This window comes from Gallinula chloropus (assembly GCF_964237585.1).
Source record: "Gallinula chloropus genome assembly, chromosome: 8".
NCBI classification, from domain to species: domain Eukaryota; kingdom Metazoa; phylum Chordata; class Aves; order Gruiformes; family Rallidae; genus Gallinula; species Gallinula chloropus.
Genome location: NC_140093.1, coordinates 22,483,808 through 22,599,685, shown reverse-complemented (window position 1 = coordinate 22,599,685; position 115,878 = coordinate 22,483,808). Strand labels below are relative to the sequence as shown.

The following is a 115,878-nucleotide window of genomic DNA, read 5'->3' as shown; positions in this document are numbered from 1 at the left end:
GGGAAGACAGGCCTTTGTTCTGCAGCCTGGTACAGAAGTGAAGACAGATGTGCAGCCACTGAATTAATAGCTGTGTATATATGCATTGATCATTATGTGTATCTTAGCAAGAGAGTAAAAAGCAGGCAAGATAGCTCATAATTTCTCCTTACAAGTTAAGCCTGACATTATAGATAAATAATAACATTGTTTTCCTCCTGGTTTTAAATGTGGGCTGCCTGTCCTGCTAAATTTAGAAACAGAATAGGAGTTTTTACATGGTTTAGGTTGGGTTTAGGGTATTTAATCACTAACTTGAGTGTCACATCAAACCCAGGCCATGGCTCACCGAAGTGTGCTCTAGCGCAAGTTTGGTGAGATTTAAATATATTTAAGCTCTGGGTCTTAAATTGTTTTTACAGTCTTCCATAACAGTGCCTAAAGGTTGCAGCTTCAGGAAGAGCCCTGTTATTGAAGTCAGTGATGTGTTTATTTATAGCAGCTCTCAAGTTTATGTTTAAATCCTGTTGACATCAAGCATCCGAGTACTGCTGCCACAGACAAAGCCTGCGTGACCCTCCAGTCACTGATTTGAATGGGAAAACGATCACACCCTCCATTCAGTGCTGGATACAGACACAGATAAATTGTGTAGTTCCTCACAGTGACAAGCTGCCATGGGTGGTGAAATGGCCCAAGCCAGGCTTCCTACCAACCTGCAGTGTGGCCCTGGAAAAGCAGGCTGGCTCCGTGCTGATGGAGTTACATGATGTGGGTCTGCGGGTGTTGCTGGAGCTGGGGATGGACAGCTAACATCACCATCAGTTCTCCCCCTCTCTATTTTTCAAGCTGCACTCTTCCCTGTTTTCCACTCCAGTTCTGTGAACTCCCTTCACACAGGATGAGCAGCCCTGTTCCAGTAGGAAGGCATACCGTGGGGAAGACATGTCATGCTCTTTTAGCAAAGGTGCTTTAGCTAAAGGTGTTTGCACATGCATCTGTGAGATAAAGTGCAACAGTAACTCTGTAATAACTGTTGGTTTATGTATTATTATTTTCCTTTCTGCTTCCTTTCCCAGTTTATTTCTCCACTTGAAAAAGCGAAGGAGGAGGACTTGGCACAACTTTGTTCATATCAACCAACGATATCAGTGTTCCTTTGTTGAACTCCGCTTTTTAATTCCCGGTGTCTTGGGATTTTTGCTTGTAACAGTCCATAAGCATTTGGTGTGGTGTGTTTTGGAATTCTGTTGTTTCCACAAGAAACTGTACCAGCTAAATACTGCCAAGTAGTTCCATACACTGTCTTATCACTGTGTCTTAAAATGTGTACGCACTGACCTTCAGAAACTGTAGTATATATGAAAAGCATCCTAAACATCTCGAAATCAGAGAATGCAGCTGTGGGGAAGCTCCTGCTTAAAGGGACCCTGGCAGGTGGATTGGACCCAAACCTAAGGTTGCAGCACAGGGGGCCAAAATTCTCAAATTGAGCCCTAAAGTAGGATGGCAAAATCCACCATGAGATGCAGCTTTTTGATGTAGTATCTGCTACTCCCATTGAAGAAAGTGGTACCTACAAACATGCATGTAAGACATTTTATTTCAACTTAGCCAACCAAACACAGACTTGGGATTAGTTGTAGTATCCAAGTATACAACCACTGCCTGAAGGAAATAAATAGGACTGGATTATCATCTATGGAGTTAATCTTTTTCCTTACAGGCTGTTCTGTATAACCAGGATGGCCTCAGTATGAAAGCCAGAAAGAAAACTGTATGACAGCCAAAAAAGCATTGGCTAGGAGAGTCTGGAAAAAGCCCAATGAAATGCAACAATGGTAATATAGGCATCATTAATATCCAAGATATAGATGCTTGCTAAAAACTCAAGGCACTGTTTTTCAGTCTTCATGGGACTCTCTTGAATGTCAGTCCCCAATAAATATGGCCCTAATTTAAAGTACCCGAAGAACTTTGGTGATGTCTGTGGCTTCCCAGCACAATTGTAGGAAGTTACCTCTGCCCTGTTTTGCAGGAATGGTCTCCACAGTGAGGAATGTTCAAAAAGTCAGGAAGAAAAAGTTATGGGTAAATAGAGGGAACAGTGGAGAGAGACCAAGAAAGGAAAGGTGCCTAGCAAAGCCTTCCTGGAGAAGTGGAATGCAGAGAAACACTTTTTCAAAGCGATGGTGTTAAGAGGCTGTTTAAAAAATTAATTTAATTTCTCGGTGTGTATCTAGTTCACACATTATAGTGTTGTCTTTGTAAAGTGCTCAGCTGAGGTATTTTCAATACTCAATTAGTTTAAACTAACATTTGATGTAATTAAGAGAAATGATATATTGCAGCTTTAGAGAATGTTCTTGTAGGCTATTGCTGTAGGGTTTCTCCCAAATGTTGAATTCCTTGGGTTTAATTTTTTTTAAACACTGAATAGTTTAATCATCGTTAACCAAACTAAAAATGAAATATCAAATTTTGAGTCAGGAAATTCTGAATGGGTCTTTTTTAGAATGACTCCTTCAGAATTTCTAAAATGAATTAGTAGAATTTAAAAAAAGGTTTGGTGTAGGTGTCTTTTTTTGGTCTGCAATTTAAATAGGGCATAGAGATTGCGGTAACAGTTGTGTAAATATTCCCACTGTGGAGCATCTCTCTTGACATGCTCTTAGATTAAAAAAAAAGAGACCCAGACTAGTTTGTTGTAGTGGATGTATATATAAATTGTGTTTGAGTAGAATTCTGCAGAGAGAGAATAAGCAATGATCTTTTAAAAGGTTCCAGTTGCCGTTTTTCCCTATATATTTATTACTTTATATTCACACTTACTGTTTCATAGCATTAAGTGGCCATGGTCTTAATGAAACTTAATCTCCAAAGTTACTGATGTACTACTAGACTTCATGGTATGCCCCGTTCACTTTGGTCCTTCAGTGGAGTGAGGACATAAATAATTCTAAAATCCTAATGGGCCAGACAGAACACTGCTGTCATTGAGGTGCCATAAATGAATGCTAAGTATAACTAAACATTTGCCAGAAAAGGAATAAGCTGTCCAACTTCATGACTCTCTTTAAATCACTAAGATATCTGGCTAGCTGATATGAAAGAATTGCTTCCTAAGAGTAAGACCCTGACACCCACACCCATGTTGAGAATGGCTTGATCCTCACAGGGCTTCTCTGTGGGACTGCTGACAGGACTCAGGAGGTGAAGATAGCTTTCACTGGAGATGGTAAGATCAGTAAGGTTATAAGCTGACACAGATCCTTAATGTAGACAGTGCCTTCTCCTGTGAGTCTGAACTGACTGCTTAGCTGATATGACTGCAAGTACACATAAAAGAGATTGCATCCTTTTGCTACAAAGATGTAAAAGTTTCCAGATGAAACTGTAATGAAACTGCTATAAGGATGCAAACCTTACATCCTCCTATGTAACATATCTCAAATAAGGTAATAATCAAAGTGAGAGCTCTAGGGGAGAGTAGAGAAGTGAAACTGCTGGTGGTGGGACATGTACTCATTCTCCCCCAAAGCAGTAACTAATGGGGATGACTGATAAATGTTTGCAAGAATTTGCAAGGAAGAGTTTAGTCAAGAAACCTAGCTTTGAGTGGGTTGTAAAGTGTTTGTGAAGAGACAATTTTCTCCTGTGTGCTAATGAAATATGCTAAAGTAATGTGTTTAACTCTTAAGTTGTTTGCATACAGTGTATTTGTGAATGCTCAGTAGTTGCTAGTTGTGCTGTGCTGGTTGGTTGCAATTGGTAAGATAAGCCATGTAAGATTTCTAATTCAGTCCAGGAAGCATGACCTGAAGTATGTACAGACTCAGAGCTGGATTGCTCCTTGCTAAGGGTTAATTTTTCTGCAAGGAGAATATGGAATATAGGCCTGATCAGGGTCACAGATTGTGCAACACATCACCTATACGTAGACTGGTACAGAGGACAATCTATATCAACACAGTTGGAGACCTTATTTGTGTTGAAGCCAGGATTGATTGCTTTCCACTCACTACCTCTACATTTAAAATGTCCATGGACAGTTAAAACTGTCTATTTGCAAATCTCCCATGGAAAGGTTAACTCATGCTGACTAAAGAAGAACCGATTAGAACTGCAATTACTGGGTAGAATTTCAGCTACTATTCTTCATCACTAGCTACTGCCTAGGCTTGGGCTGGTAAAAAGGCACAAAAGGGCTTCCTTTTACCTCAGCAAACCCTCCAGGACTGCAAGGCTGATTGCTTTCTGACTGACATCTTGGGGACTGAAAAGACTTCCCTGGACAGAAGCAAGGATTTTGATAGCTTTAGCCAGAGTTAGACATGGGTTGAGACAGCGTGGCTGAAATGTAATGGTCTGTGCTTGTACCACCACTGCTGTTTGGCTTGACATTGAGTGCACATTAGCTCCTGAGGTTGAGAAGTGCTATTTGCATCCACTATCCACAGGCTAGTAAGGTCCTACTTCCACATTACACCTTCCTTCTAATTTAGCTCATCTTGCAATAACATAAATGTGGCTTTAAACCTAAAAAAAATGTACACAGAACTTGCAGGAGCAAGTAGCATGGAAACCCAGACAGAGACACTTGACCTTTTTTCACTTGACAACATTATGTAACAAGCACAGTCAGTCCAACATAATCCAATATTCCTAGGAGGAGGAGGAGGGGAGAATCTGATTCTGAATGCAACCTGTAGGACAAGAAATTATTTAGAAGTGTAGTCAGATTTCTAAAGCTGGAACTTTAATTCTATTTGGACTTGCATGAGGTTAACCCCAGGAACAGTTCAGACAAGTAAAGTACTTGTGGTTTGTTTTGGGGTTTTTTTAAACAGTGTTCTCCAATAAGTGGCATAAGCACCCACGATGACAGAAGAATAAGGTAGGGTTAACTGTTCAAGGAATTAATTAGAGCAGTCACAATTGGTTATGTATTTGTCTGGGTAGCAAGAGCTTTTGAAATTCTTACGTTTCTCTGTCTCATTTCTGTCACTGGTCCTCTGACAGGGCTTTACATAACTTTTTGAACAGTCAAGCTACGTCTTGTCTGATTACAGTAGATTTTTACCTCCTCAGAACAAGTTCATGACTTTACATCCATGTTAGAGTATACCTGAAAAATGGTGATGTCTGTTTCTCAGAAGTGCATCTACCATGGGAGACCCAAACTTCAGGAACTCTTAGTAGCTCAGATGTTACTAAACTCTTCTTCATTTTTTTACAGAGTGAGTTTTCCTCTATTCCATGGGAGGTTATCCATCCAGTAATCTATTACTTTTTTATGACAGTGCCATGATCACACATGTTGGTGCTAGACCTCAGAAACAAATTAAGAGAGCACTTGGCTGTGATCCAGGATTTAGATTGCAACCCTGCTTCTACTACCCTTTAAATGGGGAAAAGGGATAAACTAGTAGTCATATAAGGACTGGGCTTGCTCCCAATGTACACAGTGACTACTGGAGACGGGCCTCAGAGATCAAAGTCTCTTCGTCTGGCTTCATGTCTTGATCTGAACTTTGGACCTGTAACAGATCATCACCTTTGGGCTCCCTGTGTGGTCAGAAGAGTGAGATGCTCTTCCAGTCAGTCATGCCTCTCATCAGATTTAGGTCTCTTGTGCTATATGATACACATTTCAGCACGTTTCTTCATGCACAAGAAAGTACAAGTACCCTCAAATCACCTTATTTAAAAGCAAACCCCAAAAGGCCAAAGAATGTAATTTGAAAAAGAAAAAAACCCAACCGAAATGTAAAGAAAGGATTGGCTTAAGATTTCTCAGTTGGTGACATTATTTTCAGGAGGGGTACTAGATTGGGATGTTTGAAAAAATCAAACCAGAACCTCACATCAGTTGTTCTTTCTTCGTCTCGTTTCCTTCACAAACACTTCTCCATTCCATGTTAAGAAAGGTTTTTGTTTTCCTCTTCAGCTAATTTCCCTTCCTTATCTCATTACTGCATGTCTTCATTGATGTGCTCTGTAGCTTTTATTCTCCATTGAGAACCAGAAGACTGTCTCCCTTTAAACACGTGTAACGAGATCTGAGCCACCCAAGGAGTTTACCTTTCTTCCTGATGCACTGACATTTAAAAGCTACATCTTACAATAAAGCAGAAAAACTGTGGCAGTCCGGTTACATGCAGTTTTGGTAGAGTAAACACTTGATTATTCAACAATGAGTCATTTCTGCAGTAACCTCATTCTGTCATGACTGTATCACATCTGCGAACTCTCCAAAGCAAAAATCATAACCTGTACTGGTTTAAAACATGAATACAGCCTCGTGGTTCATACGTAACACTGTTCAAACAAAGAAGCCATGTGCTAGAAGTTTAAATGGGCAAAACACTTGTTCAGAAAGAGAAAACATCATAGAGGAGAACAACAAAGATAATTATGAAAAAAGCTTCTCCGTTCTTTAACTCTTCTCCCAGTGGCTGGCTTCTCCGTTATTCTTCAAGTCTCTTTGTTCTCTTGGAAAGCTTTTGTGTTGTTGGAGTGTAGTGTCTTTAGAACATAGCATATTTGGGCTAGGGTGGTTCTGCTGCCCCGAGTTGACTCTCTGACTTCTGCCATATTGTTATTGTTGCCCTCGATCAGAGCAGAGGTAGGTCTGAGTGGAGCAGAAACTCCTGCCCATCATGTCCTCCTGGTCCTCAAACCAGCCTCCACTGATGGGATGAGAACACTGGAGGCAGAATACGGCTCCTAGATCTCAATTTGGTTCAAAATGATGTGATACAGAAGAAAGCTTCTGACTGCTGGACTTTTTTTCTGCTAAACTACTTTAATTGTAACACTACAATTTAAATTAAATATATTTAACATTTCCCTTAACAGTAAGCTCATCGATTTTGATAGAAAAGAGAATAAGCAGCAAATTAGGATACCATGATCATGACAATATAGTAAACTGGGAAACTGTTTAAGTGAAATATAGACAACATTCTGTAAACTCCTTTATAAAAGTGACTATACCTAAGAGGACTTTATGTATGGTAAAACTAAGCAGTGCTAGTCTATTGAATTACATACAGGCTGCTGCTTAAAATCAGCTATGACAAATGCTAGTTGAATTTACTTCCTTTTGTTTTTTTCTTGAGGATGATCTAGTATTTTTTGTGGAGGGTACCATTTGAGGTATACCATCCAAAGGCATGAAGTTGTCAGCTGCAGAAGTCGTCAAGGACTTCAGCCAAATAAGGGCTCCAGAGTGGCTGGGGCAGTCAGGATACATACTAAATGCTCATTTTGTTGCGCAGTACTTTGGTCTGCCAATAATGAAATCTTTTTGATATAGCATGATCATTTTGCATACCCTTGTTCCACTCTAGTATCTGTGCCTGTCCACTGAGAAATGGTCTAAGTAGGATGGAAAATCACTTTGCTGAATCTCACATTCCTGTCACGTATATGTGAATACGTGCTGGTGGTCGGAGTTTTTGCAATGAAAAGAGTTTAAAAGAATTAAGAAGTCTCAAATTTTAATTTATCCTTTGAAATTAGTTTCTGCCTCTGATAAGTTGCAGGTTTGATTAAAGTAGGAGTAAATAATGGCAGCTGCTGTTGTTTTCTTTGTAAGATCTATGTTTGAGATAGTACATACAGTCAAGCCACAAATTCATAGATGCCCAATGCATGACTCTTTCCAAAGTTCAGTATTTATAGTGTAAACCTGAAAGGTTGCTGCAGTTTTTCCATTAGAGTAGTGTTAGTTGGACCTGAAAATTTGGTGGTCAGCGTGGCTGCTGTGCCTCTAGAAAACTAGTGTACTAAATAATGCAAGTCTCATCCTTTCATGAAACTTAAAGGGAAATAAGATTCTTAATAAAAGTAAAAATGCAAAGGCCAGATGTATACAATTTAACCTTTACTTATTTAAGTATTAATTATCTATTAAAAAGAATAGTAGCTATACAAATAGTAAAATAATTAGCTTCTAAAACCTATATAGTAATGAAAAAATATTTTCTTACTAGAAATGCTAAGTTCAATCTATGTTCTATTTGCTTTTTTCCTCAAATTGGAAATAAAATGCTAATGTAGCTAAGACACACTCCCAGGTCTGCATGATAAAATGTTACTGATAGCCCTTTACTTGTCACGAAAAATATTGTTACTTTGTCTTTTAATTGAAAAATCCTTCTTCCCCCATCCACATACCTGGTAAAATATTAGTCACATTATGTATATCAGCACTACGGAAAGAATAGAAATTAGTACCGCCTACTCAAGAGCAAGGCTTAAAAACATCCTTTGTTGCAGCAATACATTTTGAGGGGGCAAACACCAACTGTTGTAGAGGTTAAATTTTCATTTGATAAAGCCTATTCCTTTTTTCCTCTCCCTTTCCAAAAGAAGCACTTCTATACGTAGACAGGCATTTGTCATTTGGGTGATGTATCCCCCTTCCAAATATGTAAGAGATGAAACATAGCCAGTATCTCCTCTGAGGCAATCTTAAGTGTTTTTTGGGGTTTTTTTCCCAGCAGAAATAGTTCTCTTCGGAGCAATACAGGAACTCTTATTATAAACTTGTTTTAGGCATTGCAGGAAATCAGTTTGTAGCCAGCTAATTAGTATTTTCCTTAATGACTTATGTCTGAGTCTTAACACAGAGAAGCAGCCTCTGGAGGTGCTCTCTCATCAATTGAGCACTATAGACTTAAAATGGATAGGTGGTTGAGCATTTCACACTCTGGCCTTGAGTGAAGAGCAAAGCATGCCCTGTTCTGGAAGCAACTTCAATATGTATATAAAGCATACAGAGAATTTCCATTCTGTATTTAAGGCAACCACAAAAATCCCTTATTTGTCCTTAATAAATCCAGGTCTGGTATGGAATCTGTGCCATGTTCTAATTCAGGAGAGGAAAAGCCTTTCCTTTGAGTGCTAAAAAAAAATAGGTTGGAAAGGACCCCTGGGGTTTACCTAGTCCAGACTCCTGCTTGAAGCAGAGCCATTTTGAAGTTGGATCTGGTTGCACAGGGTTTGTCTTGATGCGTTTTCAGTCTCCAAGGATGCTGATTGCACAGCAAATTTTACCATTAGATATGTTCTCTGCTTTATCAAGGTTGATAAAAGTGCAGAGAGCACCTTCATAAGTGTATGTGGTTTATGTTTTTGCCTTTTATTTGGTGTACTGATCTGATCAAAGTCAAATTCAGATCTAGTGTGAGGAAGTGCAACCTCCATTTTCAAAGAGCCTCCACTGACATTAAGAACTTTTCATTCTCTTGTTTACATTGGATTAAGCCAGATCTGATCAAGCTGAGGTTATCACTGCATTCTCTCTTTTCTGTGTATGTGAAGCCTGCTCCTCTAACATTGAACCTGCTGTCTGAGGTCAGCGGCAAAACCTTGATTGGCTACTAAGTTACTACACTGGCACCAAAGAACAAAGAGGATTTACTAAGATTACTATTTCTCCTCCAAAGTCACTTTAGCAATGCCAACCTTCTTTTGAATGTTGCTGGAATGGCAATGCAAAACAGAAACCTTTCTTCTACCTCTTTCCTTTTAATTCTTCAAGCTTTACTTCCTCTCATAGGAAAAACCAGAAATGTTTTCAGTTGCCCTTTTAAAAATTAAAATCCAGACTAAACCTTTAATTGCACCCTTTGGAAGGCCACACAGTAGTGTTAAACTATGTCATAATGCACTCAGAAAGGATCTGGAAGTCTGTGCTGAGAACAGCAACTCTCACCTTGTGAACTCAGCTGTACTGAGCAAGAAATAGTGATTTGTGCCTCTACAGAAAATATTCCATTTGCATCTTATTAAAGCTACCTGAGGAGGAAAAATAATGTTGTAGAGACCAGGAAATTTCTTAAAGTGCTTTACCTGGAGGTCAGTGGAATTCCATTTATAAATGATGAATGCATGCATTTTGATGCTAAAATTTGTGTGACTTACAAAGTTTGATATTACTGTACTTTTCTGTGGACAGTGATTTTCTTTTTTGTAGTGGTGAACATATTTTCCAAGAATATTGTAGACATTTGTAACATGTATGTTTGTGCCAATAAATCTTGTTTTAAATAGTTGCTTTTTGAATCATCTCTGTTCCAAGCATACACAGTTTAAGAACAGTTAGGCAACTTCAGCTTTCATTCCCTTTCTGTGTTAAGTACTAAAGACTTCTGGAATTAAAATTTTCTAATTCACACTGACTTTTTATATATTCAGTCTAATACAAAAGAAAAAGCACTGCTGTTGTAAAAACAATAACGAACTCTGTACAAAAAGGGGGAGGGAAGACAGTGATAGAACCCTTAGAGAATCGTAAAGAGGGAGAGAACGCATTCAGTGCCTTTGACCTTATTCTTAACTATCCTAATTGCAAAATATGTTTTCCTTTTAATAGGGTGCAGTTAACCCAGAACTCATTGCCACAAGACGCTGTTAGTTCAGAAATTTGGTGTACTTTGGACAGTTTTTTGAATGAACTAAAAAGGATTGTCTGTGAGAGGGATATAGACTCTCTTGCAGGGTCATTTTCTCCCCTAACTTGAAACAGTTGATGCTGGCCACTAGCATGGTGGCTTAATGGGGCATGGTAACTGTTGCTGTCATTATTCCTAATGAGTAATTAAGCTTTTTGAAGGGACAAGAGTTGGAAGCAGCTTTTCCCCCATTCCTAGTGACTACACCTACATTTATATAAGCATGGCAGTAACTCTTGGGAAGCTCTGCACCTTCATGCATGTGAGGGGTTCTTCAACAGCTCTTCTAATTTTGTTGCAAACCAGCTCAGCACATAAAAGGGCACAGTACCATCTCTCCCCACCCAGACCAGAAAATGTCAAGATGCCTTCTCATATGACAGTGCTTTATTAGTAAAACCATAGATTTTTGCTGGGTAGCAGCATACTTGGCATTAATTTGAGGGCACTGTGAGTGTATAAGGAGGAGCTGGGAAAAAGCAAGCATTGATTTATTTCATATGGTGTCTACCCTAGTCTATGTGAAACAGCAAATAAGGACTAAGTGAGACGGTGAATGATGTTGATTGGTGCAGATGAACGTGATGGTGAAGAACACAGGGAACTGATCAAAGCCAAAATGAGGCTTATGCTAGTAATTAAGAGAGCACACTGACAGCCCGGTTGTGTAGTTAGCTGAATTTTGTTGAAACAAAATGACTCGATTTCTGACCTTCAAGCTCACAGAGAACTCTAGCAAATGATGAAATCAATTGAAAATGAAATTATGTGGAATGCAATGGGGAGATTAAGGAGGAGATGGATAAACTAGGATGATCAGTAAGATTATATGAAAGATCTCATGTACTTTTGCGTGTTGTTCATATAGCAGATTTGCAGAATTCACGGAAGTTCAGGGAGCAAAAGGAAGGACTGCTTCTTAAGGGCTACTAAGTTATGTGAAGAGCTCTGGGACTTGCATATGCTTTGGAAAGTCAATAGAAGATAGTTCAAAGACACAACCAATCTTGAAGTGACTGCCTATGTACTTTGCTTTGTAAGCTGAAGTACACAAAGGTAAGTGAATGAATAAGATGCTTTTAAGTGCTCCTGACAGATCTAAAATTTCATAACAATGTCTCACGTGACTAAAGATGGGTAGCACTGCACTCTGAAAAGAAAAGCAGGTAATCCTGAGACTGCTAGAGTTCTATATGAGAGTGAGCAAGGCACTGATGATTGCCACCATAAAACCAAACTTTTTTTTTTCTTCCTTGCTTTTCCAGGTGTTTCAAATCCAGGGGAACATAACCTTGTAACACCACCTGGGGTTTGGGCCCTTATCATCAAAAGCTCTTCCTACAATGTGGTAGACATATTAATACATTTTACTATGGGAATTTCCCTGTACTAACCGCACAAAAGTATCACACTTTTAAGGCAACTTTTAGAACAATTCTGCAGAAATAATACCCATGCCTTCTCCTTTAGCATTTGAACAGTTTAATTATAATTTAGCAGCTGTTGGATGAACTTCTTTACAAAGGCAAGTAAGTCTGGCTTTTCTACCTTCTGTTGGACATATTGCAGCTTTACACTGTTGAATTTAATCAGTGGATTTGATAATTACACTTCTAGAGCTTTTCTAATAACTATCAGGTTGTTCTTTTTACTGGAAGATGTACAATACAGCATCATGTTATTTACATATTCTCTGGGTTAGCCTAGAAAACGCCTGCTTCACAGTCCAGCTTCACCAGGATACGACACAATGTCTGCCTCTGTGATATAATCTGTAGAAAGGCATAACTACAGTGCACTGAAAGAACTGGATAGATTAAGGGTGTTACCAGCATCATATAGCCTTGCACCAACCCAGAGTTCGTTAAACCTCCTTTCTAATGATTCAAGGAAGCTACAGAGGAGAGAAATAAAAAAAACCCAACTCCCTATTCCATGTCAAATGATATGGGGGGAGGGGAAGGGGGGCAGGTGCGAGGGAGTTCTTTTTCTCAGCTCATAATCCAGTGAATTGCTTTAACAGAACAGGATACAGAAAACAAGTACCTGAAACTGTAATCCCATAAGGAACACTGGGGTTCATAGTGCTTGAGGAGCTGGTAAAGTAAACCAGTTTCATGTAACTTTGTAGACAAAGGAAGCCTTGAAATATGGGGTTATTACAGTGCACATATTGCACTGGCAAACAAGTCCATCTCCTTTCAAACTCTGGAGACACCTACAAGTTCCAATGACAAAGTCCAACTCTTTTATGACCAGGAACTGTCTGGGTTAGCTTTGCTATCCTTCCACCTGCTTATCAGACACCAGTCAATAACCGCATGAACTTTTGGCCCCCTTCAGTCCTCTAGAAAGCCTGATCCAAATGTCATTCCTGAGCTGTCTGGAAAATTCTTTCTATGGTCCTGGTTTCTATCTGGGAACAATGTACAGTTCTTACTCTTTTGTTTGATATTTTTCTTCAGTTTGACTAGCCCCTGTCTTCCTTAGTTATTCTGACAGTCCATTTCTGCACAGCTCCCAGTTCCAGCACTTGTCAGAGCAACAGTCAGCACTCTGGTCCAAGCAAAGGCTTGCCAAATGCTGTATATTGCCTGCATTTTCTTTGTCTGTATTAAATATTTCATTGCCTGTATTAAAGAAGCCTGAAACATCCTACTGCCACATTAGTATTTCTCACAGTTATATTTACCCTCCCACCCCCAGGGCAGTCATCCTAATCATCCTCTGTTACACCTCCTGCTGATTTTTTTTTTTTTTAGTATCTTTCTTTTACCTCTATAGTTTAAGACCAAGAGAATTATCATTGATGAAACAACAGTATGCAATATCCTCAAGGATTAATTTCATCCAAATTCTCCTGCCTCTACCACCAAAACTACTACTGATGCTGGCAATACCTGACCAGTTGGTAGCTAGGTGGCCTGTGATATTGCCTATGGTACGTAATCAAGTAATAATTTCATATCAAGGTCTTTTGTTTCCTTCAAAAGTCTCGAAGTTTGAGTGGTTTTCTTTCTCCTCAGAGATGTTAATATACAAAACTAAAATCTTGCTTACTGCACGCACCAGCTTAAGCATTTACTGACAATTCAGTCATTGCTGTTGCTCTTGAATACAAGTGCCAGTTGAAAATGCTACATATTATTTTTGAGGTGCCGAGGGCTGGCAGCTAGATGGAAAAAACAGGGTAGTAGTCTTTGTTGATAAGCAAAGGCATCTCTGGGGAGCTGTAGTTAAATGTAACATCGTGGAGGCCTGTCTTTAAACTAGATGAAGAGCCAGCCTACATGTTCTGCAGCTAAGCCTAGAACCTGAAGCCCTACAGAGTGAGACAGTCAAGCTGGTTGTGCAAGCAGAATTGCTCCAGTTTGGTGGCAGTTGATTGTTTTCTAATTTCCCGATTTTTCTGGTTTACTGATTGTTTTCTCTTTGCAGACCACAGCAGAATCAGTGGGACCTTCTGGTAGAGATTTGTGGAATCACTCTCTCCTTAAAATGTGTTGACAAAGGGGGTACATCACTAAGTATCTGCAATGCCAGAGAGCAGGTTGCTTGCTTTTAAAACCGCCTTGGGGGAAGGGGAAGGCAGGTTTAGAGGTTCGAGCTGGCCGGCAGTGCAGCCTCCCGCCTGCAGCAGCGCCCCGAGGCAGCTGTGCCGGCTCGGGAGGCGTCCGGCCCGCCGCGCTGTGATCACCCCCTGGTGCGCAGCCGGGGTAACCACGGCGGGCGGCACTGCCCGCGGACCTCGCGGCGGGCACCGGCAGCCGGCGCTTGTCGTCCCACTCAATTTATTGCACAAATGCCGCCGGACTCGATCTCAAATGCAAAACAAGTCTGGTCACAATGTGCCTATAGGGGATTAAACGGCACCGTCCCTCCCTCGGGTTAGCCATTCTGCTGTAACTGGCATTCTTTTGAGGTTTTTCAGCTCTTTGGTCTCCTGTACATCAGTTACTTCATCCCAGGCTTCACATTTGTCAAGTTTTCTCAAATTTATCAGCATTTTTCTTTGTGGTTTTGGTATTGTCTTTTCTCTGCTTCTTCCTCTGCTTCGTCCCACCTGCTCTCTGTTTCAGGGTGCTGAATGAAATACCGTTCCCCCTCTTGTCCACAAGAGACATTATTTCTAAAGAATTTTCATTTAACTCTTGCATTCCCCGCCTCTTCTATGGAAAAAAAAAATATCAGAAGACTTCTGTCTAGTTGAAATGGTTGCACACTTTGACTAAGCCTGATGCTTCTAGGGCTGCCTCCTACATACTGGCATTCTCTGGGTTGGCGTTGCACAGGGTGACTAAGTTGTCTCATTTGTCCTCAATAAACTCCTTCAACTCATTTAAAAAAAGAAGTATGTAATATAAATGCACCTTTGTTCTAGCAGGAAAGATTCTAATTTTCTGATGTGTTTTAGGTCCTTCTTGTACTTTTGCAAGCATCAGAAACCATCCCATCAAAGTGGAGGAGTACCTGTTGATCCTTTTGTGGAGCATCTTTTAAGTGTGGAGTCAATATGAGCTATGTTGCCTGCAGCTGTCTGTACAAAGGCTCCCTATGTCATGTGCTGCATAGGAATGACCTCACCAGTTGAATAGAGCTACTGAACCAGTTACGGATGTAGCCTGACAGTCACAGAACAAACATGACTCATTTAAGAACATTCCCTACCTTCCCTTTTAATAACTGGTTTCACTAAAGTCAGTAAACTAGAACTGAAGGGCGAACAAAGAGTTCTTCAGTCGGCTCTGCACGGCGTTCTCACACGCTGCTTGTTCTGCTGCAGGAGTACCTTTGAAAGCACTGGTCCTCTGCAAATAGATCGCTGATGATGTCCAAGCTCTCACAATGTAATCACCTCTAGCAACAGACACTGACATGCCAATACGAAAAATACTAATCCTAATATTAATGAATTAACAGTTCTATGACCTGGATTTAAAACCAAAGTGCTTTAAAAATACAAAATATTAGTGTGCTGAGGGGAAATCATCATACTTAATGATGATGATAATAATTGTGTTGAGAACAGGGGTCTGCTGCAAATAAGGAGATTTCTGTCTAGTTTGACCAAGCCATCAAGGCTTGGTTGTGTGACTTCACAACCAAAAGTGCTCAACTTCTGAGAACTTTCTTTTCTTAACAAGGGACTAAGAAATTAATTCCTGCTGCGCCTTTGCTTATCCACCTTGTGGTATGTCAGTAACCGCTTTGGTAAAGCTCTTGTTGAGCAAGTAGATAGAAGTTTTAGCATGTCAGGGTAAACTTTGAACTTTATTTTTGAAAATTTTTTCGGTATTATAAAATCTCAACTCCATTGACACCAATAGCAACAAAAAAAATCTAAATTTTATAAGTGGAACTGAGGCTTCATCTCAGATTAAGCTAATGCAGCATGCAAATAGCAGCATAATCTTCTGAATGTGCAAGACACTAGTTCTTATAACAGGTTTTCTCCTATTCTTTCAATGTGATTGTAGCAGACTGATCCTACATAATTAATTTGCAGTGACATCCTAAATTGGAAACAATGGGGTTCATTCATTTCACCCTTAATGTCTGTGTCTAGCTGGGCACAGTGCAATTTTCAAGCATATTTTGTTAATGCTCTCCCTATGCAATTCATTTTACAGTAATCCATTAGGTGGCTGGGGAAAGTTTCAATAGATTTGGTTTCTGTAACTGACATTTAACTCAGTGTGAATTACAAGATGCTCCATCCCAAGATTTGAGGCATAGTTACTTGTAACAGCCACCTGACATATCGTGGGGTGCCATTTCTCTGGTCTTTAGTGCTGATCTGTATTTCTGAGGGACCTGAGTCCAAGCTCTAATCATCAAATTTGCAATGAGGTTGCTTTTTGATTGTGACACAATATGCTTTGATTGCATTTTAAAGCTTAAGAAGGGGAGATGTTGTCTCAGTAGACTGAAAAGTTGATTTATTTGTTATTAGGTTCCAGTGAAGTATAAAATCCATCATTTAAAAAACTCTCCCTTTTTTGGCTTGCTTTCTGAAATGCCTTGAAGTCTTCCCTGACTAGGCCAAAGTACCTCAAATTCTGCTGGTGTTCAGACCTATCTTGTTCCTTTTAGAGGTAAAGGCAAAGAAAGGCTTAAATCTGCCTGATTTGTAAATTTTTTGACTTGCAGGTAAGAACAAACTGACATCTTAAGTTATTCAGGTTGTAGATTTTGTAAAGTTGGTTAAATGCCATGGTAGGTAACTATATACTGGGGGGGGGCAGCAAGGGGGAGAAATTCTCCTGAAACTCAACTTCGTTTTCCATGCTGTAAGAAGAGATATACACAATCCTTGGACTAACTCTGGTTAGAAAGGCAGAGATGATAACACTTAGCAATTCACTTTGGCTAACAGCTGAAGTAGATGAGCCCAGTGTTTCAATCCAAGCCCTTGAGTTTAGTCAAAACACATGCTGCTTTTAACACTTGATGTGAGCTAGGTAACTCTTGCTACTGAACCCCACATGCAAACTAACAAAAAAAAAAGGTATAAAGGTTTTCTGCACAGGGAAATCACCCTCTTTCTAGCAGTCACGTAAGTAGGAGAACACATAAGGAAACAGTTCAGCAAACTTCTTAGGCACCACCACTCAGGAGGATACCAACTGCAAGGACTGCAGCAGAGATCACCCTGCCCAACCTGCTTTGTGCTAACCAGCTGGAGGAATGCTCAGTACTGACTAAGCTCTTTGGGTGGGCTTTGCATCCACACTGAGCTCTGTACTTACCCAGGGAGCTTCCACTATTTTAAAGCTGCCTTGAATATGGCTTCATAGGCTGCCCTAAGTCAGCCTTCCCTGCACTGTATCTATTTAAAAAAGAACAAGAATGCATGAGAAGAATCAGCCTCCCTAACTAGGTGCTGCTTTCTTCTGTGTTAAATGAAGCCAGCCAAAGCTAGTAGCATTATTAACAACAATGGCTAGTCAGTCATGCACTGTGAAAGAGCAGGGCTGTGGACACAAAATAATCACTGTAAATTACCCAGATCAATGAAAGGCCTGAAAGGCAGCTGGATGCATTTTTCAGATCTACTAGAAAAAAAAAAAAAAAAAAAAAACAAATCCTGATTCTTACCTGGTTTTCTACCCAGACCCCAAGGAAGCCATGGGTCCTACAGCATTTTTATAGTTGCTTACAGGAGGCACGTCTCATGGCTCGGGTTTTATTTTGCAAGGTAAGATTTTTTTCCAGTCTTTATGCTTTCTTCTAAATACCCCTTTTTTCTCAAACATATTCCCTTAGTTTATCTGTAGCACATTGCTTTGAGAATGGTAGCCTTTTTCTAATGAGGAACAATTTGTTAATATTACTTGGGATTACTAATTCCTGCTTCCCTTTTATACCTTTTAAATGTTCCCATTTAAGGAATGTAAGCAGATTTTTGGTTTGTTTGTTTTTTCTTTTGACTGACTTAAACTGCTTGTTTGATTTCTTTCATTGTGTAGTCACACAACAGAAGCATTGAATTCCAAAGTTCTCCTACTGCTAATCAAGTATCACGTTCAAATGGATAGAGTGTGTTTCATTTTGACAATTATATTTTAGTATTTTTCTATGTAAATAAGGCTCATTTGATCGCTTTGATTCTGTCTGCTTGCTTGCCTCTCCCCATATTCACCTGATAATTTTAAATTTACTGGCCAGTGTCTACAAATGTGACAGGAAGAAATCACAAGGATATTTCAGTTACATAATTTCCAATAAATTATATATCTGGGAAGCCAGATGAAGAAAGTCTCCCTAGGCCTGCACTGAGGAAAGGGCTGTAGTTAAGTTCATACCAACTAAACACCAGATAATCCACGAAGATGGAAAGTTTTTTTTCCAGATACTGTCTTCTTTAGAGCAAGTTCCCAACACTATTTAAATCAAAGGGAGTTATCCTAATAGAATTTGTATTAATCCTTCACTCCTTGGTGCTGTGGGTCAACAACAGGGTGCAGAGAGCTGTCCTTTCACTTTTAATTTATTAAAAGAAAATAATTTCTCATTGTTTATTCAGAAATTTCTAATTTATTGATGGGTGCAATCTATGAAACCTTATATACTGAAGTATCTTGAATTGACTTTGCCTATAAGGGACTTCTGCAGTGCCTAAAGTCTTACTAAAATCCCTACTTTGTTTTCCAGTAGCGTGGCCAGGTATGTCAGACTTCTCTTCCTGAAGCAAAGTCAGCCAGTCAGCATACACCCTCTCTTGAAAACAAAACCAAGCTCCCACTGACTTCAGTAGCACTAACATTCAGTTCAAAACAGCTCATGTGTGAGCACTGGAAAACTAATTGAGGCAGAACAGTAATGGGAAACTCAATCTGAAAATTCTTTTTTAATTGAGACACCCTCAGAATCATACAGAAAGCGGCTCTTTCACATTTAAACATTGGCTCTTCCTTCCTCATCAACTATAAATCACTATCTATAATTAATATTCTTAGTAGAAGGAATGCCTGATTGGCCTAATTTATGCCTATGACTGAGATGAGGAGAGCTGTAGGTATCTTGGAACAGATCCTAACTAGTCCACTACTTAGCATCCAATTTCTTAGAAATGTTTGTTATCTGTTAATGATATAATCGGTTTCTTAAAAATGAGAACAAATTAAGGAAGATGTGTGCTTCTAGATTCCTAGTAGCTAAGAGCAGTAGCATGGCACAATAGCTGGGAGCTTACCAGGAAGCAAGAATGCGTCCAGCTCCAATCCCGTGCCAAGACCTAGTCCAACGTTTTATGTAATGACTATTTAATGAAAATTGTATAAATGCTCACTGCAGGAGAAGCCAGAACCCAGATCTTGTATGTCTCCTTATTCTTTTTTTTAAAGGATGGTATGTGTCTCACTCAATTTTTTTAAGAGATTTGTAACACCACAGTCTACTGAAGTGAGTCCAAAAGGAAATAATAAGTGTAATGGAGGTCAGGAAACTGGTTCTGGCCAGTAAATAAAGAGTGTAAACCAATACCAAGAGTGTGCATAGGAATCAGTGGTTGTGGGGTGTCAAGAGTTGGAACACACTGTGTTGCAGGCCTAGCAGCAGGTCACAGGCCAGGCTGCATAGGTGTGTGTTGAGGAATCCAGGTGTCTCAAGAACTTCTGCTACACGTAGCCACGTTTAATTGAGAAAGTAGCATGTCTCAGGTATCAAAAGCCATGGAAATGTTATGCTACTCTCTCTTTCCCTTTAAAAGAGCTCTCCCATGCCCTGTCCATGCCACACCATGTACCTTCTCACCAAAAGATCAGATTCAGTTGGTTAACAGACAGGAAACTAATTCAGAAAGCTTTCTGACAGGTTAACAAAGGGAACTGGCTCACTCGGGATGAGCAGGTAGCAAAGTGGGCAAAAAGGTGGAAGTGGTTGTAGGGATGGGGTGAAGAGCAGCGCTGCCCACCACTGCCCTGATGAAAGCAAAACGCTAGACCAGCTTAGGAACCTTGTGAAAGCTGTCTTTGGCTATTATGTCTGGATGCAGTCACTTTCTTCCAGGCCTAACAGAGTAGGCAGGAATGAGGATGCACTTTTCTGTTCGGTTTCTTTTACTAGGTCTCTTATGCTTGTCAAACAATATGGCTATTTCAAGTGTCTGACTCTGTAATTCCATGTACAATAGGTCTTGGACCTGCTGTTGTAGCCCAAAATGCATTCTTCCTTCCTGTTGTGTTTTGGCTTTTTTGCTCCTGCAGCTGTGATGTGATCCAACCAAAAACTTTCATGGCATGTTTTCAGTCAAATCCTAATCTGTTTGACAGAACGGTTGTATAATCTCTAATTTTTAACTCGGGGAGATGGTAGGACTGTTCCTTTTAGTGGATGTGTAAGGTCTTCGATCACCTTAGGTAGACTACAAAATCACAAACTAGCACGGAGTTATACAGAAAGCTTAAACCCCCTTTTCAGGACTGTGGATTCAATTTCAGGCTCTCTTCAGCTTCCTGTGAGGCTGACCACAGAAAATGAGTAGCCAATACACACTAAACAGCAGGATCCTAGACCCAGAGTGCTCAGAGCTGTATTTTGCTTCTGAAATCATGTTAATGGACTTGGGGATCAGTGCACATGTAGTCACACCCCCTCCATTTGTCTCCTCCTAGTAATTTTAAAACAGAACAATTCAGGGCTTCTTTCTGAGTCACTTTTCAAGGTATTTGGAACTTTAAATTATACTGAAATTGCCAACGGAAACTTAATTTAATAAAAATAACTAGAAAACTGTAAGAATGAGGACATAATGAAAAATTACATTCCCCAGAACTGTAGGAAAGGTTTTCTGGCTGGAGAAAGCCATACACCTTTGCAGAAGACTTCTGAGCTGCAGCACTTTTCAGGAACTTGCTGCTTGAGTTAGAGTTCTTCATCATTTTCAAGACTATGGATATTTCTATCATTCTGCTTGGGGGGGTGGTGTGTGTGTGTGTGTGGGTTTTTTCCCCTACGCTTTGTAATGCCTTTAGAAAGATCTGTCCACATGTTCACTGGTAATGAGGAAAGTGGGTTTTTTCCTTCCCTCATCCTTTGTCTGTAGAGAAAGTAACAGTGACGACTTTTGCTCATTAGCAATAAAGCCTTTCCGGATCTTTGCGAGAATCAATGAGTGTCAGCGTCACTGTAAATGATGAGTAATTAGACTTAGGAAATGAAGAATTAAACGTGGGCTCCAGAAGGATGTGTTTGTTTTTTGTTTTTTTTTTTAACAGTAGGCAGTTCCATCAGTGCTGTAGTATAATTTATAAAGGTAATTTCTGCAAGTGGGAAAGGGGATAGGGAAGCACAGTTACTGGAAAAAAAGTGAGCCCTGTTTCTTTAACAGCAGCAAACTCAAGCAAGGAATCCTCAAGGAGTTTTTCAGGAGGTCTCAAATTCTCTGGGTTTTGGTGTGCGGTTGTTTTTTACACTGTAAGACATGATACTTTTCTCCCCAAAATGCTGATACTGTCATTAAGTTGTTGCTTATCACAACTGATTGAAATACTTCAGTGAAGGAAAAATTCTATTTTTTAAAATAGGCAGGGAAAAGGTTCAGCATTGTGTGTGTAAAGTTCTGATAACATTGGAAAGTGTGAGAAGCAGGGGAAATTTCATTAAAAAAGTAAAAATGCAGCTTTTCTAAATTACTTTTTTCCACGTAAAGTCCTTGCAGGAAAAAAAAAAGAGAGAGGAAAAAAGAGGCCTAGTTCTACCAATTCATCTTTTGTGATTTCAGGAAGATACTATAATGGAAAAAAAAACTAGGCAGCAAGAGATTCAGTAGCACAAGGAAGCTCCAGATTAGCAATACGGTTGGAGCAATAGTTGTGCAATTAAAAGAAAACGGGAAGGTCCACCTGCCTGCTTATGGATGGACCCTACTGAAGGCGGCCTGCTATCTTCCATGGTGTTTCATGCAGACTGATACTTGCCTTATGAAACCAAATGAGGGACCCAGATAGAATTTAAAGTAGGACAGTGCCTCGCCTCACCAACCAAAAGCCACTTTGGGTAGGTGTTAGTGTGCTATATGGTGAAACAGATGTATTAAGGGACATGCCTTATATAGATGAATGACTTGCTCTTACCATGCTCCAAGAGTTACAACCAAATAAAAATTAACAAAGCTGGGACACCCCATACACCCCCATTTGACTGTTTTTGTTACAATCTTTGTGTTCTTTAAAACTTTTTGGGTATGCACAAGTATCTTTTTCTCATGCTGCTACTAAAATCCTTATGCTGCATCTAGTTATTAGGTAGAGTGACCTTCCAATGAAAACAAGCTATTTTGTCCTGTAGCATTTTGCAACCTTTTTTCTTTTCTTTTTTTGCTTTGTTTCTTAGCAGACAAGCCATCGAGTCAGTAGTAATACTCACTCCTGGAGAAGCCATGTCCCTACCTTTTTGTTATTTCATTCTGGTATTGCCTGGAACAACTTGTGTATATACACGATTGCAACTTTCAGAAAATTGGCACAATATAAAAGGTTGGACTGAGCTGGTTCAAAATGCACAATCATATTTTGAACAACAATGTTTTTCCCAATTTTTGATAAATTAAATAAAGCTATAAACACTGAAACATGGCAGGAATAAACTTGAAAATCACTCCAGTAAATCTGACCAAAATAACTGTTTGGTACCCCTTTCAAACAAGCAGAACTGAAGTAATGCCTGTGGTAGTTACTAGGATGGAAGAGGTACTGGCTATTTCTGGTGCTGGTGATTACTGTTTGCCTGCTAGAATTGGCATGCTCTACTACAGTAATGAATGTGTCTCCTATTCTGGTTTGTTCTGAAAACCCATTCAGCTCTAAGTGCAGTGCCACATTTGGCCTCCAGCTCCTCATGCTTGCACTCTGATGAGGTCGGGAGGGGACCTCAAAGTTTTGCCTTGGTTGAAATTTCTTATTTTGAATCTGTGCTAAGTGGTTTAGCCCTTAGCACACAGCCAGACACAAACACTTTTAGCACTCAGCGTGAAAAACACCATCCTGTGGAAACCAGGAATGTCATTCTACATCACTCCAACCCAAACAACCCTAAAGCGGAGAACTTAAATGGAAAAGACAACAAAATTCTGGATTTGAAGTCCTAACAGCAAGACTAAATTGACCAAACTATATAGAGAATATCTAATTAGGATTAGTCTTTAAATGAGGCTTCTCAGAGGAGTGCAAACTAAAAATGGGATCCTGATAAGCTGACTTGTGCATCGCAACAAATCCAGTTGCTGAATCTGGTCCTAATGCTTCCGCTGCCTACCCCCTCTCCTCTCCAGGAGTTAAATACTGCATGGTACTTCACTCACAAGCTGTTCCTGTAACAGCCATAGCTTAAATATCTGTGTACCTAATGGACTTATCCCTAACCCCACAGTGAGGGAGGGAGGGAAGCAGCATTAACCTCATTCTGCAGATAAACAGTGGAAGCCCTGATGGCTCTGTGCTGCATTACATCCGATGGAGCAATCGCACATATGTATTGAGTGTAAAAATGCTGTTACACCAGACTGCTGTATTCACACCAAGAGTGGCAGAGATTTGGCACGTCCTCTGTTCCTTCTTAGACATTCCACATATGAAGTTCAGAATATGGGTAAGTTATCGTTAATTTCTCAGATAGCGATTGCCCTACTCAGCCTTGGAGACCTAAACGGTGCTGCTCACCATGCTGAACTATTCACCAGTGGCTAATCTCACTGCTGAACTGTAGCAACTCAAACCCCAGGATGTCTCTCACCGCAATTCAGGATTGCGCAGGGGCCTGAGCAAAATTACCAAGAGAAGAAAGTTGTTGTTGGTGGGGTTTTCTGGTGTTTTTTTTTTAACTGTATGATGGGAAATGTCAATCTCTGAACGTTTTGCCTGAACAGATGGGTAGAAGGCTTAATTTTTTTGGAGCAAATATGAGAAAATGTTCCTTATACATTTGGAATGGAATGTAGCCACACGGTAATTAGTGTGTCAGGGACCAGTTGTCTACAAGAGCACCGTACGTACCTTTAATGCCTGGGAAACGCTCGGTTTAACCGCTCCCGTAGCTATTCGAACCGGCGCTAACTGGATAGCGCCAAGAACAGCGAAGCTGAGTCTATGCTTGGTTGTTCGGCACTTTGGCTTGTGACCCGCCGCCCCTGAGCACTGACGCGGGGTCAGTTTCGAAACGTAGGGGCGTGCACCCAGCACGGGCGGCAGCGCAAGGAAACGGGAGACGGGCCCTTCTCCCTTATGTAAGCGGGCCGGGCCCCCGGCAGGCCATTGGCTGGCCCCGGCAGGGCAGCCTCGGGAGGCTCCAGCTGCCGCCTCCGCACCCCGAGCGGCGCGTCAGCATCCTCTCACCGGGAGCGCGACACTCTCCCGGCCGGGCCGGGCTCTTTCTCTTCCCCCCTCAGCTCGGGGTTCCGCCGGGCCGCTCAGGGGCCTCTTCGTGAGCGGGCTTTTCCCGCCGGCAGCGCGGGAGAGCTTCCCGGCCCACCCTTCCGCCGCTAGGCAACGCGCCCCGCCCTTTCGCTTCTTCCCCTCAGAGGGGCCGAGCGCGCGCCCCACCCCGCCTCAGCTAGTGAGCGCGCGGCCGGCCGCCAACGGTCCCCCGCGCGCCGAGCCAGCGGGCGGGCGCGCGCTGACGTCACCGGCGGCTCCGAGGGGGGCGGGGCGTAGCCGCTTCCCTCGAGCGTGATGTAACCTCTGCCTTTCCCCCTCCTTCCCCCCGGCCCTTCGGCGGAGAGCGGCAGCGCGGGCGGAGGGGACCGGAGGGGGACGGGAGCGGCTGGCGGCAGCGCGGTGCCGACGGTGAGCGCTCCGGTGTTGGCGTGGGGGGACACGCATCCGCGGCGGGGGGGGTGAGGGGGGGAAGGAAGGGGGAGGGGCAGGCTGGCAGGGCCGGCTCGGAGGCAGTCGTGGCTGCCGGTGGAAACATGGTGCCACACGTGAGGCTTATGTAAAATGAGCGGCGTCCGGCGCCGCCAATAGAAGAGGGGCGCGCCCCGCCCCCTCCTCCGTCCCCCGCTGGCGTCACACGCCCGTGGCCAATGTCCGCGCGGTTTGGGCGGGCTCTCCGGGCTCAGTCACGTTTCTGCCTGTATGAAGTCGGTGCCGGGCTGCGCCGGGCTGGGCGGACGTAGCGCTTGTGGTGAGTTGGGCCCTGTCGGACGCTCTCCTCGCGGCCGGCTGGTGCTGGGAGGGTCCGCGGGCTCCCTGGCGGTGGCGGGAGAGGGGCGGCGGTGGCGGCCGCTGGGGGCAGGGGGGCTCTCCCGTTCTCCCCCGCCCGCTGGGCCGAGGTTACGTAACCCCCGCGCGCCGGGGCTCTCCCGTTGCCGGGGAGACGTGACGGGGCCGCCGGTGGGGTGGGCGGGCGGCACCGGGGGGTGTCCGGCCCGCTGCTACCCACGGGCCTGCCGAGGAGGGGGGGAGAGGGGCTCCGTTCGAACTGGGGAGCGGGCGGCTGTGACACGCCCCCCAACTCCGCGGTGCCAGACCGGAGCAGGGAAAGGGGGGGCGCCGGCTTTGGCTCCTTCCTCCGACCGGCCCGCGGCGCGGGGGGCTGCGGGGGTGAGTGTGGCGCGCCTCCCGCGCGCCTCGGTCTGGGAGGGGGCGTGGGCCCGCTTATTCAGGCCGGAGTGGGAGCTGGGAGCTCTGAGGGGCGGCTGTGAGATCACCCTACCCCCGTTCCTGCCCGTGTGGGGCCGGGCCGGGGCGCCGGGGGGCTGCGGTCCTCACCTCTGAGCGGCGAGGGGCGACGGTGTCTTCCGCCCTTCGGCCCCGGGTGGTGGCGCCGCGGGGCGGCGGTCAGCCCGGTGTGGAGGAGGAGCGCGGTGGGGCCGCTGTGGCTTCCCCGCCCCGCGGCCGGTGGCGGGGGGCGGGGGGGGGAGGCCGGTGGCGGCGGGGCCGGTCCCGCTCTGGCGTCCCCGGTGGCCGCGGTTGCGGGGCGCGGGCTGCGGCCGCGTCGATGCGAAAGGTCAGCGCCGGGGTTCGGCGGGAGCAGAGACGGGCGCGGGTTCCCTCTGGGGAACGCGCGGGTCTGGCGAGCATGGCCCGCGACCCCCGCTGTGCCGCCCCTCTCCTGAGGGGACAGGGCTGCGGGCGGCTGACCGCGGGCTCTTTGCCCGGGAGGAGCTGCGTGGCGATAAGTGGGAGAATCTCGGCGCTGCAGAGGTGCGTGAGCCACAGGTAGAGCAGGCAACAGGTGCCGAGGGTTTCTGTGTGTGTGTGTGTGTGTGTGCGCGTTGCCCATAGCTGCGAGAACACGTTGTTCCTTGAGACCGTGGGGCTGTGCTGCTGTTGACATTAGCTGCATGCTATTACATGCGTGATTACAAAACAGTTTATGTAAGTACAGTTTCATGCAAATAATGAGCGGTATGGTAACAGTCAGGATGGCGCTTTCCAACCGACTTTTTCTAAGAGGCTAGGGCAGGGGTTAGGGTTTCTCTCTGTACCGGAGGAGCTTAAAAACCTCCTCAGCAGGTCGGTATGAGGGCTGTGGCTCTTGGAAACTGAGGCACTCCGAGGCTGTGTTCCAGTGAAGCAGTAACTTGGCTGAGAGGGTGCACATGAAGGATATTGAAGAAGCATGTTGGTTTATGGTTTTTTGGCTGTGATATGTCTTCCTTTTACTTTTCCCAACTTAAGGCTCTGGTTTGCGGTCTTGTATGTCTGAGATTGAATAGCCACCGCTTAAATATTTGCAAATAAAGGAGAAAAAGTGGAAGTTATGTAATGATTCTAGTGGTATGACTGTCCGGTCAAGTCAAAAGTAAAGTAAAAAAACCTGATGTGGTGTAGTGAGAAACTTTTCAAGTTGCTAGTATCATTTTAACCACAGTTTGCTCATAGGTGACAGTGCTAGGTAGCATTTTTCAAAGCTGGCTTTTTGCTCGTTGTCAAGGTAATAGCTGAATTAATCACGATGATAGCAGTGATGTGTATCTCCTTGAATGCAAGTAGTAAGTTTTGATAATGGAGGGTTGTTAATAAAACTTCAGGATGTTTGAGCTGATAGATAAGGCCTTGATGGTGTGGCCCCATCCCATAAATGGATCCTGTTGTATATTAGTTTGAGGGTGTTGAACTCGATGAAACAATCTCAAATAAAACTTGTCATACCTTCTAGGGTGCCTTTCCCTGTATGTGTCCTTGAACTTCTCAGGTTTGGGTGCAGAAAATTTGGGAGCAGGCCCTGGAATTTGAGTTATGTTGGGGAGAGTGCTCACATTGTTGTGCTGTAACATCCAAGTTCCTTCCTGCTTATACCGTGTATGTTCTTGTGATCTTTCTTTTTGCCCTTTCTTACTGAAACTTGAGTTGTTATATCTGCAAAGTGAGGAAGTTTAACTGGAGAACTGGACCGTGTCCTGGCTTCATGCAAGACTGGCTGTTAGCTTTGTGATTAGGTGTACTGTCCTGAGGTAGGGAGTCCTTGTTCTGGGCTGTAGAGTTTGCTTACCTCACTAGTATGGCATAATGGTAAAGAGAGCACCTTTGGCCTGAAGTAGAATAAAAAAAGCCAGATACTTCAGTTTTGGTGGGGGTTTGGTCATTTCAGGTGCTTATTTCAAGGTAGAAGGGAAAATGCTGTAGTTTGGTAGTGGGCATAAATGTCCATAACTGCAATGAGAGAGTATGGCCTGTCTTGCACTGTGAAGAAGTGCAGCTTGGCTTGACATGGTTAAGAAGGTAAAGGCATGTCAAGCAGGATTTTGTCTTTTGTGTCCTTTCTTCAGATTCAGCAAGTTTTCTAGTTTCGTTTATGATTCAAAAACTACAGAGTTTTGCTGGGCTTTCTGTTTATTTGTCAGTTGGTGGGACTTATTTTAGGCTTCCTATATTTGTTTTAACACATGAATGCGATCTGTGAAAATCTAAGCAGTCTTCATTTTTACAGCTTACTCTTCCACAGAGAGGCATTAAAGAGAGAGCGTGTTGTGGCAGCTCTTGGCATGATACCTTATTTTTCCACTTTACTTTTTGCCTCAGTCATAAGACTAAAATATATAGCAACACAGTTTATCAAATAAACATACTTGAGCCTGTCCCTGGACAATGCATTTATATAGTAATAAATTTCCCCTGTGAAGAATCACATTTTTTGAGTAGAGTGAGGTTTTGACGGGGCTTAGCCGTGGTATGAGAACAGGCTGAAATGGGGAAGCTGGCTGGAAGTAGAGTTCTGGATTTTTCTCCTACCTTAGACTTTATTAGGACCAGGAAGTGTTTGGTTTAGATACAGACTGATAAGCTGATTTTCTTTTCCCTGGGTTCTTGCCACACCCATTATTTCTCTAACATCTTTACAATAGTAAAAAGTGCTTTACTACAGAAAAAAGATATTTTTAACCCCTTAAAGTATAAGCATAAGAGCAAGTTACTGTGGGACAAGGTAAATTTGGTGTGGTTTTAAAGCAAGCAGATTACTACTAGCCAGTAGAACGGGTAAATTATCGCTAGTCTAGATCAACTGTAATGTTTTATATATGGTTGCTATGGCTGGCCTGTGTTAAAAGGGAACGTCATGTTCTTAGCTAGGTGTTGTGTAATACTTGGCACGAATGTCCTGTAGACACTATATTATACTCATAATGTTACCACATCGTAATTACCAGATAATCAGGTGTTGCTGAAAAGGAATTTTTGTGTCCAGTTTTGGTTGCATGGCCTAGAATTCCTCTATGAGGATGGGGGATTACAGGGATTTTTTAACTGGGTTGTCTTGCTGCATCCATACTTTCCACATCCAGTTATCCCTATTGTGCAAGTCCTAAACTGCTTGAATATGTTAACCTGGCTTGTCAAACATTGAACAGCAAATGGGTCAATTAATATCTGCATTATTCTTTGTTTTATTACCCTGAAAGGCTTTGACTTGCACTTTTGGGTATGGATGAGGTTGGATGCAGAAAATGGTGGCCTTGAAAGTAGCACCGGTGATGTTTTGTGTCATGTGTAGAAGGTGTCTGCCCACTCTCATGCCTTAAACTTCAGTGCTGCTGTGGGGGCTAGGCAGTTACTATTGTGTGTGGGGTGGGTAGTAAGGCAAGCCTTTAGCCTGCTAGAGCAGCTCTACCTTCTGAACGTGAGAGGGCTTGGTTTTCTTTTTTTGGGGGGGAGTGGCGGTGGTGTTCATTTAGCTACAGGTGATATGCTTCCTTCTGTGAACTGTGTGTGAAGGAAGGGCAGTGGAAAAGAGATGGCAGCACGCACGCTTTATGGGCTAGTGGTTTCGCAGTTTGTTTGGGGATTTCTTGTGGCCCCAAAGCACTTCTGTGAAATACAGTGTGGCAGAGCAGACCAAAACGAAGCTGGGTCGGGTGGTTTGCAAATGTCTGTCTGCAGAAGCTGTGGAGAGGGTCTGAAGCTGCTCTTCAGAGCACGTTCTGTGTGTGCTGACAGGCAGCCAGCAGCCATATGTAGTAGGAAAGCGGCCGAACACATGGGAATCCACATGCCTGAGCATGCGCACTCCGGCCCCTACTCTCGTAAGTGGCTTAGTAGATCAGCAGGCATGCTTGTGCAGCCTGCTTGTGTTCTGCCTGCCAGCCGTGCGGGACATGGGCAGATCAGGCTTCTCTGCGTCTGTTTTGTATTTCTGAGGTTATCCTTTAAGTGTACATGGGTCTTCATGTCTGAATGCCTGTGCTGGACTTGCAGCAGCCCAGCACAGAGGTCCTGAGGGGCTGCAGTATGCTGAGTGTCATGCAAGCTGCACAGGCAGTGGTTCAGAAGAGCATGCTTTCCCCTGCTTAGCCACACATGCAAGTGAAGCTATGAGAACTCTGTGTGAAAGCTATTGTAAGGTCAAGGAAAGATTTTGAACAGATGTTTCCAGCTGCTGGTGAAGTAATGTGTGTTAGTCATAGAGGAGCCTTCTGACATTTTTGTATTCGCCTCATTTAGACAACTTTGCTTGTAGGACACAATAAGAAGTGAGGATAAATTTACTTTCCTTGAGATCTGTAATCATGGAGTATGATTTTCCTTTCACCTTCATTTTCTGTCAACAGAAAGTAAAACTTTATTGGGGATGCTGAAGGGGTAGAGGCTTAACATGCAGTTTACATGACAAGTGTACTGAAACACATGGAGAGCATGTTTCCTGGGGCAGAGTGTGTGCGGGCTGCAGAAGTTTGTTCAAGTGGTACCAATTTTAATCCTGGAAAGATTAGATAGTGGAAATGAGAACTCATTTGCATGCCAAAATGTCTGGGAAGGACTTTGGGATTTTGCTTCCAGCTGTGTTCAAGTGTACCACAGTAATTCTGAAGGGTTGATTTTTCTTATAGCTACAATAGAAATTTCCTTGTATATGTGGTGTTTAAAGGTAGAACCAAAGGTATACTGCCTTTCAACCATTCTGTCCTAAACCAGAGGCACTTTGCTGTTAAATAACACCTGTCATTTTTTATAATCTAAGCTTAGGGAGACAAGATGAAGTAGTGAGTATGTTCGGTACGTTTTTTGTTGGTTTTCTTTCTAGCACTCCTTATTCCTTGCCACTTCTGCATTTTAGTATGGGTTTTGTGCTTGACCTTACTCCATGTACTTTTCCGTTTCTGCTTAGTCTCTCTAATTGTACTAAGATCTTCAGTATATAAAGCACTTCTTTGATTTCAATTACATCTCTACCATGGGCTTCTGTGTGACTTGAGCTCTTATTTTTTGTACTAATATAGCCAACTCATTGGACAAGTACATCGTGTTTGTTAGAGTGTCCTACCCTGTGGAGTGTATTACTAGTGCAGTGGGTGTCATGTTAGTAATAGCCTGAGAATTATTTGGCATGGAGTCTCCCAGAATGGAACTTTCATTCTGACTGAAATCTTAACTGGGTATGAGCTGCAGCGATGTCTGAACACCGGTGTCAGCCTAGAACTTTTGTAAATATCATACCCCGTGTTGAAATTATGCCCTTTTTAAAGGGAAGGAAGCAGTAAGTGTACAAATAGACTGCTTAGTGGAGATGTCTACAGATATTAAAGTTGAAAGGTGGTGTTGTAGATACTTTAGATCTACTTTCACCTATAATAAAGATGATATGTATGACCGCATGGTGGATTATGATAATTTTTCCCTCCTTCCTGTGACAACATTTCCTCAAATGTGTATATTATTTTGTTCAAAAAGGACAAGAGTTAACATCTGAAAACACTAGAGTTCTGACCACAGCTCTCCTGTTTAACAGTATCTCCAGTACCACTCAAGAAGAGGATAGCATGTTTTGTTTAAAAAGCAAACCAGATGTCTTTTTAAATTCACACTTCATACAAAGAATTTTATTCCAACTTTAAGAAAGGACCTATTGTAAGACTTAAAGGAATATTGCCTAGAAATTAACGTGGGGCAGGTAAAGGAGACTGGGTTGAGCTTGTTCACCAAATGTCTTGGCATAGCCTGTGGTAATGTTTGTCAGGGACGTATGTCTGAGCTCACTTCTTTTTTCTTTATGGCAAATACCTAATGTGTTGGCAATTAAATTTAGCTCTGGGCTACGGCTTATTCTTCCAAGGAACAATAAACTTGAGAGAGACAGTTTCTGTTGGCTTGTCAGTCTAGATCCACTGTGGAGACTTGAGCACAAGTGGTGGGATTAACAAAACAGGGAATAATTACCTGAAGGGGTAAAAGCAGTTTTGCTTCTGATGTGGCAGGAAAGAGAACCTGTGAGGTGATGGAGGAGTAGCTCTGACTGCTTTTTGATGGGGGGGAGGAAGAGATTGCATTGGTACATGGCTGCTTACAGTTATGGGAAAGCAAAGGATAAATCAGGAGCTGGCCTGGGTTGGTCAGCACAGCATAGGTGAGACTGACCCTCCATGAGTTCAATTTCCTAAGTTCACCAGTATGCTAACACTGTGCTATTCATAGTAAAACTGGGTTGTTGACTTTTTCCTGTTACCTCAAGCTAACATTTTGCTATTAGTTACTCCATGGGGAGAATAAACAGCTTTAAGAACAACAAAAACAATCTAAAACTAGAAGGAAACTTAATAGTGGTGCTGTGGGTGCTTCAGGAATAGAAGTGACTGATGACATAAGCTTGGGTCAGTTTAGGAACTATCGCTTGAGGACTGAGGGTTTTGTTTTTTTCCTGTTTGACCCTCTGGGACATAGCTAAGGAAGCTTCTTTCTGTGTTATTTTTTTCCCCTTTCTTCTTTTTTTAACAGATATAAGTAAAGGAAGCATAGGTTTTGTTAAGCTAGTAACAGCTTTTGCTTTAAGAATATGTATTTGTATTTTGGACTAAGAAACTAGTCTTGGTCATTATGTCAATACTTTGCTCAGTTGAATTAGCTCTATGAGGAGTTTTTACAGTTAATTTGGAATTTGTATTTTGGTGGTGAAATATTTTAAGATTGAAATCTGTGGAAGAAGCAACATAACTTAAATTTAAAATATGTGATTCCAGATTTTATACTAGATGATACTCCTTCAGCTTGGATGCTCTCAAATGAACAAATAGTTGATATACACTGTGTGATGTCTGTATTATCTAAACAAAGTTCTAACAGTGAAGATCATAGACATGGGATTTTATGGGGTTTCTTCAGCAAATAGTTACTCTGTGTACTGCGCAAGGAACTAATTTATAATTTTGGTTACAATAACAGTAAATAATAAGTAAAATTGCTTACATTTCCTCTAATTATGTAATTGTAGTCTTTAGTCTTCATCTGTGGAAATTGTACTCTACATGGTTGGACCTATATTGGATTATTAAATGGACTTGATTTGTGTTTCATAAATAACTTTTTATTTTGCTTATAAAACTTGTGGTTTGTTTTGTTGTTTGTTTCTAATAGGAATATATTGATGACTCTTTCAGATTTGAGAAGATCATGGTTAGTATGTTCATTAAGGTGAGTGTCTTACACTGTCTACACTGTGATTTATAGTATTGGTTCCTTCTCAGCAGATCTAAACTGATTTTTGTTTTGTTGCTGCTTTGTATGCTTCCTTTGAGCTGTAATTTTCAGAATGTGGAAAAATAAAAAGATATCCAGAATATTAAATATTTTAAATGACCTGTTGTACGAATCATGAAGCACAGAGAAATCATGTGGCTTCTCTAAATCTTTAAGAAACTGAAATTTAATGTAGCGTTTGGTATCAAGTGCATCTGCATTGTTTGCTGTGCAGAGGTTTGTTAATAACTTCCAGGCTTTTGATTGCTCTTGCAGGTGTTTTAAGAGACTTTAATGATGAGGAAAAACTCTGCAAAAATGAAGTAGCTGATGTTACTCAGATAATCAGGGTGATAACTCAGCAGGAGAAAGGAAAATTATATGCTTCTAAGCTTTCATTTAGACAGCAGGTCATAGCTTTCAACAGTATTTTTTGGTCAGTTGTGCTCTGCTTTCTAACAGACTGATACTAGTCTAATCTCTGTTTGAGAAGTTGAACACGTGGCATCAGAGATACTGACTTATGCATGATGGTGACAAAAATGTATTGTAATGCCAGTGGGATGTGTGGTGGATTAAAAAAGCAGAATAGATAGAATTATGGAAGTATTTTGTAAATGAAGAAAAGTTGATGATCATTGGAGGAAAAAAAAAAGGACACAACTGGGAGTTTAAAGGAGAATGGTAGAGGCATGTTACCTGTGGTGCAAAGAAAATGTATCCAGATGGCTTTGTTCTGTGTGATCCGGTGATTGATGGGACATTAGCCCAACATGGGAAAGGGAAGGATAGTGCTTCTGGATGGTACTGTAGTACTCCATACAAATTAAATTGCAATTGAGAATTAATACTGTGTCTGATTAGTCTAAATGATTGAAAACCCCACACCCCTCTGTTTTTCTGTGGCTACAGGATGTGGTCTGACTCAATTCTTCAAGCTGACCAATGTTCTCTTTTCAATGCTGCAGGTGTGACTTCGGTTCTCTACATAAAGTGGACTTGGCTGGGATCCTGTAACACAGGTGTGTTCCCTAAAGCAGGTTGTTAGTTCTCTTCTAATATTTGAAATATTCTACGCCTAGAATAGATATATCCCAGTAACAAAGGAAACATTGTCACAAGTTCTGTATTTTTAGTATACAGATCATATTTGACTTCCTTCTGTGGAAAAGACCTTCTTGAGATGCCCTATGTGGATGAACTCTCTTAGTTCTTTGGGATTTGGGAATGCTCAGTCACTTGTACGTTTCCTCTGGTAAATAATAGAAAACCAGAAGATAAGATTTAACTGCCTTCAATTTACTCAAACTAATAAAGTGCCTGGTTTGAATGACTTGTATTTAGGTTCAGATAAAAATCCTTTTGGTGTATATATGTCTTAGCTTTCAGTTAAATTGTAGAAAGGCTTATCATGAGAATTTTAAGTAGCTTACAAGGACTGTTTTTTCTTAGTGTCTTCCTAAATGCATTAAGTAGATGAAGCCAATATGATACCCAATTAAAATGGTACATACTGCTACTATAAATACCCTCTTCAAATATAGACTTTGTTAAACCTTCTTTACTTTTTTAATCTATGAAAATGTCATGATGGAAGTCATCAGATTAGAGAAGTGCTGTCAGTTCATAAATAGGCAAGACTTTGTGGCTAATTGCTCATAGATACTGATTAGCAAAGGTAGAAACTCAAGACTGCTAAGGAAATGCAGATTACAGGGAGATGAGTTAGAGGGAATTGGAAGAAGTGTCTTTAAACCAGGATTTAACTAGTGCTGAAAGGTATTCCATATTTTCAGTGCCCAAGCTAAAAATTGTGAAAACTGCAAGTAGCTCCAGGTACGGCAGTTTCTAACATATCTCTTGGTCATAGAATTTATTATCCTGTTTTATCAATTTCTGATAAGACTGAGACAAAACATTTCAAGAACCAATGTACACAGATTTTTTTTCATAAGCTGAGATTTGTAGAACTCTTATCAGCTTTGCGACGTTAGGCAGAATGGAATGTTGTGAATAAATTCTTCCTTAAGTCTGGCCAACACAAATGTACTTTTAACAGTTGGTAGACATGCAGCATTTCAAATTAAGGCATGTTAACATGGGCTGTCTTCCAAACTGGTTAGCTTGTGACTAGAACACTGTTCCAAATTTTTGTTCCAAAAATTCCTTCTGTGTGTTCAAATAAAGCTCTTAGTGATGTAATTGCCACACAAATCTTGATCTTCTGAACTTATGATTCTACTGTTTCTGTGTGTTACATGGGAATGGCATATACCAACAGACTTAAAGCTTTCAGATTTTTTTTTTTTCCCCCTGCCAAAATTCTGTGGTGTTCTTGGAATTTTTTTGCTTTTTAAGGAAGAATTACAGTGTTCATGGACTTTTTTAGTACAGACTTGTGAATGTAAGGAAGCACTTGGTGTATTTTGTTTGAGGTGTGTTTGGGTGTTTTTTGGGTTTGTTGTTTTTACTGTGAGGGTGAGTGAGCACTGTGTAACAGGTTACCCAGAGAGGTTGTACTCAAAAGTCATCTGGAGGTGGTCTTGGGGAGCTTGCTCTAGATGACTTTGCCTGAACAGGGAGTTGGATAAGATGACCTCCAGAGGCTCCTTTTGATCTCAACCATTCTGTGATCTGAAGTTTTCTAACTGCCTAGTAAACTCTAATGCCCATACCAAGACTATAGTGATATAGGTAAGTTTAGATCAAAATGGTATTCTAACCAAACTTTTTAAGCACTTGGAGCTCCTTTTGACTGCATCAGGCATTTTGCTCTATCTACTGGAGAGGCTGGCCATCATTCGTAGTGGCTGTGTCAGCCCATGCAGGCTATGGGTGTGATACCATACTGATAGCGAATTGGAAGGGTTATTTTATCTAGTGTAGAAGATTCTGTGCTTTTAAAACTCTAAAGATCTTATTTTATATGAGAAGTGTTTAAAATGCAAATTTGTATCTGATTCCTCTGCTGGATGACAGTTTCATGTTTAACCAACGTTTATCTGCATAGGCATGGCATAACAGAGCATCTCTCTGGTATCTGTTTGAAGAGGACACTGTTGGGGGGCCCAGGTATTTCTTTTATATTTTATAGTTATAGAGGTGTCCGGACTCTGTAATGGTCAAAGATTTCCAGTAGAAGAGGATGAGACAAGAATTAAATGCATGAGAGAGACTCTGGACCTAGGCACTTCATGCTTTTGATGCTAGCTGGGAGGGAGCTTGATAAACACTTTTACCAACTTTTCATAGAAAAAACAGGTAAGAAACATGCGTAATTGTTATGATTCATGTTTGTAGAAAGATGCTTTCTCTTCCTGCTCCCCTAAAGCTTATGCAGAAACTATACTGTTCTGTTTGTTTTATCTTAGAACTATTATTTCAGTTATATATATATATACACACAAATATATATATATATATATATATAAAAAACACCCCCCCCCCCCCCCCCCACCCCAGTCATTCAGAACTATTTTTGGGGTATAAACTGGGAGATACCTTATTTGAAACTAAACATTTTTAGCCTGAAACTGTACATATTCTTAAATTCAGGTTTGAGTCTCTTCACTAAGGAAACAGTCTGGTTGGAAGGAAGCATCTTTACTATGAATGCAAGGGCCCTGGCCTTGTGCTTATGCTGACATTTTCCTGTGTAGGTGCTGCTATAAATTCAGGGTGGCACTTAGATGACTCTGGACCAAAGCTATGGCTTGGTCAGTTCCTCAGTTGTGAAGTGGCAGCTGTAAGTGGTGGGAAATTAGGGTCACCTTTAAAAAGATATTACTGACTTTTAGTTAAATAACAGTCCTGTGTTCAGGGCTTTTGAACTGAAAGGTGAATCCTTATCAACACATTATTAGATGAACACTGTGAAATTCAGATTTTATGGAAACCCCATACTCTAGATGGTAATCACTTTACTGACAGAAATAGAGAATCAACTTACACCTCATTCTTTGTTGAGAAAAAGAGCAAAACTTGCCCATCATGACTTGCAGTGAGATGAGGAATCAGTTAAAGAAACCTGCTTTTTTTTGTTAATTGAGAGTCTTGTAGGACTTTAAGCAGCTTCTGTTATATTTTTTACTATAGTGAAGTCTGATAACACTGCCATCTTTTTTCCCTCTTTTTCTCCCTCCTCCCAGAAAGTGTCCTAGTGAAGATATTCTGTTAATCGCTCTACTCTTGAAAAAAAAAAACCCTTTAGATCTCAATGTTATTGCTGGTGAAGTTGTGCAGTTACAAAAGGCACTTCTTGGATAATTGTTTGTTTTTCAACATTTTTTTTCTAATGTTTTGCTACTACTAAGCATATAATTATTGTCTAATTGCACAGGGAGAGTGCATTCATTGTAGATGTTAATTCTAAATTTTCTCTAAAATTGCATGATATGATTAAACTCCTGCTAGTTATTTGTCATACAAATGAGAAAATTTAACATTTTGCAAGGGAGTCATCCAGAAGACATGTGTAAGCTCTTATTCTTGCACAGATCTTCAGTAAGAGTGAATCCTGACCATTAGGAATGTCTTATATTGGTGCTAGTACAGTTAATAGTCCCAAATATTTACGTCTAATGTATACTCATAAGCTGGGTTTACCTCTTATTTAATTTGTGAGTATTGGTAAGTTCATATTAATTGAAAAAATAGTCTGAAATCTTCAGATATTCTAATTCAAGAAGTGAGTAAGTGGAGATAATTTTGACTCTGGACTTTTAGTTTTCCTTTCTTTAAATGGCAGTATTAGACATATTTTTTTAATGTGAAAAGACATCTGGAAAATATCTGTTATATGAATGTAGCTAAATCTCTACTGAAACAAGGCTTTTGAGTTTAAATGCTATAGTTTCAAAAGAATTGTAGCACCATAGAATGGTTTGGGTTGGGTTGGAAGGAATCTCAAAGCCCATCCAATCCCACCCCCTGCCATGGGCAGGGACACCCTCCACTAGCCCAGGGTACCCAAAGCCCCCTCAAGCCTGGCTCTGAACCCTGCCAGGAATCCAGGGGCAGCCACAGCTTCTGTGGGTAGCCTGTGCCAGTGCCTCACTACCTTCACAGTAACAAATTTCTTCCTAATAGCTAATCTGAATGTCCCTTCCTTGAGCTTTACGGCCATTCCCCCTTGTCCTGTAATTCCATACCCTTGTAAATCAGGTATTGGAAAGTGCTATAAGGTCTATCCTGAGCCTCTAGGCTGAAAAACTCCAACTTGCTGAGCCATCTGACTCCTTGGTGTTCTACAGCCCTTCTTAGGTTTTTTCTTTTTTCAAGAAAAGTTTTTTCAAGAAATTGTGAAAAAACAATGCCTTCAAGTGTTTTTTCCATATGTATTTTGGTGTGTTTTTCTTCTTAATCTTAAATTGGCACCAGTTAAGCTTGATTTTAAGGCCACAGGCTCACAAAACCCCCCAATGTACTCTTTTAGACAGAGCAAACCTCCCAAAGTCAAAGAAGTTTAAAACAGACAACCTCCCTCAAAAGTTTGGAAAGATGGAACAGAAAATAAGGAGAAAAAGAAGGCTTAATATATTTGTTTGCTTACTGAACTTGGTATGAGATGCAATTACCTTCCACCAACTGAGGTAACAGGAGAGAATCTCAGGCTGGGAAAGAAAGCATGCTGGCTTTTACCTTTCCGTTCTTGTTTGCTTAGCGATTGGAAATGTATTCAAGTCTGTAAGTGGGATGAGTATGTGCAATTTATTTTGTCATTTTGACTGAGAAGAGTTTTAATGTTAATTAATCTCTCCATGATGACTGACCCTCAGTGCTCCTGAAGTGTTTGCGTGGTGCTTGCATACGCATGCAGATGTTCCACTTAAGATTTTCCTCTGTCTGAGAGTAAAGTCTAGCCAGATGCAGTGATCTTATCTAAAATTACAGGCACAGAGCATGGTGTAGGGTAATTGCCAGTCTGTAATTCCAATCTCTTCTTAGAAAATACATCCAAATTTATTGCATATATTATCATTGGCTTTTTAAAATTTATTATACAAGCTCTTGTTGTAGAGCAGCTCCTCTTCCTTCTTTTCGCAGAAGCTCTCGGAAGTCTATCATAATGTTTTTCTTGTTCCTTCCTATTTACTCTTCCTGTATTCCTTACCCTGTCTGGTATGTGCCTCTGGCACTGAGGCTTTTGAGATTTTGAAACAGAAGAAATTTTGTGCAAGACTGACTTGCAGTGACATTATCTTCCAGTCCTGCCTAAGAACTCTGTTCCATCTCAAAGAGTTGAGCCAGTTCTTCTTGAAAAGTATCTTAAAGGTCACACTTGTATCGCCTCCATTACTGGGATATTCATTTTTGTTTCTGACACTCGAGCTCTAAATTACAGTCACTGTAATGTAGTTATATAGGAACTGCATAGATACTGTGGGCGAAGTCGCAGAACCTCTAGCATGTTGCTAGAGACAGAGGTAATGCAGCTTTTTGGTACAAGTTTGTCAGCTGTCAAGAGGAAGATAGTTCATGTGTTATCTCCTGTAGCTGTTTCTCTTCTGTTGGTGATTCTCTGAATTTGAACTCATTGGTTAAAACAAAAAATTTTACAAACCCTAAATCTTGACTGTTATTGAGTTACTTAACTCTTGTTCAGAGAGGCACAGGAAGTTCCTCAAAAGTTATTGGACAGCTTATATATATGGAATGATTCTCTGCCACCTAAAGAATCCCTGTTGAAGTTTCCTACAAATACCTGTGAGAAGCTTGCCAAGGTGCCAGGGAAAGAAGAGAGGAGATGAGACAATAGATGTTTGGAGGCGGAAAAAATTACTCATCAGTGGTTTAACAGCTCAGACTTTCAAATTGTAGGACTCTACGTGCTAGTTATGGTGTAATTTTATTGACTCTCAGACTTCCAAAGATTACAGAAAAGACTTTGTGGAAATAATTTTCCAAGCAAAGGTTGCTAAAAAAATATTTGTGGACAACTCTTCAGACTTCAATTATGATAGCATATGTAATACTCTTTGGCCTCAAAATTCAGGAGGTTTGTTACACTTAAAGGCTGAATGAAAAATGTTTGCGTTCACAGTAGGAAAGTTGAGGTACAACCATTGCTCTTCCCATAAACACCATGATTTTCCTAATACGTGTGTTACTGTAATAGTGTGCCAATTATCTTAAAAGAATTTATTTCTACACTTAGAGTCTCTTCTGGCAGCTCATGTTTATGAACCTATAAGTAGCAATTTCTGTGTTTTTCTTTAAGGTCTTTAAGTATAGCTGACGGAAGTTGGGGGGTTCTTTACAGGCTCCCCTACCTCTAAAGAAGTCATGTGACACAGTTTATGAGCAGATAATATTGTTTCAGTTATGGCAGTATGTTTTTTCTCTTGTATCTAAAGCTCTTTCTGTGTAGTATCTGGTCAGAAAATGAGGGGGAAACTGCTACCTTGGGGACAGAATATAGTATGAGGAACTTTTTAAAACGCCTTTTCAGGTGATGATGTGACAGTCTTTCTTCTAAAAGCTTCATTTTAGTAGCAATGGTGTTAATTTGTGTAATGCTTATGTTCAGATTTTTTTTTTTCTTTGGACAAAATGCTGCAGGTGATCTCCAAGGTTACTTTTAACTGCCTTGGAGGAAAACAAGGCTTCCCATTGCTAGTTGAGTATTTTGCTAGAGTACCTTTACTCACAGAGTCCTCCATAGAACTTTCCAACCTCCGTGGCCTCTGAGAAAAAATAGTATGGATGACATGAGAATTGACTTCTTGTGAGTGCGTTCAGTTATTTAACCAGACAGATGCTCTTATTGCTGCAATACTTGAAGCCCTGTGCTTATCTGTATGGGTGTTCTCAGTGCCACCTTCTACATTCACTCTCCTGAGTCTTTGGCATTTTTAGTCACAGATAAAATGAGTCATGGCCATGTACACTTAATCATGGACTGTGATACTACAGGTAGTAGCACAGGTACCACTAACCAGTCAGGGTCCTTCAGAGCACGCGTGGCGAGAGGGGACTATGTGCAGGGACAGAATTTCATTAAAATGTCTAGCTAAGTAGAGCAAGTGAAAGTGGGAGCTCTATTTGCCAGAGACATTAAATCAGGGGTAACTATCTTATCTAGTTAATCATTGGCCACTAGAGTATGTGCCATTGTGAAATAATACTATAGTTTCATCCAAGAGCAAATATTCTTTTATTGCATGTTCCAGTTATGTAATTTTTAAGACAGAAGCAATTTACTTGGTAGTTCTAGCAGTTTCTTCTGACTTAGTGTAATTTATTGCATGTCTGCTACTGTCCAATGCAACAGCATATCAGGATGTCTGTTTAGCCTGGAAAAGAGTACCTGAAGGCAATATATGCCAAAGTGAAATGCCAGTATATTCTACTATTTAGGGCTTTTTGTATTAAAGTATTAGAGAATAACCTTGTAAAGAAAAAAAAGATTCCATTTGTATACCATTAGTGATAGCTTAAATGAATGTCCTCAAACTACACTTCCTCTTTCAAATGAAAGCAAATCTTAGCTATTACTTGAGCCAAAAAAGATGAGTAGTATTTTCTTCTGAACAACTCAAAAATAAATGTAAAATGTTGGAAAAACAGCACTTAGGAGGGTAAGAAAATAGTTTCAATGTTGGGGTGGTTTTTTTGGGGATAGGGGAATTGAATCATAATGTGTTTTAAGTGAATATGAAGTTAATGTTTTCTGGTACAGGCTTTCTAAAAAAAAAAAAAGTGTTTAAAAGGAAGCTGCTGCAGGTAATATTAGCAAAAATTAGCTGCAGATTTTTTTATTGACTTTGTTATTCCAGTCAGAGGTTTATTAGTCAACAATTGTAATCTTGAATATTTTAGAGAAACAAAGAGGAAGGAACAAACATGGTTCTGTTGTTTTAGAAACAACTGATTTATGTTTTTCCCCCTGAGGATGAGTTACACTGTTCAGAGCCTCTTAGTTTATGGCTTTGCAGTGTTGTCATTCAGTGGGTTGCTGAAATAGACAAGGAAATGAGTCAGATTAAAGGTCTTTATTCATAAGGTTCAACTGCTCTCTTAATACTACTTTGGCTCTTCAATGTTAGTTTGTTCTTAATTCTGTATACACTCTGATTTTTGACCCTGGTGCATTAGGATTTGCTTTTAAAAACTGTGATTGTCTCATTTTAGGCTTACTTTTCTAGACAATTAAGGTTGTTTTTTTATTTTTTATTTTTTCATTGAATTACTGGTATCAGTAGTTAAAATTCTTCTTGGGCGTACTTGTTTCTTACAATTTTGTTGTTGATGGGGTGGGTTTTGTCCTTTGTTTCCCCTGTTCCTGCCATGCATTCAGTCTACCTGTATATGTGGGCCTTAACAAAAGGGAGGAAGAGTTGGTCAAAACAGCAGAACTGATCTTAGAAAAAAAAACTCAAGAAGACTGTGTATTTAAAAATCCCAACCAAACAGAACCTAAGCTCTAAGCCAAGTAAGGAATCCTCTGATGTCTGAATGGAATCTTTTTTGTTTATCATGGTAAACTGGAAGCCAGGGGAATAGTTTCACTGAAAATAACTACAGCTATTGTCCAAATCCAGGCAGTAAAATAGGAGAATAGAAATGAAAATAATTCTTAACTTTGAAGGAAATTTTTCAAGTTTTTATTGTACTTCCACTTTTTGTGTGGGATATTACAAAAAACAAACAGCCCCAAACACCACCCCACACCTCCCCCCAATATTGTTTTCTGTAATAAAGCATTGTTAGGTTTGCAATTATATTTAACTTAAAACCTTTTCACCATTGAAATGCTGAATATGTTAATAATGAATATTACTTTTTAATTTCATCAGTCAGTGAGAATTCCATTTTGTCAGCAAAGGCAAAAAAGAAAATAATTATTTTTTTCTTCCTTCCCTTCCTCCTCAGGTTTGTGCTTCTATGCTTCCAAACAGAATTTCTACAGAGAGACAATTCTGAATATGACTTGACTTGCTCTTGGTCTTCGCAGTGTTTCTAATGAGTGTCCCATGGACTCTAACAAGTTCAGGGGGTTCTACTCTAGCACTGAGGAGCAGGACCCTGAGCAGCAGCCAGGTATCAGTGACGAAGTTTCTTCATCGTTCTCTTCAAAAGAGCAAGAGAAAATGAGTGATTATTCTGGACTTGCAAATAACCATAGCCAGATGATTGCTGAAGATTCAGAAATTCAGGCAAAGCCTGAACACTCTCATGAAGTTCTTCAGGAAGATATTGAAATGAGCAGTGGATCCAGTGGAAATGACTTCAGTGGAAATGACACAAATGAAAACTACTCAAGTGGGCATGATTCTCATGGCCATGAATCTGATGAAAATGGGAAAGAGTCAGCAATGCTCATGGAATCTTCAGACTGTCATAAAAGGTAGTAGCTAATGTTAAATAAATTTCACTTATTCTTGTCATTAAAGGATTTTTCAATTTGAATCTAATTTCTGAATAATGATTGTGGTATAAAGTGTAGCTTCAGATTGAAGCTGAGTGTTCCTGTTAACTTGTACTCTCTTATTATGTAAATTGTGTTATATTATAATTCATAAAAAGAGGGTCTGTGGTGTTCCGTGGGCCCAGCTTAATTTGAATCTTTCTTCTCGTCATTGTGTGTTTAATTGGCCTTACTACATATTTTCTTGTAAACCAACTTCTGTAATTGTATATCAGAAAGCATCAACTTACATGTAAGGATGCAACTGTGTTATTTTCATCTTTTAAATGATAGCATAGTGCACAGAGCAAAGCTACAGCAAGAACCTTCGACAAATTTGTAACAGAACAAGCAGAAGCTTTTAAAGTTTTGAGGTTTTTATCTTTTTTCAAGATAGCCAGTCATTAATAGGAACATATAAAACTAAAATGAACTAAATGAAAATGGTTGGATGGTTGCATCCAGTGAGTAGTTGTCAGTGGTTTGATAACCACATGGTGATCTGTGACAAGTGGTGTCCCTCAGGGGTCTGTACTGGGACAGGTATTATTTAATATCTTCAACAGTGACATCGTCAATGAGGTTGAGTGCACCCTCAGTGAGTTTGCAAAGGATACCAAGCTGAGTGTTGCAGTTGACATGCTGGAAGGATGGGATGTCATCCAGCAGGACCTGGAGAAGTGGGCCCATGTGAACCTCATGAGGTTCAGTAAGAACAAGTGTGAGGTCCTGCACCTGTGTTGGGGCCATTCTCCTCATCCATGCAGGCTGGGAGATGATGTGCTAGAGAGCATCCCTGCAGCGAAGGATTTAGGGGTGCTGGTGGATGAGAAACTTGACACAAGCTGGCAGTGTGCGCTTGCAACCCAGAAGGCCATAAGGCCATGGAACTGCTGGAATGGGTACAGAGAAGGGCCACCAAGATGATTAGAGGTCTGGAACACCTCTCCTGTGAAGACAGGCTGAAAGAGTTGGGGTTGTCCAGCCTAGAGAAGGCTCTGGGGAGATGTTATAACAGCCTTCCAGACCTGGAGGGGCTACAGGAAAGCTGGGGAGGGACTTTTTAGAAGGACATGGAGTGATAGGATGAGGGGGAATCATTTTAAATTGGGAGGGGGTAGATTTACATTGGATATTAGGAAAAACTTCACTTTAAGAGTAGTGAGGCACTGGAATGGGTTGCCCAGGTAAGTGGTGGATGCCCCATTCCTGGAGATGTTCAAGGCCAGGTTGGATGGGGCCTTGAGCAGCCTGGTCTAGTGAGAGGTGTCCCTGCCCATGCCATGGAGCTTGGAATTTGATCATCTTTAAGGTCCCTTCCAGCCCTAACCATTGTATGAGTCTATAAAAGTTGTTTGTGAGGTTTACTAATGTTAACCTCTTCCTATTTTTTTTTATTCCAGTTCAAGCTCTAATGCATTTAGTCTCATGATTGCAAACTCTGAACACAATCAGTCAAGCAGTGGATGCAGGTAAATTAATGTGCATATATTTTGAGTAATTTGCATGTATGTAATGCTAACTGCTGGAAGCTAAATAGTGTTGTGTTTTGGGTTTTTGTTTTGTTTTGACTAAACTTGGAGGAGCACACGAGAAATCTTATATTTTATTCTTTTCCTGTCCATAATCAGTAGCATGTCCTATTAACCACTTGGTTAAATTAGAGCTTTGTATTGCTGCTCTGTGCAAGTTGTGCAATAATCTTTCAAGTCATGTTACTTTGTTTTGATTTGGTATCTTAACTCTGTAATTTTATTCTTGTGGCTCACTTTGAACCTTTTTGAAGCTTTTCTTTAAATCTTCTGCTCTTCAGAATTTAGTCTGAAGCCTTTGCCTGGGGGCAACCTAGTAGTTTTTTAACATCAGAATTCACCCATTGAGTTGGATATGTTCTGATATGTCCAGCAGCCATATCATCTGCCTCTTCTGTGTTCCATTCGCCAGGATTCAAGCCTCAAGTCTGTAAGGATAAACCAGCATCAGCTACAGGAATCCCTCTGTAGGAGCTCTACTTCTGACCCTGATAGCCTTGAGAAACCTGGTGACATTGAAGGTTCAGATCTGGACACTTCAGAGTGCCCTAGTGTACTTGTTGGGTCTCTTAAGTCAGCTTTTGATCAGGAGACCAAAGCTTGATCCTGAGCAGCTCATGGATATTTAGCTATAGCATACTGACGTTAAGACCCTTATCTACATGTACTTACCTGAAAGTGTTTCTACCTGATGCACTTCCTAGAGAAGTGGAAAATTAAAATTGCCCCTTTGCACCATTCGGTGCTTGAACTTATTTTCTGTGTCTGCTTTGCAGGCACTTGGAGATCTCGTTCCACACTCTATTTTCAATTGGAAATGTGTTGTGGAGTTCATGTTGCTTACTATAAAAGACAGAATGGAGCTAAGGCATTTCCTAATCTTTCTTTCTCATTGATTCACATTTCTTCACTGTGGGATTTTTTGGGGGGTTACTTACTACAATTTTCCTGATACTTATTTATTTGAAATTTCATTAATAGCTCTTTGCCCAGAAATAAATGGGAATCTTGATGGCACAGTGCTTTCCCCAGCTGTCAGGCATAGTAGTGTAGTGGGTTACAGAGCAGCATTTGATCATCTTTTAGGAATGGAACGTGGCTTACTCTGTCCTCTGCAAGTCATGCCTTTCCTGTGGTTGGCTGCTGTGCCTGATGCTACTGATTTTTTTGAAAAACATTGCTGAGTTGTATTACTCATTTTCCAAGGAGGCCTGTCTTCTATATTTGCTGCTGCTGTAGACTAATTTGGAAAGGTTTCTTTTCTTGCAAAAGAGTCTGACCGCTCTGTTGGAGCACACTCAGAGTACAAAGCCAGCAGTGGGCTCCAGATATTTCATAACCTTTTTCCTCTCTTCTTCCCTAGTGCTAGTGTGGAGGGCTCTTCTATTAATGAGGCCCTGTTTGATTGCATCAGTCCAAACTGTCAAGCCACATTGTAGATGTGATTTTAACACACAGCACAAACATAATGTTTCCCAAGGGAGTGCTATACTCTTTTGTCTTATCCCTTGCCATTATTTCTCAGTACAGAATGACTGCTGATTAAGCGAATGCTATGTTTCTCATAGTAGGTTGTGATGTAAACAAGAACAATGTGTATTCTCTAGTAGAAGCCAGCTTTGTCACTTTCAAAGTACTACTGGTGAAATACACACTACACCTGTCAAATGATTGTTCTACCTGAAGAACTTTTCAAACTTCCCAGAAAAAGGTTCAGAAGTATGCTTGAAAATTACCTGGAAGCTGCAGCCACTTTATTGAGCTCTTTGCACAGGGCAGTACAGTTGCCAAGACTATTGTTTCTGTAGTGGCTCTTGGGTACTTAGAGACTACCAGCCATGGCAATCGGGTGGTAAGAGAAGACCTTCCTTTTGATGGGAAAGAATTTTTTTCAGGAAGGTTTAAGAAAAGCTCTAGAATCCTCTTGATTGTTGTGACTGATTATTAGCTTTTAAAATCTACTCCAATGAGAAAGACAAGGTGATTTTTTTCATTTTAACCACTTCCTACCCATCTGCCACCCATCTTTGTCATTCTCTCCCTCCCTTCCCTTCCCTCCTTTTATCTTCCTTTTTGATTTTGTCAGCACCTCTTAATAATGGGGAGACATATCAGGAACTGCAAAGGCAGGCGATAACTTTCTGACGTTGCACTGATAGTCTGTGTAGTTTGACCTTCTACACTGAGACAGCACTTCTGAACATGCACCTAAGAAATGTGAATGCAATTTCTGTCTCCAGTCTCCTCTGATTCTTTACCCTACGTATTTGGTCAAGTTTCCTTATCTTACTTAATGTATTGCCATGCTTATCTGGGATACGTTGTTCCAGGGATTTCTCCATTTGTTTTGTTAACTTGATGCTCTCCCACTGCCATTCCCTTTTCAGGGACCTTTCTTATGAGAACCTGCTCGAACAGGAGGTGAAGACTTGAATGGACCTCCTGCTTCTCTCCTTTGAAGTCCATGAACATTTCTATGAGTTTGAATTTGAAAGGAACTAAGGAAAATACCACTAAAAAGGGAGGAGGGAGACTGTGGCAAAAAAATAAAATAAAAAAAATAATTACTGGGGTATATGTACAGCTGTACATAGAGAGTACACTTTACAGTATGGCTTCAGGTGGTGGTAAATCTTTCATTTTAAATGATTCTAGATTATTTAAGAATTACTGTAAGTTTTGAATGTTGATAATGCTGCAAAAGTTAATGTGTACAAATTTAGGTATGTGACAAGTGTCTGAGTATATTTGGGTTTTTCTGTGGATGGTGTGTCACTTCAAGCATTCAAGTGACATTTCATTTTTTTTGTCTTTAATTTTACAGTAGTGAGCAGTCCACTAAAGCCAAAACACAAAAGGAATTGCTGAAAACACTGCAAGAGCTGAAAGCTCACCTTCCCTCTGAAAAGAGAATTAAAGGCAAATCTAGTGTCCTAACGACTTTGAAATATGCCCTTAAAAGCATTAAACAAGTTAAAGGTAATCAAGCATTCTGCTACCTAGATAATGCTAACCTGGGTAAAACGAAGCATTTAAAATAGGAATCTAAATGTGATTGTGTGTGTAAAGCTGAATTTGTGATGTTTGACAACTTCTCTAAACAGATGTTTCATGGCGTTCCCATTTGTTGGCTCTGTTAACTTGTGTTCCTTTGGGAGTTAAAGCAGCTCTCCAGATGCTTGATATTTTATTTGAAAATTATTTTGAAAACAACATACAGCTTCATACTGTTTGAGCTGTCAAACAGATCAAAATATATGGTCACACACATACGGGTATATTGAGATGGGTAAATTTGAGTTACTGATGAGCAAGCTTTACTGAGGAAAAACTGGTTTGGAGCAGACTTCCCAACTGCCTGTTCTGTACTTATGCCAAAAGAAGATTTTGGCCCCTCGTTGCTTCCAGGCTGGATGTGTATTGATGAGATTTTTTTATTTCTGAACATAAGTTGTTTAATATTCTCATGTAGCCAATGAGGAGTATTACCAACTGTTGATGATTAATGAATCCCAACCTGCTGGACTCAATGTGTCATCTTACACGGTGGAAGAAGTTGAGACTATAACCTCAGAATACATAATGAAAAACGCGGTGAGTATGGTGACCCAAGTCTACAGTGGGCCTACAGAAGGTATTTTCTAGAACTAAGTCTCAGGCATGCCTTCTTTTAGCAAGGAGAATTGGTAGCTGGGCCAACAAGCTGATGAAGATCAGTTGGAGTTATTTGATGTTTCACCAGTTCTTTGTGTTAGTGTGATGGAAAAGTGATGACAGTGTTGGAATCGCTGTGTGTAGTATCCTCTTCTGTGGTATCTGCCTAGTCTTTGCAACTGGTATAGGCTTGCTGTGGGATCTAGTGATACTATATCTTCTCATACAGATAAGAACAGCTATGAGAATCAGTGTAGTTTTTAGCAATAAAGTGATAGTCTGACTTGTTTTAAGGAAATTCTGTGGTTTCTTAAAAAATAATTGCAGCTAAACTTATTAGACCCCCTTCCCCCTACTTTTTTTTCCCCTTGTGAAGCCTCTGCTTGAGTGTATGAAGTTCTGGCATGAATAAAATAATAGCATGATTGGGAACGTTTCCTAGCTTGAAGTAGGTGGTTTGGTCGTATCTATGAATAGTAAATGTTGCCTACAAGGTAAAATAAATAGGAAGTCTAGAGTAAACTGAGAATTTCAGCTAGATATCATAAACATTGTTCAACGGAACTGAAGCATCTGAGTTTGTGAAACTGATGTTCTGACGACAGCTCTTATGTTTGTGTATAGTGTTAGTGGATAGAGCACTAAAGGTTACGATGCAGGAAGCTCTTCTGCGTCAAGACGACCAGCAATGTGAAGTGATACACGTGGATTGTGTGTATGGTTGTGTGGGATTTTTTTCCACCTGTCTATTCGCTATTTTACCAAGTGGTTTAGAGCACTCTCTTCCATTTTGCAGTGCATGGACAAGCTAATGTACATAGCCATTCACAAGACAGTTGAACTCTGTAATCTAAAATATGCCTGTAACAAGCACAAGGAAAATGTGCTGGTTCATAGCTGGAAGCTCTTAAACTCTTCACTCATAAATTCTTCCTGCATTGTAAAATTTTTTGCTGTGATATTCAGGGCTTGTAACCCGTTCAGATGCTGGTGTATTATTCTTACTGCGTAGCTCAAAAGTGTCATCTTCATAAGCAGAGTAATTTTACTATATATCTCTCTAATATAACTAGTTCCTTAATTGTTTTTCTAAGATAAAAAAGCATTAATAAGTTCAAAATAAAAATTAAGTAGTACATACTGAATTGAGTAATGTTTTGAATTGTCTGAATAATCTGAGATTTTTGGTTTTAGGATATGTTTGCTGTAGCTGTTTCTTTGATTACTGGGAAGATTTTGTACATATCTGATCAAGCTGCTTCTATTCTCCGCTGTAAGAGGGGTTATTTCAAAAATGCCAAATTTGTGGAGTTCTTGGCACCTCAGGATGTCAGTGTGTTTTATACATCGACTACCCCGTACCGATTGCCATCGTGGAACATTTGCAATAGAGCTGGTGAGTGCACTCAACAGCAGATATTACTCCAACCTTTCAGTCATGCAAATGCAAATACTTCAACTGATTTTTAATAGCCTTCCCTCCTCCTTCATCACTTTTTGAGGGTACAATGCAAACCCATCATTAGAACACCTCTGAAGAGTTTTTGAGATCAGCAGGGCTTTTCTGATGGCAAGGTCTTGGGAGTATTGTTGTTTGTTGGTTCTCATGCCCTTTTCATCCAAATGATGAATGAAAACGAAGTAGATATTTGTGATGGAGGGGGGTTGCTTTCCACTTTTGGTAGCAATCAAATGACCACAGTTTTTCTTCAGATACAAGGGGGATAACATTCTGCCTCCTTCCTTTTAAAATGGTTATTATCTAAATTCTGGATACCTTGCTTACAGTGTAGGAAGATGTATTTCAGCTACCATCACTGTGTGTTCAGCAGGTGTAATTGTATATCAATTTAGCCTTTAAAAAATGATGTTAGGCATGCTGATGGGGAAGGATCAGATGTCTTGGAGAACTTGATATTTGTGGGAGGATTGTTTCACTAGTGTAGCTACAGCTGTGAAAAGTCAAGAAATAGCTGCCAGCTATTTTAACCAAACACTTGAAATTCAAGGTCTGCTCTAAATGTTTGAAATTACAACCCATTCTATACAAAGTCTATTAACTCAGAGTGTGAACTATATTTAATCTGAAAAAATATCAGTAATAAACACTTTGCGAGTAATGAATACATACAGCATGTTGGAAGGAACCTTGTGAGGTCTCTGGTCCAACCTCTGGCTCAATAGAGGGTCAGTGGTGAATTCTGATCATGTGATCCTAATTACAGATGATTCAGTCATTCACTTTTTTAATGTTTTCTGTCATTTTATTATGACTATGTATAGGTTCAGATTTCAGAAAGGCATTAAGTGGGTGGTGCCCGCTATCCCATGTATCAGCTGCCACAGAATATAATAAATGAAAGTATTGTGCACTGTGACCTTTGAAAGGCCAGAGCTTGCCTGGAAAATCAGTCTATGGCTACTGTCAAAAAGGAGGGAAATAGGTCAAAAAGATGAGGAAGCCTTCATGAAAAATACTCTTTTTGGGGGAAAGGGTGGGGGTGGTGGGAAGCAGATTTGATGATCTAGCTGTCCTAGTGCCTTCCTAGGGAAAAAAAAGTCAGATTTTGGGTCCCAGATAAAAAAAAAAAAATAAAAGTTTTGGTTGTCATAACAATCAGTAGAAAAACCGATAGGAGTAAACAGCTCAAACTGGAGAACTGTTTAGATATGGTTTTGGTGAAAGGCTTATTAGGCAAGCAGCTGTGATTCACATGCCAGCCTCAGAATCTGAGTGGCATCAGATGGAGTTGCATGTGCTAAGCAATGTACTTGAGCATACAGGACTTCAGGGAACATAAACTTTTTAGAAAATTCAGACTTTATCACTTAAGGAAAAATTCTTGTTTTAAAAAATTACAAGTTACTATGAGATAATACTTACGAACTATGTTTAATATTTCTAGAGTCTTCCACCCAGGATTGCATGGAAGAGAAATCTTTTTTCTGTCGCATCAGGTAAGGCAACAATATTGTAAGGCTTAGTGTTAAATTACAAACCTGTGCATTGCAGAAGTACTTAACTTTTATAAGAACCATTTGGTATGTAAGTTTCTTACTTCTCCATAATGTGAACATAAGGCAAAACATATGCATATCCTCTAGTTTATAAATCTGTGGAAGCTACAGAGAAAACTGCCAAGTGATTTCAGGAAGTTGCATCTTAAAAGTTAATTAGTGTGAATATTGACCTTTGCACCATAGAAGAAGCTGATAATGTATCTCTTACTGCTATGGAAAGTCTTCAGTTCGTGTTAATCGAACTGGTCTGTTCAGCACCTGCTACAGAGTCTCTTTTATTCTAGAAGACTAATGCCTAATCTTAAATTTATCTCAGGTGTAGTGTAGGGAAAGATACATGATGGCAACTTGACTTGTCTTTTTTGCATTTATCAGATTTTGAGTGACTTTTGGGTTTGCTTTTCTTCCTTATTTTCCTGCCCCCATTCACTTCAGTTGCTTTTATTTAGGAAATGCTGGACACTTTTCCATGTTTGTTCTTATTCTCATTTCCTAACACAAACTGTGGATCCTACTACTTATTTACTTCTGGAGTAAATAAATACTTACTGTTAAGGTACAAGGAAGTCTTAAACTAGCTGGAGACAATGCACTCCAACTCTGGAGTGTTGGGTTGGATGTACTGTAAGAGTTCTGCTGGTGGTGGTGTAGACTTGTTTTGTCCGAGTAAAGTTGGTTCCAAAAACTTTAGTTTTAAAAAGCTGTGCTGTTATAAGTTTAGTACAACAGATTTTAATTTTTTTTGGTCACTACGTAAATGGTTGTTTACTTTCATGACTATTCTTTAAGTAAACAGCTGTTATAGATAAGAATTTCTGAGTTTCGCATCAGGATAAATCCTGAGTAAAAGAAGGTCTCTGTTAACTGAGGGGATATAGCAGTCTTCGTAAAATGCAACTGTAAATTCATCCCTCTGGGTATAACGTCAGAGATCAAGGTTACTGGATCAACAAAGTAATTTAATCTGTCGTATTCTTTATTGTGATTTATTAGTATGCAAAGGATCCCATCAGAATTAGCTTCTATCAAAACCAAAAAAGCATTTGTAAAGTTCTTGGATGCTGCTTTAGGAGCTATCACACAGGCTTTGTCTCATGAGGAAAGTGCAATAGACAAAAATCTGTTTAGCATAACATGCATCTATTGAAATAATTAACTCTGTTTTAATTATTAGTGCAGGAAAGGAGCGTGAAAATGATATTTGCTATCACCCGTTTCGGATGACTCCTTACCTTATCAAAGTGCAAGATCCAGAACTAGCAGAGGACCAGCTTTGCTGTGTGCTGCTTGCAGAAAAAGTACATTCTGGTTATGAAGGTAATGCATGCACAAAGACGAGTTTGGTTTCCTGAAAGTAAGAACTGTCCTGTGTTCTGCTACAGAAATTTCCATATGGTGCCAGTTTCAGCCTAAGCAAGCAAACTGTATGAGTTACTGTCAGTGAACTCAAGCTTTGTTTAAGTGAAATATAATTGGTTTTGTTCTCTGCCCTTGCTGAGAGTCTGGGAGCTAGTAAGCTGCTTTCCTGTGTGCTCTTAGATGGGCTGTTAGACTTTACTCAGTCTTTAATAGAAACACGTAGCTTGAAGTATTTTGTGCATGGGAAACAACCCCAGTTGTTAATCTGCTTTTATTTTTTTTTCTCAGCACCCAGAATTCCTCCTGACAAAAGAATTTTTACAACTACGCACACACCGACCTGTTTGTTCCAGGATGTAGATGAAAGGTAACTTACAAAAAATACTGTTTCAAGTTACTGATAAGCCAGCTACCCAGTATATTTACAAGTATTTTTAGGATTTAAGATGTCTGTGTGGGGTTGAAAAATTGTGTGACTACTGAAAAGGATTTAACACAAGGAAAGTACATCCTCCAGTTTTCACTAAGCATTAAAACCTATTATGCTGTGGTATTTAAGTGGAAAACTATTTGCCTGCTAACAACTCCTTATTCTTCTATTTTCCTTCCATCTGAGGCAAATCTGGACATAAACTGAATTAATGACAATTCCTGTGCTATCATTACCTGCATGAGCTTCTCTGTTTTCCTTTTAATTTTGATCCAATTAATAGGAAGCAATATGTTGCTGTCACTTTCTGCTGTTCGACATAGACCTGGAATATTTTCTTTTTTAAATGTATCATTAGATCTGAAAAACCAAACCAAAAACCAAACAAAACACTCCCGACATTCTGAGTTCTCAGTTCAAACTGCAATTTTCATAGTTCTTGCTGCTGTTATCTGTAAACAAAACCTACTCAAATTCTACTGACTGAAGACTTCACATTGTTTTGGCAACCCTGGAAGCTGATTAGAGTAAGTATTCACATTTCAGAGTAGAATCAGATATGCTCCTGTGATCCCAAGGCATACTTAGAGGTTTAGGAAATAAGGTGCAAACAAAGCTTTCCTTTAGTCTCCTGGATTGCTTTTACTTGGGGCACTTCAAAGGATGTTGAGGTGATTGAAATGAGGCCCATGAAAAGAAGGAAAGATAGTCCAGTGTTAGAGGACATTTGTCTGAGGAGAGTATAATGTCACAAGCTTTTAAGGATAGGGAAGCACTTTGGAATATTGTAGTGTTTTAAAAGACTTTACAGAGTTAAACACAGGCTGTTTTCTTCACGATGGTTACTGAGGTGCTATGTGGGATTTTTACCTTGATTTTATTTTTTTTCCCCCTTAGTGGGAAGCTAAGTTGGCTGCAGTTGTAGCATCTGACTTCTTCAGAATGCTTAAAAACAAGAGGAGTAGAGAATCTCGGTGTATTAAAATTTTCTTTGCAGGTCTAGGGGTGGGGGTGGGGGGTGGCTGCAGACAGAGCAGCAGCATAATGGACAATTTTGGTGTCCAGTGGTATCTTTTGGGTGGGAATCTTCTTGTTTCTGAGGAAATAGTCCGTTCTTGGCAAAATCTTTGACTGTGGCAAAGGAGAGAGGGATTGTGAGAAACTGGACTTGATGGACACGGTTGGACTTGATGATCTTAAAGGTCTTTTCCAACCTTGTGATTCTGTGAAAGGAGGTTGTTGGGAAGCTTGGATAAACTGGAGTGAATAAGGTTTAAAAAAAAAAAAAAATTGCAGTTTGACTCTTGAGACAATTTGTCTGCAGAGAGGTCAGGCCATCACTCTTACTGCGGCGCACATATTTGTTGTTAAACAAGAATTGGAAAACGAAGCTGTTGGGAGACTCCTCTAGAAGATGAGAATGGCTAATCAGTGGGGATAAGTTTGGAGTTTAAGATGCAGCTATTTTTAGTTAACTTGTGCAGACATCATGGCTTAGTGTGAAGAGTTCCTGCAGGATAGGAGACAAAGTAATGCTGACAAACTGTTTTTCTATGGCATGATTTATACAATCTCTCTCAACAGCTTAAAATGACAAAAGAACTTATTCCAGCACAGTTCTGTCCTCTTCATGGATTTTTCTCTTGCATTCATTCCCACATATGCTCCAGGCCAGCTGCCACTTTGCAGGGTTGGTTCATCTTTTCAAATAGACTAATGGCACAATTTTAAGCTTCCCTTCCTCCACGCACCAGTTCATTTATTTCCAGTAATCACTTACCAGAAATGGCAGGATTACTGAATGGAGAGCTTTGCCGTTACTCTTGGGCTGGGCTGGAGCATGTACTGTAAATCGCTTCTCTGTGGCAACTATGGAAGCTTCTTTCCTGTTAGTCTGATGTTGCCACTTACTCTCAAACACCTCACAGTGATTACATTTTGGTCTGATAGTAGGACTTTGTTTCATTTATTTATGTTGTGGTCTGCATGGTTGGTTTTGCTTTTAATTATTTAACTCCTGAGAGCAGTGACAGCCAGATATATGCATATCCTGGTAAACATTTGTAGTTTATTACTCTTAAGCTCTCCAGGGTTAGGCAGACTATACAAAACGATAGATCCTTAGAGAAAGTGGAGTCTAATATTCAAAAATATACAACTGAACACCTGCTGTTGAGTGAGAATTGTTTTTAATATAATGCTGAAACTGTTGCCTGACTTGCATAAAATAAAGTTAATTCTGTAATCTGTGTTCATGAGTTGGAAAAATGTTTATTTACCTTAACTCTGCAATTGGATCTCTGCACAGAATATGTTAAGTAAGAATAATTATTTTCCTGAAACTAAATGGATTAATCCTGCATATATTTGTCTTTGAAATGTATTTGATACTTGATGTGAACGATGGATATAAGTTCTATATAGCTCACAGTGGCGTGATCTTAGTAAATGAGTTTAAAGCAGTTTCCTATTTAACTTGCAGTAAGAATGTGAAGAGGCTTCTTTATGTAGTTTTGACACTTTAAATGTCATTCTGTAAAACCACTAAACTTGTTGCCTCCCCTCATCAGCCATTTTTATGCCATATGTGCATTTGCATTCATAAAATGAGTTTATTAACTTAAACTCTGAATTATTTTGAGTTACTTATTATGAGGAAGCAGAGTGCTGCTGAGACACTGAATCTAGTAGCTAGTAAATTAGGTATTCTCAAATACAGCATTATGCAATCACGTAAACGCTGCTTGTAAGGGACTGCTGGAGGTCTCCACTCCATCCTTTTGCTTGAAATTAAACTGTTTCCCAGTTCTGGATTAGGTCACCTGTGGCCTTGGCTCAATAATGCCCCAAAATCTCCAAAGACAGAGACGAGACAATCTGAATGGGAAACAGTTCCTGAAAAACTTTCATGTTGTTGAAAAAGTTTCCCTTAAGCCCACTTCAGCCTCTCAGGCTGCAGTCTGGGGTCGTTGCCCATAGCTTTATTGTCTGGCACCACCAAGAAAATTCAACTCCGTCATGTAAATAGCTCTTTCCATAGTTGTGGGAAGCTCCTGTACCAGCCTTAACTACTCTGTGCAAACAGGCGAGTCAAGCTCAGTTGCTACCCGTTGGTCTTACAGTCTCGATGCCCAGCTCTTTTAGTGAACTACATGTGGCTATAAAAATGTGTAGGGGGTGTAGTTTAACCAGGCTTTTGTAAAGCAGGTGGTAAAGAACAGGAACTGTGCCTGTTGTTCTTCTCACAACATTACCCAAAGTCATTCGGAGCTGATTGGTATTTTAAACTCCTCTAGACTGTTCCTGAGTGCTTTGAACTTGGCAGTGTGTTTAAATGTCAGCGTGTCAAAGTGAAGTGATTTGGTGTGAGTTTCATGCCAGCTTCAGCTTTGTAAAATTGTTACTTTAGATCATCCACAAGTTTTTAAGACTTGTTATTTAACTAATTAATCAGCTCAATGAAGCATTAATTGCTATACTCATTTCCCACTGAATATCTCAAGCCCTTTGGGGGAAGGGTATGTTTGACATTTTCGGGAACTGATTTAATTCCAGTGGGTTATTGGAAGTGCAGCGTTGAAGGCATTTGTCCCATAGTGCTTTTGAGTTCCAGCACAGCACAGGTCCTGTCTGTGAAGCACTGCAGCCAGGGTGTTCATTAAAGCTCTTCAGATACCTGAGCATCTTTCTGCTCCTGGGCCTTTGGCAGTGAATGGGGCTGGAGGAAGGTACACAGCACTTCCAGTTTACAAGATGATTTGTTGGCAACTGACAACTTCTTTAAACATTACTGAGTACTATTGACTTAATGTATGCTTTGGGAGGGAAAAGAGGTAATGTTTTTGTCAGTCAGATTTCAGAGTAAGGTGCAGATGTCCTCGAACTTTCACTCTTCTTAAAGCATTCATATTAAGTGATCAATGAAAAGTGATGCAAATGACTAATTTGTGTGATTCAATATTGTGAGATTGTGAGTAGTCGTTGATAATGCACAGTAATTCAGTAACATTGCTTTTAATTATCTATTTTAATGAATAAACTTGCTTCCTTACAGCTCCTTTATGAATTGAACTCTTAACTTGCCTGTGAGGATTCTTTCTTGAGTCCTAGTTAACTACCATGTTGCTAGTTCAGCTGTAGTAATCCTGTGATCCTTAGCCTTGGCATGAAGCCCATAGATTGAGGCACTATTTACCTTTGTGAGAGTTTTACCAGATTAAGCTTTATTAATGCTCTTTTAAAATTAGGGTAAGTATTTAGAGCTAGGCAGAATAGAACAGACAGAACTGCTGCAGCAGACTTTCACAAAAAAACCCAAAAACTCTCTTGTTCAAAGACTGTTGCTGCTATTAAGTTGGCCCTGCTATTTCTCCAAACTTAAACTTGAAATTATACGTCGTCTTAATAGGAGAAAGAAAAAATTTACCCTTAAAACAGAAAAATTTTAAAGATTAAATATACATTTATTCCACTTGATTTTTTACTTTCTTTGTTTTTCTTTCCCCAGGGCAGTACCTCTGTTGGGTTACCTACCTCAGGACTTAATAGGAACACCAGTCTTGGTCCATCTTCACCCAAATGACAGACCTTTAATGCTAGCAATCCACAAAAAAAGTATGTAATCTCTTACTGTGGCAGAAATACAGTGGTTTTTTTTTTCCTGAAAGTTAATAATAGTGACTACAAAGACCTCAGCAAATTGAAGGTGAAAATTAGTTGTGACTGAATTTTTGTGTAAGCAAATACTGAATCCTTTATAACTTGATTCTTAATGCAAATAGATGAAAATGAGAAATCACTTAATTTTATGTTTTATATGAAACATATGTCTGCTGTAAACAAACTGACTGTAAATGAGTATTTGATGCATAAAATTTTCTCGTGAACGCAATGATAGAGGTTGTCATACTTGAAACTGTAGACTATATTTCATAGACAGGAGCACCCATTCTGGCAATGCTGATTTGTTAAACTTTGAAAGTGTGAAGCTGTTTCTTCAGTTGTCTGTAGCTTGTTGTGTTCTGAAGGTGATTTTCTTGACGCAGTCCAGTAAATTAATGAGGGCTGCTTATTCTGGTAGTGCAGCATTTCTAAATGTCCAGGTGTGTATCTGGTATTTGTTCTGTCAAACATTATCTTCTGCTATTGGAATTCACTGTAAAATCCTGAATCATTAAATAGAATTGTGCAAATACTGATCTGAAATTTCTTTTTGAACCATTCATTACAGTACTTCAGTATGGAGGACAGCCTTTTGACTATTCACCCATCAGGTTTTGCACCAGAAATGGAGATTATATAACCATGGACACTAGCTGGTCCAGTTTCATCAACCCTTGGAGTAGAAAAGTGTCATTTATTATTGGAAGACACAAAGTTAGGACGTAAGTCAATACACTGTTTGGACTTCTAAGATTTTTATTTTCCCTCCCCTCAGGTTTACAGAGTGATCCTTAAGGCAGGCATAAGGGATTTTGGGGGGGTAGGGCGGGGTGGGGTTAGGGATGTCACGCATACAGATTGCTTCCTTTTTAAATTTGGGGTCGTGATATAGTAACTGCTTTAAAAAGAGATTTGAAGTCCTTCAAATTCTGCCAATGGTTTCAAGAGTTTCTTCAAAAGAGGGAAGTCATGCTCAAGGCGAGCAAGGGTATGTATTTTATCATACTCAAAGGTGGCAGATGCAATAGAATAATCACCTGATTGCTAGATACAGATGTTAAATTGAAGTTGTTTCCTTTCTATGCTTGAAGTACTTGCATGTGTAATGGGCTTGGATATGTTTGGTTTATGCAGGGGTCCCTTAAATGAAGATGTCTTTGCTGCTCCCAACTATACAGAGGATAGAATCCTTCATCCCAGTGTTCAGGAAATCACCGAGCAAATATACCGGCTGTTACTGCAGGTACAGCGTGTGCCTTTGTTAGCCTTCCCACTGAAGAAAGGGCGTTTATCTTTGTGTGACACTTTGTTTAGCTGTCTACTACTGTACTGGAATTTCTGGCCACAGCCCTGGAAATTACTGAACTCCTGATTACCAGACAAGAGTTACTAAAGTATGTTAAAGCTGAAGTTGGCATTTTAAGGATTTCATGCACCTCATGGAAAAAAAAACCAAACCAACAAAAAACCCACCCCAAATCTGTCTAAAATAAATCCTTTTTTCCTCATACGGAATTACTGGTAACAGTTTCAGTGCTCGTGTACATGTGTGTATGTGTTTATATATAAAAAAAATATATTTTTTTTATTGTTGCTAACAGCCTGTGCACAACAGTGGATCCAGTGGCTATGGAAGTCTAGGTAGCAATGGGTCACATGAGCACTTAATGAGTGTGGCATCCTCCAGTGACAGCACGGGAAATAACAACGAAGACACTCATAAGGATAAGCCGGTAGGTTTGGGTTTTCCTATTAAAGTATGTGGCACACAGCATACTGGTAAAAGTGAGATTTCTTTTTTTACTTTTACCATAACCATTTCAAATTAGGCAAGAAGAAAGTATGAGGAAAAACATAATCTTTTTTTGTTTAACACTGAAAAAACCTTTCTGTCTAGGGGATTAAAGATTTCTGGTGCAGGCAGTGTGTTAACTTATCCTATTGTCTGTTATATGTTGGATGCTGTGTTTCTGGGGAAACCAGCTGGATATTTGAAAGCAATTTCTTTTGGGAGGGGAAAGCTTGTAATTACTGCTTTCACAAAAGAAACTAGAAAGATAAAGTGCAATAATATCTGCACAACCAAGTGGTAGCTTGACTTTGATCACTTCTTATGTTGTAAAAATACGCTATATAAGATGAAAATAAATTGAATGGAATAAAATCAAAGATTTCTTGAACTTAAAATGTAATTTTATTGTAGTTGGGCCACTGCTGCAGCAGAATTAAATTTGTGTGCTTAACAGAACTATTCCATAGGCAAAGTAAATCCACATACTGAACATGAATGCACTCAAAATAACTGAGCCTTTTAACATCTCTAGTCATTTTCGCTTTCCTGTTATTCTTCCCAAATCTGTTGTAGCTTGTTGAGTAGTGCTTAATTTTGAAAGCCAAAATTTTCCTTTATTTAGTCATACTGATTATAGGCTGATTCTCCCAAATCTGACTTCTGTTTCTCTGATGCTGCATGGCAGAGTGCTGCTCTTGCCAAGGCACTCATTCTCACAGAATCACTAGGTTGGAAAAGACCTTGGGATCATTTAGTCCAACAATACCTGTCGTCTGCTAAACCACAATCCTGAGCACCTCATGTACTTTCCTGGATTTCAAGTCCTTAAACACTACTGGCTTCAGCACTCTCAGGATGCTTTTGTTTGACACACATTTCAGAGCTATGAAGAAGAGTAATGTTTAAGGAGGTCTTGGTTCTGAGGGAAACAAATGCCTGTCTTTCCATCACTATATCCATATGGTGAAGACTGTTATAATATAGTTTTATAATATCCTATCAATGCTTGGTTAAACTTCAGGCCAAAAAAGTTCTCAGTCTTAGTAGCAATATTATGTTTACCAAGTGATGCTGGGTTTGTCAGCTATTTTGTTGGTTTTTTTGTCTGAAGTCTTCTGTGTAATGTATATTTATATAGGTAATGTATATATAGGTAATTTATATTTACCTATGCGAATCATTCAGCCATTTTAAAAAAATGCAGAGTAATTGTGTACAAACACCATACTTGAAGTTTATTCTTTTTTGCCAATTCCCAAAGTTACTCTGCTGCACAACAGAAGTCTAAACATCAGGATTTCTTCTTGATTAGACTAATTGTAAAATAGAAATTAGGGTTAGATTTAGTCTATTATATTGAGGCATCATTAGCCATGATTTTTGTCAGACTTTTTGAGTAACTCTTTAATGACCTGCTTTCAGGAGGTTCGTCAAGATGCCCGTAAGGTCAAAAATAAAGGACAACGTATTTTCACTGACAGTAAAGCAAAACCGGAGTATAAGAAAGAGCCTCTTGCAGGTAAAATATTAGCAAATTAAGCATAACTCTATTGTGCTGGTGCCTTGTATAATATGAAAGGAAGAGGTTTTTTTGTGGTTTAGTTCTAATCCATAAAGGAAGCATTTTTATCAATTAAAATACTGTATTCAGCTCCGTCTGAGTTGGTAATGGTATAAGGCACAGCTAAGGTGTGTCTTAAAGCTGTTGTTTTGAAGTACCTTATTTCTGGCTTGTGTTTTCGTACAAGCCTGATCTCTTAGGTGGAGGAAAATGTTATGGATATTGTCTTTCCTGCTTGTTTTGTAGCCTCGGGAATTTTTTAAGTTGATGATTGAAACCCTTATGTTCTGCATAAATTAATAGTTTATTCTTCTAATAATTTGTTGTAACTTACAAGTATTAGAGTTGTCCTCATACTGACTGTGTTTCAACTCAGATATCTATTCTCTTATAGCCATAATATCTATTCCCTCTGGATCCAGATGCATCAACCTAACTAAGCTTTACACCTTCAAGAATCCATAGGACAGGATAATACTTACGCAACATTTGTCTACTTGTGTGCAAACCTCTTACTTGCTTTGCAGTGGTTAACCTGTAACCTGTAAGAAATCCGTACAAATTAGAACTTTTGATTTTAGGGATATTTTCAAGGATTTAATGCCATAATTGCATAATAACCATATCTCTCTTCACAGAAAAACAAAGTGGCCCTAGTGGTCAGGTGAAAGATGTAGTGGGGAAGGATACTGCAGTAACACCTGCTCCTAAAAATGTGACTACTGAAGAGTTGGCTTGGAAAGAACAGCCTGTATATTCTTATCAACAGATTAGTTGTTTGGACAGTGTCATCAGGCAAGTAACCAGTGTGTAAATTAGTCTTAACCTCCAGGCCTAAGATTTGCAGATCTAATACTGTTAAATCATTGCCTTTTAGGTACTTGGAGAGTTGTAATGTGCCTGGTACATCAAAAAGAAAATGTGAACCTTCATCAAGTGTTGCATCACTGAGTTCTGGAGTTCATGAACCAAAGCCAGCTGATAATGCCATACAGCCCTTGGGAGGTATCTCTGTCACAGCTTTTGCTTGATTTGATTTTTGCTAGCGGATAGTGGAATGTTACTGTTTTGCAGAATAATAACAAGTGTAGCTTAGGCATGACCTCATAGCCGTTTTTTCAGTGTTAGATGTTGGTGAGCTTGCTTCTGTCATGAAAATATTCCCTACAATCAAAATACTGCTTAGTTGATTGAATATCAGAATTGTAGATGCAATAAGCACATTTATAGTGTACAAAATACAGCAGGAACCTGAGTTTCAGGACTCGAATCATTAGCAAATGTAAAGTTTGTTTCACAATTAGGATTTGTAAGAACCACCAGCTGAAGAAGCTGGCAGTTAATTGATTGCAACAAGAAATAGGCATATTACATGTGCATTTTTCCTTTGTTGAACTAAAGGAAAAGGAACAAGAGAGGGTAAAATGCGTGTTGTGTGAGGCGTAAGAATCCATTTGAAAGGGGTATACAGAGATGGAAATAAAAGATGGGGGGATTACTGGGGGATAGCTATCTAAACAGTTAGCTATAGGCAAAAATGTTAAAAAAATTTTTAGGACTTAGGTATGGCATTGATAATAGTCCCTGTCCTGATGGGAAGCTAAAAGGAAGAATGTGACTGGTTTGTACAAAAACTGAGATTCGTAAAGAACTGTGCGTGAGGTACTTCCCATTCAGACCCATATAATGGTAAGGTTGAATCAGCAAGTGTCTAGTGGAATCTCCCAGAAATTGGTCTCAGGAACAATCTTGTCTGTACTTCTTTTTTGATGAGCTTCATAAAGAAGTTTTTAATGCAGCTTTTAGAATCAAATTGGAAGGTATCAGTGCACTTAGGAACAGAGTGTCCTGTAGAAGGAATTGAAATGCATTGAGAAGTAGGGAGGAGGTGGTAGCATCATTCAGTTAAGAACACAATTTCTGCTGTCGTTTGGAGTATACGCACCACTAGTTGACCAGAGGAAATGTAAGTTCATTGGGGCAGTGATGACTGAGAATAGTGAAGCCACCAACATACTCTAGTCAGGGAAAGGGCAAATTTTAGCTCTTAAACATGTTACATCAAGTATTCCAGCTGGAGAAGGAATGTTTTAATGCTGGTTCATGAGGCACTGGTGTGACCTCTGCTGGATTTTCATGTACGGCTTTCAAGTGAAAGAATAGGCAGATGTTCAGAGCGAAGTGAGCCAGCTAATGACAGCAATTAATGTACAGTAACGTGGGAGCTAGGTGGGGCTTAATCTTAGGCTGGAAGAGGCTGGAAACTTGTTCCAAAATTGTGCCATGAAAAAAAGTGAACACCAGGAAAGAACAAAAAGTCCTTCATTGAGAAGATTTGGTTTGGCTGTATGTGACAGTAGAGGATTGGATTTGGTTGTTCAGAAGTTGTTCTGTTCGTGAAAGGTTCTTAGTGGAACGCATAAAGCAAAGTAAAATGTTCATTTTGTGGTTTGTCAAGCACAGCTTAGCCTCTCCTCTACTGTTTTGCAACCCTAGCAGAACATAACTTGCATTTGCTCTTGTTTGTGTTCAGTAAACTACAAATTAACTTATTTTAATAGATCCTGCTGTGTTGAAGGCATCTGGTAAATCAAACGGTCCCCCAGTGGTTGGTGCTCACTTAACATCCTTGGCTTTACCTGGCAAGCCTGAAAGTGTTGTGTCTCTCACAAGTCAGTGCAGCTACAGTAGCACCATTGTTCACGTTGGAGACAAAAAAACGCAACCTGAATTAGGTATGGTTTTTGTTAATAAACTTTCTCCAAAATGGTGATTGCTAGCAAGTTTAAACTTCAGATGGGGGAGCAGCTGGTATCTGCTTGTGATGTGCATTTTCTTACAACTAAAATGTACCTATGGAAAAGGAATAAATAGGGACAGAATTTGTATCTTAAACTTGCTGCAAAATTATTACAAAAAAGTAATAGCTAAAAAATGCATATACAAAGCTGCTTTTACTTCATCTTGATTTATTTTTTCCTCCTGTTTTTGTAGAAATGATAGAAGATGGTCCAAGTGGAGCAGAACTTGTAGATAGCCAACTTCTTGCCCCTCCATCCAGCTCTGCGCATGTAAATCAAGAAAAGGAGCCGTTTAAAAAACTGGGACTTACAAAGGAAGTCCTTGCAGTGCATACACAAAAAGAGGAGCAGAGCTTTTTGAATAAGTTTAAAGAAATCAAGAGATTTAATATTTTTCAGTCCCACTGCAATCACTACTTACAAGATAAACCGAAGGCACGGGCTGGTGAACGTGGTACGGCAATAGTTTTCACAATAAAACTTGTATTTACATAGGAAGCAAATCCTCCTGAGCAGGCACTTCCAATTTTAGCTGTATTGTGGGGTCACTGTGAATAGTGACAGTTGCATGCTATTTTTGAAGTCCTCAGAAAGTTTCTTTATGGTAAATACTGCTTAAAGAATGAGGGTGGAAGATAGCTCTTAATGTAATAACAAACATCCTGGTAAGGTTTTGATTTTTATCTGTTCACTGTAGTACTGCTGTGATGTATCTTATTTTCAAGGGATAAAAAACATGCTTTAGCATGTTTGGTTTACTTTATCTATGCTTGTATTGCCTTGCATTTCTTCCTTCTGTCCTTCCATCTGTCTCTCTTTTCAGATCTGTGGTTTGGTTTTGTTTTTAGCCCCTTTGCTTTACATCCAGTTCCACCCGTTCTGCTGTTGTGCAGTTGGTGAAACAAGCTGATAATTGTTTGGTTGCCTCTGACTTAATAATGTGATCAGTGGGAGGCAAATGGCACTGACTAGCTGTAATAGTGAGATTTTGTTTGTTTGTTTATTAGGACTAGGAACTTCTGATCAGTGTTTTCAGAAAGTGCTTGATACTGATCTGACTTCTGTTCCATGTCAAGTCAGGACTGAAATGGGAACAGAGTTAGACACTGCTAAGCAGATTCTTATCTTCCGTTTTTTATTTAAATCAAGGACCTGCATAACTATTTAAGAAACCTGTTCTGGAACCCTTCAGCCCCCTTGCATTCTGTATTCTCTGTAAACATTCAGCCCATCTACATAAGCTTTATACAAATTAAAAGTTTGAGCAGCTCTTAGTGCTGGAAGATATTTTATGAATTTCCTCATGTCTGTGATCAGATGAGCTGACAGCCTTCACCTAGGGAAGAGTTGCTTGGTGCAGACTTCTCCTAAAATAAAGTTGCAAAGGTAGCATGCTTTCCCCCTACACCTCCCCCTCAGGACATTCTTTTCTTTGTGTAGTTTCCTTCTGCTTTTTTTTTTTCCCTCACCTTTTCAATTACGGACCTGCATAACCTTAACTTTCTAGAAATGCTTTCAGCCATGTCCCATACTGCTTTTACAGAATTGTAGGGGGTTGGAAGGTACCCCAAGAGATCATTTGGTCCAACCTCCAACAATTCCATTCTAATTTCTGGGTTAATTAGAATTTTGCCCCTCTGGGAGCCACTATTTTGTGGCTATGTTTTTTTTGAGTGATAGACATTTGAGCCTGAATTGGTCCACTGCTGCTCTCTTCTATGATTTGTCAATGTTTTCATTGCCCAGTTAGCTCAGCTCTTGTGCTGAGGTAAAAGTGAACCTGATCCCTTCCCAAATGCTTCCATGTGCATAGACTAAGTCCAGAACTGCAGTTTTGAGCAACTTCTAGGGATGACAAGGTGGAAGGGATTGACTAGATTCCAAGTAGTAGGATCCTTCCTGATGTTGTGGGGGTTTTTTGTTTGTTTTGTTTGGTTTGTATTTTGCAGGTGGCCGTGGACAAAGAAATGGCACTTCTGGAGTGGATCAGCCTTGGAAGAAAAGTGGGAAGAACAGGAAATCGAAGCGGATTAAACCACAGGAGTCTTCAGACAGTACAACCTCTGGAACTAAATTTCCCCATCGGTTCCCCCTTCAAGGTTTAAATGCTACTGCTTGGTCACCATCAGACACTTCACAAGCAAGCTACTCAGCAGTGTCTTTTCCCACTGTTATGCCTGCATATCCGCTTCCTGTTTTTCCAGCAGGAGGGACTGTGCCACCAGCTCCTGAGACTTCACTCTCTGGTTTTAATCAGTTGCCAGACTCCGGGAATACTCTCCCTATGCAACCCCCCCAATTCTCTGCACCCCTCATGACACCCGTTGTAGCTCTAGTGCTCCCCAACTATGTCTACCCAGAGATGAACAGTAACTTGCCCCAAACGCTGTACCACAGCCAACCCGGCTTCCCTGCCCATTCCACTTTCTCCTCGCAGACAGTATTCCCAACGCAGCCGCCATTCGCTACCCCCAGCCCTTTCCCACAACAGGCGTTTTTCCCGACGCAGCCATTCCATTACAACCCACCAGCAGAGAGTGAAAAGGTTCCTGTCATGGAGCCACGAATTGAGCCGTCCCGTTCCTGCACTCCACAGTCAGTGGGTCCTCAAGACCAGGCTTCACCACCCCTGTTCCAGTCAAGGTGCAGTTCTCCTCTGAATCTTCTGCAGTTAGAAGAAACCACAAAAACCGCTGACAGTGGAGCTCCTGCGGGTTTACACGGAGCTTTAAGTGAGGAGGGGGCCATAGGCAAAATCATGACAACCGATAACTGTAGTGGAAAAGGATCCTTACCAGTAAGTATGCAGATGAGTTCTGGGTGGTTTGTCTCTCCTTTCTCTTTCTATATTTTTGTCTTCACATTCTTGAACATATTTGAAGTTGTTAACATGTAGAAATGCCTAAAATTTTGTGGGGTTGTTGTCGTGTGTCCCCCCCCCACCCCCCGCTGTTTCCCTGTCTCTGCTACATCACTTTCAGCCGTTTCACTTGAGGGATCTGTTTTTTAACGTTAGACAGTAATTGGTCAATAGAATTCCAGGAGATGGACTCAAAAGTGTAGTTAGTAAATTCCAAACTTCAGCAAATGGAATAAAATTTTAAATCCAATTATTAGAATAGTCATACTGCTTTGTTCTTTTGAAACTACACTAGGAAGCTTGGAAATACAGCCTGAAACAATTTTGTTCCACACATTTAAAAATATGAATATGGATAAGCCCTCTGAAAAGCACTGAAATAGATTTATTTTTTTTTAAAGTATGTGCACTTTATTTTTAGCAAAAAGTTTTGGACTAGTGAATTTATGTGGAGGGGGCAACAAGCTATAATTGGTCTGAAATAGGCTTAGTTATTTGATGTGCTAAAACAATGCTGAACTATTTGGTAACTTTGTGGTTTTGTATTTATTAGCTCATTCAGGTTTGATGAATCAGTTTAACAAATAACATTACAGAAACTTCAGGTGGAATAGTATGTCCATAAAGATGTCTGTGACAGGAATATGTAGGCTAATATTCACATTTTCTAAAGGCACCATGAAGTGTCTGTCTCTGTAAATGCGGTGGGGTGGAGTTGCAACCTAATTATTTTAGACTGGGTCCTTCTTCCCTTCTGCTTGTCTTGGTCTGTGGCTTGCAACTGGTCTTTGCATCAAATGGTACAGTTACAAAGTAGAACTTGGGTGCACTGCTGCTACAAGGAGAGCAGGCATTGGAAGGGGGGTGGATTTTAGGCATGTTGGAGATCTAAAGTACTGGAAGTAATTCATAAAAAGCATTACTAGTGCTGATACTAACAGATACTGATTAAATGACTTTGTTTATGAAAAAGAAAGCATGTATCATAAGTGTGTCTCTACAGTAGAAGCCATAAAGGAAGAGGAAGGAAAGTGAGAAAATGTTTGAACATTTAGTAAGCTGTTCTCCCTGGTTTATTTTACCTAATATTATTTATATTGATTCTTAAGGGGCACAAATAGAGGGAGAACAGAGAGAAAATGATTTTGTTTTATCTGTGTTTTTCTAGACAAACTTGCAGGCTTGATAGATTGCAAAAACGTGTCACATTCTGTGTTTACATGATGTTATCTCATGATCCTGAGAACAAATACATTTTGTTTTCTTTTTTAAATAAAAATATCTCTACCATACTAGTTGTGTAAATGTCGCATCTGGAGACAGTTTCAGGGATATATGCATCCAGGGCTGTGTTTGGACTCATGTATCTTGTGCAGTACACAACATCTCTGAAAGATCTTATCTCTGTAAGGACTTGTGCTGCTGTATAACAGTGCATCTGTGACAGTCTGGAACTCACAGCATGCTCTGAGATGCCTCTGCTGGATTAAAAGAATCTCAATAACAAAACTTAATAGGAATAATTTTGCTGGCAAATTCTTTTGAATTTCCTTGAACTCCTAGATCCTTTTCTTTAGAAACCTGCAAAAGGAAACTTTCTATAATTTCCTCATTGCTTACTGGGAAACAAAGGCAATGTGGGCATTAGTTCAGGATAAAGCTAGTTCTCTCCATTATCATTATCTAGTTCGCCAAGTTCTGTCAACCTTAATCTTGAATATTTAATCCTCAAACTGATTTGCAGTGAGGATTGGTTTAGGTTAGAAATCTGCCAAGTTAATGCTTTTTCCCTTAAAAACATACAAATAAATTATCTTGCCTCAAAAGCTTGTGTCTGGGAACACCTTCCTTCTCCTCACACACTGAGCATAGTAACAATAATGGGGACTGTTGATGCAATTCTCTTCGAGCTAGATTATGGTAGGAGGAGCTGCTAGTATGTCTTAGATGGCTTGTGTAAATTCTGACTTGTCCAGGACAGCAGCGGCTGTCAAAGCTGAATAGCAAATGTCTTCCTTACTTCTTCCGCACTAAACTATATATATATATTTTAACAAAAATTAAATTAAAATCCCAGTCTTACTGAAGGACTGCTTCTTGGTCTATCAGTTCAGTATTCTCCAGTTGGTCTTGGCACGTATTGTTGGTGTTTGCCTGTCTTTGAATAGCTGTGTAAACATTGGAATACAAAGCAAAATCTATTAATACTAAATGTAAGCTGTTAGTAATGAAATAGCCTTGGGTTTGGGGTTTTTATTTTATTGTTTTCCACTCCCCTTTTTATCACTAGGCTGAATCTCCAATGGATGCTCAAAATAGTGATGCACTCTCAATGTCAAGTGTCCTGCTTGACATTTTACTTCAAGAAGATGCGTGTTCAGGCACTGGTTCAGCTTCCTCTGGGAGTGGTGTATCTGCAGCTGCTGAGTCTCTGGGGTCTGGATCCAATGGCTGTGGCATGTCGGGCAGCAGAACAGGTATCACTGGCAGCGAGTATTTTCTTGACAGTTTAGAATTGGAGCACGAGGTATTGCAAATATCACCTGAACATCAAGTGCTTTATATAAAAATATTTATTGTCCTTAATTCTCATTATATAGTTTATTCTAGATTAATTTTTTTATCACACAACATGAAAGTTTTTTCCGTTGTTTGATTTACAGCGTAGAACCTTTTTTCAAGCGTGTGTAAAATAGCTATTAAAGTATTACATATGCATGACATACATTTCTCTTTCATGTTTCATTTCAGAGTTTTTAGTTTAAGTTTGCTAATTATTCTCTTGAAATTTGATGTAGACTTAGCCTGAGAACTTGAGTTTAAAAATATTAATGCAGTTACATAGGGGTGGAAGTTCCCTCTGTTTAAAAAAATGAAATAAAATATTGTTTGAGTTCATACTTTCAGTTCTTATTCCCTATTTTCAACAGCATTCTGATAATCTAGGTATTTGACAATTGATATTGAAACTTTATATTTCTTTTTAAAGGCAGTAGTGAAACTAGTCACACCAGCAAATACTTTGGGAGTATTGATTCCTCAGAAAATCATCATAAAACCAAAATGAAGGCAGAAATGGAAGAAAGTGAACACTTCATTAAATATGTCCTTCAGGACCCTATATGGCTTTTGATGGCAAACACAGATGACACTGTTATGATGACTTACCAGATACCCTCACGGTAATTCAAATATCCTAGTCCTTCATGAGCTGTATATGTGCTGGGGGGAGCAGGGTCTACAGAAGGAAAGCTATACATGAATCTCTCAATAGAAGTAAATTGGTTTTAAGGTTTAGCTCAGCATCAAGAATCCTTGCTTCCTTTATAGTTTTTGCACACTACACAAAAGTTTCTCAAAAATGAAAAATTATTTAATCAGGCATAGCTGGATTTTTAGATCAGTTACCTGAGCTGAAATTAACTGTGGTTTGTTTTGTTGGGGTTTTTTTGGGTTGTTTTTTTTTTTTTTTTGAAGCTGTTTTACAGTTAGTGATTTGTAACTAGTAGCCTAAGAAATCCTTGTAGTCTGATTTATAGATCTGGGCAAGTATGCTTAGATCTAATAATGTTCTGTAGCATGGAAAATCTGTACTCCCTGCCTGTTGTCCTTGAGATGCCACATTCAGTGGAATGCTCCTTTCTCTGCCTTGTGAGTTGTTTTGTTGGGTAATTTTTCCCCCTGGATATTACTTCTAAATATTCGTTCTTCTCCATAAATTCCCATTCAAATAGGACAAGGGATTAGAAGGTAAAAATCATAATCTTTCTAATAGAAAGAACTTTTTTTTAAAAAAAATGTGTATTTCCTACGTAGATAGCAAAGAGCAGGTACAGGGTGACAAGTCCTGAAGGTTTTAAAAATCTTTTTGTTGATATTTCTTGAGAGCAGTGAATGATATTTTGAAAGGAATAGGAAGTTTCAGTAGAGACAAGCGGAAGAGGGAAGGAAAACAAGCTCTCAAAATACGGAAGTGTAGGGATGATGGAGGGGCCAGGAATAGAGAACACATTGTAAAAGCCTTAGAATGTTTCCCTATATTTAAAAATACCCTGGTGTTTCTCAGGTTTTGTAGCCTGAAGGGCTGACAGCTATAGATGGGGATTCGAGTAGGCTAAGAGTAATAAAGCCTGCCAAAGAGAACGTGGTGCAAAACAGGATGTTGTCATAAGAATTGTTAATGTCGTTGTCAGAGTGTGGTGCCTGAGAAGTGTAAATCCAACCTGTTCATAGGTGTGCTGTCAGGAAGAAAAATAGTACTGGATTTCTTGGAACTTGCTTTCTGTTGTCACCTTTCATAGAGGTGTACAGCTTGTACATTTTTGGTGTGGTTGTGGGGTGTTCTTAGTTTCTGCATCCAGGTGCAGGGAGAGAGAGAGAACGTTGGCTGCTGAAACAGAGCAGTGGGTTCTAAATTCCTCCCTCAGTCCTGAAGTTTAATGCAGTCTTGATGACCTCCTTAAACATATCTTACTCTGCTTTAGTATCTCATACGTGCATCTACTGCCTGTCCTGGGTTGTGCTCCCAGTGAAGGGGAACTTGCAAATTACTGCCCCGTCAGCAAAGGGAAACTGGAGTTCTTGGTGGTTTTACAGCACTAAGAAAACTGGTTTTGCTGATGGGATTTGGAAAGACAGTGAGCCACCAAAGACGTGTTAAAGTTTGCAAATGCAGAAAGTTGTTGAAATAACCACACTTAATAGTCTTCCAGTGTGAGATTTATAACCTTAACGTTCCAGAGCAAAGAAAACGTTAGTATTTGACTGCATAACCTTATATAGGCATGAAACTGATGAAGCTCAATTTTGAAATGCATTTCATTTTAGAGATTTGGAAACAGTTTTAAAAGAAGATAAGCAGAAATTAAAGCAAATGCAGAAACTACAGCCAAAATTTACAGAAGAACAAAAGAGAGAGCTTATTGAAGTTCATCCATGGATCCAGCAAGGTGGACTGCCAAAAACTGTTGCTAATTCTGTAAGTTTAAATGTTAGTTACTTTAGCATGTTTAACAGTGCTTAAAGTATTAGCTGCCTATGTTAGGCTTTTCCTGTAGCAATGAAAACTGTGTCAGTTATGCAGAGAAAAAAACCCTGAAACTTCCATGCAGTGGTTTCTGGCTTGATTTAATTTGCCATAAATCATCTTTCCAGTGGGCAAGTTGAAGTGTAGTGGTGAATAGAGTATTAGAAACTTCATTCCTATTTCTGAATTTCTAAATTCCTATTTCTAAATTTTCTAATTTCTAAATTTTCTAAATTCCTTTAGCAACAGAGCCAGAAACTTCATTACATAAAACCCTCTATTTTGTGCACAGAAACTTACATCGTTGCTTTCTAGAAAGTACAAAATCTTTGGGAGTACACAGTTCTCTTTTTCCTGTCAGAATTCTCAGGCAGGATCATCTCTTGCCTTGACTCTGTAAGTGAATTAATGGCTTGAAAAGGGAACAACAAAGAGAGAACAGAACAAAGCATCCTTGCAGTTTTATTTGTTGTCTGTGTATTTTGCTTACTCACACCTGATTGTACTTTTTCTCCCTAATCTTCCCATCATTTGTAGCTTTTCAACACATTCTCATGTGCTCTTTACAGAGAGCCTCTGCATTTGATTGTTTCTAAGTGTCAGCTAACAGAACTGCAGTGGAACCCTTACCCTGATGTTAGTGTTCCTGCAGCGTTAATACTGCAGTGTAAGCGCAGAGTTGCTTCCATCTGACTCAGCGTAGTACTGACGGGCCAGCAGTGGGATGGAGGAAAAGGTTGAAAGCACGTGTAAAATGTCAGCATCCTAAATGTCCTGTGATGTAACTGCTTCCAGTAGAGTTCTCAACTGCTTGTATTGGTTTACTACACATTATAAAATGTGTGTGGGAAGGCTGGGGAGGGGAATGTAGCTGCTGGTAGTTGCAGCACAGATGGAACGGCTCCCTTGGAGCTGGGGCTTGCGTGCAATTAGGCTGTTGTTTGGAAAAGCTTGCTGCTGCTTCTTTGACTCAGGAGTGTTTCTCTCATTTTCTTTGTTTTAGGAATGTATTTTTTGCGAGGACAATTTGCAGAGCAATTTTTATACGTCCTATGATGAAGAAATCAATGAAATGGACCTTAATGAGATGATTGAAGACAGTGGGGAAAACAACTTGGTTTCCCTGAGTCAAGTCAGTGAAGAACAAACATAGCCTTTGAGCCTGTTGTTTTCAAAGCTGCTTCAAAACTACAGTGATGACCCTTAAAGGTTTTAATCTTGTTTCCAGCAAGATGAATCCAGCTCGTAAAAACAAATGTGTTTTTCTTGCTCTAGAAAAGTCATTTGTGAATGAATCTCTTTTTAAATGGTGGCAATCTCTTCCCAGTAAGGACATTGTTGAAGATGGTATAGCTTTTCTTTAAAAAAAAAAGACTTATATTTTGCACTTACATGCCTCAAGTATTTCTTTATAAACTATAGAAACTTTCGTTGATGCCTACTGGTTTTTGTAGGGTGGGTTAATGAGTACTGAGAATCCCCTTACGAACACACGGTTCTTCAAATCTCCTTTCAGTAATGATTCAGCATTATAAATTGTTCTAGCAATTTTGCATAGTGGCTCTTTAGCATTGTTCTTAATATTTGAAGTGGTCCAGCATAGTAGAAGAGATAACCTTCAAGCAAATTCACACTTGTCCTTCTCATGCCATCCTCTTTGTTTGTGGGGTGGTTTTCTTCTATAATTTTGAATGTAGGAACCATTTTTGTCTCAGAGAAATGTTGAACTCATTTTGTAAGATGGTCTTGGGTTAAAATACTTAAGTGAATGTGTAGGAAAGTACAGGTGAGTGCAGACAACTCTGTAGCCTTTTGTTTAAATGGACACTGCAGTACTACGAACTGTTTCTTACCTTGAAGCACCGTTTCTGAAATTTATACACAAGAAATCTTTCTGCTTAAAGATTTTAAAAACTAAGACCACAGGGGATGACTGTGTGTGCTCCAGTGACCAAAGCTGGGTTCAACTTTAAACCATTATTTCTGATTTGCTCTGTCAGAAGGTTGGCCATCAGTTTTTCCTGTGTGGCTAAACAAACATCAAACTTGTATATGGCAAGAGAGGATTAGGCATTTCTTGTCATTTGAAGATAGTTGTGTTTTGTTTTTGTTTTGTTTTTTTTAAAGTGATTTTGAGAATAGTGTCGACTTTCACTATATTTAAATTGCATAATCTAAAACTTAGTGTGGCTGGAATCCTTTGCTGTCAAGGATTTAAATTTAATGCCTCTGAGATTGTATTGACTTGAATATGTGTACTTTATGTTGTGCTGTTTATACATGTTGGATGTGGGAGGAGAACAGAGAAGAGCAACTTTAATATCGGTTACTTAAAGGGCATTTAGTTGCAGTATCGCTAGATGTCAGCTGTAGCACTTGGGGTGGAAAACACAGAGAAATTCCATTAAGTTTGATATGTCTGTCTTAAAATGTTGTTCATGGAAAGCATTTCCTTTTTTACTAGGATAATATTTCTATTCACTGAATCTTATGGTTATTTTCATTCGATATGAATGTTTCTCTTCGCATACAGAGGGGATGTGAAGTTAGATCTGACGCCACCAAAACCATGCAGAAGTGACTCTGCTATTTGCTTAGTGGAAGAAAATAATTTGTGTGAAGCAATTAGTTATTAATTGGACAGTGTCATGCAGAAACTTGCACTGGGGACAGGCTCTGCAGATAGCAGAGTGTGTGAACTCGTGAAACAAGTAGGATCATAGCTGAAAGAAACAAGTATCCTAAGGGTAGTGTGAAGCACTACCCAGCAAGATCTGATTCCTGTCTTTAATAGTAGCAAGGTCAAACAAATACATGTAAATATAAACTGAATGAAAAATTTAAAATGTTGGTGTTCAAGTCTGATGTATTAAATGTTTTAATCATAAATGGAACAGTGCAGCTATACCAACATATTAAATATATTCCATTTTTACATGTAAACACAGATAGTTCTAATTGGACCAGGGTTTGGGAAAAATAAAAGCTTTATATAAAAGGAGTGCATCACAGTTATACGGATTATTTTCAGGGACTTCTCAACCACTTTCAACTGTTTTGCTTTAGCATGCTTTTTTTGGCTTTTTCTTTTTCTTTTTTTAAAATTTGTTCTTTTTTTTTTAATGACCATCTTGTAACCATAACTTAGTGAAAGGAAGAGAAAAGTATATTTAGAGCATTTTGTGGATGTGCTTACTTATGGACTTAATCTTGCATCCTTAAAGTGTTTGCATTTACAGGGTGGTATTAAAATATTTTCCTGTAACTTTAAATCTACATGCCTCCATTTATAGATAAGATTCTGAAGCTGTAATTTTTCCAAACTTGTTGTAAGATGATTTATTTGTGATGACACTTTGTCAACATGTCAACAATGTTTTCTGTACACTGTGCAATATATTTTGGTTTTGCCACTTGTGACTAATTTTTATGACTTTGCTTTTTAGAAAACTGGTAAATAAAACAGATATATTTTTAATTGCCTTTTTGTTCCTTGAGCCCTCTGCTCCATGTAAGAAGCAAAAAGATATGTGTCACTGGTAGCATGTGAACTGGTATGTCAAACTGAGGAGCTTGGTGGCTCAGTTGTGGCTTGCTGTCCTGAAGTAAGGTGGTTGCCAGCTTGTCTGTATATTTAATGGTCAAATGGAACATTGTACATCTCTTCACAACCATGTACAGATTCAAATTTCCTACCTGAAGGAGCACATGCAGCTGGGCTGCCTGAGTTTGTTGTTCAGACCCACCAGAAGATGTTGTTGTTTTTGTTGTTTAGTGCCAGCTGTGGATGCTAGTAGCTCAGAGGTAGAGAAGCCCAGTTAGGCCCCTTGATTTCGCTTTGTACACTGATGATTAGTCTTCTGTCATGGTGTGAAGTGTCATGTTTTGTCAGCTAGTGTCCTGCCCTGGGGATGCTCTTGTTTTATACTGTGAGTGCAGAAAGTGGTTATGTTGAAGGCTTCTGTTTTCTCACTTTGAGCAGTGATGTATTTTAATGGGCTAGGGGTGCTGCTTTGGACCGCCCCTCCAGTTTAGGAGGTACTCATGTTGAGACCCTCATTAGGTTGTCTTTCCCTGTGACTGTATTTTTGAGTGGTCTGCAGGTTTTTTTTAATACAGATCAAGCTAGTGCAAGCCCTAGTTTGGTCATGAGGGACCCAGATATTTGTGAGCTGCAAGATCGAGGTGTGCTGTACCACAAAGTGGTTCACCATGCAGGTGAATTGCCTTCACAGCAAGGGTAGAATTGTCATGTTGTGCACTCTGTTGCCAAGACATGCGTTTTAAAGCATCCTTGTTCAACAAAGTCCCTTTGAAGTCTTCTGAATTGACCCTAAATCCATGGGCAGCTCTGGGTATGTGAAGTCTGAGCACACTTGTATCCTGATAGCACCTTGGTTCCTTGCTGCCCTAAACGCGCAGAGGAGAGATGTACTGACAGAGCAGTTTACAGAGCTACAGATCTGAGTGACTCAAAGAATGTATCGTGCTACATCACATCTGGATGTAAGCTTTGATAATTGGCCTGTAATGTTGGGAGAACCAAAGTGCTGCCAATGCAGTAAATTACCAGGTAACAGTCCACAGTTGTTCTTCTGGTAATTTCTTGTGATTGTAAATGTTAAATGTGGCTTTGGGCATTCTTGGTGATGTGTCTTCTGTCAGCACTCAAGGGGTTGCTCTGCACTGTTGGGAACAGGCTTTGTCAGAGGGTTTCTCCCAGCTCAGCAGCCCCTAGGCGTCACTGCTGTCCTGTCACTGTCTGGCAGGGTTGCCACCCCTGGTTTTCCTCTACTTAAGATGCTTGTATTTTGGGGCTACCGGTTTTGCTGTGATGTTATTTGACTTAAAGGGAGAAGATTTGTGGTTTGCATTTTAAATAGGGCGATGAGAAAACCAGTAATGAAGAGCTGTTGGCCCAGTGTTAGTGAATGTAAATAGAAACTTTGAGTGGATTTTAGTCCCCTTACCAGCTGTTGCACATTTAGAGGAAAAAGAAACCCCTCTCTTTTCTGGGAATTAAGATACTGGATTGTTCTTTGGTCTCTCTAGCAAGGGTGGAAAGAACGTAACGCATTGATAAGCCTCTGACTCAAAGAACAGGGTGAAAGGAGTTGGAAAAGCGACAAACAATGTTTGTAGGTGTCATTTCCAGAAATTCCAGTGTTCAAGTGTTGTTAGGAACTTGAGAAATAATTTGGTATATTGAATGAAGTAATAATGAACAGCTCACTGGCTCCTTTTCCTTGGGGGCTGTGGAAGTGGGATTTTTAGGGATGGTACACAAAGTGTTTAATAACTTTCTCAGCACGCTTCACTGGTACCACTTTAAAAACAAACCCTAAACAACCAAACACTGGAGCCAAACAAATCCAGCCAGGCTTCCTAAGTGAAAAGAGTAAGACAAGGTAGAAACAGAGAGAAGCGAACTGTTAATCATGGGTGTTTCTCCTGGCATCTGCTGAAGAAACCTGAGGTAGGTCAGGCTCCCATGTGCAATAGCAGTGTGTGTGTGATGGGGTTTCCTATGGGATTTCTGTCCTGAGGCACAGTGGAAGGAGCAGTTGAGGTGGCAGGACCTTTGCCTCTGGTGTTACTCGCAGGATGTGAGTTTACACCTGTAAAAAACCCCCAAACTCAAAGCAAACAAATCCAACCCAACAAAACGCCCACTGTTGACACCGCTGGATTAACCAAGACAAGCACATGGATTGGTATAACCAATGGTGCATTTCCAGGGGTGAGCACGGTGATTTCTGTGCCATACAGAATGGGGAGGTCAGTAGCAAGAGGGGTCTGAACACCTGCCGGAGCTGGGGTAGGTGGGGAGCCATGCACCATCAGCCTTGGAGGAGCAAGCTGCTTTGCCCTTCATTTGCTTTAACTAGATGAAAGGAGACAAATCTAAGCGTGGATTAAATCCTGGAGTATCAGGAATTTTTTTCAAGGTGTGCTTCTCTCTGTGTTCTGTGTATTGGTACAGTAAGACCAAACACAGTGAATTTGAACTGTTGTAATAGTCTAAGCATAAAACTGCTTGTGTTGCTGTTGCAGTGGGAATTTAAAAAATTGTACTTCTGTCCAAGAAAGCATTGGCTGTAGTATATTTTTGGGGTCTTTTTGGGTTTGTTTTGGGGTTGGTTTTTTTTTAATGTTTTGGCCATCGCTTGCCTAATATAAGGTCTACTGCTTTCTCTTCTGTTTTCAACAGCTGATTCCCTCTGAAATCTCTTGTGGCCCTTCTTGCACAGGGGAAACTAAAGAAAACCAAACCTGGAAACCAGGAAAAAACCCCAAACAAATCAGCAACCCAGTCATGAAAGTGCTGGGTACATCTAGCAAATGTGTGTCTCTAGCTTGCTTTAATATTTATTTGTCTTAGCTGCAGGAAGCAGAAGGTTTGGGTGCCCTGTGCTTGCCTCTGCTCCGATTTGGAGGAGTGCTGGGACTGGAGTGGCTTGAGGCAGCAGAGTTGGGTTCTGTGGAGCCCTGGCAAGACAGGCTTGGTTCTTCCAAATTCCCAGGTAAGAGTCACATCCTCCATGCAGGTCGTACACAGGCGTTTAAACCTCTGATTTAACCTGAGCCATCTCTCTGTTCCACGTGCTGTGGCCTGTGCTCTGCTGACTGCATCTCTTCAGTGTTTGCAGTTTTGTTGGCAGCATATGCAAAATTACTGGGGCCTGTACGCAGACTGTGCTCAGGGCTTTTCTTGTGCTTGTGTGAATGACCTTCCCCCACCTCCCATAACTGTGTTTTGGAATCTGACAAATCAGTTTTCCAAATGATTGGAAAGCAGGTTTTCCCCATGGTTCAGTTGCATTTCTAAATTTGATAAAACCAGGAGTTTGATGGAAACAATTAATGGTATTGCAGACTAAGTACTTTGTGCTAAGCAATTAGGAGCTGCAATACTATTCCTTATTGCAGTACTGTTGCTTCTAGAGTCCTAAAATACAAAGGTTGTCTCTGCAGCAAGACAGAACTCTAAGAAATAAAATAACATCTTGTTATTGTTCTCCTGTAGTAACAGAACATGTGTAACTTACTGTACCAACCAGTATGTTATAGTAACAGACAATACTTCACTGAACTTTGTTGTATTCTTCCAGTGTGCAGTGTAATAGCTGTCTGCTAGAATGTATCTTTCTTCCTGTTGGGGCTAAATGAAATTTTCATTTACTTAATTTTTTTTTATATATATACACATATATTTATATATACACATATATTTAAATATATATATATATATGAAATAATGGAGTTGAAGGAAAATATGTGTCTGCATCAGAGCCCAGAATACCCACGAATGACTTGACAGCCCCCTTGCTGCAGGATGATCTGCAGGGTGGTGTGAAGGCTCAGTAACAACCCCAGCCCCTGCCCCAAGCTGCACAAGCTCCCGGGCTCCGTTACCAGCCTGGGGGCAAACGCAGCATCTGAAGTATTGCGACTCCCGCATTTAAAAAGGCGTACGGTGCGACACAATGCAGAAAGCAATGGCAGCGTGAAGAACGCGGCAATGGGGAGTTATTGCCGATGTCTGTAGGCAGTTGTCTTGGCATGCCCCTCCTTTCCCGTCTGCTGCAGCGCTGCTGCCGCCTGTGCAGAGGGAAGACTTTGTCCCAGCTGCTCTGTGCAGAGCCGGGAGGGAAGGGGAGGTGGAGGGAGTGCCTTCTGGTCAGGAAGATGTGTACCTCTCCCTAACCTCTGCCTCCCTGCCCACTGCTGAAGCTTGGAAGACTTTTGTTTGCTGTTGGTTGCCTTGAAGTTCTCTTGTGCGTTCCCTCCTTTCAGAGACAAATCCAAATGTATATAGATAGACGTATAAAATTAGAGAGTTGTGACTGCTGAGGTGGCATGGCAGCAGTGAGTTCCTGTGTAACATACAGAACTCAGAAATTCTTCCTCCCTTGTCTGCAGTTATGCACATACAAAAAGATGGCTCTTGAACTACTCTGACTGGAGGCTCCTGAAGCTTTAGATGTAGTCAGCCAGAGTGGTTAATATGCTTTTAATAATAATTACATTGTGTTACTTGAGCGGGGAATTTGAATGAGATCAACTACAAAGAGCTGAATCTGAAAGCAGCTGTACACAGCGTGGTTTTGTTAGTCCTGCCAGTCCCTCTGAGTTCCCTTCGCTGCGTGTACTCTGCTGCTGTGAGGTGATGATGTGAGAATAGCATTTTCAGGGATTTCTGGTTTGGACTTTTAAGGAGAATCTGATTGTTTGTTGGGGGGTTTCTGTGGGGTGTTTTGGGGTTTTTTTTAATAAATTTGCCTGCTAATCTGTAGATTAGCAAAATAAAGGTCTCTGTATCCTAATCTGCATAAATTGTTTATAGTCTTGAACTGGCTTTGCAGCAGAATGCTAGAACCAGGCTGCACACTGTAAATAGCTTTACAGATTGTTACTGACAGAAATAGCTTGATGGAGTGATACACGGCTGCCTTTGTTGCCTGATTTAGCGTTCATAGGCCTGTGAAGTTTATGGTGTTAACTTTTACTCCTTATACTGACAACAACAGCTTTACAGGTAGAGCCTTTGTGGGTGTTTCTGTCAGGATCAAAGGGCCCACATGCTCAGGAAGTCATTGAGCGGTGTGGCTGCCCGTACGCCCTGCCGAGGGGACAAACTGGGGTAGTGCAGAGGAAGGCTGGGGCACCTTGGCCACCATCATGTAAATCCTCCCTGTGTCTGAACGAGCCAGCAGTAAATTAGGTCCAGGAATAGCAGCAGTGCAATCTAATGTGTTTTAAGAAGTGTCTATAAATGGAGATGGTATTTATCGCCTAGGTGATTTACAGTCCAACTTGTTTATTCAAGCATTTCCAAATAAGACTTTTAAAGCTTTTCAGGTATAAAATTTGGTTTTAAATTGAGAGGGGTGTGAGGGAGCACGAGAAATCTGTAGTATTTCTTCTGCAGGAGTGTTGCCAGGAGTGTGGATGCTACCAGCCTGCCCCAAACTTCACAGACTTTATCAGCACACGTAGAAGTGGCCTGAAGCCAACTGCCAAAACTTACTGTGAGTAAATTGCTGTAGTTAAATGTGTCCACGGCCTTCCAAGCATTGTGTGTTGCCATACTTTTGAGCCCCCTAGATAAGATGAGGTTGAACTGTGACACCTGGGCTATATATAGAAGGTGACAGTTTGCTGCTCTGGAAACATTTGGGTGGTTGCGCTCTGGTTTGTGACTTTCCTGAAAGAATTGGAGGAAGAGGATAATAATGCTGTTCCAAAGGGCACTGCCTCTTCTTTGAAATTGCCTAACACTACCCTTTTAAAAATAGTTTTATCAACAGCAAACCACAATTCTATCTGGTTTTCTGGGTGAGGTGTAGCAATTCCTTGTCAGGGAGAATTTGAGAAAGAGATGAAGATGAATGTCTCCTGAATCATGTGCCTATTTGGACCTTTAACAGCTAAGTTGAATGGAGAAGGGGAGTTGTTGAAATACAGGCAGGAAAGGAGGGCACAGGGTTAAATCTGTGTGCCTCCATGAGCTGTCACCGTAACAGATGAGAAGGTTCTGGAATCAGGGAAGGTTGGAATCGTCCTGTGTCTAGACAAAAAGAAGGGAAAAAAATATCTGAGGGTGGGGGACAAAAGTGATGTTTGTAGGTTTTGGTAAAAGAAGCTACAGCTGCAGAACCCAACCCTACAAAGGGCTGTGTTCACCTGGGTTCTCTGCTAGCTGCGTTCCCAAACTGTCAGTGTCTCGGCACAGATCTGAACTCTGAAAGTGACTTTAGAAACTGAGTCAAGTCGAAGTTACGTGTCCAGAAAGTTCAGATTTTGATATCTTTGAAATCTAAGCAAGTAATTGTGCCATTTGAATCAATCTATGGTTTTATTCACAGAAATGTGTGAAATAACCGTTTTGCAATATTCAATGTTCTCTAAAACCAAAACTAGCAAGTAAAAACAAGTAAAAATTATGTTCTTTTGTTTCAGGGGAAGGACAGGGGAAGTGGAAGCCCTTCCGCTTTTGGAGGTGTGTGTTTTATTTCTTGCTGCTCAGATGCCATGGTTACAAGTGCTATGGAAAACAAACCAGTGGCACCAGGTAGGCTTCCCTGCTATTTTCCAGCAGTCTGATTTCTCTGCCCACTATCGGGATTCTGACAGGAAACAGAGCAAGGCTGAACACTGATGCCTTTGGGCAGCAGAAAGGACCAGATGTCAGAATTATCTTGTTTGGGCCAGGAAGCCAAAACTCTCTGTTACTCTGTAGGATTCTGCCACGTTTTATGAGCACCAGCTCTGGTTTCTCATCAGCCAGAAATGCAGGAATGGTGAAAGCAACACACTTAGCTGGGGACTTGCTCACAAACTGTGATAGACTTTCCCAAAAGTGATGAAACAACCTGGGATCCACAGCCGAATCCCTTCCTTACTTGCTTGGCCAGCCGTCATGGTTTCCTTCTGGCGAGGACCTGTCTGCTCCAGGTGATTCAGGGTGTCGAATGACTGTGGTGACAGTCTGTAGACGCTGTATTGTAAAAGCAACTAACAGACAGATTGCAAGACCAAAGAGTCCGCCCGTTTGTGTAAACAAGATGTAGAAGTGTTTGGCCTGGCGTCTGGTGTGTTGGAGGAGGGAGGCAGCGCTTGGGAATTGTGCTGGTGCTGCCAGCGCTGCAGGGACGCCCAACGCAGATGGGTGGTGTGCTTGGCCACGTGCTATTTGGGAGCAAAAGGGGAAGAACTAAACCCTGACAGTGCTTGAATGCAGCTTGTCCCTCCTCGCCGTGACGGGGAACATGACCGTGGTTGTTTGCGTGTTGCACTTCCTGTCCGGCCTGTGTGGCTTACATCTGTTCACTGTACATGCATGTCTGGCTGAGTCAGAGGGGACATTGTGAGGCTGGCGAAGGAGGCCTTGTCTCTAAAGTGTTCAGGGTTGCATGGGACTTTGAAACATGTTTGGGTGATGAAATAAAGCAAGAAGGCAGAGCATATGCACCTGACATCCCCCTGAGATGCTTGCTGTTTATGCAAACACTTAGTGTTGTACCCAGTACCCGAGTCTCACAGTTTATTCACAGGAGACTTTAGAATCTAAACTGTGAGGGGTTTCTTTGGCTGAATTGGCTTGTTAAGCAATAAAGACCTTACCTCAAGAGACATGTGACCAGTTCTTCATTAATGTAATTCTGGAGTTAATTCCAAACCCCATGAATAGAGAATGGAGGGGCGAGCATCCAGCAGTGGACTCCGTCCTAGGAAACGGAGAAGCCTTTGCTTGCTTTGAGTGGACTGACTTGAATTTAACATCTCATGCAAACTAAAGCACAAGAAACCATTGGCTACATTCAGCAGCGGTCACTCCTGCCACTGGCAGCAAGAGCCTTGATTTTGGGGAAGACTTAACAGTTTTGATAGGTGAGGAAATGCTCTGGCCTTACAGTTTCATGCTCCCTCTTAGTGTAAACAGGAGCTCCTCACCACAATCCCCTTCCCCTCTTCCTCTGGCAAATAAAAACGCTTTTTCATCAGCTCCTTCACAGCATTTCTCCCCTTTTACCTGTGCTGTAAAATCATTGATTATACAGCTGTGAATTGGTGGGTGTAAATGTATAAATCCACAAAAGACAGGCAAGTTGTTGGATAATTTTCTTTTTATTTCCTCTTCCCCCTTCAGAAACCGCTGAGATAATAATTCTCCCTTCTTTGTGAAGTCTTACCACTTTACAAGATCAGAATGTTACTGGCTGGCATTACAACAACCAGTGCATCAGAACAATAATATTTTTGTTACATCTTTACCAAAAACAATAAAATAATCCCAAGGTGTTAAAGCAAGCAGAGAGGTGTCACTACTTGTCCTCCCTGGAAATGCAGCCAACTGACCTTCTAGAAAAAAGCTGAGAGGTAAGAGGCATCTGGTGGTTGGTTGGTTGTTGGGGTTTTTTTGTCATGGGTGTTTTTTTTGTTTCTTTATTTTTGTTGTTGCAGGTTTTTTTTAAAAGGCTTCTGGGAGTAGATTATAATTTCACAAATAGAGGAGGGGTGCTCCTGGGAAGGAACGGGGGAGGAAGCAGACTCCAAAGTAAGCACCAGGATCTGGGGGTTTTGCATTGTGATTTGAAGGTTCCCTTTGTCACCAGAGCTTTTGAGCCTTGGAACGACACGTTGGCCGAAAGGACGTGAATCATCTTTCCTGCTTCCTGCAGCAGTTGGAAGTGCAGTCGGTCCTGCTGTTCCTGAGCCACCCTGATGGGCTGTGCTCTGCCCTGGCCAGCTTGGCCACTGCTGAGCAGCTGCCAGTAACACCCCACAGCAGAAAAGCAGCTGTGTAGAGCTGTTGTTGGCTTGGTTGTCCCACGATGGTGCTGCTCTGGGCAGCTGCCTCTGTGCTCCTGAGCAGGGCATATAAGGTATGATGTAAAAGGTAATTGTGCCCTTTGGGTCTTTTAACCTTTTTTTGTCACGACCAGGCGCATTGAGGAGTGTTCTAAGTTATGTGTCATTCCATATAAAGCTTTCCAGAAACTAGAGGAACATCCTGGGCATCCCAAAGCTCCCAGGAGCACATCACTGCATGCTTGTAGCTTGCTGTCATGGATTTCTCTGGGAACTTGTGTTGTCTTATTAAGTAACTGCAGGCTCTGTGGAGAGGTTAGTGAGTGGGAGGCTTGCAGCTGCTGTTGAGAGTAGCAGCTACTTGGAGAGATTTGCTCCAGAATCCCATGTTTTGCTAACAGACTGTACGCTCCTGTGCCTGGGTGAGGGGATTTGGTTACACTTGTCTTCTGACTGGTTCGTCCCTTCATGTGAAGGATAGAAAGAACCCGGACCAGGCTCAGATGCGTGTCTTAGACTCCTGGTACTGTGCAGGCATCTGCTGAGTGGCAAAGAAATCATGCATGATGTTTAGGAAGGGGCAAATGTGTAGGTAGATACCTCCTGTGCTGGAGGTCAGCTATGAGAAACAAAGCCCCCCTATCTTTTGTGAAGGGTGGTTGTACACGCCAGCCAGCGTCTGCAGGCCCAAATGAGGCAAATTTGATAGAAACTTGTGTGATTTGGGCCTTGGTGAGTCATACAGGTGCTGTAAGTGGTCTCTGAGTTGGTGGAGAGGTTTGATGGGGCTGATAGTGGAGTTGATGTCTCTTCTGTTCTCTTTCCCCTGTCCTCCCCCCAAGAAAATACTCTGTAGGGCACCAAATGCAAAGGCAGTTGGATGGTTAGAGAGAGTCTGGAATGACTTTGCTTAGCACAGGCTGGTTCTGGTGAACTCAGCTCAGGGAGAATGAAATTCCAGTTTTGCTACTGCCCCTGTCGGCCACGAACCCCGAAACACCACGAGGCTTCCGCAGGCGGCCGCCCGCAGCTGACCCGCTTTGTGTGTACCCAGCGGGAGGTGCCAGTCCCGTGCGGGGCCCAGTTCCCGCTCCCTCGCTGAGCACACCATTGCAAGGGTGCCTTCAACACGTGCCCTTTCATGGTGGCTTCAAATTAGGCTGCTTTGCTTTGTACTTAAATAGTCTGGGATCTTTGCAGAGTTCAGCCTGGGGGAGACCAACGTGGGGCAGTTCTGGGAGCTATCTGACAGTGTCTGCGTGAAGGTGCTTTCAACCTGTATTTTAGCTTGAGGCCAGCGTGAAAACTAGTAAGACCCTAAACCCCTCACAACTTGAGGTATTTCAGCACTTGAGAAATGTGAGGCCAGAAGAGATCAGCTAATATAATTGCTTGCACGTTGTTTTACTGCACTGGTTTTGTTTGTAACCGAAGCAACTCGCATTTGCTTCTGGAAAGAGTCTGTCTCGCTTGGCCCAAGAGCATTAAGAGAGAGGAAATTTGTGGCTTCTTCCAGTGCCTAATGTCAATTGTTTCCCTGCTCACTTCAAACAGCTTGGACCCACTATCTGGCTCTTGGCATTTAAGGCTCTACTTTATTGCACTGAAGGCCCTTTTGAACATATGGCTTACCAGCTTAGGAAGTGAGCTGTGTAACATATGTAGCAGAACTAATCAAATCGCCCTCGGTCATCATCTTGTTTAACTAAATTAAGCTCAGTCTCCTGCTGTAAGGTGCATTTTCATGTTTGAATGCTTTCCGTGCCAGCTTTGAGTTTTGTTTTCTTAACCTTCTGAAGATGCAGTGCAATGAAATGCTTGTGCTGCACAGGGAGCTAAAAACCCTGTGGAAGGAGAGGGACTGTTGTTTTGCATTTTCTTTCCCTTTAGCTCAGCTCACACAGGAGCCCGAGGGGGTTAAAATGCACAACTTTGGGACGTTATCCATGTGGGTAACTGTGGGTTTGGGAAATCTCGGTCAGAAAAAAGTATAACCCAGGGTCTCATGCAAAAAAATAAAGTATGCCTTAGGAAGCAGAGGAAGGACAGGCTTCTGGGTAAGCCAGACAGATTGGTGAGTTGGTTTGATCACAGAATCACAGAATTGTAGGGGTTGGAAGGGACCTCCAGAGATCATCAGGTCCAACCCCCTGCCAAAGCAGCTCCCTAGGACAGGTCACACAGGTTGGTGTCCAGATGGGTCTTGAATCTCTCCAGAGAAGGAGACTCCACACCCCGTGGGCAGCCTGTCCCAGGGGTCCCTCACCCTCACTGGGAAGTTCTTCCACATATTGGTGTGGAACTTCCTGTGCTCCAACTTGAGGCGATTGCCACTTGTCCTGTCCCCACAGCCCATGGAGAAGAGGCTGGCCATTTTCCTCTGTGTCTCACTTCAGATATTTATAAACATTCATCAGATCCCCTCTCAGTCTTCTTTTCTCAAGGCTGAACAGCCCCAGGTCATTCAGCCTTTCCTCGTCGGGGAGATGCTCCAGGCCTTTAATCCCCTTTGTAGCCTCCTCTGGACTCTCTCCAGGAGATCCCTGGCTTTTTTTTATACCAAGGAGCCCAGAACTGGACACAATACTCCAGGTGGGGCCTGACTAGGGCAGAGCAGAGGGATCCTTCCTTGAGTTTACCATGTGCTTCCTGCATGACCTTGTTTTCCAACCATTGTGCCCATCTGTGGATTGAGAAGATCTCCTCCTGGATCCCATCCATACTGGCTTGTGCCTTTCTGTGGTCCAAGCCCTGACTGGTGGGCCAAGCTCTGCAGGAGACATGGCATTTGGCCGAGGTGTTTTCATCAGCAGAGGGAAGGTAGAGGTGCTTGGGCAAAAGTCTGGTTCAGTGTTTCAAAAGCTGAACCCCAGATTTGCAAACCCCATGTGTCTGCACTCACGTCCCTGTAGGGCAGAGGAGTGGGGAGGGCTGGAGATCCCCTTTGGTGCGTGCGCAGCCGATGCCTGGAGATTGGGCCACAAACTGGGAAATGCTGAAAACGGGCTCCAACAGCTGGAGGTGTCAGGAGGAGAAAGCTTGGATTTTATCTGTGGAGAGTTTACCATAGCGTGGGGAGGCTCTGGATGCCAGGATTAACCAACAGTCATCACAGCATGCTTCTCACAGAAATCAATCCTCCTTTTTTGTGATCGATTTCAATAACTTCTGCTAATAACCTGATCTTGGTCAGTAAAAGTGTAAGCTTTTTGTGTTACAGGCAGGAACGAGCGATCTACTCGGCAGCAAGTTCCCTCTCATGATGTCTGCATGCCTCCCCTCCCCTGCTGCTGAGGGCTGGACTGAGGTTTTATTCTTGTTTTAATTCTTAATTGGAATACAGACCGAATGGTAGATTGATTTGGAGGGGAAGACTCTGTAGAGAGCTCTGTGATACTTGCTCTTGGGAAACAAAGGAAGATGCAAGCTGATTTGGAGGATCTGAAATTTTGATTTTGTGTCCTGGCCAGAGAGCTCAGACATCAGACTGGGGATGTGTTGCCAAGAGGTTAAGCGAAGGTTTGGGCTGGAAGGCCTCTCAGCTGACCTGGTCCAACAAGGAGCAGTTTTCCCCTGCAACAGGTGAGTGACTGACGTGCAAAGAGAGGGGAAACCGAGCCCTTCTTCCCATTATTCTTCAGCTGCATATCAAACGAGGGGCCTGTTAGCGTGCTGCTCCTCTCTCCTTTGGGAAGGTGGTGTGCTGTCAGATCAGATAGTCTGTTTGTATTACTTTGGAATGGAAAAGAATAAAGGCAGCTTCTATAAAGGGGAACTTGAAAAGGCTTCGCTGGTTTTTCATCAGAGCTGCTGGAAACCTTTCTTCCCCCTGCTGCCCCTTCGCTGGTGTCCCCCCAAACCCTCACCTCTTCCTGCCTTTGTCAGGGAAGTGTCAGATCTGGCACCTTTGCAGCAAGGTACAGAAATGCAAATGGGGAGATCTCGCAGCACCTCATCAGAGGATGTAAACTTTCTGTGAACCTAATTTGTGGATTTAGAAAAAAAGAGAAAAAGCAGCCCCATTGCTAACACATTGCTAGAATGCTTTTGACACTCTTAAAAAAACCTCCTGACAGGATTGATCTGACCTGGCTTTTTGTTTTCAGCTAATGGGGGGCTGAGGAGCACTGGGGGGATAAGGCCTGTTATCCTCAGCTGTGGCCTTACGGCGACCACCCTGGCAAGCTCACAGCCCCATGGCGCGATCCTGTCCTTAGCAGCAAGGATGGGATGTGCCCAGCTCTCCAGATGTGAAGGCAGATGTGGGGGGAGCTATGTGGGCCCACCAGCCTGTGAGGGTTACCCCAGGAGTGGGAAGCATCTGCAGCGTCATATGCAGGAACGGGAAGGGGAGCAGGTTACTGGGCAAGGCCACCTTCGGCCCCGATTCTCCAGGCACGGCCAGTGCAGGGAAAGTCAAGCAGCGTGCCTGTAGTGCTGCTTAGAAGGGAGGACTTGGTTATTAGACCCCCCCAAATCCACTGCTGAACCAAAGGTGGCACTTCCATGCTGACTCCTGGCTGTGTTTCTGTCACCGAAGCGTCAGGATTTGCACTTGCTTTCACAGGAGCGTTACTGCAGAGCCCTAACCCGGCGTCTTTCATCCCATGGAACTGAAGCCGAGCCGAGCCACCTCCATTGTGCCCGCAGAGGGGCTGAGGGAGCCCAGGAACAGCCCTGGACGCCACACCTGAAGACAGCCACACCTGAAGACAGCCACCTCAGGCAAGTGTCTGCGGCTGAACACTGCTGTGTGCGCGCGGTTGTGAGCCAGGGCTGGGCTGTGGCTGCTGCTGGCATGTTAGGGATGTGTGCTGTGGCTCTGCTGCCCTCAGGCCTTACAGACACGGGGCCTTTCCTAGGCTCTGTCCTAGCGGGGTGATGCGCTGCGGTGTGAAGGTGCTGGTATCTAGGCTAAGCGCAAGCGGAGTGTGGAGTATCCAACACGGGGAAGTGGTTTATTAGAGAGTAAATCCAGCCTTGTGCTGGTGCTAGAGGGGTGCGGGCTCAGTCCCAGAGGTCATCTTGCGCTGAGGGTGTTACTTTTAGGGCAAGTGTTCCCCAGGCCCCTCCTTCATTTACACTTCAAACCATGACCTGCCCTGCCTGCAGCAGAAAGGTCACTACAGCAGCTCTCACCTCCTTCTGCTGAGCTGGGTTTTGCCCTTCTCCCCCGAGTTCAAAGGGGATTTAGCACAAAAGGGGGTAAGAACCACCACACAAACCTGGCTGCCTTTGAATGCGAACATCCACCTCGGGTAACTCAAAATTAGAAAGGAGAGGTCTTACCAGTATCTTAGTTTCCACTTTTATTATTCCAGAGGGTCGTTAACAAAAGAGAAGTTACATGACCAGTCCCTTGGTAGTTAGGTTGCTTCCTTTCTTGCTTGTTCTATGTTTGGGAACTTCCCTGTATTAAGCAACTCTACAATCCTTTTTGTTTCTCTTCACAATGGCAGCTCTGAGAGGTGTTATCGCAGTATAAACAACCTGGCATCTCTCAAAGTAGGAACAGGGGAGATGTCAAACCCTGTGTAGGAGAATGCTGAGGGTCCTTCCCAGCCCCCTAGAAACATTACTTCTAAATATTATTTTCCAACCCCATTGCATGCACGTACTTCAACTTTGCATTCATAGCAGGGGGGGAACCCAAAGCCAAACCACTCCAAACAACTAAAACAGACCCCTGTGATGTGATGCTCCAGAACAGGATTTGCCCAGCACTTCTACATGGGCCCTGGGGGTTGATGAGTGACACCTTCAGAGGGGACAGAGTAGGTTTGAGACCAGAATCCAACTAAACTAGCCCAGAAATCTGCAGGCTAAGATCAACTGTATGACCTTGATCACTGCAGTAACTTGTGTGTCTAGTATTAAAGACACCTTTGAATGCCAATACTTGAGCTAAACAATGCTTACTACTTGTACTAAGTGCTAAATTACCAGCATTGTTTCCATAACATATACATTCTTTTGTTAATAGTTAACAGGGAACTGTACTTTTAATTTTTAATCCAGTTAGAAGTGCATCACACTCCACACTACATGCATTCTGTTGTGAATTCAGCATTTTTTTTATTAAAGATTAAAAAAACCAACATTTGACACCCTAATATACATAGAGTCACAATAAACTCAAATGTGCTAAAAGCAAAATGTGCATAAAGACACTCATTTCTAAAAGGCACCCTGCCACCAATATCTTTTAAATGTCTGCCTAATTCAAACAGGTTTCTAGTTTTCTCTTCCTTCACTGAAGGGGAGACTAGACCGCTACGGCGTACAGATGCTAACCACACCAACCCCTTTCAGGGATCTCTGCTATCACTACAACACTTAAGAACTGTGCATGCAGACTTACCGAGCTTCTCATGGTTAACAGTCACAACTTAAAATGCATGAGGGCCGCTTCTTAATGAGCGAGTAGAAGGTAACGATAGTGGGCTGCTTATAAGGGCTAAGGGACAGGGATATAAAGTAACTGCTGTGTACCCAGCGAAGAGCTTTGTTGCTATGAGCCCTCTCCCTCCTCCCCCCCATCCCCTCCCCAACCTCTCATAGAAACAACCCCTCAAGTTACAAAATGCCACACACACACACATACACAGGGATGAAATGTTAACACGTTTAGCTATTAGCCTGTCAGGGCATGACAGCTTGAGAGTGCCACAGATGCAGTCCCGGGGCGCAGCGCTGCCAGCCGCACGCGTGCTGGCAGGGCCCTGTGCTGCTCGGAGGGCCACAGGGGAGCCTGGGGCCGGCTGCTCCCGCTGCTAGGTAGGTCCGCGTCGACGCCCGCACGCTCCTGCTGTTACCACGGTCTCCACATGGATTTGGGTAAGCTAGGCGAGGGCAGGCCCTGCGTCTGGGACGCGTCCAGTCCATCGGTGGAGGTCTGGCCCAGCTCGGCCTCCGCCTCGTCTGAGTCGGAGCAGGTCTCTTCGCTGGGGGAAGGCGAGGGGGCCGGGCCGAGGGAGGCCTCGGCCGCCGGGGCCAGCGCCTCGCCGCCGTGCCAGGGGCCGAGGGCGGGATCGGCCAAAACGTCCGCGATCAAGTCCGGGAAGCCGCCCTCGTTGAGGGGCATGGACTCCAGCAGGTGGTTGAGCAGCTCCGCGGCCGTGGTGGCGTCGATGCCGGGGCAGCTGGAGACGAAGGTGTGCACCTCGTGCATGCACTGGATGTAGCCGGCGGCGAAGCGCTCGCTGGCCTCGCGGTGCAGCCGCCCGCCCTCTGCGCCGCGGGAGACAGAGAGGGGAGCGGCGTGAGGCGCGGGCCGGGCCGGGCCCCCGCCGCCGCCCCGCCGGCACTCACCGAGGGAGCGGCGCTCCAACACGGCCTGCACTCGCCGCACCGTCAGCTCCAGCACCTCCGCGTTCTCCAGCTTCGCCTGAAACTGAGCCGGAGCGCCGCGGCCGTCAGCACGGCCCCGGTCCTCGCCGCCCGCCTCGGCCCCGCTCCCCCCGCCCCGCCGCCTCACCTCACTGTCGGCCAGCAGCAGCCGCAGCTCTTGCAGACTCTCGTTGATCCGCGCCCGGCGCTTCTTCTCCACCAGCGGCTTCCTCATCTGTGGGGACAACAGCGCCGTCAGCCCGCCGTCCGCCCTGCCCGGCCCCGCCCGCCGCCGCCGCGGCGCCCCCGTGGCTCACCTTCCTGTCGGCCCTGGCCTCGGCGCAGTCCTCGTCCCCCCGCGGCGGGCGGCCCTTGCCGGGCCGGAAGGAGGGCGCCATGGCGCACCGGACCCGCTCTGCTCAGCTCCGCTCCCCGCCCCGCGCCGTCATACTTATACCCTGTGATTTGCATGTCAATGAGCCCATTGGCCGCGCCGCGCGAGCAGCCGCCGGAGCGTTGGCCGAACGGGCCAATGGGAGGCGGGCGCTTTGTCTGCGCTGGGGCGGGGGCTGGGTGCCGCCGGGCCCCTGGCCGCTGCCGGCCGCCGCGCTGTCCGCGGGCAGCTGCCCCCGGTATTGTCGGCCCGGCGCGGGGCGGGCGCGGCTCCGCTCCTTGGGGCCTGTCCCGGCTGGGGCAACGGCGCGGGGGGGGGGGGGGGCAGGAAGCTGTGCCCGCTGCCCGCAGCGCGGCGGGTCCCCCTGCAACCCCCAAGTGCTGGGGCACGTCGGTCACCCGCAGAGCCCCTCGCCAGCGCTCGCCGCCTCCCGGCTCAGGGCCTCGGCAGTTGCGTGCGGGCGGTTCTTTGTCAGCCTGGGAGCTCGCCCCGGGCCGTCGCTGCCCCTCGCTGCCGGTAGCGCCCCGGCTTTCGGCTGCGGGCAGGGACGGCCGGGCGAGAGCCGCCTCTTTGGCTCGAAGGAGCCCAGTTCAGCGCCGAGCCGCGCAGCCTTACGGACCCGCCCGGACAGGCTTGTAAAGCTGGGCTCCGGCGCTGGGTGCCTGCGGGGGGGAGACGCGCGCGGTTCGGGCCACGCCGCCGGCCCGTCCCCGGTGCTTGGTGGCCCTTTCCCGGGGCGGGGGGGCTGCGCCCCGAACGCTTAGTGCCGTCCCTGGGCTGCCCTCCGCCTCCCTTGGCTGTAAGAGCCGAGCAAGGCGGCTTTGTGCGGTAACTTGACGCTGATGACAGTTGGCAGCTGCGGTTCCCCCAGCAGGCTGAGGCAAATAAAAGCATTAGGGCCCGTCCCCGAGGAGAGCGACAGGTGTTCGCTCCCGCTCCTTTGTTTCCCTCCTTTTATTCTCCTCGTTAATGCGTGTCATATTTTTACCACCCCAGGAAACAGGAGACGCATCCCCCGCTTGGATCGTCGCCGGCACACAGCCGCCCGTACTGCCTCCCTGTGTGCGTCCGGCATGAGCTCCCCCCCCCGCTCCAGCGTGCCCCTGTTTGTCTCGCCATTGAAACCCCCCGGAACGTCCCTCCGGTTTTGGTGGTGCTGAGGTTTTCCTTTCCGAGAGGCAGTGTGAGCTGACGGGCTTGTAGCCACGCAGGGCTCCCTGGGACCCCCAGCTTGATTACTGTGATCGATCCGCGCCTGTAGGTTGGCATCCGCCTCGTCCCGCGTGGTCCAGCGGGTAACGGCACGTTCGCTGGGACAGGCCGGGGCAGCCCGTCGCCACGCTGTTACCTAACGCTGCTTTTCTCCCTCACAGCGCTGTATAGGGATCTGTGCCTGTGATGAACTAATCCGTGTCTGATGAAAGAACAAGCCAGGATAGAAATGCTCAGCACCATCTTCTCGTGGCCATCACAGGGGAGCACGTCAGAGAGAAAGAGGTCCCGTATGCAGTGAGATGCCTTGGCTGGATGCCTAAGCTCAGACCACTCTGCTTTTTTGCAACACAATAGACAGATTTTATTTTCAGGAAGGCATTCATGTTACATTTCTTTCTTATATTTTAAATCACCCATCCTTGGATTTTGGCCAAGTTTGCTCTCAAGTTGACATGCTTCATTGCATCAGGCAGGACAGAGCAGGATGTACCCAGGCCTGGGTGACTAATCTGTCCTTCCACTTCTGATGCACCCACGTAACACAATGTGGAAGCTGGCTTACCCTTTTCATCAGTATCATTAATGCAGACTAAGCAGAAATGCGCCAGGCAGGTCCGTAACGGTTTTGTCTTCAGGCAAGTAGAGCCGGCTGTGATTGTATTTTGTGTGCAGTTTATTCATAGTTAACCTACGTGGAGAAGAGACAATTGTATGAGTGTAAACTACAGCAAAGTAATAGATGTCATGACTTTGGAGGAGCCATCTCTGTTCTGAACCAACACTAGGCTCATAAGGTCAGCACACGTGTGTAAGAACACACCCACATGTTTATAAAACGTGTGGTAACACACTGAGTGTATATAATTGCATGGTAAAAAAGACAAAATTCCAAGAGTTTGTGAGCTTGTTTTCTCCTCAGAGGAAGCTTAGCTTTCCCTGCTGTGCGTAATCAGAGATGCTCAAACACCAGGTTCTATGCTGGCGTAAACCCTGCTGATTTACTCCGGAAGCATCGCACCACTGTGGCTGCAGATGTGGTCCCCGAGGCTGGCCAGGGAGAGTTGGCCATGGCTCTACCGTCCGACTTCTCTTCTGACTTGGTGGGTGCTGATGGCGAGGTATCCTGCACACTCTGCAGCATGTCTTCCTGTATTTTATTTGTCAAATGAGATGACAAATGCTGGAGCCGTTTGTGCCGGACATTAAAAATGTATGTGCCATAAATATCAGGGCATTACTAGAGCTGCCATTCTGGAGGAAGAAGTCACTGCAGGCTCTCTGCCTCAGCCCACGGGGATAATGTGACATTTTGGTGCCACTTTAAACAATCTCCGTCACATCAGGTGAAGCGATTCATGATAACCTCATGCATTTTAATGGAAATGTCAACTGCCATCGAGTAAAAGAAAACGTTCCTTAGATACCGTGTCTCATACCTCACTGCTTGCTCAGGCATGGTGGTTCCTGGAGGAGGTTCTGGTAAACCCATCAACTTAGCCGTGTTGCTCTTTCCAGGTTAAACCATCCTGCTCTCTACTGATGGGGAGCCGTACAGGCACTGCTGTCTCCCTATGGGTTTAACCCTGCCAGAGGCTGGTGCTCCCACATGTGATATAAACTGTGGTTTAGCGGAGGAGCAGTGTGGTTCTGGCAGGGATAATGGGATCAGCGTCATGCTGCGTGTTTTCCTGCAAGTCCATGCGTGGAGCCGTATAATGCAGAATATAGTAACAGGTCTTAATTCTTCTCAGATCACGTGTTATCACTAATGCAGCTGTGGTGGCTGTGGCAAAGGCGACTGTGGGAGAAAATCCTGCAGCCTCAGCTACTTGCCCTGCATTTTGGAGGCCCAGGTAAGTGGCAGATCCTCATGAGATGGGGGAGTCTGCCATGTAATGCCTCACATGCTTCTGTTTGAGCTACCAGGTCCATTTGAAAGGTCTCCAGCTCCCAGAAGGACGTTCCCACAGAGACATATTGCAGCTCTGAAAAGTTGTTCTAAGGACGCTGCAGGCAAGTGTGCTGCCATCCGTGTTCGGGGGCTTGAGCCAGTAGGTCACCCAGGCTCTCTGTGGATAATGTAATCAGAGCAGGGGATAAAGACATGATGAGCAGGGACAAGGTCCATTGGAAATGCTTGAGTAGTTTCTTTCATAAGTGGTGTAACATCTGTTGTCGTTGGAGGCACAAGTTCCTGTCAAAGAGATGCGTCATCCTTATAAATATTAATGGTGCATATAAATGGTGGTGGGTGTGAGCTGTGGTGGATGCTAGGCTAATGGGGGAATCGCTCCTTAGGCAGCGGTTTGCTGGCATCATACGTATTTCTGCACTAACAAATACAAACTGTTTAGGAGGCAGAGCAAGCACAGAGTTATCTTCCCCTCCTCCTCTCCCTGGAGTCCTTTCACAAATGAAATGTGTACTGTAATTAGTCTCCTGACTCGCCCCTGATGAAAATTAGTCCCACTCGCAGAACTGTGGCGGAGGGGAGTGTGCCTAGAGCTGGGAGAGCTGGAGGGCTGCAGGTGATAAACAAAGGGCATGAGGAAGGCTGCTTGGGAAAGTCCACAGTGTTCCCCATCAGCTGGATCCTTAGTTGCCTGTAGTGCTATTGATTCTTCTGCTGTTACAAGCAAATGTTTAAGAGGACAACTGGGCTGAATCTCACCACTGAGCTGCTCCTGGACTCAAATCTGATTGTTACTGCACATTATGTTTGTTGCCTTGAGTGCCCAGTTTCTGTTACCCCTTCCAAAACCCGTGAGGCTTTCCCACCTGTTCTTATTTCCCAGCAGACTGGGCTTTGTCTTCCTCAGCTGGGGAATATTCACACCAGCCACATGCTGCAGGTGAGCAGCGTTCAAAAGGGCCCTACGTCTGTTCATGGACAAGCCCCGAGACTGTGTGTGTCGCTTGTGAAAGCTGGGGTTCTCCTTCAACTGAGCATGGGCAGTGGAGCCTCTCCCTGAGGCTCAGCCACGGGTGGGTGTTAGGAGTTGTAGGGCTCCCTCCAGCAAACCCCTGTGTGTCACCTTGTCATCCCTTTCCCTACCCCGTCAGACACCAGCAGAGATGTGTCTGCACCCCTACATCACCACAGACTGCTTCAGCGAGCACCATCCAAGCCGTGATCTGTCGCCAGGGTCCTGTGTCTTGCGAGGTTGGAGTGACTGTCACTTGGTCACGTCGTGTCGGTCAGAATTATTTCAGGGAGGTGAGAATAACTGTTTGAAGCAAGTATGGAGGCTTTTTCAGTTGGATTAAAAACAAGAATTAGCCTGGCTGTGGTGCTTCAGGGAGCAGCTCCATGATGTTCCCAGGGAAGCCTCTTGTATTCGGTTTCTCTGATATTTTTTGTATTTGACAGTTATCCTGGGGGCTGACTTCATCATGGGCTTACTCCTCTCTTTGTGACAGCGATGCGGCTGTAACGAGTCCTCCCCCTTGAAGATATTTTTACTAGTTCCTAAATTACTTCCTCAGTAAAGTAAATTTTTTTCTGAGAGGGTGCTGAGTCCCTCAGCACAATCCTGGCTGAGGCCAGAAGCTGTTTTACATGTGTGCCCTTCTGAGCACGTTTCTCCTGACACGCAGTGCGTGGCTGGGGTGGCTCCCAGCCTGCACCCCTGGCAGTGACACTCCGGGTCTGTTGGCAGGACACAGGTTTTATTTTTGTCAGCTCCACACGTACGTCCTCAAGCCCCGAGCCTTGCTCCCCTGCGCTTTGTGAAGCGCTCGAGAAAGCATCTGCTGTCCTAGTCTGGCACACTGGAAATTCCAGGTGGGTAGGTGGGGGAAAAGACCCTGTGCTCTCATGGGGATGTTGGAGAGATCCTTTTAGCTATGACAGAACATGCTTTATGGTTGGTTTTGATAAATACTGGTCTCTTCTAAATCAAAATGCGGAATATTTTACAGGCAGAGACCGAGCCCCTTTACTCGAGAGCCCCAGCGCCCGTTTCGGTAGCTCACGTTTTATGTAGATGCTGGGTTTGACCCCATTGCAAGAGAGACCTCAGGTTGCACTGATGCTTTTCCTGGAGGTACCTATGGACAACCTGGGATGTGATCAGATATTGATGGATCTTGTCTTAACCATGCCGTGCTCCTGCTCTGGGCTGGTTGTTCCTCGAAAGAGGTGACGCTTTCTAGCCCAGAGTCCTTTTAACAAGCGGTATGGGAAAGGATCTTTTGGAGAACTTGGTCCATAGTGTGCTGTGGAACAGGGTGTCTTTTAGCTATTCTAAGTTTAGAGTGGATTTTAGCCTTGCCATCCTGCACAGCTCATTTACTTGGTGTATCGCTCAGCTCGCTTCTGTTGGTGGTTGAGTCCCTTAACCCACTGCAGAAGCTTCGTATGTCCATTTGGGTGAGAAGCCGTCATTTTGAGCGGTGCTGGGAGATGCTGGTACGAGGGAGTGAGAAGGAAGCTTAGCAGGCAGGTTCAAAAAGGTGATGAGTACTGTCATTCCTTCCTCTCCACACATGTGTGCTCCTGGAGAAGACCCGCATACTTTAAGAGGAGCATAATGGTTTTTTAATACTTGGGCTGAGAAATAGCTCTGGAACTTTAGCTCAGAGAACCATAACCTCTGCGAGACGCTTCTTCCTGACACAGGCAACAAGTAGCTCAACTACAGAGCAAGGGGCTGCTGCTGGCTGGAAACCCATAGGCTCCAGTTCAACTGGGAGACCAATGTGGAGCTGGCAAGTCAGTCCCAGTGAATATCGTTTGGGCTACTTGTGGGTGTCAGAAATGGGGTGGACACTGGAAGTGCTTGCAGGCGTTGCAGACTGTGGGTAGGCATGCTTCCTCCTGATGGAGCCAGGGAATGTTACCTGCCTGGATCTGCTGTTCCCAGAGCCTCTCATGGGTAACAAATGTGACACAGAGTGCAACAGGCAGAGCAGGACCTGCTTCCTCTGCTAGGACAGTAATTCTTCTTCGGGTTTTTTTCTGATGGGACGTAACTATTTGCAGGAGAACACAAAATGTCGTCTTGCTTTTTTCTGTGCTGACTTGTGATCATCTGAGACTGCTCAGCACTTCTACTCGCCCCTTGGCAGCTGTAAGGTGGCGATGGAAGGGACCCTCGGAGGGTTGAAGGTGTGCTGTGTTGCTGTCCATCCAAAATCAGTGGAAAAGGATCACAGTTCCCATGGTTATGTGCCAACAGAACATCGTAGCTCCTGTGACCAGAAACAAACCACATATGGAAAACAGCAGTGGAGTCGCAGGAAGTCAGGCACATGCAGGGTCAGATTTATGCTACATAGGGTGAGTTAAAAGAGGAAGAAAATGCCAGTTCCTATGCTGTGATATCTTTCCTAGAGAATCAAAACCACTTGATTCTCTTTGGGGGGGGGGGGGTTATTTGGGTTTTTTAAGCTCTGGAGGAAGGGCAGTGCTGTCATCTGCAGCATGCTTTGTTTTTATGGAGCATGTTAGGAAGGGCTTCATTCACTTGATGAAGTCAGGTTAATCTGACTCTGAAATTGGTAGTTTGGGGGGGAGGCATTCATTGGCTGCTGGGGATTGCCTGACATTCTCTAAACTCCTGTAAGAACAGAGCCATAGCTTCTGGGTCCTTGCAATGGACAGACAAGGCAGACACCACGTTTGCACATCTGCACGAATGGGCAACTCCTGAACAAAGTGGTAGGACCAGATCCACTGCAGGCGAGTGGATTTTGCTGTGTCAAACACAAATCCCAGTGACCTACAGCCTGGAACTGTAATTAGAGGGCAGCTCTGAAGATCCACATACAGACAGAAAATCTGATGCGGCTTTGGTTCGCTGCCTGAGTCACTCTTCTTGGTTTCCTTCCCTCCTGCCCCCTTCCCGGGGTGTGGTGTGTGGTCTGCCAGGGCTGCAAGAGAGCAGGGGTGGCTGGTTCCCAGAACTGCTGAGGTGTCTGGATCCCAGCCAGCTCACTTGACAGCTGTATGGATAAAAGTAGGGGAAAGAAAGGCAGGAGAACAGACGCTCGAGGAGCTGCTTGTCCCCAATTAAGTGTTTGGTGAGTAACAAGGAATTCAAAGAACAAGATGTTGGGGAGCAAGAGGTTGCAGCTGGTGACTTCTCTGTGTGTTTGTGTCACAAGAGGCATGTGTTGAAGAAAGTGCTGGAGGTGGCCCTCACTCCAGGTCATCTATAACATGCCCCTGGCTTACAGGGGTATGTAGCCCAAAATTTGTGAGGGATGTGGCTTCAGGCCATAGCAGAGAGATCACTAAAGCCTGACTCTAGTGACACCTCCAGCTCCTGCTCTGCTAGCTGTCTACTCTGATGCCTCCCTTAGCTTTGCTCTTGGAAGCTTTCTGGCACAGCTTTGCTTGACTTCAGGATCTGAGAAGAAATCAGCTTGTCAGTCCCACACATCTGTGCTGTGTGCCTGGGATCAACCCGTTCCCTGACAAGATGCAAGCTCAAGGAATTGGCCAATACCAAACCCACAGTTGTCTAGTCTTGTGCAGAGCCTACTTCTGTCTCTAGCACCCGTAATTAGAGACAAGCCCAGGAGGAGAAGACTGATTCCTTGAAGGGCTCATCTGGAGGATCAGGAAGGACAGCGCAGATGGCTTCAGTGTAAGCTCTGAGATAGGCTTCAGCTGGGTGGAGTCAACCCTCAGGCTTGACCCTAGATGTCAGTGTAAACAGATCCTCTGGGGACTTTCATTATGGAAAGCACCAGCAAACTGCAAGTCCCTACGTGTCAGTGCCTGAAATGCAGACAGCCCAGACTGGGCAGGTAGAGCTGAGCTGCTTCCTGCAGCTGCATGAGGTGAGCTTTGGGCTCACCTCAACATGGATGGAGAACTCACTCAGCCCTGGGCACAGCTGGGACCTGTAGTGTGGCTGTTGGGAGTGTGGGACTCCTGCAGAGTGAGGGCACCAGTGACTTTGGGAGGCAGACCAGCGAGGCAGTGTGGGATCCAGCATGTAGCTGCTGGGCAGAGGATCCACAGGTCACAGCGTCCTTGGAAGAGAGTCCTCGGAGATGCTGATGCTATTCCATATGGAACACGAAGGCAGGTCCTTTGGGCTTGGCACGGGCCTCCACAAGATAAGGGCCCTCCATTTCAATGGGATGCGCCCTTGCCCATGGCTTGCCAGCTCTTCCTGCTTGTGAAGAGCAATAAACCCAGCAGTATTCCTTAGTGCTCTCTTTACTGCCAAAAGCGTGTGGTGTTTTTTGAGGAAACTCTTCCTGTGATGAACGTAATCCAGAGGACAGCCAGAAGAAGCTGTTACAAGTTCCAGTTGGCTGCTGTGTGCGTTGCATTTCACAGGTACTGCACGTGTGTGTGGTTTTCTTCAGTGGTCCTGAGCTCTGCTGACACACTCATGTCTCCAAAACCCCTTCCTGTTTTCTAGGATTTTCTAATTTAGGAAAAGTTCCCTTACTAAGATGGCTGTTTCAGTTCTACATATCAGTTTATTTCTCATGGCTTCATATGGAAGGAAAGAAATGCAAAGAAAAGAGTGGAGCTCTAAAAAGAGACTTAAACATCTACCATAGCATCTGAGAGTTAAGACTCATGAAAGAGATGTCTGAGAAATTCCTGTGCTTAGCAAGGTGCTGTCTGAAAGCTGTCAGTAGGAGAATCTGTATGGGTGTATCAGAGTCCACACACACCCCCTCCCCGATCCCCGGAGCCAATTTAAGGCTTCTGAGAGGCCCTCCATCCACTCTGGATCCAGACCCATCTTGTAAAGGCAGGCAGGCATGGTGCTTGTGAGCAGCACAGCTTCCCTCGGGGGAGGTACTGTCTTTGCTGCCCCAGTCTCTCCGCGCCCAGCGCTGCATCGATTAGGAGGCCTGCCTTCCATTCCCCCCTTTGGACCGGGCAAACCCACCTCCTGGGACTGCGAAAGCAAGGAGGGGCAGGGATGTGGGTAGAGGTTAGGAGAGGGGACCTGTGCCTATGAGTGCCGGCTCCAAGGCCTACTTCTGTTCTTTTTGTGGTGGTTTCCCGGGAAGAGGCTTTATGACGTGTGTGTTCAGGCCCATGGGGGGAGGGCGGTGGACTGATTCACTCTGGTGACGCCTGTCTCTTTGTCGTATCCATAAAGTTATTTGCACAGAATTCATTTGAAGGAGGAAGTGATCTTGAAAGCTTCTGGTCTAGATTACAGCTTCGTACTGCTGAGCTTGTACCTGAGGCCCTTTGAGGCGAGGGGGACCCCATCGTGGTGTGTGTAAGTCCCTGGGGAGGGCAGGAGGAGTATCAGTCTGAGCACTGGGACACTTTGCCCAGAGAGGTCAGAGAGTCTCCCTCCTGGGTGGCTTTTGAAGCTCGGTGAGACAAAGCTGCAGCCAACCTGATCTACTCCTGGCAATGGCCCTGCTTCAAGGATTTTTGGACTGGAGACCTCCACAGGTCCCTTCTGACCAGTGTTTCAGTCACTGCCCGTTCCGATAAGACAGCCAGCATGTTGGCAGAGCTTTCAAGGAGGATTTCTGGATCTAAATATCTAGTGTTTGTTGTTTGACACACAAACCCAGATCTAGATGGAAGCTGTCTGTGCTGGCTTATCAGGGTATTGTGATGTCGGTGTGAAGAATATTGGTCCAGGGAGTAAGGTAGATACGGGAAGGACTCATTTTGCAACCTGACTGTGAGGTCGGTGCAAGGGGACAGAGCTGTTCTAGCAGCCCAAGGTGGCTGGAATTCTGTTTTAACTGAATACTGCTGTAGAAGTGAGGCAAAGTTTGCTGTAGCAGCAGAAGGCCTCTTCTTGTTCAGAGCTGTGCAGAGGAAGCCCGGGAGCACTAACAAGCTGCTTCGTTAGCACTAGTGCAGTACAAGTAGCCAGTGAAAGAGAGGAAGGGAGGCATGGAGCTTTAATATCTTTTGTGATGTACTGCATGCCTCCAGGAGAAAGCCTCCTTCCACACTTGCCATCTAGCAAGCTTTTCTGGGAGCAGTGAAGCTCCATTTCACATGGCTTTGTGCCATCTGGTTGGATCCTCTCTCCTTTGTGTCAGTACTTTGCTCCTCTGTGGAAGGTGACCTCCAGTTGTAGGACCTCTCCCCCAGATGCCCACGTTTGCAGAAGTTACAGGAACTTCATTTCCTTGTAATATTTGTTTTCTTCCTTGTCCTTTGTTAAATTTAACTGGAGAAGCCAGATGTTACTGGGGGAGGACTGGCAGGCTGAGGAAGAGACTGAGACTTGCAGCGGGATTGTTTCAAGAGGAGAGGGGAGAGGTGAGTCCAGGGAACCCAGCAGTTTACCCATGTCCTCTTATCTGCAGATCTTGAACTTAATAATCACAAATATGTCATCATTGCTGAAGTCATAATTAAGTTCAACATTTTACTGTCAGTGTAATTGCATTAACCATTTCCCTTGCTTGATATGTCTTGAAATACAGCCTGGTTTATAGTCCCTCTACCAAGTTATTCAGTTTTAATGCAGCTGGAATTGTGTTTTTAAGATGTACCTCGAATGCAGTGAATGCCCCGAGCTCCTGGGGCCTGCCTTGTTCTTGTACATGAATGAGATCAGCCAAACAAGCCAAGCGTGAAGATGCCACGCGGCTGAGCCCTGCGGAGCTTGCTGCATACTCGGTGGCACCGAGCCGGCTCCGTGTCCCCCAGCTGTGCTGCAAACGGCTGGTGACGCTCCAGCCTTCCCAGGATCATTTCTTTCTGAAAGCCCGGGCTGCCCGAAGGGGTGAGGGTGACAGAGCCCTGGGACAGGCTGCCCAGGGGGTTGTGGAGTCTCCTTCTCTGGAGATACTCAAGACCCGTCTGGACAGTGACCTGTGCAACCTGTCCTAGGGACCCTGCTTTGGCAGGGGGGTTGGACTTGATGATCTCTGGAGGTCCCTTCCAACCCCTACGATTCTGTGAAGAGGCTTATCCTCTCCTGAATTGCATTCTTTCAGCCTACATATGTTTTCACGGCATGTCTGGGTCTTGGAAGAGTTGAAAGGAAACAGTGCCCAGCCCTGTGGGGTGCTGCTGGGGCATCCTGGAGTGGGGCCATGGGGGGCACCCCATGAGAGCCCTCTTTCCTCTCTTGAGCTGTTCTGGGATGTGATTTGTCTGGACAGACGGACAAATCCCTCTGCCAGGATAAGCTGTAGCTCAGCAGGGGGCTTTTCTGGCAAATGCTGTACAGCTCTAATTAGCCCTTGGTTGGCCTCCAGCGTCTGTTTGTTTGTTTGTTTGTTTGTCTTGCACTGAGTCATCTTGCTCCTAAGACAGGAGCAACACGTCCAGCCAGCATCCTGGGCTGCCCCGTGCAGCTGTTACCTGTGTTGTTGCCAATAAAGCCAGTCTGTAAAGCAGAGGGATAATTCTCACCCACCCCAGCAATGCCTGTCCCCATTCAAAACTCCTTCAGGAGGAAAGCTGGGTTTGTCACGCTAGTCCCTCTGCTCTCCGCTTCATCTCAGAGAGCCACATCGGTGTATGAAGCACACAGAGGAGCTGGGGTGCAGAGAGAGAATCACCAGGTCTGTGTTCCCTCCCTGCGTGCTGGGGTTGTGAAGGGCCGGGATGTGCTGCTCTGCTGTCTGCTGGATCTCAGGCAGCTGAGGAATGGCAGTGCCCAGAGAGCCTGGAGAAGACAGCCTGTCTAGAAGGGAGTCAGGCACACTGCCGGGCCCTGGAGTGTGGGCAAGAGTCACCCCTTCCAGGTCATGTGCTCTGTGGACTCTGGGGCTGCAGTGCGGGCTGTTCACGAAGGACTGATGGTCTAAGCCCGTGCTTGCTGCAGCCTGTGATGCTCAGAGTGGAGTGCAGCGCTGCCTGCTGCTGGCCTGGCCTTGTTCACTCCAGTTGGTGCTCTAGCACGCTGGCTCGTGTTGTGCGGCACAGGACGAGGAGGAGTTGCATTGTCTGCCCACCAGCACTCAGAAATCATGTGTTGTGTTGCAGGGGATGGCAAGAGGAAAAGTGAAGCAGAGGTAGTTGGCCCCTCCCAGTGATACACAGCAGATCATAAGGTTGGACTACATTCCCAGATTGTGCATTTCTATCAGCTGCATCCTGCATCTTGTGGGGACTCCCTGGAGATCACACCAAGTAGGTAGAGTTTAGAAGTGTGACATTAATTCCTTGCTAATGCTTATGATCTGACACAGGGACCCTTTGCTCACAAGTGTACCAACGACACTTGTGAAACCATATCCTCCATGAGGGCTTCCTGACTGCTGGGTTGTTTTGTTAGAGCACTAAAACAAGATGTCTCGTCTTCTGTCTAGCAGCGGCCGCCTCTTTTGTCGGATGATTTGTCAGCTGCTGTCTGACGTCCATCCTGCCATTCCTTCCCCTCTTCCGAGAGCCGCCGCATTGCAGGGACGGTCACACCTCTGTGCATACGATGCCATTGATAAATTCCAGTCTGGCTCAGGCAGGAGGCATGGTCGTGAGACAGCCCTTTTGAAGGTCTGCCGGGATCCCTCCCTGTTGTCTGGCTCGAGGGTATGCCCTGTATTAATGCTCCTTGATCCGTCTGCTGATTTTGACACCGTGGTTCAACCTGGATGTCCTTGTGGAATGCTCTGAGCAGATGGTGCATCTGGCTGGGGCTGCTTCAGGTTGATTCAGATCCTGTCTTGGAGAGAGCTGCTCATTCGCACATTCCATTCCTTCCAGAGGGTTTGTCTGCTGCCTGGCACTCTGAGGGGACCCTCCCATTTTAGTGCCTATTGATCTGTTTTGGCTAAGCTGATGAAGCAGGCAGTGGCTTCTGGCTGTCTGCAGGCACTCCCCATGCTTTCTGCTCCCTTCCCCAGCCTGTCACTCCTGCGAAGCAGGGGCATGTTTCCAGCTCTTTCTGGGGTATTTCAGTGTGTGTAGTGTTGGTCTTGGCGGGTCGGTGCCCTAAGAGATCCAAGCGATGTCTAGCCTGTCTTAGGGAGGGGAGGGTCTCAGTGTCTTCCCTGGGTACATTCCTCCAGGTGGAAACACCTGGCTGATGCTATCTCTGCTACTACCTCTGCCACGGTGCCAAATCTGAGTGCTACTTTCAGCTGGTGACTGATCGGTGGGCCAGGCCCTGTCTCTGCTGTTGAAAATCCTCAGAGGATGCTAACCCCTAGAGTCACTGCCTGATGGGGATGTGCCAGCAGCGCCAAATTCTCAGGCTGTACGGTTGCTTACTTATCACCTGGTTGTTGCTATAGTGTGGGGGAGCTTCTGGTGTTTGGGTGCTGTTCCCTGCTTTGCTGTACACCTTAGTGGTGTAACATTGCAAGGACGGACAGAGCTGTGTACACCTGTGGGCTTTAGATGTATGTGAGAATGGTGGCCAAAGCAAACAGCAAACAGAAGGTGCTTGGGCTTGAGTAGCCCTGTTTTATATACAGTGCTTTTGTTCTCAATTTGCAAATACTGTCATCTAAATACTTCCATGGGCAGGGAAAACAAGGTGGGGAAATGACGTGACCTCCCCAGAGTAGCACGCAGCAGACAGCTGGTGGAGATAGTAATGACTGAGTCCTCCCATTGCCCTGGCCACCGCTCTGCTTCTCCTTGAGACACAGTGCATGATATTCCTTCAGTTACATCCCTTCCCTCGTTCTTCCTTCCTTCCGGATGGTGGGACGAGGTAGAAGAGGGGGGTGGATTTGGAAAGACCGGGTGGCTCAGCTCCATCTGGAAGACAAAGCTTGGCAACTCACCCTGTTTGCAAACACCCCACTCAAAGGTTTGAAGAGATGAGCCGGCCTGTAACAGAAATAAGCATGGTTGGCAATGCTCTTACCACCTCCAGTAGTGCGCTGAGAGCACAGCTCCTTCTTCCCAGAGGTGACAAATGCAGCTGATCGTCATGCCTTGCTCCTGTGCTATGCAAACCCTCGACACTCAGAGCACTGACTTCAGAAGGGTGGAACTTCAGAGGTTTCTTCTTTATGAGCTACACATTGTACCTGAACTTTATGATGAGTGAGGCGACCCTATCCCGTCTGTCGCTACACTCCCTGCCTGGAACTCACCACGCCAGCAACAGCGGCACGATAAAAGCCAACAGACAAGCTGGTTGCTTGCCTTGGCTTTGGAACGGGAGCGCTTGGCGCCTTGCCATGCTCCCATCCGGGCTCAGCCGGGCGCCTGCCTGGCCCGTGGGGCGAGCCGGTGGGTTTGGGTGTGTGCAGCCCCAGCTCTCCAGGGCTAGCTGGGTGAAAATCTTCATCATCAGCTGTGCCTTTAGATTAGCTGTCGTCCCTTGGAAGTCTATGCAGTGTTTGTCACGCCTCCCAGGGGGGTGTATTTTGGCAGCTTTACTTCTGAATCTTCTTTTACCTGGCGTTTCACTGAGTCTAGTTCACTAAATTTAGCAAGTTCTTGTTCAGACCGTGTGCTGGGAGCTGTAATTTGGCTGAATCTGGTCTGCTCAGAGCAAACCATTACTCTCTGTTTTCCTTCATTTGCCTTAACTGAAACTCTGCTGCATAAAAGCAGATCTCATGATGGTCTGACACCTGCACAGGGTCTGGAGCTCAGCACTACTGCCTTTCGTACTGGATGCGGAGTGCAAAGGAGAGTGGGGGAGAAACAGATCCCTCAAACAGCAGTGCAAAATATCCCAGGGAAAGTTTTTGAGCTCTTGTTTGGGGTTGTAGGAGATAACTTCTCACTTGCACTTCTGAGGGGAACAGGGCAAAGTACTCAGCACCTCATGTGTACAGGAGCAGGGGCGAGGGGCAGTGCCGGGGAGGTAGGGAGCAGGAGACAGGCAAAGGGAAAAGGAGCTACTCCAGCAGCATCCAGAGGAGACCAGTGGTGGAGCTGAGGGCAGGGCCCAGCTCTCTGGTATATGTGGGTGACTGGGAGCTCTCTTTAGGGACACCAAAGGGTTGCTCTCTTCTTTGGTGCCTCTGTTTCTCCTTTCTCAAGACCATAAACCAGAGTGGTACCTTCACACCATCCCTTTGGCCAGCCCGCAGCAGCTCCTGCTCTGCATGGAGACACCAGCCAGGGTCACGTATGCCTGCGCTGCCTCGGAGCAGCTCACCTGGGCTGGAATTTCGCTTTGCTCAGCTTTCAGGGGCATTGGTTGCTCTTGCAATCAGTGCTTGCAGCAAGCTGTCAGCTGGGGGCTTGTTTCCTAGAGCTTATGCCAGCATGACTTCAGGGTTTCACTTGCAAATAGCGCACTGACTTGAAGGGAAGGGGGAAGAGATGCAGCTTTCGGAGAAGAAAATACCCGTGGGCATCACCGTTTCGGTAGCTGCCTCCCAGAGAACATGGTCTGCCCTGGTAAAAATCCCCACACGTTTGCCTTTCCTTTCCAGAGCCCAGCAGTGGCATCGAGCGACTGCTCCAGCTGCCAAGCAACTTCAGGTTACCCTGCACTCGGAATATTTACCTTCCAGGCGGCCTGGGAGGCAGGGGCCATGCAGCAGCTGTTGTACCGGGGTGTTGTACAAACACAAGGCAGGTGTTAGCCGGCATCCTGTCGCTCGGATGCCGACTGCAATTGCAGGAGCTGCCATGTCTCTGCCAGCTGGGCACGTCCCCGGTGTATTCTGGTGGATATTGTATTTCTGTAAATACAGATTGTCATGCCACACCGAAACACTGTCCCTGTCAGGATGTTCCCCACTGGTTACCGCTGTGGCTGAGCCCCTCACCAGACTGGGATTTCAGATATGGGCAGGGAGGTGTGGCAGACCCTGCCCGCGCCAAGGCTCTCTGGCATGCCGTGCATGTGGGCATGGGGAGCTGGACTTTAGGGTTGAACCCCCCCATCCCGATCCCAGTTGGAAAGGGCTCCCCTTCCCGCTGTCAGGCTCTGGCTGCATGTGGCAAATCTGACCTCTGTGCCCAGGGATGGGGATGTGGGGTTGCTCAGAGCAGGCTGTTCCTAAGTGGAGCACAGTCTGTATGGGCAAGTGTCTGTTGAAGGCAGCCATTCCCGTGCTTGTTCTTCTCACAGGTGTATTGCATATGTGTTATTTTTGGCATCCCAAAGCAGGTTTGGTGGTCAGACGTGCCGAATTTGTGTGCAAAAGGAGGTCTTTCAAAGAGACCCGCTGGGAGTTTCTCCTCCCCTAGCCTGCCTGCACTGTGCCTCCTCCAGAAGATGCTTCACCTCCTTTTTCTGCAGATCTGTATCCATGTAACACAAATGGAGAAGCCACCTGGAAAGCAAGTGAGGGCTCTCGATGGGATGAGTTGTTGTAGGTAGCTGGGGAGTCACGGATCTTGTAAAGGGGTTTGTTGTGCAGGGCGGGGACCAGACCAGAATCCCAAATTCCCCTCAGCTGGGGAAGGGGTGGGGTAGATGAAGTGCCAAAATTCAGCTCTGAAAAGAACTTTTCCTCCCTGCAATTAGCTACTTCTGATGTGGGCTGAGAAGAGCTTGCGGTCCCTGGGCAGACGAGGTGAGATACGTGCCTGTCCGTGGGCAGATCTGCAAAGGAGGATAACATGGTGGGAGCATGAGGTGTGGCAAAATTCCTGGAGAAAATGGTTCCCTGGAGCCAAAACGGGAGTTCCCGAGTGCTGCAGGCATCAAAGCACCCCCCTCCCCAGTACAGGTGGGAGCCTGAGCCGGCCTCTGCACCGCAGCCAGACACCACATGCCTCTGGTTTTCTTACTCATACCTTAATCTTTTTATTCCCTTGGGGAAGCTCATAAAAGTAATTGTAAAACCTTTGGTGAGGCAGTGGCAGGAGAGGGGATGCACGGGGAGATCTCTGCCCCAGCTGCTCTGTCACTGGCAGCAGCCACCAGGACTGAGCTCTCCTCTCCCTGGGGGCACCCATGGAGGGGCTGTATCTGTACTCAGCTATCTCCTCACCCTTAGCCATGCTTGGCTGGTCAGGGAACCTCCACTGGAGAGAGTGGAGACCATGGAAACCAAACACAGTCCCTCACCACATCCAGGGTCCTCAGCGATGGGCTGTTAGAGGTGGAGGGTCACTGCTGGGAGACCAAGGCTGTGTCTCATCACCCTGAGGTGGCAATGCACCCCAGGGTGGGCTCCTCCAGAGGACCTCTCCTTCACTAGGAAGCCACACCGTCACTCGGGGAATGAGACCAGGGCAAATATGTTTTCTCATCCCTCAGACAAGAGCACTGTGCTGCTGGGTATCTGATATGGTGGAGCAATTGCTCTCGCAGCTCATCACCCAGCATGGCAGTGGGCAGCTAAGCCTGGGTGCTCAGCATCAGGAAATGCACAGCAGTCTTTGAAGGCAAATGTGACCCTTTGATTGACAGCCCTAAATCTGACTGGACTTAAAATAGGAACCTTGGCACCAGCTCTCTGAAATTCAAGTCTCCAGAATCTTCATTTTTTTTGGCCCTGCTTAATCCCCATTTCAATATATAGGGGTTGTAATTAGGCAATCTGCAAATGGAAACCATAAAAACCCCAGGAAAGGTCAGAGGGAGAGGTGTGCTGGGGAGTAACTGCTCCATGCTCACTCCCCTTGCTCTTTCCCTGTCCCTCCAGAGACAGGGTGCAGTGCTAGGTGGGCTCCTGTGCTTATCTGAAACGGTTGAGGTGTTTCCAGTAATGGTGCAAACAGGGAGAATTCCTGCCTCTCCCCTGGCTGTTAGACACCGAACACCCCACCACACGGAGGGTCTCCACGCCGCAGACCCAGTGCATCGTTGTAACAGCAGCCAAAGCCTCATGCTGAGACCTCTCCTTGTCTCCGCCTGCCTCCTTTTCTGGCTGCCTGCAGCGTTTTCCCCTGTTTACCTCAGCCCAAACACCCTCAGCGTTGTGCTGCGTCTGTATTGCACCCTGGAGACGGGAGCTTCCCACTGGCAGGTGAAACAGCCTCTTGTCCATGCTCTGGAGAGGACCCCTGGATCAAGCAGCCTCGTGCTTTGGAGTCCGGTCAGCGCCGGCGTGGGCAGCACAGGTTGGTTGGTTGGTTGATTTGGTTTTAACTCCGCTGCTGCTTCCCTGCAGAATCCCTACAGGTTACACCAGCGTAAAAGCGTAAACGGAGCCGATTTTGTTTGCCAGTGTGTTGACTGCACTGGTGGATCGTGCAGCGGTGAGGCGTCTGGCCGGTACAGCTGCACCAGCAGGACTGGAAAGTGCAGGTGAGGGGAGCTGGGTGCATATCAATTGATTGGCAGCCAATACACTGTATCTTCCCGTTCAGTCGCTGCTGGCTCAGCGATAGGAAAAGTGAGGGTGTCTGCTTCCTGAGCCAGCATTTGGGGAGCGGTGGGTAAGGCATGGCCAAACCCTGCTCGTGCCTGGAGGCAGGGGTGTGTGGTGGGCTTCCCGTTGTAGTCAGCAGAGCATTCCTCAGGGCACTCACTGTATCCACAAGTGGACTCACAGTCGCATGCCCAAACCCCGTTGTATCTTGAGGGTCAGGGTTTTTCCTTGATTCACAGAATTGTAGGGGTTGGAAGGGACCTCCAGAGATCATTGAGTCTAACCCCCTGTCAAAGCAGATTCCCTAGGACACGTCACACAGATCAGCATCCAGACAGGTCTTGAATATCTCCAGAGAAGGAGACTCCACACCCCCTGGGCAGCCTGTCCCAGGGCTCTGTCACCGTCACCATGAAAAAATTCTCCAGCATATTGGTGCAGAACTTCCTGTGCTCCAACTTGAGCCCATCACCCCTTGTCCTGTCCCCACAGCCCACTGAGAAGAGGCTGGCCATGTCCCCCTCTGTCTCACACTTCAGGTATTTATAAACATTGATCAGATCCCCTCTCAGTCTTCTTTTCTGAAGGCTAAAGAGCCCCAGGTCATTCAGCCTTTCCTCATAGGAGAGATGTTCCAGGCCCTTAATCATTTTGTGGCCCTCTTTCCAGGCAACTCCTGTTTTTTTTGTACCAGGGAGCCCAGAACTGGATACAGTACTTGAGCATGACCCAGAGCCAAAGCTGTAAAACCCAGACCCCCAAGCACCTGGGGAGCCCCCAGACAGTGCTGTGCCGTGGCCTCTTACTGTGCAGGTTGCACAGGTTGTCTGCACTTTTGGCCAATATTTTTTTGCCACTTTGATTTTAAGAAGACTAAGGGGGGACCTAATTAATGTTTATAAATATCTTAAGTATGGGATGCAGGGGGAATTGGCCAGCTCCTTTTCAGTGCTCTGTGGGGACAGGACAAGGGGCAATGGCTGCAAGTTGGAGCACAGGAAGTTCCGCACCAACATGCAGAAGGACTTTTTCACAGTGAGGGTGACAGAGCCCTGGGACAGGCTGCCCAGGGGATGTGGAGTCTCCTTCTCTGGAGAGATTCAAGACCCGTCTGGATGCCAACCTGTGCAATATGAGCTGGGGAGCTGCTTTGGCAGGGGGGTTGGACCCGATGAGCTCTGGAGGTCCCTTCCAACCCCTACAGCTCTGTGAGTCTGTGATTTGGGTTGAAGCACTTTGAGAGGCACCCTCTGGGGAGCTGCCAGTTGCATGCTGCTGCTGTTTGCGCCAGGGTCATGCATGGACACGCAGGTGAAACCATTCCTCCCCTCTGCCTCCTTTCCTCCCCCAGAGGAATACAGCATCTCCCTTTAACGTACGCACACTGTGCTCTGTCACCAGGAATGGCTGGGGAAGAACAAGCCTTTGAAATGACTTCTTTTGCACTGGGGAGAGGGGGATGCTAAAGAGGAGCTGATGGCTTTGAGGGTGCTGGAGAAGGAGGGGAGCATGAAAATAATTAGCATTTTTATCCTTCTTTTTCCTGAAAATGGGGGTCCTCCTGCTCTTACACCTGTGGAGTCTGCCTTCAGAAAAGGGCAGGCCCCTTTTCCCTGGCAATCAAGCTGCACAATCTCAAAGCCATTTCCTCCTGCATGCAAGTGCAATGAACTTTTGGCAACCCAAAATAGAATCTGCCCTGTCGTCCCACGGGTGCTGGGCCAGCTGTCCATGTGCTGCACGCGGGGCACACCACGAGCTTGGCCCTGACTCCTCCAGAACACCTGGGAAGCCAGAACACACCAACCAGCACCATGGTAGGACTCTGATGACAGCGGGTACAGGGTGTTTCGCTGCTCACCTTCTGCTCTGTTTATTTCTCTGTCCGAGGATGTTTCTCCCTTCTCTGCTGCCGTGGGTTTCACCGCTGCTTTGGGCTGATGCCTCTGCCCTCAGCATTGTTGGCTTTGTTGGAAGGCTCTTGGAGAGGAGCTGGTTTGTGTAGTGGCTTTAGTCTCCTCATATCCTCCTGCGCCCTGGTCTTTGTTTCCCAAGCAGTCTGACAGATAGTCCCTGTGTATGTGTGTAGGTATGTACAGACACACGTGTGCATACACCTGCAGGTATGGACGTCAGCATGCAGCACGATGTGCACATACAGGTATAGCCAAAGAAACCAAGCTGTGGAATGACAGCAGTGTCCCTTAAAACCAGTATTTATCGAGAGGGGCTTTCCATGTCTGCTTGAAGGAGATGTATTGGTGGCAGCAGCGTAGCAGAGGCAAGCGCAGGACCTGGCATGGCCAACCTCCACCAGGACAGCCCCACACCACCCAGCAGTGCAGACACCTGCGGACTCACCTCTGCGAAGAGGTGATGAGGCTGACAAGAGTCTTGTCAAAGCTATGGAAGCATGGCTGCCACTCAGACATCTTGCCCTTGAGGAGGTAGATATTGTCCACCTCCTTGTGGCTTACGTCCCAGCTGTGGAAGGGCTTGGGTCTTCTGTTTGGAGATGGCAGAGATACACATGGGTGCTGGAGTGAGCCTGCTCTTCTTCTAAAGCACACAGCTTGTGCACACGCTCTCCTGGTTTGCTCTTCCCTTTGAAGAAAGCCACTAAAAGCAGTGTGCCTACGTTCAGGCAGGGCCCGTGTAAATGGAGAGTTCTGAGTCTGAGGGGGACCTCACACCCTGCGTATGCTCCTAAGCCACGGGTGCTTTCCTGATGCCTACTCCAAGCTTTCCACCTTCTCTCAGGATCCAACCCGACCATGTGAGCGGTTGCAGAGGAGAGCCCCTCTTTCCTCTGTGGCACCCATGGCTCACGATGGGACCCCAACTGTCTGAGGACAGGTGGGTGCTGCCCAAAGGCATCTCAAGACTGTTGGCTCAGTGGCCCCTCGGGTAGAGGGCTGTGTCCTGGGCAGACAGGTCCCTTCCTGCTCAGACTTGCTTCCCAGTTCCCAGGAGTACCACAGGCTGGCTCCCTGCCCCATGTTTAGGGAAGGAGAGCTGTCTGGGAGCTGGGCGAGGTCTCTCTGATCTGCATGCCAGGAGCTGGATATAGGTACAGCTGGATGAAAGGTGAAAGGTGTGTAAAATCCCCCCTGAGGGGCTAGGATTAAAGCTGTGAAACCAAAAGTTTATGGAAACACTTGAAGCTTCATTTGGAGTAGCCATATTTCACCCCCCAAACCAGTGGGAGTCGAGAGATCAGAGGCTCCAGCTCCACTGGTGTTTCGTTTTGGAGCAGTCGTGTGGTTTTGAAGCAAATTTCCTAATTGTCCTCACCCCCTGCACACTGCCTGGGCTGGCGGCACAGTTCTGTGCACGCAAACTGGGTTAAAAGACTCAGACTGGTGGGAACTAGATCAGAAGTTCTGCTCTGAACCTGCAGTAGATGTACCCAAGCTGCGGGGAGGACGTGGTGGTTGGAAGCAGCAGCTGGTTCTCTGAGCAGGTCTGAGCCACATGTGTGTCCAGGGCCTTGGGCCAGGTGGCTACATCTATCTGGAATTAACAACCTTGAGTAGTGTGTATGATAGATGTGAGAGCCCCAAACTAACTGCTTCAGCTGACTTGTCTCCCCTACCACACACAGCTGTTTGCTGATGGAGATGTTGCCCTTGAGCTTATGTGACCCTGACCCCTTGGTGTGTAGTGGCCTCAAGTTGAGCTCGCCAGGGACCACAGGTCATGCTGCTTGTGTCCCACACCTACTGCAACTGCAGTATGGGCTGTGCTGAAGTGTTTGCAGGCCCCGCGCTGCCAGGGCAAGGGCTGGGTATTCATTCCCTCTTTGAGGTAGGGTCTAGGCTTCTGTTTTATAGGGTGGGTGTTTCAGGGAGTGGCCAAAATGGTTTTCTTTCTCCAACTCTGTCTGCTGAGACCTCCATCAAGACAGATCCTGGGGTTTCCCTGGGATGGCTGTGATCTGTAAAGTCCTAACAGCCATCCCGGGATGCTTGTTATAGGCATTTTGTTGGGACATGAGGGCTGGTGAGCTCAGCTGCCAGGCTCTGTGCTCCAGCTGTGCTGAGTCTGGGCTGAGCAATCTGGTCAGGAGCTGTGCTGTGCCGGGGAACACCCCTGGGAGCACCCCTGGACTCACTGCCTTTGGGCTCTGTCCTTCAGCCACAGCCAGCCTGGGTATGGCAGCGTAACCGGCCAATGCGGTGCTCAGGGCAGGGACACTGTCCCTGCAGAGGGTGCTCAGGGCAGGGACACTGTCCCTGCAGCTGTCTGCCGGAACAGACAATAGCTGAATGAACGATGGGTGTGCAGAGTGACCAGGCACCACCTCCAATAGGAAGGAGCAGAGATGCTGAGCAGAGCTTCTCTGATACAGGCATCGCCTCCAGGCCTGGGGATAAGAGAAAGGGCTGGAAAAAATTCCACAGGAAGAAAAGAGAGGGTTCCTCTGCAGAAACAAGGCATCTCCCAGCCACAAGTTAATGTTCCCAAGTGCAGTGTCATGCTTTCAGGTTGCCTTTGTGTGAGCTGCGGGAGGACAGGCATTATCTGATGAGTTCGGGTAGGACTGATGCTGTGTGTCGTGTGAGCTGGGCGGTTTTGATCAGGTAACAGGACCTGGGCTGACTGTACCACTGTGTCAACACGAGGTAGAATGGCTGGAGGGCAGGTAGGTGCTGCCAGTCTGGTGGGGAACATGGACTGAACAAGGCTGAGGGTGGTGGGAAGGCTGGCCCAGATGCTGCCCACTCTGCAGGGAAGGCTCCAGTGGTAGCAAGGGTATGTTTGTATGGAGGAGCTTTGAAGAGATGAGTGCTGGAGCTGGGAAGATGAGAAGTGACTCCTATGATGGTTGGAGAGGTGCTTTTCAAGTCCTGCCTTATCTCTTTAATCTGTGCAGTCCAGACACCTTTTAGTGCCTTTCATCTGGAGGTCTCTGAGATGAACCCAAACATCACCCCATGTAGGAGACCGGAAAAATTCAGGTGCATAGTAAGAGGAGGTGAGAGTTGGGCTTAGAACAAGATCAGCTGTTTGGTGGGGCCATGCTTAGCTGCTGCCCTGCACTAGGCTGCTGTAACTGTGTCTGCTCTGACAAACCTTGGAGCAACTGGCACCGAGTCCAAAGCTGTGGGTGAGATGAGCTGTATCAGTAGACTTAGGGCTTTCCTCCAGTATCTTGGGCCTGTGTTGGAAAGCGCTCCAATGGATGAGGGAGGACAAAGCCTTGGACTGCTACAGAGATCTAACAGGCCTGTGCTGGTGTGTACAGCATCCAACTATGGGAAACCCTGGGAGGCACTGGTCTGCTTTTCCCCAGAGGATTTTGACAGCAGCATGTCTGGTTTGGAGAACCTGTCTGTCCAGGTATTACTTTCATTGCTTTCAGTGGTCTGGATGGTTCCTCTATCACACCTATCAAAACAATGTCTCAGCACTTTTCAGGAGTGCATGAGGCGAGGCGATTGCTATCCCGTGTGGGAAGAAGCCTCTCTGGTGGGAAGAGCACATATCTTAAAGCACTCAGCTCTGTACTTCAGTACTCGTGTAGGCTAGCTAGGGTAGGGCAGGGGAAGGGCAGGGGATGGAGAGGTTTGAGGTTATGTGGTT

General features: G+C 43.9%; 2 protein-coding genes across 4 annotated transcripts; one reads left to right on the top strand and one right to left on the bottom strand.

Moving 5' to 3' along the window:
• Positions 1 to 42,909: 42,909 nt before the first annotated feature.
• Positions 42,910 to 73,092, top strand: PER2 (period circadian regulator 2; the record flags this gene model as incomplete). Its single annotated transcript, XM_084267276.1, has 22 exons — positions 42,910 to 43,181; positions 44,645 to 44,713; positions 47,598 to 47,752; positions 48,246 to 48,367; positions 49,622 to 49,823; positions 51,334 to 51,385; positions 52,623 to 52,765; positions 53,096 to 53,174; positions 57,745 to 57,851; positions 58,468 to 58,621; positions 59,034 to 59,142; positions 59,501 to 59,632; positions 61,117 to 61,210; positions 61,891 to 62,047; positions 62,130 to 62,257; positions 63,814 to 63,987; positions 64,247 to 64,507; positions 66,003 to 66,850; positions 69,204 to 69,390; positions 69,903 to 70,095; positions 71,741 to 71,891; positions 72,943 to 73,092. The coding sequence occupies exons 1-22, from the start codon at positions 42,925 to 42,927 to the stop codon at positions 73,090 to 73,092; spliced, it is 3,924 nt and encodes a 1,307-aa protein (XP_084123402.1). The 5' UTR covers positions 42,910 to 42,924.
• A 17,759-nt stretch (positions 73,093 to 90,851) lies between these two features.
• Positions 90,852 to 91,982, bottom strand: LOC311194272 (transcription cofactor HES-6-like). Of its 3 annotated transcripts, XM_084267319.1 has the most exons (4): positions 91,901 to 91,982; positions 91,732 to 91,818; positions 91,566 to 91,647; positions 90,852 to 91,484 (listed from the first exon to the last, which is right to left on the bottom strand). In XM_084267319.1, exons 1-4 carry the CDS (start codon positions 91,979 to 91,981, stop codon positions 91,066 to 91,068), a joined length of 669 nt encoding a protein of 222 aa, XP_084123445.1. In that variant the 5' UTR covers position 91,982; the 3' UTR covers positions 90,852 to 91,065. The 3 variants fall into 3 exon arrangements, with proteins under 3 accessions (XP_084123445.1, XP_084123443.1, XP_084123444.1); XM_084267317.1 differs by having other exon boundaries at positions 91,566 to 91,818; XM_084267318.1 differs by having other exon boundaries at positions 90,852 to 91,647.
• Between the last annotated feature and the right edge of the window lie 23,896 nt (positions 91,983 to 115,878).

Excerpts from the sequence above, each read along its gene's own strand:
- LOC311194272 (XM_084267317.1), bottom strand. The coding sequence starts at position 91,981 with ATGGCGCCCTCCTTCCGGCCCGGCAAGGGCCGCCCGCCGCGGGGGGAC. Across the intron at positions 91,819-91,900 it reads AGGCCAGGGCCGACAGGAAG|ATGAGGAAGCCGCTGGTGGA; the intron begins GTGAGCCACGGG and ends TTGTCCCCACAG. Across the intron at positions 91,485-91,565 it reads GTTGGAGCGCCGCTCCCTCG|AGGGCGGGCGGCTGCACCGC; the intron begins GTGAGTGCCGGC and ends CCCGCGGCGCAG.